The 144,179-nt window shown below is 37.3% G+C and overlaps 1 long non-coding RNA gene across 1 annotated transcript; it reads left to right on the top strand.

The window, feature by feature from the left end:
* The first annotated feature begins 25,198 nt into the window (after nucleotides 1-25,198).
* Nucleotides 25,199-117,316, top strand: LOC129247226 (uncharacterized). The gene is made up of 3 exons (XR_008582544.1): nucleotides 25,199-25,608; nucleotides 46,044-46,772; nucleotides 117,279-117,316. It is a non-coding gene; the product is annotated as an uncharacterized LOC129247226 (long non-coding RNA).
* The last annotated feature ends 26,863 nt before the right edge of the window (nucleotides 117,317-144,179 follow it).

The following is a 144,179-nucleotide window of genomic DNA, read 5'->3' as shown; positions in this document are numbered from 1 at the left end:
CGGCTCTAAAGCAGCCTCTAAAACATTTTCCCGATAATAAGTCGCATTCACTTTGACACCAGGCTCGATAAAAACGATTTGAGAGCGTCCATCAGCGGTCACTGCGGCTGGGAAATTGCTTCGAGTGGCCATACGTAGGCTCAAATTCTCGTATGAGCGTTCGGTCAAGTAAACACGATCCTTTTGAGTGTTTATGAACTGTTTAATTGGGAAATTTTTTTCATCAGAAATCAAAATGTTAGGAAATTCGCCACGTTCGTGCAAGCGCAACAACTCCTTTGCTCTTTCGCAACGATTTTTTTTTTTTGCTGGGGTGAAAGATCGTGTTCGTTTTGGAACTTGTAAGCCTTAACCTTGAGCTCATTTTTCAATATGCGTCGAATGCTGTCTTGCGATATTTTCAGTTCTTTGGCCATTTTTCTTTTACTTCGACGTGGATTTCGTTCAAGTCGAGCCTTCACTCTCCGAACCATTTCTGGCGTTGTTGCGGATTTTTTTGGTCCACCTCCATAGCGTTTTGCAATGCTTTATAGTGCGATACACAAACATTTTATTCACTTTGAGGTGACTGAGCTCACGAACAATGGCTGGTTGTGATTTTCCAGCCAAATATAACGCAATCACACTATTACGTTTGAATTCCATCACAGAAAAAAAATTCAACCAAACTAAGACGCAAATGCTTTTGAGGGCTTATAAACAATATATTGAACTGTCATTCGAACAATTTTGACGTTCATGTCATGAGCTGTTTCACGGATACAAGCAGTGTGAAGTTGGTAACACTTCATATCGTTCACTCTGTATTTGCTTTAGTAAATCTGCCCGTTGTCCACAATATTCGAAATGTGTGTTTTCTCTACATAAAATCTCAACAGCAGCGCGAGCGCCCTGCTTCGGACTCAAACGGTTAAGGTCATAGCGCAAATTTTTTATTCTTTAAAAATATTTGTTTTTAGTTTTGCATTTTTAAGTACTTTAAAAAAAGAGTTTTTAGTTCGAGTATTTTTTGATAGTAATTGTTTTTTTTTTTTTTGAGCATAGAAAAACAACAAAAGTTTAAAATATGAAGGCTTATTATGAAAGGATAATCTGTGTTAATTCAAAATTATATCGTTAAAACTGTTTTTTTTACGAACTATTTGAGCTGCATTAGTTCATTAGTTGTTTTTCTTTTTTTAATTCGAAAAGTTTCAGCTTCATTCGATTTTTTTTTTTTTTTAATTTGAACAATTTGAGCTTCATTAGTTCATAAAAAACATGGTTGAGAGAATATACTTGAGTAGAGCTACTCAGTAAAGTCATCATTGCGCATAGCTCCTAAGTGGGCAACTCCTGTAATCGCATAAAAACACTGACTCACCAGGAGTGTCCGTCTATGGCGCAGAAAGCGGTCCAATGCTACAATTCTTCCAATGTTGTTGTAATATAAAAACAACAACAACGTTCTGCAAACACCAGCAGTTACCAGTGATTTTGGAATGCATAAAATTTATGAATTTTTATATTTTTTCTTATTGTTTTAAATGCCTTAAAGAAATGTGTTGCAATTTTTCGTGATTTAAAAAAAAAAACAACTCAAACCCGTAATTAATTTAATATATGTATGAGTATGCAAGTTCATAAAAAGCACACTTTTTATCCCCGATTTGCCTTTAATTTTAGTGAATTAAGTTTAATTGCAAAATTTTGCGAGAAATGATTTTATATAATTATAATATATTTTATTTTAGGCTTTTTAAATAATCCTGTAACAGGATTAAAAAATATGTTTATTATTAAATATGCCACGATTAGCCCCCCTACGATTATTTACAGCGAAATATCCCACCTACCCACCCAAAAAAAGGAAACAAAAATGAAAGAAACAGATACAACAACTGTTTGCTGTTAAAAACAGCTAACCCCAACAGCTTCTTGCTGGCATAAAATATAGTGAGAGCGCAAAAGCTTTGATTTGAATAGGCTGCTCTGGAACTTTGACTTTAAATTTGACGTGCTGCAGCTATTTAAAAATTCCTGTGTTGCTTTGAAAAAAAACAAATTATTACTATAATTTTTATTATTATTTTTTTTTAATTATAATTTTTTTTCTTTTTTATTATAATTTTTACTTTTTTTTTAACATAGGTTTGTAATTTTTTATTTAAAAAATAATAATTTAGTGTTAAAAAAAAAATAATAAAAAAAAAGTTTTTTAATTAAAAATTTTTTTTATTTAAGAAAACGATAATCAAAAGTAGTGCGTAATGAAAAAAATGCATAAGGAAAAAGAACAAAAAAAATAAAAAAACAAATTCCGGCGCTGTAACGTAATTAACGCAAATAAGTTTATAATTAAATTTAGCAAATTATATGCGAGTATTTTGATTGCCCCAAGTAGCAATTTTTATGAACTTTGAATATGAATATGAATATTTCATACGTAGTTGGTTGGTTGCTGCGCGTATATCTGCACATGTTTTAGTTCTAAGCGAAGTATTTCGTAGTTATTTTAATATTTTTTTTAAGTTTTAAATATGTGAAAATGTATTATTTACTTAAAGAAATGTATAGTGTGAGTATGCGAGCGAGCGAGCGAGAGAGAGAGAGCGAGAGCGAGGACGATTAATATTATTATAATTTACATACATACATTTATTTTCATAAACACGTATACATACATATATTTTTAACGTTAATAATTTTTTTTAATATATATATTTTGTTTTATTTAGAATTCAATTTTATAATATAAAAATTAATACATACAAGCATCTGCATATATACATATGTATGTATATGGTAAAAAAAAATATTCATTGAATAGTGAAATAATTTTTTTTTCTAAAAATTTATTATAATTTTTATTATATTTAAAAATAAATAAATGATGTCAATGCAATATTTTTATAAATTATTTTGCAGTTGTTTTTATTTCAGTTTATTCAAATTGATTTCTTTTCATTAGACAAACAAAATTTGTTTTTAAATTTGCTTTAAGGGGTTAGGGATAGTCAGAGGCCCGAAAAAAAGATGATTTTCAATAATTTTTTTTTTAGTTAGTTGCTTTATTTTACAAAAATAAAAACTTAGCATTAATATAATACATCTAGTTTCGACTTGACTTTAGCAAGATTTAAAAAAAAAAAAATTTATTGTAAAAGTTATCGCTGTTTGTGTGGAGCCCGTTTCTCCAGAAGTCCTTTGCGGTGATCATCACAAGTCCTTGGACAATCAATCGGACAAGAGAACTTAGGTTAGGTTGGGTTGAAGCGGTTGTCCTGCGAGACATACTCAGGGGAGCTTGTCCCTATCTCTCCTAAAACCAGTGCATGCTTTTAAAAAATTTTGAAATATCTCTGATTTCTGTAGAACTGAGATCTTCCAACGCATCAAAAAATTGTTCACCCAGAATAGTAAACCTGCGGCTGGATAGAGCAGGACAGTGGCACAGTAGGTGCGAGACTGTCTCTTCCTCGTCCTCATCTAGACAACTTCTAAAGAAGTCATGTGTTTGCACACCCATCATTTGGGCGTGTCTACCTATTAGGGAGTGCCCCGTTATGACTGAGATTAATGTGCTAAGACTGTGTTTATTTTGGCTTAGCAGAGATTATGTGCGTTTAGCATTTAGAGTCGGCCACAGTTGACGGGCGATTTTGCTGGTTTGCTTTCTTTGCGATTTCTTCAAGGATGAGTAGCTTAAATGTTTGTAAGGGTATCCCTTTGTCATTATCTATGTACTCATCACTCTCGCTAGTTCATCGGCTCTACAGTTACCCTCAAAGTCGCGATGGCCAGGAACCCATGGTACCTTTAGGTAAAATGACTCAGCCATCTCGTTAAGAGATGTGCGGTATTTCATGGCTACCTTGGAGGTTGTCGACTGTTTTGTGAAGGATTTTATCGCCGCTTGGCTATCAATGAAAATGTAGATATCATTTCCGAATATCGCATCACACTGTATCAGTGTCGCGGCTTTTATTATTATTGTCATCAGTTCAGCCTGAAAGACACTACAGTAGTCCGGGCGCGGAAAACTGAAGGAGATCACCCGATGTTCGGAATATACACCTCCGCCCACCCTGCCCTCGTGCCTTGAGCCATCTGTGTATACATGGATGGACTCGCTCTGTCTCACATCATCGCGTTAGCACTCCTCCCTTGAGGGAGTTCATAGTCCAGCAGCCTGGGAAGCCCCAAAGTGCCAGCCAGGATTTTAACATGACCATAATCCGTGTTTGACCACTTATTTAAAGTGTTCAGCCTTATTGCCGCGCTGCGTGCGTTATATACTGCTTGCAGATCTACCGGAAGGAAGTTTAGTGTCGCATACACTGCTTTCGATGGTTTCGTTGACATGGCGCCGGTTTCCCTCCTAGGAATATTTGTTGAAGAGCAGGTGTTTTGTGTTTCTTACTAAACAGTATCAGATCCGTTTTTTCCGGATTTACTTCTAGTCCTCGACTTTTACACCAAAGTGATAATCTGTTGAGAGATCTTTGTTGGAGATCACATAATGTTGGAAGGTGTTTCCCCGAGTTTGCTATTACAATATCGGCATATGATATTATTTTACCTCCCATTTTGTCAAGTTCTTGTAGAAGATTATTGACAGTTAGGTTCCACAGAAGTGGAGATATTACCCCACATTGGGGTGTACCCCTGATCGGAAATTTTTTAATGGATGCGTCACACAAATTTGTGCTTATCGTTCGTCCAGTTAGCATTCGTTCTATAAACGAGACTAGTGCACTGCTTACTCCCATTTCCGTTAGCGAAGTGGATATATATTATTGAAGGCACCCTCTATGTAGTGAAGTGATTTCTCGACTGTGTGAACTAGCTCATGGAGCGCTGTTTCCACTGATTTGCCTTTGCTGTATGCATGTTGGGAAGGTGATAGTTTGTCGCTAATCCTTCCTTTGATATGCACATCTAGCAAACCGCTCTAAAGATTTTAACAAAAAGGATGATAGGCTAATTGGCCTGAAGTCCTTCGGTTTCGTATGTGTGGTTTTCCCTCCTTTCGGAAGGAATACCACTTTTACTTCTGCCCATTCCTTGGGGATATATGTAGTTAAGACGTATCGCTGCCGCAAAAATTAAGGCGAGTGTAGGTGCAATCATACCTTTTGTGTGTTGCAAATCAGCGGGGATGATTCCATCAGGTCCCGGTGATTTATAAGGTTTGAAGCTGCCAATGGCAAATTTTATGTTATCCTCCGTTATAAAATCTATTGGGCGATTCTCGTAGTGAACTATAGGGTGGGTTCTACTGTCTTCGTTGCAGAGACAACCTGGAAAGTGCGTCTGCATTAGTAATTCTAGTGTTTCTTCACAGCTGGTTGTCCAATTGTCATTCTCTTTTATGAGGCAGCTACTTTCCGGAGTCTACTGGTCTCTGAAACACTTTCTATCTTTTGACAGAAGTCTCTCCAAGACGCCGTTTTTGCTGCCCTTATTGCAGCCCGAATATTAATTGTTAAAAAAAAATCGAAATTTTTGAAAAAAAATTCTTCGAATAGGCACGAGTTTTTTATGTTTTTCAAAAGCAGTATAAATTTTATTGAAATCTACCAAGCGGTTTTTAAGTTACAGTGATCACCAGTTCAAAAAACATCGGTTTGAGAAAAACGCATTTAAAGTTTTGCTATCGATTCCGGAGCGCCCGAGCGCCCTTTGTTATTTGTTGAATAACTCGAAAAGTATTTGTCGGATTCACTTCGAATTTGCACACAATATTTTTAAGATATTATACTTTAAGAAACTGCAAAAGAATCCAATTTTTTGAAAATCTTGACTACCCCTAACCCCTTAAGGCCCTCGCTTCATTTGAAATGGTGTTTTTTGAGTGTTTCTCTAAAAGCTTGCAAAACGGAAACGAAAAAAGATTTTTTATTTTTGTTCCCACTATTTTATTTTCTGATAAATGCTCTACTTAGAGACCACATATTAATAGGAAGACTCGAACAACGCTGTTGTGATCCCCACAATGAAAGCCAGATATCATCACGCATCTCCTTTTAGATTGTTTCGTAATTAGCTTTATCGTTTATTCCATGAGAACAAATCGTTCCCATAAATTTCACTAAGAAAAGTAATCAGCATCATCATCATCATCTTTCATTCCTTTTGTCCCGAATGCTCTATGTTCCATTCAGGTTTTAGTTGTAGAACTACTTCCATGTAAAGACAAATTCGGCACCTCCAAATCCGACGTGCATGCTGCCCTAGCAGGTGGATTTTCCACATTTCTGTAGGTACCACTCGGAGACTATATGCCTCGTATTTTTCTCTGTATTCTTGTTAAAATTCATGTTTTTATACCTGTAGCTCAAAAAACGTGGAGTACATCCATAAGTTACAAGCCTAAGGAAGATCTGGTGAGCTCCACAGCTAAGATGACAAGATACTGAATAGCGTGAGGCCGCTTCTAACTAGAAGAACAAACGACTTTTGCAGACGCTTGCTGCGAGACAGACGGTGCGAACTTCGGGAGGCATTTAATTTGTATATGTCCAAGTAGTACCGGCGAAGCTTTCCTTCTCGTTAGACCTGGTTGGTTGGTTTAAGTGGTGATTCTTCCAGAATCCAACTAGCGCTTCCGCATCATTTTGTTGCCACATCCTCGTTACCAACTTGTTTACCAGTTATTTTCAGCATGACTATATCCAGTCTGTGCGGTTCAGGAACCTGAAAAGGGTTGTTGACATCTAAGCCAGACAGCTGTTCCAGACTCTCGCCCAGCGGTTTACCCAGGGTTGACATTCTGTCCTTCCATAGGGCAAAATGAAATATTGTTTCATTTTTCTCCGGTTTTTTACAACTGTGACAGTTTGTGTTGTTAGACCTGACTATGCCTTCGACTAGGATTGGATACCTCGTTGTTGTTGTTGAGGCAGCATAAACATTCCTATACATAAATGGGAAATCCTGCTGAAGTGGCAGTTCTTGGCCGAATATAAATCCGAGTCGTTCCGGTTACGTATAACTGACACTCGTGGGAATGATTGGATACCTCGTCTTCGGCTATAGTTGCTCAGGTTTTCTAGGGTGTACCACGTGAAGGTGACAGTAGAAACTGAGGTTGAAGAATGCTGATAGCTGCTTCCTCAGATTTCTAAAACCCCCCTACACCCCAACAAAAAAGAATAAAGTAGGAACATTTTGTCCTGTATTGTTTTGCAATTTATGAGAATATTAGCAAATTCACGATAAGGCGGAATATGTGGAAGAATTCAAACATATAAAGGAAACAAGATTTCAAGTGAAACCAGGCAGAGGGTAGCAGAGTTCAAAATTCGACAGATACTCGTCCCGGTTCGTTGAGTACAAGGACTATTTTATAGGGAAATATAGGCTTAGGATTACTACTTTGGACCAAGTAGGCAATTAAGTAGTAAAGACCTCTCTCGACGAATAGACGAACAAAACTAACACTCTACAAGGCTCTCATCATGCCCGTGATAACGTATGGCGCAGAAGCTTGGACGATGACAACATCCGATGAGATGTTTTTGAAAGAAAGATTCTGCGGAAGATTTTTGAACCTTTCACATTGGTCGCGGCGAGTATCGCAGGCAATGGGATAATGAGCTGCATAAGCTCTACGACGACATAGACAGCACTATCCAGCGACTACGTTGGCTGGGTCATGTCGTCCGAATGGATACAAACGCTCCGGCTCTGTAAGCATTCAATGCGGTACCAGCTGCTAGTAGCAGCGGAAGAGGAATGCCTCCTCTCTATCAAAGAGGAAAGATCAGGTGGAGAAAGACTTGGCTTCACTTGGTGTGTCCAACTGGCGTCGGTTAGTACGAGAAAGAAACGACGGGCGCGCTTTGTTTGAAACCGGCCAAAATCGCGTAAGCGAATACCGCGCCAATCAAGAAGAATAAGAAGAGGCGTAGGATTCATATGGCATCACAAAGGGCCTAGAGTCTATGTGTGCTAGTGAAATTGTCAGCAACCACTTCAACTCAACCCAATTTAAGTGTCTTCTAGAGGTGGGCTCGAATCGAGTGAAGAGCGTAACATAAATGCAGAGTAGGGGGATTTCGCAGTGCGTCAATGGTAAAATATGTTAAGGGTAAAAAAAAAAATTCAATGGTTAAATGTGGATCTGTACTACTTGATAAAGATCTGGTTTTGTAATATTCCCAAGTTAGCTCGAAATAATATAATAAACAAAAAATAAATAGCTTTGCATAAAAAAACTTCTATCAGTGTATTTGGTTCCTTAGGCTTAGTCGTTGTTGTGTAAGTGTTAGTGAAAAAGAAATGTGTGCCTTTTCACTTGAGAACTAAGCAAAGCATAAATTTAGGAAATATTGTAGAAAAAAAATGGAAAATATAAGCAGAAAAGAAAAATTATATTGATAAACATTCGATTCATTTACTTCAAGCTGCTGCTTTTTATTTAAAATAATAGCAAAGAAAGCGAAATTGGAAAAAAAATATATACACATGTGTAAATGTGTAAATTTTTATGGTATGCCAATAAGGGGTGGCTAAACTATTATATTATCCAGGTTTTTACACCCAAAATGACCGCCTACAATGGTAAGAAGTATTTCCTCTTCCAAATTACAAAGAAAAAACAAAAAAAAAACATTTTTAAAGTAAGCACAGAAACAAACGCACACACATACATACAAAACATACATACCTACATACATATATTTTCTGATCAATTTACAAAAAACAGCAACTGGAAAATCTGAAAAATTATACACAAAACTTTACTAAATGAATCTGTAAGCGCATATACATATGTACATACATATGTATGTTAATTATACAGCTATGTAGATGTAATTTAGCAAAAATGTAGCCGTACAAAAGTATACATATAAGTATATCTCACATTAATTTATATGAATGGTGTTTGTGTATTGAATATAAACATTTGGTTCTGCGTGTAAAATTTTTGTATAAACTTAAAACCAAAAACTAAAAAACAAACACTAAAATAAACAACTACAAATTTTATACTTTATTACAATATAATGAAAAAAAAAATGGTTTAAATATTTGAAGGCGATAGTTTTTTTTACGTGCAATCTCAAATGTGTTAGAAACGGGGCTCATTCAACTCGTCCGCTGGAGGAACGTCATAATCACCAAAAAAATTGTTCACTATGCAGAAATGGCCACCAACTCTTTGTTATGGTAATATCTATTAACAGTATCTTATTAGAAAATTGAGTGTTTACTTTTACTCAGGGAGGCCTAGTAAGTGAAAACTTTGTAGCGGGTTTTCTTGAATTTTTAATCTTTTGAGCTTTGAGCAATCGCTCGATGTGTACTATAAAATTTACAGCGAGAATTAAAAATGTGTTCAAGTTCCGTTATGAAAAATGGCGAACAAAGTTTGTTCTTCCCTCACTACAATGCCAGTTTTGAAAAAGTAGTACTTTCTTCCGATCTATTCGGTCGGGGAAAGAGTTCGTAGCGTTTTTACCGAAGACTTCATTTAAACAAAAAACAATAACACAGTGCTACAAAATAAAAAAAAAATCAAAAGAACTCTTGAAGCGATAAAACTGTGTTTAGAAAATTCAAAACACCCTAAAATTTTTATTTATTGTTAAAAAACCGATTTATGGTGTTTTTGATGAAGTAATAATACATAACTAACCCATTTTTCAACCGATCGTCTTGGGAAGGGGAGTGTATATGCGTTATGAATGTAAGGCGTTTTTCAATAGGTGCGCTTCAACTTTTTTCCGATAGGGAGGACGAACTACGCAATATTTTTTATTTTTCGCTTGTCATTTGTAAACTTCATTAGTATACATTTCATCATGGAACGCTACACACTTGAGCAACGATTGCAAATCGTGCAAATTTTTTATGAAAATAATCGTTCTGTTGCTGCTACTTTAAGAGCATTACGGCCATTCAACGGTCCATTTAACAAGCCATCCCGTTCGACAATCCACAGTCTAGTGAAAAAAAATTGTATCTACGTTTTCGCTACATAATGTTCCGGTGCCAGTGAGAGCAAGAAGTGCACGAAGTGTTGAAAATATTGCTGCCGCCAGGGCTTCAGTTCAAGAAGACGCAAATGTGTCGCTCATACGACGTTCTCAACAATTGGGTCTTTCTGTGTCGTCATTGTGGCGAATTTTGCGAAAAGATCTTGGCCTACATCCATACAAGATCAAGCTGACACAAGAACTGAAGCCGTTGACCATTTGAAGCGACGTCGATTCGTAAATTGGGATGAAGACCAACTCAAAAATGATCCAGATTTTTTCCAAAAAATCATCTTCAGTGATGAAGCTCACTTTTGGCTCAATGGCTTTGTCAACAAGCAAAATATGCGTTTACTGGGCAGAAAGCAATCCACACGTGATTCATGAGGCACCGTTGCATCCCGAAAAAAATCACTGTTTGGTGCGGTTTACATGCCGGCGGCGTAATTGGCCCATATTTTTTCGTTGACGAGAACGATCGCCACGTTACTGTGAATGGAAATTGATACCGCGACATGATAAACGATTATTTTTGGCCGCAATTGAATGGTATGGACTTAGACGACATGTGGTTTCAACAGGACGAAGTCACAAGCCACACAGCACACGCTACAATTGATTTGTTGAAGAATAAGTTCGATGAGCGCATTATTTCCAGAAATGGACCGGTCGAATGGCCGCCGCGCTCGTGTGATTTGACACCTCTAGACTATTTTCTTTGGGGTTATGTGAAGTCATTGGTCTACAGTAACAAGCCGGCGACGATTTGTGAGCTCAGAGCCAATATTGAACGCGAAATTGCTGAAATTTCGGCCGATTTATGCAAAAGAGTGGTCGAAAATTAGGTTCAACGATTGGACTTCGTAAAACGTGCACGCGGTGGTCATGCAAAAGAAATCGAATTTCATACTTAAATGTGTATGTTCAAACTCGATAATAAAAAAAAATTAGTTAAAAAAGTCAAACCGTTTGTGTTTTATTAAAAAAAAAAGATGAAGCGCTCTTACTGAAAAACGCTTTACATATATAATGCTACGATTGAACGATTGACGTTCAAAAGAAATTTTCAATAACAAGCTCTGATTTGTGCAATTTTTCCACGTTTTTTTTTCAATGTGATGCAATTTTTTGGCCACTATTTCCAACTCGCACCTCATATATATAAAAATTTTTGAACTCCAATAAAATGTGCTCGAAATAAGCTTTTTTTATCTTCATACATTGAAAACTGTAAAAGTTACGATTTAAACAAAAAGAAGTTTTTTTCCACATTTTTAAATATCCGGCTGAACCGAGATTGCGAGAGAATACCGAATGACCGATAGTGCTTTGCTGCTCATTGTGGCTAATTCTGAAAGACAGCAATGAGTTTACATAACTATGAACACATCTAACATATTAAAACTCACTATAGCCCAAGCTTACCTAATCCAAACTGACCAACCGAATCTTGCATGACACAGCAGAACCGTTTGCAATTTGCTGGTAAGCATGTACAATTTAATGAGTGTGAAAAATCATCACTATTGAATGATCAAGACCTATTAAAACTTAGCATAAGTGCATCTAACCTATCCTAACCTAAGTGTATTAAGTAAACATAAATGAGAATGTGTGATAAGCGTAATCATTTTTGTTATATCTGCGGAATTTTTGTTGACAAAAAGCCGGGGTTGAAGGATATAACCTTATTTTTGAACGCACATACATTGAAAGTCAGTGGTTTGAACCTGAATATGTTTAAATAAATAAAAAATAAATAATTGGCGCGTAAACTTCTGTTAGGTGTTTGGCCGAGCTCCTCCTCCTATTTGTGGTGTGCGTCTTGATGTTGTTCCACAAATGGAGGGACCTACAGCTTCAAGCCGACTCCGAACGGCAGATATTTTTATGAGGAGCTTTTTCATGGCAGAAATACACTCGGAGATTTGCCATTGCCTGCCGAGGGGCGACCGCTATTAGAAAAATGTTTTTTTTTTTATTAATTTTGCTTTCACCGAGAATCGAACCAACGACCTTTCTGTGAATTCCGAATGGTGATCACGCACCAACCCATTCGGCTACGGCGGCCTGAATATGTTTGCTCAATTAAAAAATGGAGATATGCAAAACGCGACACGTGTCTTTTACCGATATTGATTCCGATGGTTTGGCATTATCATAAGGTCCATAAGCAGGAAGATTGCTACTTTTGTTAGACTAACATCACAGGTCATCACTTCAAAACACGTGACCGTATAAAGTATGTCAATGTTATAGCTATCTCCAAACCAGTCTTATGAAAAATCCAAGACGAGCAAATTTCAACAAAGAAGACAGATGATTCATCTGAATCCAGTGACGGAAATTTAAATGCAGATAGTTTAGATAGACCTTATATTCCAATTGAAGCAACTTTAAATGATCGTCATTTAGTATCAAATGAATGCTATCGTGATCTTGTATGAGATTTAGGACTACTAGATCAAGACAAACAGAAATTCTCGGGCCCAGATTAAAGCAGTGGAATCTTGTGGAAAATGGATTCAAAGCGACATTGTAAACTAATCAAAATGACTTCCTTTTGCAATGCAGAAAAGCAGCACAATGGGCTCGACTGTCTCACTTTGTGTACGGTTGAATTAATTTCGATAACTCTAGGTTAGGTGAGGTTCAGTTAGGTAATACTACGTTCGGGTAAGTCAGAAAATTGCAGAAGTAGGTCAGCAAATTGCGTTACTTATTGCTTTTTTTTTTTTTTTGTCGTTATAATATTCTTCTACGTTCTCTGTTCAACTCGAGAATGTTCTGTTTTTATTTTATTTCTACAAAAACGTTCTTCACTTGGAAAATTTCTTATCAATTTTGATGAAATAATGCTTGCTAGATTCGTAATGGACACAGGTATGAGTAAATATACTTAATTATATACGTATTTCGCGAAGAACCGTATTAAATGTGCAAATATGAAAGTAGTGAACAAAACTTTCAGTTTACTGATTTTTTTGTTTTACAAAAAAATACGTTACTTCGACACATTTTGATCGATTTTTGAAATTAAATGCTTTTTACATTCGGAATAGACACAGACATAAGACTTTCTACTAATAAATATACCTTTCATTTCAATATTATCGACAACATCTCCTTAAACTCGCAAAAATTGGTAAAATTCACTACAATTTAAGTTTTGTGTTGGAAAATCAGTGGTTATTTTTGCTTAGCGTGAAAAATAGAAAGCATACTACATATACGTCAGAAGGACTAGCATTTATCACAACAAAACTCTTTCAAGATTAAAAATCGGATAAAATGTAGACGAGCCACGAATTTTTAAGTGTCGGAAAACACCCGAAATCGGTTTTTTAACGATAAATGAAAAATTTGAGGGTGTTAAAATTTTTTTGAACACGGTTCCGCGTCGTTCTCGGCTAAATCTACAGTGCTCATCATGTCACTTCAAAAGTTCTGATTCACTGTAGCACCGTGTAATTATATCACTAAGTTAAACAATTATATATCCGCCGTTGCTGTCACAACCTCTTCCCACCTTTTGACCAATTGGTGATGCCGTTCCGCGAAAAAACGTTTGGTCTGGTGTCAAAGAAGTTGTTGAGCTAATTTTTAAGGCCTCTTTGACAGGGAGCGCAAAAGATGGTAATCGGTCGATGCAAGGTCCGGTAAATACGACGTATGCTGAAGGACTTCCCATTCGATCTGTTGGAGTGCGGCTTTGGCGACTTGTGCAACATTGGACCTGGCGTTGTCGTGAAGGAGTACGGTTTGACCATATCGATCAGTCGAATAGCCTCATTCATGCGGTGTAGCTGGACAATTTAGAGCTTCTTGGAGCCCGTGACATTCTTTTCGAGCAATTCCCGGTGCACCACAGCGTCCCATTCTCACCAAACAAATATCATGAACTTCTTTGTATGAAGATCCCGCCTGACTTTCGTCTTTGGCGTATCTCCTGAAGCCACCCACTCTTTTCTTTGCTTCATGTTGACGTATAGGCACCCTTACGCATCTCCCGTGACGATTCGGTACCGCTTGTTGCTGGATGGCGTGCGAAATACAGATAAGCAATTTAAAGGCGATTTTCTTTGTTTTTTTTTTCGTTTAGCTCGTCAGACACCCAGGCTCCCAATTTTTGTGTAAATTCCATTGAACGAACGTGATTGAGTATTGTTTTATGATCGTAGTTAAACTTTTCACCAATTCACGGCTGGTTTGGCGACCGTTCTCCTTCAAAAGTGATTTGAGACGTTCTTCATCGAATTCAGAAAGCCTATCTGGTTCCCAAGATAGATCTGAACAGAGACTATAAAACACGAATACTTGACTAGAAGACTGGCGGACCAGAGTCAAATCAGTTGATAGTGGTCACCATATTTATTACTGAAGACTCAAAGATGGACAACGGCTCTGGATCAGGTGTGTACTCAGAAGAGTTATCCTTAAATTGCTCCTTTAGACTCCCAGACTGGTGTAGCGTTTTCCAAGCTGAGATCTACGCTATAGACAAAGCAGTAAAAACGATAAAACTGATGGACTTCCCTCTAGCAAACCTTACCGGATATGGATCAGGTGTGTACTCAGAAGAGTTATCCTTAAATTGCTTCTTTAGACTCCCAGACTGGTGTAGCGTTTTCCAAGCTGAGATCTACGCTATAGACAAAGCAGTAAAAACGATAAAACTGATGGACTTCCCTCTAGCAAACCTTACCGTTTTTGTCGATAGTCAAGCAGCGATCAAAGCGTGGTCTCAACACACGTCAATTCAAGATGTGTTAAAGAATGCAGGAGGTCGCTCTCGCTTATCCAACAACACAACACCGCACTTTGTTGGGTTTGCGGCCACTCTGGAGTGGAACGAAATGAAAGAGCGGCTGAGTGTGCAAGGAAAGGCTCTGAGCTTGGTCTTCAGCGAGGGTAGAACACATAAGCATTTCTCTAAACGAACTACACACTGCGATATACTCGAGCGTAATCACGGAAACCAATAGAAGAAGGTCTCTGACTACTAACTGCGGGGCCTCCAAAACGCTCTGGCCGAAAACTGAATCTTATAAGGACAAAATGTCTGCACGGAACAGATCAGCTACCAGCGTACACACAGGTGTTATAGTCGGTCATTGCGCTACTGGCACGCTAGCCAATAGAATGAGTGTTCCTCAGAATCTCTTCTACAGGAGCTGTGGTGATACAGAAGAAATTGAAACGCTACAACATCTCCTCTCTGAATGTGAACTAAAAGTGATACCTATTGAAAATTGTCTTCTACGAGCGATCTATTTTTTTTAAGAAACCAAGGGTAAAAGATAAAAACAAAGCTGTTGAAAGCTGACTTTTACGTGCGATTTACTGTTGAAAGAAACTAAGAGTGAATAATGACAAGGAAATCTGTTGAAAGATGCCTAAAACAGGAATTCTACTGTTAAAAGAAACTAAGGGTGGTTTTCTGATAAGGAGAGTTTTCAAGTCTGTTACCACGGCTAAAGCCCGCAAAGAGTTGAGTTCTGCCCTTAGGATATTACATAGTCGTCTCGAAAAAAATCTCAGCTTAAGAGCCGATGAGTTTTCACGAAGACTTTTCACCCTTGGGGTTTTTGCCCATTCACTTTTAACGAAGTCTTCGAAAATCTTCGTGTACTTACACGATGGCTTTTTGTTTGCGGCTTTCGTCGCTTTCCATTCGTTCAGCGCGAGCCCCATGTGCACTTGAATAAAAATACGAAAATGTGAATACGACGAATGCAAAATGTCAACAAAATAAAAACCCTCGATTTCGCTGACTGTGAGTGCATGCCTACCTTGTTGACTTCTCTACACTTTGTGCCACCAAGCTCCACACGCATGACTTTTCCCCCAGGTTGAAAATTTATCGTGTAAATTCGGTCTAACAAAAGCTGGATCTTTGGAGGCCTTTCAGATCGCTGGGATAGTTATGGCTTCAGTAACTTGATTAGATGGCTTCTTTCTTAATTGTTTGCTGAGTCTAATCAAGCTTAGTCTATGAGATGCTCCGTCGTCCTTCGAAAAGGATCCTGTTATCTTTTTGCTTGCCTTGTTTCCTTTGATTTGAGTCAGTGAGCAAAAAATTGAGATTCTTCTCATATTCTCTTTGCTCTGAAGTATAAGTCGTGGGTGCCCCGCAGAAAGGCTCTGAACAATGAACAGGCTTGGCTGAGCCCTTCGTAAGTAGACAACATCTTCCACCCTGATAACAATCTTTGAGTTAAGCAAGCAAATAATTTCACTATGTGTAGGTTTGCGTGGTTTTGAGTGTCCCAATTATAAAATATTTGCTAGATCTTTCTAGCTAAAAAACTTAATTATTCTCAATCACTCTGCTTGATTTTGATCCCATAATTGTTTAAAGGCTCACCAGTTCAAGAGCTGTACAAGCTTTCTCGCATCGCTGAGCTCCTTTTTATAAAAATATTATTATCGTTGAATGGTGCATATTAGGCCGAGTTTCTTCTCCAATTTGTTAAATGTATCAAGCAAATGGTTGGGCATACCGATTCATACCGCCTCCCAACACCCAGTGGTTTTTATAGGCCGATTTTTATGGCAACAGTCGGGCCGAACGCTATTAGAATAAACTGTTACTAAGGTGCGTTTCATAACCATAAGACACCCCTAATTTTTCAAAGTATTTTAATTTATAGATTTCAGAGGAAAATACAAATTTTATATATCGATTAAAGCAACAAAAGTTGTCTGTTTCATTACAGAATTTAGAACTTTTTTTTAATATATTATATATTGTAATATATAATATAATTAATATATAATGATTAGCCAAAACGTATTTCCAGAGGCGTTTCAAAATGATAAGACACTGTTTAATTAAAGTGATCGTTTAACAAAAGTATACTTTTTCGATTTTTTTTTTCTCACGTCTAGAATATTCTATGGAAGCACCATTTGCTTTAGCGACACAAAATAACCTTTTGTTCATCGATTCCGCTAGTTTTTAAGTAAATTTATATCTAGAGAAGCCCATTCTGCCTCGATTGCCGCTTTAAGCTCGTTGGTGTTGTCAAATTGGCGATTATTAGGGAAAATTCTTCTGACTAATATACCCCAAATATTTTCTATCGGGTGTATATCCGGAGAACACGCCGGCCAGTCCATAGTTTTTATGGAACAATCGTCCTTGTTTCACCGCTTACGTGGATTTGGGCGTTGTCTTGCTGAAAAATGAAGGGCACTTCCCGATTATCCTGAATAAAAGGAAGGAGAGGAGGTATATACCTATGGAATGAGACTTTGCGACGATTCGAAAAACCGCTTGTTAAATGCTGCTCTCCCGGTTCAAAAGGAAGTCTTTTTTGCATCGAATCGTTACGGGTGATGAAAAATTGGTGTATTTCTCCAATCCCAAGCGTGAACGATCGTATGGTCCGCCCGGCCACAAGCCAAAAACAACGGCCAAACCAAATCGCTTCGGCCGCAAGGCAATGCCGTGTGTTTTCTGGTATCAGCGTGGTATGATTTGGTACGATCTATTAAAACCAGGTGAACCAGTTGACGATGCACGCTACCAACGACAATTGTCCGATTTGAACAGCGCTATACCCCGAAAACTCACAGAATATGCCGATCGGCGTCATAAAGTAATTTTTCTTGATGACAAGCACCGCCACATGCACCGCCACATCGAACAAGAGCGACCCGGGAATTGGTGGAGACGTACGATTGGGAACCGCTGGTGCATGCGGCTTATTCAGCAGACTTGGCGCCTTCCGATTATCATTTGTTTGCGTCGATGGGCCACGCACTTTCCGAGCAGCGCTTCAATTCTCACGAAGAAGCCAAAAAATGGCTCGATGATTGGTTTGCGGCCAAAGACGGCCATCCACAAATTACCTGAGAGATGGGAAAATGTGACGCTAGCGATGGCTATTATTTTGAAAATTAAATTTATAACGATTTTTTGTTAATAAAAGTTTGAAATTGAAAAAAGTCTCATTTCATAGGTGTATATATATTTTTCAAAACGTTTTTGCAGTCCCCACTAATCATTCGCGATGATGTAATCTGTATATCAAGAGTGGTTGTCGATGTAAATGCACTCCAAACCATAACACCAAACCTACACCGAAGTTGCGCTTAGAAAATAAGAGTGGCTCTTGTGTAAAACTATTCAATAATTTAAAAAAACATCGGGTCCATCAAGGTTCCATTTTTTTCATCCAAAAATATCTCCTTTTTAAAAAGCAATATGAAATTGGGCAACATTAAAAATATTCCAAATATCTTACTGCATCCCAGTTAGTGTCTATGTATGTGTTTTTCTGCAAACTAAAGACGGGCCAGCTTGTGCCATGGAAAAATATGGGGTTCTTCTCTTATTTTTCATAAGTTTAAATGATTGGACCTCTGTAATATGCGTCAAACTGTTGTTTTTGAAAGTTTTTTGAACAACAGCGGCCAAGATTGTTTGTGTCGAGTTAGAAGCTTTTCTTATGATTGCTCGCTGTTCTCGACTTGTTTCTTCCAACGGGCTTGAAAATGTTGCACTTCTCAGGACTACGTAAAAAATTCCGGATAACACAACGACTTCTGCCTGTTTTTTTGCGATTAATTTGAGTGACAAGCCTGAATCCTTGTAGGCCAAAAATTTTCCACGCTCCTCTTGTGATATTATTGAACCCCTCGGCATTTTAGGTTAAATTGAATGAAATTATAATTAAAGTCATCCAAATCAACAATCAGCACCTTCTATCTTTTCAGAAGCCTATTTTCGACTAGTGTCCTATTATTACGAAACGCTGAAAAGACTAGCAAAAGTGCAGCTTCTTGGAAAAATTTAACGGTTCTACAAAATAGAATGAGCTTTCCCACCAGAACCAATTGAAGGAATGAATTTGAAAAGGTCGAGCCAAGGAGCACCAGGAGATTTGGTGGCTCCCAAAACACTCAGGCTAAAAAGCCCATTGTATTTAAAGCTCTGGAAAGGGGGTAGATAGTCAAAGGAGGGAGGGAGAAAAGTATCAGAGAAAGAGATAGGAAAGAATAGAGACAGAGATAGAGATAGTTAGTCCTGTGAGAATTTTCCAGATTCTTTGACAAATCTGTAAATATCCTCCAGTTTTAGAGAACGAATATTACCCATTCCCATGACATCGGAACCCAATACCCGTAGTCGCGCTCTAGCAAAGGCAGGACACTCACAGAGAAAGTGCTCAGTGCTATCCGCCTCCTCCAAGCATGACAGGCATACCGGGTCCTCGATGATTCCAATGGTGGTCATATGCTGACCCCATGGGTTGTGTCCTGTAATGATGCCGACCATCAACCGAATGTCTTTCCTTCTAAGTTTTAGTAGAAAGTTTGACAGTTTTCTGTTCGGACTTGTCACAAAACACTTTGCAGTTCTGCAGCGTTCTAGACCGGACCATCGCTCTTTATGTAGATTGCCTACATAATCGTTGATCCAGTTCTTGATTCCTGCGGGACTGATTCCGATTATTGGCTCTGGCCCCTGTGGGGGCACCGCTGATCCACGGTTGGCCAATTCGTCGGCAATTTCGTTTCCTTGAACACCGGAGTGTCCCGGAACCCATATAAGTACAAGCCTGTTTTGTCTTGCGACAGAATTAAGCTTCTTCTTACATTCTTGAACAATCTTTGAGGTTTGCTTCGCGTTCTCCAGGGCCTTCAATGCAGCCTGACTGTCACTGAAGACTCCAATCTGTTTCCCGCTCCATCTCCTCTCGATTATCCATTCGGCTACTTTTAGGATGGCAAAAACTTCTGTTTGGAAAACAGTTGCCATTCCCCCCATAGCGTAGTGATACTTATTACTATCGTTTAAGTACCATCCGGCTCCAGACCCTATTTCAGTCTTGGACCCATCGGTAAAGAAAATATCCGTCAAACCTCCCTGCATGCCTCCTGGATTGCTCCATTGCTCACGCAATGGAAATCTGACATCAAATTTCCTTCCGAATGAAACTGTGGGTATCAGGTCATCTTTAGGTGCCAAAAACAGTGGACACTGCTCCGACAGCAACTTAAAGATTTCTCTGTGTCCCGAAGTTCCATCTTCGTGCCAGAGACCATATTTATGGAGTCTGCACATTGCTTTTATTGCTTCCTGTTGTATCTTAAGATCCAGGGGGAGCAAATCGAGCATAGCATTTAGGGCATCTCCAGAGGTTGTACTCATGGCACCCGTGATGCATAAACATACACTTCTTTGCAGCCTGTATAGTTCCCGGATTGTGGACTTAACCATGCTCCGTCGCCACCAGACCACAGAAGCGTAAGTGATGATTGGTCTGATAAGTGCCGTGTATATCCATAGGACCACAGCAGGTTTCAGACCCCAAGTTTTGCCAAAGGCTCTACGGCATTGCTGAAAAATCTTCAATGCACGATTCACCTTCAGTGAAACGTGTGTCTCCCAAGTCAGCTTCTTATCCAAAATTACTCCTAGATATTTAACTTCGTTGGAAAGACCAAGTGTCACACCTTTCAGTGTTGGAAGACTGAGTCCATCCAATTTCCGTTTTCTCGTAAACAAGACTATGGTTGTTTTGTTCGGATTAACGGAAAGACCTTGTCTCATGCACCATTCATCGATTTTGTCAAGAATCCTCTGCACTTTCGTGCAAAGCCTCCTTAAGGATTTATCCGATGTTAGCGCACAGACGTCGTCCGCATATGCTTGGACATGAAAGCCGAGTTCCTGCATCTCCACTAATAGGGAGTCTACGACGAAGCACCACAGCAGCGGAGAAAGAACACCCCCTTGGGGACATCCTTGCTTGGCCCTGACTGTGATTTGCTCGTCATCGCTCCCACCAGCGGTTAACAGCCTCTCAGAGAGCATGGAGTATATCCATTTTATAATGGCTTGATTAACTCCGTGTCGTTCGGCAGAAGAACATATCGAGCCGAAAGTGGCATTATCAAAAGCCCCCTCAATGTCCACGAACACGCCCATTGTGTATTCGTCAGCTTCCAGCCCAGCTTCAATCTTGCTAACAAGATCGTGTAAGGCTGATTCACATGATTTTCCACTCTGGTAAGCGTGTTGATTTCTACTAAGTGGACTTCTCGGCAATACCCCCACTCGAATATGTTTCTCCACCACTCGTTCCAGACTTTTCAACATGAACGATGTCAAACTGATTGGTCTAAAACTTTTTGCTAGGGAATAGTCATCTTTTCCTGGTTTCGGAATAAATACTACTCTTACGCGTCGCCATAGGGATGGTATATAACCAAATGCAAGACAGGCTGTAAAGATCCTTTTCAGGGCCTCAATCAGCCTGTCTCCTCCTTTTTTAAGCATTGCTGGATATATTCCGTCAGGTCCAGGGGACTTAAAGTTTTCAAAGGAAGATAAGGAAAACCTTATCGATTCCCTTGTCACTATCCGACTAGCAATATACCAGCTGTACCTAGAGGTTCCACCATTGCCACCGTTGTTGTTCATGCCACTCTCACCTTCAGAGAGAGTTCTACTACCCGGAAAGTGGGTTTCGAGTAAAGCATTAAACGTTTCCGATTTGGAAATGGTGTATGAACCATCAGGTTTTCGAATGGAATCCAGCCTTACTGAGCGGTCTAAATGAAGGACCTTACAAAGTCTCGCTGTTTCCCTCATTTCTTCGACGTTACTGCAGAAATTTCTATAGGATTCAAGTTTGGCTTGCCGTACTTTCTTCTTATATTCTCTCTGTGTAAGTCGATGATTGGCCCAGTCCTCTTCTGTTTTGGTCTTCAAGGCCTTATTAAGAAGTTTCCTGGACCGTACACGAAGCTTCGACAGTTCAGGGTTCCACCAAGGAACCGCTTTCCCCTGTCTGCTTTGCCTGAGTGGACACAGTTCCTCGAAGCAATTGATTAAAGTACCTTCTAATTTCTTAGTCGCATCTTCAATCATTTCTGCTGATTTGAGTTTTTTCAGGTTTGGTAATCGCTCTGTTACAAGCTCACCATACCTGTCCCAGTCCACATTTCGAGGATTCCTACCGGAAGGTATTGATATTGTGTCAATTCCCAGTCGGAATTCGATAAGACGATGATCAGAAAGAGAGTCCTCTTCCAAAACTCGCCATCGGTTGATTTGATTTCCAACTGACCTATTGGTAAGTGTTAAATCAATCACCTCTTGTCTCCTTCTGGTCACAAAAGTTGGTTTGTTACCAGTGTTTTGAATGACCAAATCGGATGACAGGATAAAATCCAGTAACTTGAGACCTCTGGGGTTGCATTTGCTGCTTCCCCACACAATGTTCTGTGAATTTGCGTCACAGCCCACTATTAGCCCCAGATTATTGGATTCTGCGTACTTGACCACTTCTCTTAGCTCCCTCGAAGGAGGTGGCTGTACAGAGTCATAGGGTAGGTAGGCCGAAACTATGATAGCTTCGACACTGTTCCCACTTTTCCAGTACTTTATTTTTGCAGCAACGATATCTCCAGAGCATAGCTCTTTTAACATCGTGTGTTCGATCAACCTCGGCATGATAATACATGCTCGCGGTCTCACATTCCCTTCACAATGAAGTATTTGTCCCCACGACATAGCACTTAGACCACAGATACGCTTGTGACATACCCATGGTTCTTGTATAAGTATTATGTGTGGGTTTGTTTGCAGTTTTGCATGCCTACGGCACAAGAGAGCCGTAGACGCTTTGCTATGCTGCAGATTAATCTGTGTAAATATTACTTCAGTCATGAGACTGAGTATATTTACGCTTTGTCCTCCACCTTATCCTGGACGCGGAACTGGATCCGCCCCAGATGTAGGTGAGGACGGCAACCGTACTTCGACTTAAGCACCTTGAGGGACCCAAGATCGATACCCAGTACCAGGTGGGAACCCGTCTCCGAAGTGGTGGCGGATTTCTGCCTGGTGCAGGAGTATACTCTCCAGAGAGTCGTGTCAAGATCCTTGTTCTGAACACGGATGCGTTTGAGGAGTTCTGCTGAATTACAGGAAGGACCCGGAATCCAGACACTCGCTCGTACCAGCCTTTCTTTGCTACTCTCAACAAGAATAAACTTGCTGTTTTCGCAGGCTGGAATCTTTGCTATAGCTTTTTCTAGCCATTCTCGGGAAAAAGCATTGGAACAGTGCACCTTTACGATGCCGTCCACCACGCTTTTCCCCTCGAACGTCGGCGCGTCTTTCGACTCACCGATAGCTTTCCAAAGATAGCTATCAAGATAGTCTTGTTGCCCTTTGGACAGTAGACCATCTTGTTTGTCGGTATGTATCTCCACCGTCATTGCCTTTGCTGCCATTCTCGCGAATGATTCGCCAGACGTTGACGGAAGAGTGTCATTCGACATTTGAGGTCCCTTAGCCTCTGCCTTGTCAGGCAAAGGTTTGTCTGCCTTGGATTGGGTCGAGGATGCAGGCATTTCCGAATTCCGTCTCTCGACTTTCCTCTTCTTTGCCTTTCTCCTCTTCCCTGTCGTTGGCACAGACCCCGTTTCGTTTCCGGAAGAGCGCAGCGCTACAGAGGAATCCTCTGTTCTGCCACGCTTTCCCGTTTCCGTTACAGGTGTCGAAGTTGACGGAGCTTGAGTCCTTGCCTTAGCTAGTGCTTCGGCTTGTCTCGCCTTCTGTCTCCTTCGTTTGATCTGCCTTGCGGTTAGACCAACACCTGCGTTCGAATCTCCAATAACTTCGGTCTTTTTACCGGTACTTACCTGATTCGCACCAGGTTTAACCGTTATCAAAGACTTACTCGGTACCAGAGATCCGTCTGAGTCTACTGAGAGATTGTCCGCCATCTCCACATCCTCCACAACTTGTTCAGTTGCTTCAGATCGTTTCGACGGCGGTGTATCACTCACACTCACTCGGCTCTCCATTGGCATAGCCAATGTGCCATGTTTCACCACTAGTAGTTTGCTTCCTCCGGAACCCTGGGTGTCAGTTCCGGTCATAGGGGAATGTGGGGTTCGGGCCTGCACATCCGATGCCCGAGCCGTCGATTGCTCGACGGGAGGATTTCCCAGAAGTGGGTTACCTCGTGCAGAGAGATCCTTGTTGAGCCTCCACATTGTAGAAAAATGCATTTTATACCTCCTGCCAGGTTGTCGGTACGGTACTCTCCACATAGTACTTGGGTGGCCACCAATTCCGCCGTTCCGCGGTTGAGTGGATACCCAATTCCTATGTGGAGCTGCCCTCTTAGTTCGTGGTAAGTTAATCTCCATAGAATGGGGTTAACTCCCCACTTAAGCCTCATCCCCGCGGCAAGGAGACCGACATGACAAGGAATTGAAGGAAGTCTTAAGTCTATAACTGTTAAAATGACGCCCAATAAAAGCTACTACGGAAAGTAAAAGCGAGCTTATGGAAGTGCAAAAATTGTATACCAAAGGTGTCTTATGATTATGAAACGCACTTTATAAAGTAATTTTTTATATTATATCTCACTGCTCAAACTCGCACTAACCGAATACTAATCATGCACATGCGGTCTCTGATGAAGTATTCAATTAATTATAAAGAAATTCGAGCGGCAAGATTTGTATACCTTTGGTGGGGTGAAATGATAAACTGAAGTAATATTTCATTTACATATACCGGTAAAAAATGAATGTAAAATTTAAAAATCTATTAAAGCTGAGTATTTTAAGTATTTTTATTTATTCGGCTTCTACCTCGGAAATTAAAATTTTGAATGACAAATAAAGCAATTCCACTTAAAAGAAATGAACCATGAACCAAATCAGCTTTTCATACAATTTTTTTGTTAAAAATTAAAAAAAAAATGTTACTGAATTCGAACCACACTAGTGGCCAAATATTCGCCACAACTTTAGCTGTCACTTTTTTAATAGTGTTGCATTAGCGCGCTACTAAATTTGAGTGACAGTTCTCAAATATGCAGTGACTATTTTTCTCTTTCTAGCAAAATATAAAACTTATAAGTGGACTGCCTCTCTGTGATAAACATATGAATATTGAGCGACAACAACTGGTAAACAAATGCGGTGGAGCACGAGAGAGAGAGTGAAAGAGAGAGAAAGAGAGAGAGTGCGGCAGTTAGGAAGCAATCCAATTGGCAATTGGTGCTCACTATTCGCATAGATATGTTGTATGGTCACTAGCATCCCCAGCCTGCTATGTATTTGGCTCACAGGTTCTTCGTGCTGAACATATGGTCAATTTGTATTGAGAATACGAGTATGTTTGTGCTACCCATTCATTCGTTAATGTAACATTCAAACATACATATACATATCTATACGAGCAGAGTTACATACATATATACGTACAAACAATGCTCCGAGCAACGTGACATTAATATGTTGCGTCAAAACTGACTTGGAACTCAGTTATAAACGGAATTTCGACGATTTTGGTGATTCGGTCGCGTATGTGTCGTCGCTTACGTAGTGCAACAACAAACGTGTCGCTGTGAAGAAAAAGTTAAAGAAGTTTTACATAGATATTGTACTAAATTTCTTAAAAAAAAACACAAGAATTTAATGGAAAAAGAAAAAAAGCGTAGTGAAAATTTAGTGCAAACAATAAGGAATACAATTTTTAATAGAAACAAAGCTTTCAATTTATCAGTCTTATAAAACCAAGCATTTGAGCAAAATCAACGGTCGGACGAGTGGGTGAAAACACGTACAATCACGTCGAAAGACCAAAAGCGAAAATCAGGTTGTTATTTTTTTGTAGTTTTATGTGGTTTTTGTTGTGGTTGTTGTTGCTGAAAGGATAAACATGTGTGCAGTTTATATGCGCTTGCACATACCGGGAAGGTAGAAAAGTGGAAAAAGTCTAATATTTATTAGTAGCAGAATACGAATTTCATTGCAATTCGTTGATGCTGTGATTTTGTGTCAAGGAAGTGCCTTCGCCATTGCCGCTGCCATATTCGCTGCTGCCTCACTGTCTCGTTGGCTGTCGAAAGAGATTGTGCGAACATGGAGGAGCGGCGAGCATAGGCAACAAAAATTGTACAAAAACAAAAACAAGGTGCGGCAAAGCAAAAATGGCATAATAAATTGAAATCAGCTGTTTGCAAAGAGTGCTGCTGCTGCTGTTGGCGCTGAAGAGCAGCAGAAAAAGTTAAATATTGCAAATTGGCGAATGGTCAAGAGAAATGAGTGCGCGTGTTTCATGCAAAATATTGATGTTTTCGTACACAGTTTTTGGCTAGTGGAAAAGAAAATCTTATTTAGAAAAAGAAAAGTGTTGAGCGAAAAATTTAATTCATAATTATATGGAAGTCATTGCAACCCAAAATGATCGACAGTTTTGTTTAATTGTACGATGCCTTTTTTAAGACAATTTTTTTTATTTCTGTTGCTCAGTGAAAGCCATCGGCCGCTGTGGATTTAAAAAAAAATAGTAGAATTGCATATAAACAAAGCAAAAGCAAAGATTACTGTTTATTTATTGTGTTCAGTAAAGATTTGAATAAAATTTAGTTTCATTTCGTGTATATAAAAATAAGAATAAACACACAAAAGTTTTACCAGCATTTTTTGTAGTTTACCGTTACACAAGTGTGCTAAACGATAAAAGTTTTAAGAAAATCAACAACAACAATCGTACTTAGATGAAGAATAGAGGAGAGTAGACAAATTTTACTGTTGTAAAAAATATTCGATATTTTTGCTTAATTTTGCTAAATTTTTTTTGTTATATTTATTTAGGGAAATATCCGATTTAGCGCATTTTTATTTAATATTTGGCGTCTGCTGCAGAAAAAATTCGTGTCGTGCAAGAAACCGGCCAGTCGCTAAGAGTGACTGTCGAGTGAAATTTTTTATAGATCAAAAAATGTATGCGTCCCTAAATCATCAGAGTAGACGTAAAATGCTGCGAAGTACGGAATGTCATTCGATTGGGGAAGAATAATACGAAAATATGGGATGATATTAAGGGGTTATATACCTTGTGAGTCCGAAAAAGTGATGAAATGACGATTGTCATAATTTTTTTTCAAATATGTTTTAGAACTTTTATTCAAATGAAGCATATTTCATACTGAAGGGTTACTCTCGAAGAATACATTTTGGTGCTTTTATTTTAAAAAATGTTATTATTTATTGTTGATATCGCCACTCCCCCGAAACGCCGTTTTTTAGAAGAAGCTTGCGTTGATCACGGTAGCGCATGAGCAGCTCAACTGAAATCAAAAAAATTATATGATTATTGTAGAAAAATGTTTTTAAGTGAATCTGAATGGTTTATTTACCCAAAAAAATTTTTTTCTCGATATGAAAACCGCTTTGCACCAAAAAAAAAAACGATTTTTGAGGGGTTACAAAATTAAAAAAAAGAAATTAATTCCAGCGAACTATGCAAATATTTATAAAAAGTGAACCGTTCAGATTCACGAGGTTGTAACTTTGAGTAATTAAAAAAAGTAATTTTCAAAAAACACGATTTCGAGATAATCGCGTCTAAAGTTTTGCGTGCACTTCATTTATGGATAAGGTAGCGCGCTTCCACGGTCAGTAACTTTCGTAGTGCTCCGATCCTTATGATTTTTTGAATTCATATTTTTAAGGTGATGTACTTTTAGAATATGTGATAACAAATTTTCGATTTTTTAGTCCAACAAGACTGAATGTAGCCTTGAGCTCCTCGGAATACAATAAACCGCGGATAATATGAAATTTGCTGAATTTTTTTTCGACTTCCGGATTCACCACTGAGTACAAAATAAAGCGAGAAAACATGCTCACTGCTATAAGGGAATCAATTGGAACTTCTTAGTTGAAAAAAAAAACTTTTTGCACCTACAGTCGTGAATTTACCAAATCTATTTAAAATATAATTCCACAAAAGTCATTTAGTCTAGGCGCGTCTAATAGCTAAAATGCGGATTGATGGGAGTTGTAAGGACTTATGTCAGAAACAACGGTTTTTAGGACGCGTTTAATATGCTCGGAAAGTCCGATGGACATTCAACTCAAAAGAGTAGATCAGCATATTTTTTTGATATTTTTCTGCCAGTTTCTAAATTTCCATTATCTTGCTGAAAGTTTCGTTTTACAACAAGAAAATGCAGCCTGCATACTTTGAGTTGGTTCGTGGCCCACAAAATTATTTATTTTGAATGGCGGAGGAAGGAAGAATAAAAATACTTCAAAATGTTCAAGCTTCAGGTGATTCATTCTATTTTGCGGCGGTATAACAACAGCAGACAGTTAAAAATTTGGACGAGAAATATGGGTATCTCTGTTACTGTTACTGTCACAGCAAGTTCTGGTACAAAACGAACCTACTAGTTAGAATGTTCGTGATTGACCCTCAATGTTCTATTCAACGTCAACATAAAACTGGGCACTTAAGAATATATGCAATAATATACTGGTACAGTGCGCAAAAATATGGCACCTGAGCATTTTGACCAGTTTTGAACAAGGATGATAGATAGCAGGTTTGCTCGTTAGGTATGGTGAAAAAACATTTTTTTTGAGGGCTAAAGCTAAATTTTGTGAAACCCAAGACGAGTGACGTCGGCATATCTGTCAAATTCGCTCAGAGTCGAAGCCAGAATATGTCACAGAAATCCAAAATTTAAAATTTGCACAAAAATTAGAAAAATTGCACAAATGTTAATCGAAATTGAAATTTTTTTTAATCGTGCGAAACACCGTCCAAGAAATTAAAAATTGCTCTTTCTTATATTAAATTTTAATAGGCCATAAAATTTACTACGGAATTTTTTTTAAAACTGTCTAAAAATTTTGATAACAATTTGACGAATTTTTGTGAATCCTGTACAGTGTTTGAAACCTCGATTGATATGGTATTTATTATAGAAACAATTATACAGTGTACTCTCTCCTAACGTACACCTTTCTCGAACGGGCACGTCCCATAAGCGGACATTTTTTCAGTACATACCATGAATCTTTAAAGGGTTAGGGGTAGTCAGAAGTTTCAAAAATTTGTTTTTTTTTGCATTTTCTTTAAGTATATTATCTTAAAAATATTGTGTGAAAATTTGCAGTGAAATCCACAAATACTTTTCGAGTTATTTACCAATTAGCAAAGGGCGCTCGGGCGATCCGGTAATCGATAGCAAAACTTTAAATGCGTTTTTCTCAAAACTATGTTTTATGAACTAGTGATCAATGTAACTTAAAAACCGTTAGGTAGATTTCAATAAAACTTATACTGCTTTTGAAAAATTTTGATTTTTTTTCAACAATTAATTATCGATTTTTTTTCTCGAAAATCTGAAAAATATTTTTTTTATACTTGTCCGATTGATTTTGGACGAATCTCCAAAGACTTGTGATGATCACCGCAAAGGACTTCTGGAGAGACGGGCTCCACACAAACAGCGATAACTTTTACAATTATTATTTTTTGCACTTCAGCCGATAGCCTTGGTAGCTTGTGCTAAAAAGTTATTTTGTAATTTTAATTATAGATAACAAATAAATAATAATAATAATTTTACAATTATTATTTTTCGTTTTTTGAAATTTTGCTAAAGTCAAGTCGAGACGTGATGTATTATTGCTAGGTTTTTATTTTTGTACAATAAAGCAACTGACTAGCAAAAAAAAAATTGTTGAAAATCATAATTTTTTCGGGCCTCTGACTGTCCCTAACCGCTTAAGAATTATTAAAAAATGTTTTTCTCTTGAGGGGACAAATCTCCAAAAGCATAGAATAGCTTTTTTTACATTTTTGTCCCATAAGCGGACACATTTTCCAGTCACTTAAGTGTACACTGTATTTTTATAAAAAAATAATTTAAATAAAAATAATAATATCCAAACTTGTCAAAAAGTTGAGATGTTAATTAAGATATTTTTTTCCGGGCTGGCGCCGTAACATTACGTTTGGTTCATCCACCAGAGCGTCAGTGTGTTTACCAAAAGTGGCCCACTGGGCACATTTAAACATAATCCCACTTTCATATTAAGAAAGGTAAGGTTTTCAAAGTACGTTCACATATGCAGTGATTAGCAATAAGTCCACAAAAATCAATTTACCCGTTCACATATGACAGTTTAGCTACAAAATTGACGATCAGCTGACAACACTAATTTAAAAGGCTTTTCTTTATAGAAATTGGTGGAATATTTTAGTGTTTTTGGTTTATTATTACCCATTTAAAGTTTGAGAATAGGTTAAGATCGTTTCAACCCTGAGGTCTCTAATCATTGGCTTTACCGGCTAAGATTATTCTATTATATAACTTTTAAATGTATCAGCTACCTTGAAGAAAACTATAGAGGGAATCAGATGGCGATTTAGAGCAGAGCCCTTTCGCAAGAACACAACGTTTGCTTCGCTCGCCACCACAAAAGACGAATACGCCTCTAACAAATGTTTCATTGCCAACCAGAGCGAAACCAAAGACTGACCGTCAAAGCAGAAGAAATACCGGCTCAAGAACAAGGCATAAAAGTAACGTCAAAAGAGATTGAAAAAAATGCAATGGAGACCAATGCGGCGATACAGACACCTGCAACCGCAAAGGAAACAAACACAGTAAGAGAAAAAGTTGCATCTCCGCAACAGGAGTTTATTCTCAAAAAGCGAGCTGAAGAAGAGGAAGTCGTAAAGAAATATTTAAGAGCGCTGACGAGAGAAATATTTCTACTGATGCATAGGAATACATCCATGGATATAAAGATTGACCTCTCAGAGTTAGACGAACTATTCGACGACATGAAAAACTGCAAAAGAGGTTGAATACAACCTAAGAACACCGGCAAAGTGCGTGTCTTGACGAATAAATCTACGAATGAAACCGGAGGTGGCACAGCTCGAAAAACAAGTATTGTACAGGAGAACACAACATCCACCTTTGCGGTGGAAATTGCTCCAAGTCCTGTCGTACCCTACACTTCGAAGAAACCAAATGTGCGAGAGACTGAGAAATGGCAAGTGGTAAGCCGGCAAAAATCTAGGCCCAATATCGTGCCAAGAGGAGTGCAGAGCGATGGAGCAAAGAAAAATAAGAAGAACAAAACCAAGAATGAACGAGTACCAAAGCCAAAATCGGAGGCTCTATTAGTAAAACCGGTAGAGGGTCACAGTTACGCTGAAATCCTCAAAAACATCCGAAAAATGTATGCCAAACGAAACCACAACTGTGAAAGGTATAAGAAGACCTAAAACTTTTACTTGAACTAGAAAAGGGGAAAACAGTTAACCCAGATTTTCTGAAGCAATTGGAGGAAACAATAAATGTGGTCCGTCCCATTACAACCTTCAGACCAACTTCGACTATAAAGATCAGAGACTTGGATGCTGTTACAGCTAAGAAGGTGCTCGATGAAGTTGTGAGGAAAATGCTATCTGGCACTAATGGAAATACCGACATTACGATCACAAAACCTAATCAACGAGAATAAGTACGGACTTATTTTACGCTCGTTATTGAAAGCGCGGAACAATGGCTCCAACACAAGAACAACAAAATCGAATTGGTTAGTGCAAGGATGAGAGTTAGCACATCTCTGAAGCGGTGCTGCCGGTGCTTCGGTGTTGGACCCCTTCAATCAAACTGCACGAGACCAGGCAGAGGCAGAAAAGGTCTATGCATTCGATGCAGAGAAGCTGGGCACAAAATGAAATAGTGCACCAAAGAGTCCAAGATTATTGTATTTAATTTTTAAATGCATCAGCGACCCTGTGGGAAACTTTGGAGCGAATCAGATACTAAATACGTCGCTTGCTCTTTCACTCCTATACTTGGCGCGTACATCCTTTGGCCGAGTTCCTTCTCCAAAAGTACAACTTGATGTGGTTTTGAAACCTCATTTCTAGCTTCCCACGTCAGTATGGTCTGTCGCTCGAAGGACTGCCACTTTTGTGCCAGTTTGCCAGTTGCTTTTACAACAATAACAACCCGTTTTCTTCGCAACTCGCTAATATATCCTCATTTTCCGCATTTAATATTTTTTATCTTTAAACCAGCTGCTCATGATGAAAATTTGAAAAGTTTACATCCAAAAATAGATTCCTTGATTTGTTATTTTTGGCAAAAGTATGCATAATTCAACCGGTCAACCGAAGCTCTTTGTAATATTTTCAGCTAGAAAACCAGTTTCACATAACTTAGTGACATACAAGTCATATATTCACCATTTATGCGCTGCTTAAGGAAATAAAGCAAAGAATGTAAAACAAATGTTTAGTAAAGCAAAGTATGTAGTGAACAAAAGAGATGGATAAAGAAAAAATCCAAAAACAAAAAAAAATACTAAAATCGTAACACATGGCCTACAACTGAGCGAAATAACTAAATTATTAAAAACCTGTCAGAATTTCTGCTTTTTGATAAACTTTTCACGCTTATTTAACCATTCATACACACGTATATATATGTATGTACGTATGTATATGCATGCATGAACATACAAAATTGGAGAGTAACTCGTCAGTTGACTGATGTTGATGTTCATGTTGCCGGTGATGCCAGTTTAGCTGTTGTTATAGGGATGACCCCTTGCCTTGCTGAAGGGAGAAGAATTTAGAAATCCTTCTCTCTGACTTCTCATTTCGATTTCTTTTGTTTTGGCCGCATGTTCGGGTATAAAACTGCTGAATTATTTATTATACTGCACTCACTTCGACCGAATTCAATTAATTAAAAGTTGAAATTAATTAATTCGAAGCAAAATTTGCATAGTAATGGCCTGTCGTAATATCTCTTTTAAATTAACTAGAAAATAAATTTGACTAAATTGAAGTCAATTTGGCATTTTCATCGAGATCGGCTATGAATGGACCTCATTTGTGCCCTTTAACTTGAAAATTTTCCATCCTAGTTTGGAAGGTATCGAGGTATCGTTGTGGCGGGTCGAAGGTTGTGGCTAAATGAGTTTGTGCGTGACTATCTTTCGATAAAGCTCTGATTTCAAACCCCTTGTGGGCATGAAGCACCAAATGATAGAAAATGTTTTGTTTCTAATAGCGAACACCTCTCGGCAGGCAAATTTCTGAGTGTATTTTTGCCATGAAAAAATCTCCTGATAAAAAAAAAGGCTTACAACAGAGTCCGGCACTCAAAGTGTAACCAACTTCAGACTGCTGGCGCAGTTTTTGTTTGTCGCACCATTAGGCCATCAGGTGGCCATCAAAAAACTGCAACGTCACGCGAAATGGTTAAAAAAGTGAAGAAGCGAATTGAGCGCAATCCCCGACGAAGTTCCAATCAAATGGCGGAAGAACTGCAAATATTATATCTGACCGAAGCAACCGCCGCATACTGAAAAATGAGCTGAAAGTCAAGCCTTATAAGATCCAAAAGGCGGATGATCTCACACCAAAGTAGCAAAAAGTCAGACTTGAGAGATAGATGGGCTTGCTTCGCCTGGCCGAAAGCGTTCATTTTTCGAACATTGTGTTGCCTGAGGAGAAAATATTTCAAATTGAGCAATTCGTAAACTCCCAAAACGATAGGGTTTATTTGACCGACTGTTCATTCGAGAATCTGAGTCATCCATTGGCCACCAGGAAGCAGCATCCGCCACAGGTAATGGTTTGGGCCGCTGTTACCGCAGATAGGCGCTCTCCAATCGTTTCCATCAAGCCTGGCGTCAAGGTAAATCCGAAATATTATCGGAAAAGTATTCTGGAGGTTGCTTTGAAGCCGTGGGCAGACAAACATTTCTGTGGCAAACCATGGACGTTTCAACAGGACTCGGCATCGTCTCACAAAGCTCGAGTGAATCAAGAATAGCTAAAACAGAACGTTCCGAACTTCATAATGCTCACACGATGGCTCTAAAATTTACCAGACCCGAGTCCGATGGATTATTCTCTTTGGGCCATTTTGGAGAGCAGGGTCCGAACTAAAAGTCCAGTATCAAGGCGCTGAAAAAGCCAATGTCCGCGAATGGGCCAAAATACCTGCAAGTCACATTCAGACAGCTTGCGATTCGTTTCTGGACCGTCTCAAGGCCACAGTCAAGGCAAAAGGTGGTCATTTCGAGCAAAAGTAAATTGATTCTTAATTTTGTAATATTTTCACACATTTTTTACTTTGAATTGAATAGAAGTAATTTTCCAAACACCATTTTTCCAGAACACCTATTTTTAGGTAATTTATATATATTTTTATTGGATCATAAATTGGACCATAAATATAATTTTTTGAATAACATCTAGTGAGTTCATACTTCTCAAAAGCATGCATTTTTGGGTGGCCAAGATATATTCCAAGTATGAACTAATTCGTTAATAAATTAGATTTCTATAAATTCTCGACCTCTGTGCTACCAAACTGAACTATCAAAAAAGTCTTATGTTTTTCTTGTCTATGTTATGTTTTTTTTTTTTGCTTTTTGGATGGTTGAGTTAGGGTTTAAAATGCCTTCGCACTTACAGCGGCCGTCGTTCACTCCATTGATTGGTGTGGTCATTAAAACAATCCACCCTCCTCTTCTGGGAAAACTCCCTTCCCTGAACTACTTTCTGCATTACTTCGGGATGGGCCTAGAACGGCATTCATAACGGACCATTTTTATTCACCCATGTCTGGGTCCACATAGCTGGCTATCAGCTTCGTGCTATGGGTTCGTTTTCTTAAGTCTCTGTCTGTGAGATTTCGCTTTGTTGCACTGTGCCGAGGTCTATCTTTTTTCAGTAATAAGTTCTCAATGTATTTCATTACAGCGTTCTAGTTGTCCTCGCGTTCGAGCATTATGCTGATTATGTTGCTCGGTGCGATGTCGTTAGTCTGCTTCTTCAGACATTTCTCTGTGAATTATCGGGTAGATATTGTGTCTCGCACATAAATGCCAGAGATTAAAAAATATGTGGAAATAAAAAAAAATCATTTTGATAAATTTTGTTGTAAAGGGTGGTTAAGTTTTAAGGGCCGGTGTTGATTTTGAATCAAATACATTTTTTTAGGAAATTATTGTCATTTCTCTTTATTATGATAATATTGCTATAGATCAGTTACGCGTGAAACAAAATATTGGCCAAATAGCCGCCGCGGCACACCTCCATCCGATGGTCCAAATTTTCGATGACGCTGAGGCATAATTGAGGTTCTATGCCGGTAATGTGCCGAATTATCTCATCCTTTAGCTCTTGAATTGTTGCTGGCTTATCGACGTACACATTTGCTTTCAAATAACTCCAAAAAAAGAAGTCAAACGGTGTCAAATCACATGATCCTGGCGGCCAATTGACATCGCCGCGACGTGAGATTATTCGGCCATCAAATTTTTCTCGCAAAAGAGCCATTGTTTCGTTAGCTGTGTGGCAAGTGGCACCGTCCTGTTGAAACCACATATCGTCCACATCCATATCTTTGAATTCGGGCCATAAAAAGTTCACAGTAACTGCCTGACCGGCCTCATTTTGGAACGGCCCAATGATGCCGCCGGCCAATAAACCGCACCAAACAGTCACTTTTTGTGGGTGCATTGGTTTTTCGGCAATCACTCTTGGATTATCATTCGCCCAAATGCGGCAAGCGGCAATTCTGCTTATTGACGAATCCACTGAGGTGAAAATGTGCCTCATCACTGAAGATGATTTTCTTCGAAAATTGGTCATTCACTGTTGCCCATTTCCTGCCACCATTCTGACCATTGACGACGCTTGAAATGGTGAAGAGGCTTTAGTTCTTGAGTTAATTGCACCTTGGAAGCGTGTAAATGCAAGTCTTTATGCATATTGTTCATCAACGACGATCGTGAGAGGTTCAATTGTTGGGCACGACGTCGAGTTGAAGTGGACGGCTCTTTAATCACACTATCGCGAACAGCGGCAATATTTTCTGCAGTACGAGCTGTACGAGCATGCACTGGTGTTTTCACATCTCCTACAGACCCGGTTCGCTCAAACTTTTGCACAATTTTTCCGATTGTACGCACATTTGGACGATTAAATTGACCGAAAACATCACGAAGTGCGCGATATGCATTTGGATTTGAACGCCCGTTTTCATAATAAGCCTGAATAACTTTAACGCGTTGCTCGATTGTGTATCTTTCCATGGTTCAAATTGAGTTAGTCTGAAATTGAAAAATGTCAAATGAAATGCAGAAAAAAACTTGAGGTTTAGGTGTAGTTCACATTCAACATCGGCCCTTGAAATTTAACCACCCTTTATTTTGTTTAAAAAAGAAAATTTGCAGTCTTATTGAATCACCCTGTATGAACAATAGCTGTTGACTTTGTAAACGCAAATACCCACAATTTAAATGCTAATATTGATTATTTTTGTGGCGATTGTTAGTCGGCGAGTGAGTGTTCACGCGCTTTGACACAAAAAAAAATTATTTCGACAAATTTTTTTGTGTTTTATTCACAAAAGAAAATCTGCGAAGTTATAAATCGAAATCAGGCAAAAAGCAGTTTCTACTACTTAGACAAGTAATTTTTCGGCAATATCAAGAATAAAAAAAAATTGTTTATCTTGGCGAGTCATCGATAGTTTATCGGTAAGCTTATCGTGGCGAAAACAAGAATAGGGAGTCATAAAATTATTTTAAACAAAATTTGGCTCATTTTAGTAACGGGTGTTTCTTTAAACGTGTGGCATTTTTTATCAAACCAGCAGTCTAAGCAAATACGTACACTTTTTCAAAAAAAAAAAAAAGAAAATAATAATAATAAATAAATTTCAACAATCAACTGTGCGGCAAATGCGAAAAAATTTGAAATATTTGTAGTTTTTCCATCACACTCTGCTCCCTCTCTGCTCACATTCTGCTCTTAACAGCAGAATAGAGGCGCAGAAAAAGAATAAACATTTGAAAAATTTTAAATCTACTGCACTCTTCATAATAGGTAGTACTTAAATTTCATTTACCTCATAACTCTCTATGTGAAAAATGTTTATTTCCAATTAGCTACATTTAGTGATTTCCTAATAACAAACGTAAATATGGGTAGAGGTGAACATCTCTCCACTCCTTAGCGCGCTCCTCACATAACAATTTAGATTCTCACTGAAATTAATTTCAATTAACACTACTCGTCTCTGCTTAGAGAGCATTCGAGAGAGGTCGCAATGCGTTGCGAAAACCCTGAGAAGCATGTGGCTAACATGCTCTTGATTGGTTGGCTGCGATAACTGTTAATTTTCATGTTATAATATTCAATTGAATCTTCGGTTGTCACTAAGGTGTTGCGTTTTGGAAATAAACTGAGGTGCATAGTTATAAATACACCTTATTTTTCCATGAAATCATAAACTTCCTATTAAAGGAGTAAATAAAATTGCAATTTTGTGTTTTGGCGGCCCTGTTTTGGCATTCGCTCATTGTTTTTCGAAATTTAATTTTCATCCAATCAAATATTTTCCAATGAATTAATTAATTGCAAAGCGTAAACCTCTTTTCCGACTACTTCAGACCCGGCATTAGATGCTCTTGTTAGTCTGCCATCACTTGAGGTTTCCAATAAAGGAGAGGCTTTGAAGGCCATTTGTTTTCAGCCTACAATGGGAATTGGTACGGCCTCTGTCCGGCGTATCCGACAACAGAGATGGCATGGACTTTGATCCAACGATTCTCTCCATGCCCTTTGACTCCAGGGGTCCCCCCTCAGGAGTCGTACTTGAAAAGAGATACAGTGTGGTGCTGCCAGAGGCTCAATTGGGGCCAAACTCTGAAAATGAGCCCGATAAACACTGTTTTCGCATTTTCACAGATGGCTTCAGGACCGAGCACGGTTCCGGCTTTGGTGTCTGTGTGGAATCCAGCAGGACAAAACTACGATTTGCTCTTGGAATGTACGCATCTGTGTTTCAAATGGAGGTGCATGTCATTCAAGAAGCAATGAACTTTGTTGTGGAAGACAGGTGGAGAGGCAGATCTGTCTGTGGCAGCCTCTTAGACAGCCCTCCAACCACTTCAAGGGTAGTTGAGTCTCGTTAATCCATCCAACTTCTTTAATCCAGGGCCCGTTCTGTCACTCCCTTCTGCAGCCAGCAAAGCCACGGTTAGCAAGCGGGTTACTTTAACCCACAAACGAGTTTGGCTGAGAGAGGTTGTGGATGGACAAAACTGATGTTATCTGTTATGTCCGACCGACTGTCGCAGATCCCTCCTCTCATTAACCAGAAAATACTGTAGGTAGCCTGTTTGACTAATAAAGGGCCACTTTCTGTGGGCGAGGCACATGGAAAAGGTAGGCATCTCAGATAATGCTTTCTGCCCAGCATGTGGAGATGAGGATGGGACGGCGTACCACTTTCTGTGCGTCTGCCCGAACTTTGTTCGAATCAGGCTTGAGATCTTTGGCACTGATGTGTTAAGAAGCGATCACCTTGGCTCCTTGGCACCACAAGATCTACTCAGATTTCTTCGTAGGCCGGGTAGATTTAAAGAAAATTAAAAAGGGAATCCGTGTGCAGTACAATGGACTTAATGTTGTCTGAGTGCTGTACTTGCTAGTTGTCTTGACGAAAAAAAAATCCGCATTTCATGTTTCATAGACATAGTTGGTGTAGCGGCGCTCCATAGTAAATTGTCGAATGTGGCAAAAAAACACAACAGCTTTTAGGATTGTAATTTCCATATTCGCTTCGGCTGATTATTCGATTTTCGAAGACAAAATATTGAATGTTTTTAAATATTTCCCATCAGAAAAGTAACCTATATTGTAAATAACTAACCACAAAATACATTTCTGGCACATCAAAGTTTTTATGTCAAAAAATCGATAGCTCAAATTCCAAACGCTAGATTCAACGCCTTGTGATATATGTATGTACACATTTGTATAATATATGTTATATTATGAATGACACGGGTGTGAGGCTAGAGAAATAATATTTTTTAAAAAATTGTTTACAATTATTTGTGACTTAATTAAGAAATTTACATTTAAAAAATTTTGAAAACGCAGATATTGGGAGCTCATTTCCTTTGAGTCCTCGGAATATAATTCCCTTGGATTTGTAAAAATATCGCATATAGATTTTTTTTGAAATTTAAGAGAATATTGTAATGAAAAACTTATTGTAAAAAAAAACTATCGTTCAAGAACATTTTACCTTGAAATGAATTGAGAAATCATATCAATGGGTTTACGCGGCTTCGAAGTTCACTGTGGACAAAAAAACCGAATGATGGAAAAATGTTTTTCAAATACCAGTTAACACTCGGCAGGCAATGACAAGTTTGAAGTTTATTTCTGACATGAAAAAAAATTCCCACAAAGAAATAGCTGCCATTCGGAGTCGACTTAAAACTGTGGGTCTCTCCATTTATGAAACAACATCAAGACGCACACCACAAATGAGAGGAAAAACTCAGCCAAGCATCCATCAAAGAATATCCGCCTCAATTTAAAAAAAATACCATATAGGTCTAAGAAAAAACGGCGAGCCGACCTAATAAACGGAACTTACTTACTCCTAAACTTTGATTGTAATTCGACCTGGAGCTTATGGGAAATACTCCAGAAATATTCATAAAGATAATAAAAAATAATTTTCTTTTTTCTATTTTTTTAAATTTTCAAACTAAGGCTGCGTTTATATTTTTGAACCACAGTGTATAGCATAAAAAGTTGGTGACGACTTTTGGGAAATGCTCCAGAAATATTTATAAAAACAATAAAAAATATTTTTTTTTCTATTTTTCTAGATTTTCAAACTTGGGCTGAGTTTATATTTTTGAACCACAGTGTATAGCATAAAAAGGTGGTGACGAAAAGTTCGTACCTCTGTTGGATGCACTTGTTGCTGTTAGTGACGCAAGCAGCAATCATTTGCGATGGTTATATATGAGCACTAGCCACTGTTTGGCAATCAAGAAGTGACATGACGTTTGAAATTGATTCGTTTTTGACTTCAAGGTTGAAAATAATTAACAAAAGCGCGTGGCTTTTTAGTTGCAAACAAATATAAGTTAAATATACTTAAAAAGCGTTTAAATTGATAGGGACATTTATTGGAGGGAAACGTTTTTTTATGTAAAACAAACTGCTATCTAGTACAGTATACAATTTTTTAAATAAATTATAAGTAAGAGTAAGAGAATGGGGATTGGAACCCAGAATGATACATTGGCTCTACACAGCAGTGGTTAGGCCAATTCTCTAGTATGGTATTGTAATATGGTGGGATGCCCTTCAGAAGGGTGCGAACATCAAGAAACTTGACAAGGTGCAAAGACTAGCATCTGTTCCGATAACCGGCGCCATGTCAACCACACCATCGAAAGCATTATATGCGACATTAAACCTCCTTCCGGTAGATCTGCAGGCAATATATAACGCACGCAGTGCGGCAATAAGGTTGAACACTCTAAGTAAGTGGTCAAACACGGATTATGGTCACGGTAAAATCCTGGCTGGCACTTTGGGGCTTCCCAGACTGGTGGACTATGAACTCCCCACATATGGGGATCTCCTTCAGTTTTCTTCCAAGGTAGCCATTAAATGTCGCACATCTCTTAACGAGATGGCTGAGTCATTTCACCTAAAGGATAATATGGGTTCCTGGCCATCGCGACATTGAGGGTAACTGTAAAGCCGATGAACTAGCGAGACTCGGCACTAAATTGAGTGATGAGTACATAGATAATGGCATAGGGATACCCTTACAAACATTTAAGCTACTCATCCTTGAAGAAATCGTAAAGAAAGCAAACGAAAGATGGCGCAATGAAGCCACCTGCAAAATCGCCCGTCAACTGTGGCCCACTCCAAATGCTAAAGGCACAGAATCTCTTTTCAGGCATCTTTGATCGACCTTCTGTTCCAAATAAAATTATAAAGCAATTTTCTTTCGTTCTCTTTTCACCGGCCATATTTAAAACCTTCTCGCTGCATTCGTCTTGGAAGGTGCTATAAGGTGGATGTTCCACTAAGTCGATCTTGTGAGCCAATACGTAAGCGCTCGCATTGTCTAGGTGACGGATGATTCGTCTTCGGAGGTTGGTTTTCCTTTTTTTCCGAAAACTTCTGGCAAATAAATGGTTGTGTAACTCTCAGAAATGGCTGTGGAATAGTTGCGACATGGAGACTAAAAAAAGGTTTTTCAAGCTGAGTAGAAAAGTTATTTATTAAAACTTTTTTTAAAGCAGCGACAGTAATTAAAATTTGCAGGGGAATATTATCTTCATTCTTCCCTGCCCGAAATTTAGCCTTTGTGTCCCACTCACAGGTTCAGATATACCACCGATGTACTTTTAGCTATTTTCTGCTTGATTTGTTAGTGCTTTCCATCAAACCAGAGTTGCCTAGACATGTAGCCAATTATTCTCAAAGCGAATAACTAAGGTAACTTTCTTCCAACTTAGCTTGAAGTCAAAATCGAAACCCAAGCATTTCGCCCCAGCAGAGATTCTCAAAGTTGTCTCATTCAACAGAGGGAGCGCTAGGATGGTGTTGTTAGGAAACTATTTAAGACGAATTTATGGATTGAAGTGGTAAATCGAAAGATTGCCAACACTTTTTACTTCAACCAATAAAGGGTGAAGGGTGTAGAGCCATTTATGGCATTTACTTTTTAAAGATAATAACTTTATATGTTGCGTCGTAATTCGGCCATCCGTGAACACCAATTTTGAATCTCTCGCTGGAGGACTTCGGTACTAAAGTTATTCACGAAGTAATGTTGGCTTGCAGTGCCTCAATTGAAGCTGGTTCATCCACAAATCATTTAGACCTTACATACCTCCACCAATAAAAGACCAAAGGTGTGATATCACACGATCTTGCTGGCCAATCCACTGGTCCGAGGCGAGAGATAAATTGTCACTGAAACGACGATCCAGTAAATCCATTGTTTCGCGAGCTGTATGGCAAGTAGGGAATCAAATTTTGTGAAGATCACGGGCTTCAATTTCCGACATCAAAAGTTAGTTTATCATGCCGTGATAATGTTCGCCATCCACTATTACATTGGGGCTAGGCTCGTCTTTGAACAAAGGAGGAATCATCGGCCCATAGGCCCCATCAAACAGTTGTTTTCAATGGATGTAATGCCTATTATTGAAGGCTTCGAGTTGCTCTTCAATCCAAATGCGGAAATTTTGCTTATTGACTTTTTGTTGAAGCCAAAAATGAGCCTCATCACCGCTCAAATTCGGCTCCCAAAATGCGGATCTACGACGAGGTTTTCTAGAGTCCAACGACTGAAATTATGACGCTTTGGATGATCGGCCGGCTTTAAATCTTGGACTAGCCTGTGTATTTTATACGCTTTCACAGCAAGATCTTTGCGTAAAACCGCTTAAGTAGTGTCATAAGATAGGCCAAGTTGTTGAGATCGGCGCCGAATCGATTCTTCTGGGTGTACGGCAAAACTCTCATCCTCTCTTTCCCTTCAATTCGAACTCTACGTAGTGTAATCGGTCGAAAATCATCCAATTATGAAAAATTATTCTCAATTGTGGCGATGGTGTGCCGAATAGTGCGTTCGGTGGAACGGTTATGTACACCACAAGTTGGCCTGAGCACGCGATGAACACTTTTCACAGAGCGTCGGTTTTCGTAATAAATACATTGGTACGATTTGGAAACGTTGTTGAGACGTTAGTCTTTCCATGATGAAATGTCAATGAATATCGAGAAAAATTACGTACTTACTTTGTTGAGAGTACCTCCAAACTAATCACCCTTTATCTAATTCACTTTCATTAGCTCATTAGTTTGAAAAGTACTCGCTAAATGCTTCGTCATATTATGACATACGTTATCACTTTCAAACTTCTAGTTATTTTCATTTTTGACAGGTGGCATATGATTTATTGGACGTTTAAAAATTGTTTTTTTTTTTATTTTTTTATTTTTTTTTTTTTGCTTCTTTTTTTTAATTTTTTTTTGTTCAGAGAAACTAGTAAACCCAAGTAGGTAATTAATATAGAATTAGTGAACCATTTTTATTGCGGGTAATTTGATTTTTAGGCTCGTTAAATGCTCTAATGGGTTTTACCTTCCCAGCAATCAAGAAATGGACGTAGACAATTAGGCATAATAAACTTATGAGAAAAGCTAATATTTTGCTAGTCAAATTTGTACGTAAACCTCAAAAAAATGTATCATTTCTAGAAAAGTAATAATAACAATATACAGGGTGTCCCAGGCTGCGCTCTTAACTTTAGAGCGTTACAAGCGAGCATTTTGGATTTGTGACAGCTTGAATGACAGTCCTTAGTCGGGTAATCTAAAATTGGCAATGAGAGGAACGGGAAATTAAAATTAACAAAAACCAATTTCACAACTGACTAATGTTGATGTTTATGTTCTCTATGACGTTTTCTCCCTCAAGTGTTACAACTCTGAAATTTACCAATCATTACATTTTTAGTGCTTCCGGTTTGTTTCGCTTTCCCCAACAGCTGACTCTCAATGGATGGATAAATTCGTTAGCAAGTTCAAATGCGGCTGATCATCTTAAATATTATTTTCAATGAAGAAATTGAGCTACTAAACATGAGCTGATTATGCTGATTATGTGTGTGATACGGCAAAATTAATTAAGAGCTTTCGGTTCCAAATGCCACCTTCTTTGCACTTTACACTTTCTTTTGATTATTTTAATATGTTGAGGCATTTTTTTTTGTTTGGTGAGTGAGGTAGGGTTCAAAATGCCTTCGCGCTAACAGCGACCGTCGTACAATGCGTCGTGTGGTGTGGCTACTAAAACGATCCCTCCTCTCCTTCTGGGGAGACTTCCTTCCCGCAACTACTTTCTGTATCACTTCGAGAGAACGGCATCCATAAAGGGCCAATTCTATTCACCCACGTCTGGGTCCACCATATTTGTAGGGAGCTTTCATGCTCCTGGTATATGCTATAGGCTCGTCTTCTTGTGTCTCTATCTGTGCGGCTTCTCTTTGTTGCTCTGTGTCGAGGTCAATCTTTTATGTTGAGGCATGGCAAGGCTTACCGTATTCCATTTCCTATGGTCCTCCAATCCGAATGTTTTATTGTTTTCTTATATTTATGAGTTTTTTATTGCTCGTAACTTTTTTAACTCAACAGAGCTACACTTAAGTACATCCTTTACCACAACTTTCCCAACGAGAGAAGATTGAGTCAGTATCTATAGTGATGGTTCCAAGCCCACTGGGTACGTAGACGAAGGATTTCACTCTGAGGAGAAGAGTGCCAGCATTTCCTTCCGGCTACCGGATCATTGTAACCTATTTTAAGCTGAAATTCTTGCTACCAGGGAAAGCCTGTTGGTCTTATAGAAAAGTGTCCTCATCACGAGAGAAAAAACAAAATATATACTCAGATTGCCAATCGGCCCTGAAATCATTACAATCACCTAATATTACTACGAGGGTAATAAAAGAATGTATCGACGTTTTAACAGAACTAACACAATACTGTCCAATAAATCTGCTCTGGGTACCGGGTCACAGAGACATAGACATCTGCAAAGCAAATAAATTAGTGAGATTGGATGCCACATTACCGATCCAACCAGATAAAGCGAACATACCTATACCTCTAGCAGCTTGTAAGCTACGAATATACACACACATCATCAAATCTGCCCACATTCTATGGGCCTGTGTGACAAGTAGGATGACGTGGCCAGAATGAAATATAAGTCGCACAAACCGACTGTTGAAACTTAATAGGGAGGACGTGAGATATCTTTTTGCGGTTCTGACAGGGTATTGCCTTATGGGCAGGCATGCCAGCAGACTGGATGCACCCTATAACGACTACAGTAGAAGCTGCAACGACATTGAATAAGAATATGCTGTAGCACACTTTCTATGTGGGGCTCTGGGTAGAAGAAGGTTCAATATTCTAGAAAAAAGTAGTAGGCAGAAGTAACCAAATGAAAACTAATAAAGATTTTTAGTTACATTAAAGCCCCAGGCTGGTTCAATGAAGACAGTGTGGAGTGAGGAGGGTTGACAGCTCGGGTGATATCACAATGGGCCTACAGGCGCCCTAGGTGTGTCAATTGACAACCACTATACCCTCCTACCTACATTTCTCATATATGTATTTGAGCATTACAACGTCTTTGGTATCTGTCGCCCACGCGGACACGGTCGGAGGTCTTCAGCAGAATAGTTTTTTCGGCACTTCTGAGTTTGGTACTGTTTCTATTTCTGCGTTATATAAAGAAAGGGACTGGCGTGTTAAGAGACCTGAAAGGTTATTTTTGTTCTTCGCTGAGAGAGAGTCCTGCTTAGCCACTGCCTACTGAGCCCAGTAGGCTTCTACGGTTTTATATCTCAAGAAAATAAGTCACATAGTCTTAAGTCTGGAATTGGTCTTGAACGTCTCAAAGACGTCCTTTCCAAGTGTTTCTTATGCATCTCAAGCATGTAAGTCTGTTACCAGATTTCCATATTCGCTACTGGAGAAGTAACCCCGGTTTTGCTCCTGCAGTGACCAGGTAATGAATTATTCGAGTTAATGTCGGGACCTCCTTTTGTTTTTCATTACTTGTGGGCGGACGTTTCGTTGTCTAAAAAAAAAATTAGTGCGCACCCTTGTGTTAGGTTTTTGGCCGAGCTCCTCCTCCTATTTGTGGCGCGCGTCTAATGCTCATTGTTCCACAATCGGAGTACCTTTCAGTTTTAAGCTGACTCCGAACGGCAAATGGTTTTTATGAGGAGCTTTTTCATGCCAGAAATACACTCGGAGGTTTGCACTTGCCTGCCGAATTTGTTGTCTATTGGAACTAAAATTCGGTGCTGCTGTGAAGTCAATCAGCCTCTCTTGGCTACTGGAGGGATTCTTGACAAAGCTGGATTTGCCAACTGTTTGACAGAACTTTCCGTCTTTGCCTATCCTATTTGAAGCCAATAAGCAGAATTCGAATATGGTAAAAGCAGCGCTTTAATCTTTCTTTACGAGCTCATAGAACTCATTCTTCGTACTCACCGTATTTCCCTCTCACTCTATAATATTAAATATTGCAAATTTTTATGATCTGCAGTTTTTCTTTAATCCAAAACCGTTATTTGCCAATATGTCAAAAATTGCAAAGCAGGAAAACAAATTTTGTGGATTTTCGGACTCAAAGACCGATTTTAGATAGGAATCAGATGATTTGGGTTGGGTTTTTTTGTTTTTTTTCTGCAAAGTAGTGTAATTGACCTCAGTCACCACTGTCCATGCAACAACAACAACAATTAAAAACTGTAGATAAACGCTTTAAAATAAATATCATACTAACTTACATAACATCTCTCTTTTCATTACAGCATTTTACAAGCCCAAGCGCGGAACAGAGCACAAACCTTAGTCAGAGAGAAAGCACGAGAGAGAGAGAGAGTGAGATCTAGATAGCGGGAGAGGCAGAGAGTTGAGAGGTGGCGCACTTATGAGCTGTAAACAAATGAATGAATATGCCCTACAATCCACATAAAAAGAAAGCAAGAAAGCAACCAACAAAAAGTGACCGCAAACCAATGCTGTAAAACGGCGTGCTACACCGACCTATGCACATTTGTACGTATGGATGTTTGTACATCGAGTAAACACAAAAACACATGCGCTGGAAGTGTATAGTTGGTGTTTTTTGTTTTTGTTTTGTGCGCTAAAAAAATTCAGTAGCTGTGTCGACATGCAGCGCAACATATTGCCGGTGTTGTTGTTTGTTTAATACTAAAAACAAGTGTATAACAAGAAAATATTTTAACGACGATCGCAAGCGAAATTTGCTCATATGCATACATACATACATATACATATACATGCGTACATACTTACATACATTTATAAACAATAAATTTAAAAATAAGTAATTGGTCATACAGAATTTATTAAAAATTTCAGAAATTCTAAAGTTTAAGAAAAAAGTGAAAAACAAAAATGAATTAGGAAAAAATTTCTAAAAGTGAAATAAAATTAATTTTATCTTCTGCGACTTCGATTTGTTTGGTGGCAGCAACGTGGATGGCAATTTCTCAACGTGAGATCGTTCTTTTTATGTAAGTAAGAAGCTTTATTTTTTTATTTAAAATATACTTAGGTATATAAAGGGTCCTTCAAAAGTGACGCCTAGATGTCAGTAGTGAATAATTCCTAGCCGATACCTTTTTTATGTCATCTTCGAAATGTGTCAAGTAGACAGATGCACAATTTTTACACGATAGAGCAACGCGTTAAAGCTATTTATTGATGCTTATTATGAAACTGGCCCATCTTTAAGACCAACATATCGCAAAATTTCGACTACTTTTGTTGACAATGGAAAGGTTGTTGAAAAATTTCAAGAAACTGATTCTGTCGAGGAAAGAAAAAGGAAGATAGACTCTCTTTTTCTTAATTGGCGCGATAACCTTCTCCACCAGATCTTTCCAATGCAGAGGAGGCCTTCCTCTTCCTCTACTACCACCAGCTGGTACCGCATAGAATACGTTCAAAGCCGGTGTGTTTGTATTCATTCGCACGACATGACCCAGCCAGCGTACCCGCTGGATCTTTATTCGCTGCGCTATGTCTATGTCGTCGTAAAGCTCATACAACTCATCGTTCCATCGCCTGCGATATTCGTGTAAAGGTCGAAAAATCTTACGCACAATCTTTCTCTCAAACACTCCAAGCGTCGCTTCATCGGATGCTGTCATCGTCCACGCTTCTGCGCCATACGTTAGGACGGGCATGATGAGAGCTTTGTAGAGTGTTAGTTTTGTTCGTCGAGAGAGGGCTTTACTGCTCAGTTGCCTACTTAGTCCAAAGTAGCACTTGTTGGCAAGAGAGATTCTACGTTGGATTTCATGGCTGACATTGTTGTCGGTGTTAATGCTGATTCCTAAATAAACGAAGTCTTTTACTACCTCGAAATTATAACTGTCAACAGTGACGTGGGTGCCGATACGCTAGTGCGCCGACTGTTTGTTTGAAGACAGGAGGCACTTCGTTTTGTCCTCGTTCACCACCAGATCCATTCGCTTTGCCTCTTTACCCAGTTTGGAGACGGCGGAACTAACAGCGCGGTTGTTAAGGCCGATGATATCGATATCATCGGCATACGCCAACAATTGTATGCTCTTATAAAATATTGTGCCAGAGCGATTAAGTTCTGCGTCTCGTACGATGCTCTCCTACATCAGGTTAAAGAAGTCACACGACAGGGAGTCACCCTGTCTGAAACTTCGTTTGGTATCAAACGGCTCGGAGAGGTTCTTCCCAATTCTGACGGCGCTGCTGATGTTGAGCAACGTCATCTTGCATATCCGTATTAGTTTTGCTGGGATACCAAATTCAGACATCGCGGCATACAAGTAACTCCTTTCCGTACTGTCGAATGCAGCTTTGAAATCGACGAAAAGATGGTGTGTGTCGATTCTCCTTCCATGGGTTTTTCCAAGAATTGGCGTATTGTAAATATTTGCTCGATGGTAGACTTTCCAGGGAAGATAGACTGGCAGAACAAAAACTGGTATGTTGAAAATATTGCTGCTGTAGCGCAAAATGTTGCTGAACAGCCTTTAACGACGATTTATCTGTAGATGGGTGGCTATTTAAATTATGAAATTTTTCATCTATAATTGTGAAGAACCGTATTTTGAATAAAAATAGTGAAACCTGAAAGAATCTAAATTTGTATATGTTTTATTTTAAAACAAAATCTAAGTGCGTCTCTTGAAATACCTTTTACATTCGAGTGCAGAAATTCGGTACTGTTTTTCAACCGGCACTATACAATTTATTATATTCTAAAACTTCTGTTCAGGAAAATATTAATATTCATTATTTTTTTATTTTATTTATTTCACATGTACAGTGACTCACAGCTTATTTGATGCAGGCAATACTTTTTTAGAAAAAAGAAAATGACTCGATGTTTATTAAATTTAATAAAAGAACATGTATTCGACTTGTAATGAGATTTGTATGCACTGTTTATCACTGCAGAAAGAACAATAATAAAAACAAAGCTTGCTGAAAAATTATAGAAACAAATAGTTTTCTCATTAAAATATGCTCACAGCTTAAATGATGCAGTGTATTTTATATTTTCTCTGAGAATGCAATAACGATGAAAAGTATTTTTTTCTGTTTAGTTTAGCGTCTCAAGCATTCTCAACAAATTTTTGTTAAGAAAGGTTGACAAAATTAAAATTTTTTTAAATGGATAAACTGGCCTCACTTGGAAAACAGGAAGACATTATTCGTCATTATAAAGAGGGCAAAAGCCAACGAAATTGGCTGTTATTAGTTCCTCAACTGTCCAGCACATTATTAGAAAGGTTTCGTCACGAAAACAGAATAGAAGATAAGGGCAGAGCTGCGCCAAATAAAATATTTAATGATGCAGATAAGAGGTGGATTGTTTGCAAAGTTAAAGAAAAACCCGCTTTAAGCGCTTTAAAATTAAGGAACGATGTCGAAAAATACAAGATCTGTAACCCTGAAACTGTTCGTAGAGTTCTGCGCGAAGAAAATTTTCATGGAAGGACTGGCCGAAATAAGCCGTTGATTAATGCTCGTAATAGAAAACAAAGAATAGTGTTTTGCAGACAACATTTGAACAAAGACATGTCGTTCTGGAAGTCCGTTGTTTTTGCGGATGAAAGCAAATTTAACTTTTTCAGGTCCGCGCTTCAACCATGTAATTTGCGCTCTACAGTTAAAGATGGCGGGGGCAGTGTGATGGGTTGCATGTCCTATTCAGGCGTCATAATTTAACATTTCTCGAAGGAAATATGAATAAAGAGATGTATTTGGATCTGCTAAAAGATAATTTAGTACAAAGTACGGATAAAATGGGCATTAGGGATTCGTTTAGGTTCTAGCAAGACAACCATCCCAAGCATACGTCTGGTATTGTAAAAACTTGGCATGTCTGGAACTGTCCACATGTAGTACAGACACCTGTACAGAGTACAGATCTCAACGTTGTTGATAATTTGTGGTCAGTGCTGGAAAATGAAATAAGAAATCACAATGTTTCTAATGCTTCTCATCTGAAAGGGGCACTACTGGAAGAATGGGATAAAATTAGTTCCGGTTATACAGCAAGATTTGTACAATCTATGAATTTCCGATTAAAAGCTTTTCTGAATCAAAAGGGATACCCCACTAAGTATTGGGGTTCACAGTTGTAAACAACCGGAGAAAAAGGAGACAATCTTCCATTTCCTCTGTGAATGCCTTGCCCTATGGAGGAACAGAATGTTAACCCTGGGCCGACCGCTGTTCGAGAATCTCGAACAACTGTCTGGCTTAGACGTCAACAACCTAATAAGGCTGTTAAACCGCACAGACTGGATATAGTCATGCCGTAAATAACTGGTAAACAAGTTGGTAACGAGGATGTGGCAACAAAATGGTGCGACAAAATGGATTCTGGAAGAATCACCACAAAAACCAACCAACCAACCAAGTATTGGGGTATTATATGCTCGGTCCGATTTGGTTGATATTCAGAATGTTAGGCGAGAAAAAATCCGTTATTTTTGAATGCCACTGAAAACCTTTGTTTGGCACAGTTAAATAAAGATCCGATACAGGTCAAATATACACCGTTTTATTCAATAACTTGTCGCCAATTTGGAGGTAATTCCATTATGCCACTCTCATAGAAACTCTCGTTCCTATTGGCAAAAAACTGGTACACTCGATTTGCTCTAGCTTCTGTTGAGGCGAACTTTTCACCAGCAAAATCGTTTTCCGTAGATAGGAACAGATAGTAACCACTTCGTGACAGATATGGATGTGTTTGTGTTTGGTTTGACTGTGCTCTAATGGAATACAATTTATCTCCTATTAGCCAAACCTGGTCGCCAAACTACCTGCTAATCGCACCAAACACACAGCGAATTCGTATGGCATTTTTTTTTAATACAAATTTTGAATTATATTTGAAAATAATTCGCGGTCTCTAGCGGCTTCCGAGAGGTGACCCACACGTTGTATACCGGTTCACTGCCTTACTATATGTTCCTCAACCAAGAAACTTACTTACACCCGATATCTCTTCTTCCTTCGGTCTTGCTCTACAATAGGAGTTGTAGCAGTTCATATTATTGGATTTTGCATGATTTGACTGAGAAAAACTACGGACAGCCCATCTTTATCAGTCTGCGAAGAAGTTTTTAAGCCCAAATCCCATTCTCAATGTTCAGAGAAACCAGGTTTAAATAGCCAAAATTCAAAGATGAAAGTATGTATCATCACTAGAGAAATTTGATATGAAAAATGATGAAAATGAGTATGTATCATCACTAGAGAAATTTGATATGAAAAAAATCGGCAAACAAATTGACCACGTCCGCAGGCTTTGTAGCAGATTTGTCATTACAACGAACTGCAGAAGAGACTCCGGCGCTTGACTTTTTAGATTTAACAAATCGCCAAAGGACCTTAGGATTTGACTTAATACTCAATATTAATGCAATATTCAAAGTGGCGACGAAGTCCACAAACTCCGCACAAAACTACCAAACTCTGCGAATATTATAATTAATCGAAAATCATGTAGGGGTTTCCTAATCCACAGATGCAATAATTTACTGCCGGACTCGCAAATCGGCCAATGCTCTGAGTAAAATGTATGCTCAGGTATTCTTTAGTAGTTAGACCGATATTGCTGTATGGGGCCACTGGAAAGGATTCAACGACTCGTTGCTCTGTGCATAGCAGGAGCGATGAAAACCACTCCAACGGCGGCGCTGAAAATGATACTCAGCATGTCACCTATTGACCTTATGGCGGAAAACCTGGCAGCGAAATCCGCGAGGAGGCTAGTGGCTGCGGGGGCACTCACATGCAGAACCTTCGGTCACAGCTCAATAGGAAAGTGGAGCTCAGGTTGCACGGACTATATGACTACGTACTTTAATTGAGAGAGACGGCTTCGCACTACAATTGAAGAGGAGGGATGGCACAAAGGCATGAAGCCTGGCCATAGAACTTTTCACATCTATACAGACACCTCTAAAACTTTAGACGGAGTGGGAGCGGGTATTTACTGCTCAAAACTAGGGATAAGGCAGCCTATCAAGCTGGCTGCCAGACCACAGCAATATTTTCCAAGCGGAAGTTTTTGCTGTGGGGAAAGCCGCGGAGCTAGCCTACACAAGAACAAGAAAGAACTCAACAATTAATATATACGTGGACAGTCAAGTAGCAATAAAAGCAATAAGCTGATATTGTATTATATTAAGTCCAAAAATGTTCGACGGAGCAGGGAGGCCATAGAAAGGCTAGCCGCAAGCAGTAGGCTGCATATATACTGGGTACCTGGTCACCAAGGCATTATGGGGAACGAAATAGTAGATGAGATAGCAAAAAGTGCTGATAGGGATTGCTAACACGGACAAATGCAGGAAATGTAGAGAGGATGTTGAGGAAACTTTAGAACACCTTCTGTGCGTTTGTCCGGCATTATTAAAAACGCGACTAAAATGCCTGGCTGTCTGCTGTCCCATAAATATTCGCACATATCAGCAAAACTTCATGCGGTGAGCGAGGCCGCAGCAGAAACTAGACTAAAAATCAATATCGCGAAGACTAAAGTTATGCGCATCAACACTAGCGAATCGCGAGCTCTTCAGATTGCCGGCACACCCCTGGAAGAAGTAGATGAGTTCTGCTACCTGGGGAGCATTATCTCCAAATCTGGCGGGTCAGCAGCTGACATACGTAACCGTATATCCAAGGAATGCGCTGCATTTGGCATGCTGGATAAGGTGTGGAGAGCGTCTCACATCTCCAGGCATACCAAACTCAAGATTTTCAATGCCAGCGTGCAATCCGTATGGGTGTGAAACTTGGAACATATCGGCATGTGTACTACAGTCGCTGCAAGCCTTTCTTAATCGTTGCTTACGCAAGATTATGCGCATATATTGGCCCCAGGTTATTAGTAACGCTGATCTCTGGATCGTGACCAAGCAAACACCAGTCCACATAGAAATTCAACGCCGTAAGTAGAAATGGATCGGTCACACGTTGAGAAAGCCCCATGATGACATAACAAGAACAGCACTGGATTGGAACCCCCAAGGCAGCCGCAGACGTGGGAGATCAGCCAATACGTGGGGGCGTCAGGTCGACGCAGAAGCAAGAAAAGCAGGCCGTGCATGGAACGAAATTAAATGTTTAGCCTTAGATAAAATTAATTATAATTTGTTTATTGAGGCCCTATGCTCCATCTAGGAGCTTCGGGAAAATATATATTGTATGTATATATAAAATGCTTAGAAGCCCCTTTGTTTGAGGGTCTGGAAGACGTCTCATAAGCGGAGCTCCTAGCACTACTTAGATTCGCCAAAAGCGATGACATCCTACATGATGTCTACTTTAGGTATTCATAGAGGTTGGTCTCCATCTGGTATCGCTAGGGACCAAAACTTGCCAGCCAGGCTAACCCAACCTAACCTATTCTTTAATTATATAGTTACTTGCACAAGTACATACATACATATTTAAATTCATATGATTATTTATCTCAATATATGTGAATTTAAGTGAGCAGAAGTGCTATTTTTCTCACTTCATTGTGATATCGGGTTTTCTAAGCCTTGCTTTCGCTCTTTCTGCATTTTTATTGATAAAGTGAAGGCAAGTGGAATATGAAAAACATATGCACACATATGCTAATCTATACACATAATTTACTCACAAGCACTTTTACTTATTTGTATATATAAACATATACATTTATGTATGTGCATGTACTCCTCGATACGTATAAAATGTATGTGGAAGTACTCGTATGGGCGAGTGTAGTCATAGCTAAATTAATAGCAATTCTTTAAATACAAAGTAGTGAGAAGGGCGGAGACTAACGTCATTCATATACCCGACGCATACTTTTAGTGAAGTGCCACAGTCATGGAATCAAATAACTTTATTCGATAAATGTATTTATGTTGATATGTACACATATGGTCATGGAAATAGGTACCCCCTAAGTTCGTACGGAAAATGCAGGTTTTTTAAATAAGTTTTTTAATAATAACATTGAATGCTGTGGCCATTCTGAGCCATTTGAAATGAAGCGTGGTTTTATCTAGATAAGGCGATCTCTTATCATGCGATTTTTTCAACTTGTTGAAAATTATTATCGCCGCCAACGTCGAGATCTTCGGCACTATTTACTATAAAAGTGTCTTGTTGCTCGCTTAGGCTGACGATGTCGATGTGTGTTTTTGTTTTTTTTTGCAGAGGGTGTTAAAATCGAAAATGTCAGAAACATCATCAAAGGTGCCGTCACATCAGTGGTATGTGGGGCATGCTCCAACTAATCCTCCCCTCTCTGCTAATTCCACCGTGGGACTGCTAAAAGCAATTTCATTAAGGTGGAGCCGTGTTTATGCCTTTTAGACACACCAGGTACCTGCGTCCAGGTCTTAATTGCGTATTGGGGTTATACGCTATCGCTATCGATAGCATCCATTGGTTTGCCACCAAGGGGACCTCGGAAAATTGCAATATCGTTACTCGATATCGACTTGTCATCTGTTTGCGTCCGTCTTGAGGCATTACCTCATGTGGTCGTGCTTGTCGTCTGTTCGTTAATACAGTTACCCCCACAGGAGATCTGTTTGGCTGAAAATGGCTTCTTTGGGCGACGCATCTGGGTATCTGTTGGGTATTCTAAATCGGTCACATTCGCTTTGCTTGCGCTTTGCGCTCCCATTCTAAGTTTTTCAGTTTTATTAATATTACTGCTTCGCATTTCTATTTCGAGTTCAGCATTTGCGTTACAAGGTTATCTGGTGTGGGGACGACGTCGAGAACTTTTGCGAGCTCGAAGCGCTCTTCGAAAAATCTGGCGCAGTGAAAAGTCACGTGATCTGCGCTCTCATCTTCCCTATGCCACTTTGGGTAGGTCGAATTATCTGCTAGAATAAAATGGTGGATGTACGCAAGAAAGCCACCACGTCCGTTAAGGATTTGGGTTAGAGAGTAATACGTTTCGTCGTGCTTTCTGCTTATCCATTCATCTAGTTTTGGGATCAACTTATATGTCCATCGTCCTTTGGAGGAATGATCTCATTTATTTTGCCACTTTGCTATCGCATGTTCCCGCTTGGTTATTTTATCTTCAGATGTTGCTCATGTGAGGATACAGTCGCTTAAGTTCTTCTGCTCGTATATCACTATAACGCAGATGGCATCATCAGATACTGTTCTGTACGCACATTTTACTCTGAGCGCGCTAAGTCTGTTAGCACGCCGTACCTCTTTTGAACGTCTCGCTCGTCCTCCTAACCATACTGGGGCGGCGTATAGGAGAATAGAGTCTGTAACCATTGAAATAATCTTTCTTCTACTTTCTTGGGGTCCTTCAGCGTTTGGCTGCATACGCATGAGTGCGTTATTCACTCTTATTGCCTTGTTACTAGTTATTTTTAGATGTTCCTTGAATGTTAGCTTCTCGTCGATGCGTACTCCAAGATACTTTACACATGTTTGGGATGCAATGTCATGTCCTCCAATCCTTATAGTAAGGCTCTCGCTCCACCTACATTTACTGATAAGGACCAGCTCAGTTTTTTGCGCTGCTAGCTCTAGATTAGCGTTGCTCAACCACCTCGCCACGGCATTATTGCACACATGCTTCAAGCAGTCGTTACGTTTACGATATCGATATTGTTGGCATTAGTCCGTGAGCAATCAGTGCAACTTTCTTCATTCTAGGAAAAAGAATCTCGTCGATTGGGTCTTACGGTAAACAAGGGCAAGACAAAATACCTTGTAACAACAATCAAAATGTCTAAGCGTATTGGACAGAAGGTTGCGATTGACAATTACGAGTTCGGCGTACTTAAAGACTGTTTTTATCTAAGATAAACGAAGTATAACTCTTGCCAACAGGTGCTATTTTGGGTTGGCTAGGCAAGTGAACCTCTCTCGATGAACGCAGAACCCTTTATCGATGCACGACAAAAAAAGTTTTATTAATCACTCATTCTCCTGGTTTTACTGTAGGCTCTGAGTCCTGGACATTGACGAACACCGATGGACGGTTATTAGGAGCTTTCGAGAGAAACTTTGTTTGCAATATCTATGGTCGGATTGGCGTGAATGATGCATGTCGAATAAAATGGAACCACAAGCTGTACGAGTTTTACGCCAACATCGACGTGGTGAAGCGCCAGGATTCAATGACTTCTTGTACACGATTTGGCATAGAATTGATAATCCTACGGTAGGTTGCTGTACGAGTGAAATACCGTAATTAAATATCGCAATTTTTGCATATAACTTCCAAAATTATCGTTATGTCGAAGGAGGGAGTACATTTCCAATACTAACCGGCGATATACTGAAAGCTTGAAGTATTTCCTGGGTACATTACTTTTCCTATTTTGAACAGTTCAAAAGCAAGGATTACAAGGTTTGACCAATAACTACGGAGAAAAAGGAAATTGTTAGGGGAACTTCAGCTGATATGTTACGGGGGACTCGGCAGCCGAATTCTGGCCGATCATTTCACATGCATTCACACACTCGTCCAATCAATCATTGTTCAGATGGCATTGAAGTGACTTTGTGTTAATTTTTTTCGCATATTACTAACACAATCTTAGAGTCTTTCCGTAAACAAACCGCTTCGTGACTACAGTTACGTCAGTCTATCTGATTCTCTCAAATTCGCTGAGAGTCGGATAACAGTTTGTTACTGCCACGTCTTCTCAATTCTTTTCACCATGGATCGAAGACATTGTTAGTGTAAAAGAGAGAGAAGGGAGAGAAAATAGCCGAAAAACGCTAATTGCAAAATTTTGGCAGATAAGTTAAAAAATATTCGCAATCGTTCGGAAAATATGTACAGGGTCACCGGGAAGGCCGGCTCAGATACTTAAGGAACTTATTATTTAGAAAATTTCTGATTAATTTGGTTATATAGCATGATGATTCTAAGAATAATGTAATGGAATCTCAATCTATCAAGTCAAGTAGTCCAACATAACAAAAAATCGATTCCAAACATTCCGATCCATCTTTAGTATCTGGCATAATTTAGGTTCTATGTCCCACCGGGGATGACATAAATTGAGAAGAAGAAGATAATTTAATAAATCAAAAACCAATATTGTAAAAAATTTAAGGAAAATAATGGGAATTTATTGCAGCAATAGGAATGGTCATGTTGAGAACGAATTACAATGAATAAAAAAAACTTACATTTTTAACTTTTTTTGTTTTAGTAACAACTTTTTTATTCTTCCCGTTTTCGTCTACAGATCACTACTTTAATTAAAGTGTTATACCTTTTTGGATAGCTAAAAATACGCTATGAAGTAGGAAACACTTGGAGATAAATCGTAAATTCAAAATTTTAACAGTCTGCTATTTTTAACAGTCAGAGCTTGGTTAAAATTTTATTGATGATTTTTATTACATTGAAATCTCTATTTCGGGCGGACATTTTTTCCTATACCAAGTTTTAAGTATAAATTTGGGCCGGACAAGGGCAGTTATTTTTCATAAAATTGACACAAAAACCTCTGTCGAGCAGAAGCGAACCTCTAATCAAAAGAGATCAGATTTCTTTTCATAACAAATAAAACAAATACAGAAGAATTCAGGGTTGGGCACGTGAAGTGATAACAGAATAGCTGATGGAATGCGATAAAAAAATAGAGTTGCAAAACAGAAAAACACTACTATTTTTGGACAATGCAATTCTCATTCTCGCGATATGCGTTTAAAGAATTTAAAAATAATTTAGTAATAAAATAGTAACACGACTTCAGTTTTCTAACCTTTACATCAAGTCAAACATATCTTAGAGAGTCGATCAACTAAAAAAATTTTAGATGTCTTAGAGGCAACATTTTTCATAAAAGAAGCCTTGGCAAAGGTTCAAACTGAAGTCATAACTATTTCCAAAAACCAAGGCTTGACAAAAATATAAATGTGCAATTGAGCTGAATTTCAGGTCGCAGATGACTTGCTGCAAGCAACGCTGGCTTCGTTATTTGAGTCATCGAAAACACTTGGGAAATCTAATTCGAATTCTAATGAATTTATAACAATAGAAAATAATACATGGACCGAAAATCTAGCCCTCTCCGTGAGCGGACAAAAGTTGACTGCCGGTGACGGTGCGCTCAAGGGAGGTTTCCCTGTAATTGATGTACCTTTCAACTAAGAACAGAGAAAAAAAATTGGAGCTTTACTAACATTTTAAATAAAAGTGGACGTACAGCAAATACAAAAAATATATATTTTTTAAAGAATTTTTAAAATTCGCTAACTTGAAAACGGTTAAGTTTTGGGTGTCACCTGACATAACCAAAATTAATCAGAAATTACTTATATAAATATATATATAATTGGCGCGTACACCCTTTTGGGGTGTTTGGCCGAGCTCCTCCTCCTATTTTTCGGGTACGTCTTGATGTTCCCCAAATGGAGGGACCTAGGTGCAGCTTCAAGCCGACTCCGAACGGCAGATATTTTTTATGAGGAGCTTTTTCATGGCAGAAATACACTCGGAGGTTTGCCATTGCCTGCCGAGGGGCGACCGCTATTAGAAAAATGTTTTTCTTAATTTTGGTGTTTCACCGAGATTCGAACCTACGTTCTCTCTGTGAATTCCGAATGGTAATCACGCACCAACCCATTCGGCTACGGCGGTCGCCAGGTTAGTTAGTTAGGTTATTAGTTTACTTAGGTATCTAATTTATCTATATATATATATTATCTTATAATATTTAAATATCTAATATATGTCGGCATTCCCGGTATGTAGGGTTACATAGTTTCAAAAGAAACAGAAAGTTGTTTCTGCACATCCCTTACCTTACCTTGCCACGGATTGGCCTCATCAAAGCAGTCGGCGTGGTAGTGGGCCAACCTATACCATCGTTTAGATTTATAATTTTCTAAGTAAAGGCAATATGCAACCCGAATGTCAACCCAAAATCGGATAACGCTTAACATTCCCGGCCTCAAGAAGGCTAAGCGTGGCAGTTCGTCAATCTGTACCATATTTCACACCCTTTCTTTCCTAAGTGAATGTAGAGTGTGTATTGAGTTTCAGCAAATTTAGACTACGTTTACTATTTTCGACCACATCCTATGAACGTCTTATGTAAACGTTCCGCTGTGTGTCGGAAATACATATAGACGCGCGTGCATAAGTCGATTTCTCCAATATTCCGAACATACTACAAATGCAAGGAATTTGCATAAAAAAGGTTAGGTTAAGTATTTTACTTTTGTACTTAAGTTAGTTTATTTTAGAGCTTATTTTTTTTCATTTTGAGATTGAACCAGAAGTATTTATGTAAAGAAATTTCGCCGGAAATTTATTTAATATAAAATCACGTGCCTCGCTATTAAGTGCTACATGGAATACGTGTACGAGTATACCATATGCAAGTCGGTGTGGTTGTGTGTAAGTTTAATCAAGGGGGCATTTTTCCATCTACTGCGCATGCAAAGAATAGTAAAAGGTAAATAATTTCTATACACCTGCCGGCCATCAGAGGCGGAAATTTGATATACGCGTATGTGTGTTTGTATATGTGTGTATGTAAAAATCTTTACGTAAGAGTGCTGGTAAAATGACTTACTTACAAAAACACCAAAGGGAGAAAATATAAAACTGATATGGCAAACATCGAAAAATGAAGAGTCGCTCACTTCATTTGGTATCCAAATTTCTATTTTACTTCATTACTTTTGAGAGTGATTACCGTTAGCTGCTTTGAAATAGATATCGTTAAATCTCAAATACTGAATATCTTATGGAAAATGGAAATTTAAAAAAATAATAATAAAAAAAAAAAAAAAAAAAAATTAATTAAAAAAAATTAATACAAAAAATTTGAAAACTAAAAAATAAAAGAACAAATAAATTAAAAAAAAAAACATAAAGAAATAAAATAAAAAAAAACTTAAAAAAATAAAATAAAAGTAAACAAGATTTACAATTACACTCGTAGTATACAAAAACCTTGAAAAGATAAAGTAGTACACAAAAGTAAGAATCCATTGCGACCTAATTCAGACGAGATAAAATTGCGACAAGCAAGAGCATGCAAACACAAATAAACCATAAATCCAAACGATACTAAATAAACATTAGTCTACGGCTCCTACAAACTAATTCCAAAGCAAACAATTCCTAATTCAGCAACATTTCCAAATCTCGAAAAATAGGACGGAAGCAAAGTAGTTTAAAAATCAGACAGTTAAAAAAAAAAATCACTACGCAATTAGCTTCAATGCCATTAAAGGTATTCACAACGACCTTCGGACTAGCAACCACTGCGAAGTCTCTCTGACTTCAGCTACCGTTTGCAAAGTGGATTCCAGTGGTATGCCTTTAGAATAGAGCGAGTGATTCAAATACGCCAGTTGATTTAATTATTCCGAACACTATCGCCAATTCTTCTGAAACTGAAAAAAAAATTCTTAATTGATTTAATATTCATTAATATTATTGTATTATAAATTACAATTTTTTTTATTCAATGTTGCAAATTTTGGTTGAGAGTTTTTTAAAATGAAATATCGGAAATGAACCCCTAGCTAATCTTATTTTTGCCGTGATAAAATTTATCAATCACTATAGTGCTTTTCTCGCGTTACTCTCAATAGAAAATATTAGATAAATATTAAATTAATTATTGATATAAAATTAAATTATATTATATTTACAAAAATCGGTAAAACTTGGAAGAAATAAAATTTCTTGATTGCAAATGTAGTTGACCTAAATAATTCTACACTTTCTTATCGCTTTGCTATTGCCATAAGACTTTTGCATACGCTTTGTATTTGTAAATTTTCGTTTCGCTTAGTGATAAAAATAGCTAAACATTAAATAGAAATAAAAAAATAAGATAATATACATATGCACAGTTGCGAGTATTAAAATCGGAACAACTAGAATTTCATGGTTTTTTACTATTTTTTTCAGGTGAATAACTGACGTGAATAAAATGCAATAAAATTGGCCTAAAGCGCCATCCAGCGTGGGGCTAATAAAAAACTCAGCTGAGAAATAAATTCACCGTATCATCGTTCTGAGCCTTTTGTTTTTCAAAAACTTAACCTAATTAAGCAATCATCACTTGACAGGATTAAATTAAGGATATTTTCCTTATTTTAGCTAGGCTCGAAAAAAGGTATTATTGCTACCCGAAACTATCACTTCCAATTCGTTTGATTCTATACCAGTTTGGCTGTCGCGCTATTTAATTATTATTTGTTATACAGCACTGTACCTTTGGGATTTATTGCACCTTTTCAAAGTTTTAGATAATTACTTCAATACTACTTTCGAGATGAACTGTGGTATAGGGCCTAAGCTGGTGAAATTCATCGTACCGCCTGTTCTTATATATCCAACCAAGATTCTTTTGCAGACAGCGCATTCTTCAAGTATGTGCCTTGCATCGATAATGCTTTGGTTGCTCTTGGATAAGTTCATGAGTTTTTTCGAGCGTTTCCGGTTGTAAAGTCTGAAAAGTGCTGTGATGTGTTCTCAATCTGACAGATTGTTTCAGTCCAATTCAATATGAGGTTCTTCCTCTTCTTTTTGTCTTTCTAAAATAGTTTTAGCAATACCCACAAAAAACAATTTCATGACAATGGAAAATGCGTGAGTGAACAATTAAAATGAAGTTTCTTTAGCGAACAAATATCAAAGATAAAACACATCGACAACAAAGCAAGTCTAGACTCAGTCTAGACAAGTCTAGATAGAGGAAAATAAATTTATTAGTAAGCAATGGGTCGGAATGGGATCAACGAATTTCATCGAGTACAAAGAAAAGCGCAAAAAAGCTCTCTGAGGAAACTCTAATCTATTAATATAGACTGCATGAAACAGTATCCAAACGAATACCATGTATCCTAACCCCGGGGGGGGGGCGCTCCGTTGGTGCTTTCTGACAAGGTGACAAGGTATAATACCATCATAAAGCCAATCTTGTTATATGGAGTCGTTGTCTGGTGGAACTTACGGGAGAGAACGACATCAGTTAAAAAGCTAGAGAGAGTTCAAAGGCCTGCAGTCACTGGCATCAGTGGGGCGCCTTGAACTACTCCTACTCTGGCGCTTAATGTAATGTTAAATGTGGTACCTATAGACATCGCAGGCAGAATTGCCGCTGCATTTACCGCAATCAGACTGAGGGGCTTGGACTATAAGCTCAATCTCACATATGGACACTCAAGCATCCTCAGAAACCTTGAGTTCATCCCCTCGTCGACGGATCAGTGTGTGCCCTCGATTAGTCCAAGCGGAACTTTCTCCACCCATATTCCACCAAGGCAGGAGTGGACCGGGGTCAACACTTGGGGACAGGGCCTAGTTAACCTGTTTACAGATGGCTCGAAGCTGGTCGCCTGGGCTCTATTATGGTACATTCGAAACTGGTCAGGGAATGCCTGGTCTCCCTCTCGATTGCATCAGAATTCTTCGGTATAAAGATAATCTAGGTACCTGGTCACAGTGACATTGCTGGAAACTGCGAAGCCGACGAGCTGGCCAGACAAGGGACCTGTGAGGTAGTGTGCCCGTGAAAGGAGACGATCGGAATCCCCTTGACAACCTGCGCTCTACTCCTGGAAGGATGGGCTTTGCACCAACTCAGCGAGCGCTGGGCAAGTACACGAACGTGTAAGGTCACGAAGGCCTTCTGCCCACGTTTGAATAGGCGGTGTTCGAGGGATATTCTGAGGATGACAAAACGTCATCTCTCAAATTTCGTGGACATCCTCACGGGGCACTGTCCGCGGGGTATACATGCCATGAGAATCTGAATTACTTCGAGTCTTTTTGCGTCAGTTGTATGGAGGATAAGGTGGAATCATCTCAGCACCTGCTCTTCAGCTGCCCAGCTTTCGCAGGACAACCTTCACAACCTATCGTAACCTAACCTATCCTGGACCGAACTAACGAGTACAACGGTTTGAGAGTACAGATTAGAAAACGAAGAACAATTTCGAACGATTGCGAACGATTAAGAAACATTATAATAATTTATGTGGGTGGTGAAGTTAAGCTTGGAGTCAAAATGCACACTCAGGTCTTTTAATTCACTAATTATTTTTAGCGACGAGTTTGATATGCAGTCATAGATCTGTGGTTCTTAGAAGCAGTTTGGTGGTCCAACATGATTGTTGTGCTTCAATTTCGGTAGTTGCGTTTGTTACTGAAGTCATATATTTTGGCCTAATGCATATAAGGTCATCTGTCTCTTAGTTATTAACCCATCGGTATAGCAGTTTTTCACATATTTGCTTACATTATATGTCTCAGACACTCCTTCCAAATTCTTTCTGCTACTAAGATTTGTTCTGATTATTTTTTAAAACTAAATTCTGGTTGCACGGTATCTCCCGGTACTGCGATTTCCGGGTATTGCGTGATTGGAGTATTTATCTTTTCACCACTCAAATATCTTTCTTTTTCAGTATTGGTATTAGTCACTCTCAGGATATCCCATTTTGGTTGCGTCTATGTTTGAATCTGAAGAGGTGCTAGTACTTTCATGGATACTGTCTTGCAGTTTCTTACAGGTTCTCTTTTGCAAACGCATACCATCCTCTGTAGCTCGTACTGATCGCCTCGATGGCTGCCTGTTAATTGATTTTGTACATACATATTCTGACCCATAAATTACCAGGAGTCGTATAATCGCATATAATCACCTGTTTGGGATCAACTGCGATTACTGTTGCATCTATTACAACCAGTCCAAGGCGTTGCGCGATGAGCTAGAAGAAAATCAAATAAAAAAATTTCAGTTTTCCGACATAAAGGACGAAATGTAAAATACCTACAATAAAGAAAAAAATTGTAAAAAAAAAGTTAAAAACATTAAAGAAAAATTATATAACTTAAAAAAAAACTTATGAAAATTAAAAAATAAAAAAATTTATAATAATTAAAAAAAAAAAAATAATAATAATAAAGGGTCTTAAAAATAGTACTGCAAACTGATCGTGGTTCGTCCTGGAAGCTACATTTGCTGTAGACGAGCTGCAGACGTTAAAAGACATGCTAAGCTTTTTTTTTTATTAACACAGGCAAAGTTGACAAAATTTTGGATGTGGAAAGTGACATAAATCCCTAAATTTATTCCAATATCGTGGTTAACTATAGATCATACAGTGCTAAAATATTTTATAGTTTAACAGAATTTCACGTATGCAAAGGAACTAGTACGATTTTAGTACGGTAGCCAAATGTTGTTGACGATTGAATTGGTTTTGTTATCCGAGGCTGATTTGCACGTGGTAAAGAAAGCTAATGTAGCTCTATTTCTTTCTCCGAAATACATTCACTGGCCCCATGGGAGTGACGTCATCAGACCTTTCCTCCTTTACGGAATTATAGTCTGGTGAACGGCTCTCGATAAGATTAGAAACAGGCTCCTGAAAGTTAAAAATATGGCGCTTATATGTTTCAGCTGCACTCTTAGGCACACACTGTCAGATGCTCTGAATACTCTTTTCTCCTACCTCTCCTAGATTTGGTCCGTCAACAGAAAGCAGGTAACACTGCAGCTCGGCTACTCAGAACTAATCTATGGCGCGATTCAGGTGTTGGACATAGCACTCGGTCTGGGTCCAACTAACTCAGTTGACTACTGTTTGGATGAACTATATTTTAATAGGTTATTTAGTACTAGAATTCCAGTTAGACGTGAGTGGGTTGACAACTATTACGGTTCTTTACTGATGGCTCAAAGCTTGACGATGAAGTTTGCTATGACGACTATTTTAAGAAGAAGAAAGTAAGCGTTTCGGTTCGTCTTCTTCTTCTTCTTGAAATTTTAGTCATTAATGAGGTGGTTGTCTGTGTGACTACTTTTAGAGAAATCTGTATTTATTCTGATAGCCATGCGGGTTTTTACTAATTCCATCATTGATCGTAAATGTCGCGCTTCTCTTAACGAGATGGCGGAATATTTCTGTATTCATTTGATATGTGCGCCTGGGCATAAACAAGAGTTCTAAGGCAGACAAATTAGCGAGAAAATGCGCTACCACTCGTCTCCCTCTTGGTAAGGAGATTGTAGGTATACCTCGCTTAACCTAAAAATTGCGTGATACAGTAGCATTCAGCCGACACGAGATGCGTTGATAGCCCGGCATGTGCGGCTAAAAAAAGAATTTCACCAGAATGGTATGTCAGGCGTTCAAAGACGCTACTCAATCGGACAAAGAAAAACGCTCCTATGTTAGTCACTTTGATCATATGCCATATGACTATGAAAGAATGAGGAGAAGGAAGAGTCTGTCAGAGTCAGAGAATGATACCGATGACCTTAGGGACATAAGTGTCAACCAGATTAATAGGTATTGCACTCAAAATAAAATGGTTAACCAGGAGTAGCAGGAAAACTTCTGCTTCGGCAACGGTCTAAGTGAGTTGGTATAAAGGCCGACTGTCACTTCCACCTACCTACCTACCTACCTTTGTAGGTATCTAACTAACCATTAAATTAGCACAACTTATAAGAAATCACCGGTCTATTAAATTTAGGTTCTGCTTGACATTTTTGGGTGGGCTTATAATTTTTATATGAGACCGTTGCACGGAAAAAGGGGAGGCTTAAGAGCTCTTTCTCAGATATTTGTAGCAACGGGTAATGTATAGAATTAATTTTGCGAACTTTAACTTTCGATGAACGCAAGGTTCCCCAGACTTTCATTTGCTCTATAAAGCACTTTCATTTGTTCTATAAAGCCTCATGCGCAGTAATAAATTTTCGATTCAACCTGCAGTTACATATGTGAGTACAAACACGTACGAGAGTTTCAAATATTTGTTTCTATTTTTTCTATAAAATTGTTTCCTGCTTTTATTCTAAACAATTTCAATTTCCAGCACTTATTAAAGTAATCAGCAACTATTTTTAGTGATAAGTTTATTTGACTTACGAACACATATTTTGTAGCAAATTTTGCAAACTTCTAAAGCTCCTTATCGACATTTCAATCAATCTTTCTGTTAACAAATCTATTTAATAACTAGCAAAAACAAACATCAGCTGTTTTTGTTCATAGAAATACGTCACTAAGCGTGAATCACTGGCGCGTGTTTTCATGCGTTTATCAGGGCTGATAAAATTTGGTATGCGACGCATTAAGTTGTGGGGCGCTGCAGAAAGTTATGCGAAGGTGTGTGCATACGCAGATCGTAACTGTTCTTTGAATAGGCACACATTTCTCGCTGAACCATTCATCGGTATATCGATTAGGTACAACTTGGGGACGCTATAGAAAATGCGACCAGGTTTGCCGAGTTATACTTGTAGTTTGCCAAAAGCCAATCCCAGTTCGTATGTGAAAACAAATGTTCCCCAGAAATCTTTCCCATATTTTGTATGTTTTCCCAACAAGTAGAGTGTAGTTTGGAGCCTTTAAAAAGTTACCTTTGGGGCATTATTTATTAAATGACTTCGTTTAGAGAAACTTTTTTTATGTTTTACCATTCAAGAAAGGGTTGGTTTCTCACGGTTGATTATTGTCGGTTGTTTTCAGTCAAGAAAAAGTTCCGGAATTACGGATTTAGGATTATTTCAGAGCGAATAAAAAACAAAAATCATCAAATTCCGAAATTTCATTAGAATATATTGAAATAGGGATTATATTTCCGAAATATAGAAATACTCTAAAACAACTGATGGCGCAAAAGACCATGAGGTCAAGCGAAATTCCGTGCCCGTAAGCAAACAATAATCTCAATATACACTTTTGGCAGGCCAGATAATGGCTCGCCTGGAAAAACTAAATTTTTCCAATCAAGTTACGTTTAATTCAAGGGAGGAGTGAACTGGGTGCACCACTAGGAGACAGGGCCTGGTGAACTTGTTCGCAGATAGCTCTGAGTTAGAAGAGTTGGCGGAGTAGTATTCGGTGAAGATCTCCTCATCAAACTCCAATTCAGGTGACCGGATTACATCAGTGTGTTCCAAGTAGACATAGCCGCAATCAAAAAGGCAGGTGATTGGCTACTCACTTGCGTAATAACTGTTAAGAAAGTAAATACTTGCTTCGAGGGCCAAGCGGGCATTTAGTGCCCTTTGCTCAATTACGATGCATTCGAAACTGATTAGGGAACGCCTGGTTTTACTTTCGATTGCATCCGAATTCTTTGACATAAGGCTAACCTGGGTACCTGGTCATAGCGACATTGCGGGAAAGCGCGAAGCGGACGAGCTGGCTAGACAAGGCTAGTTTCCCCGCCAAAGGGGAGAATTGGGATCTTCTTGACAACCTGCTTCTAGTCCTGGAACGATGGGCTTCGCGTCAACTCTGCGAACGCTGGGCAAGTACCCAAACCTGTAAGGTCGGGAAATCCTTCTGGCCACATGTAAACCGAAGACGTTCGAGGGAGCTTCCAAGGATGACAAAAGCTTAGCTCTCAAACTTTGGGAGTGTCCTTACGGAAAGCTTGGACGAAGGTGAAGCGAAGTTGCATGGGACTTAATTCACCTCGAACTGGTTAGAGAATGATGTCTCACATTTCACCGTAAGCAGGAGGGAAATCAACTATAAGAAAGACTTTTTTTAACTCGAAAGCAAAATAACACCAATAGGCGGAACGTCCAATGACATTGCAAATTGAATAAATGAAGCCCGCGGTCTTCAAAATCTTTATCAGTCAAGATCACGCTTCAGATCTTCAGTTTCAATGTCAACGCCATGCTGCTATGTGGTAACGAGTCCTGGCCGTTAACATCTGCGCTGATTTGGAAACTGCAGTCTTTTTGTCAACTCCTGCCTGCGCAAAATCTTAAGGATCTGGTGGCCGCATATCATTTTTATTACTGAGTTATTGAAATCGACCAATGAACTCCCCATCGAGCTAACCATGAAACGCAGACGATTTGGTCGGAGAGGCCACTGCACAAAGATGCCGGTGAGGTCTGCAGGGCTGCCCTCTCTTGGAATTCGCACAGCGTAAGAAGCAGTGGTAGACCAAAGACCTCCTAGAGACGTATGATAGATAGTTACGTAAGGAACTCCAATACTCACTGGAATAATCTCAAACGTGGCTTTAGCAAATTTGGAAATAATTCCATAAGCTTATGCGCTCTTTTGTGTTGGGCTTTTTCGCAAGACCTGAAGCTGTTTCCCAAAATTTTTTCAAAAAAATATCTAACTTTTGCACTTTCATCTCGGATACTCAATTTGTCTTGTCGAATGATCACTTTTCTATTTCGGAAATTTTCTTTTTATTAGTCGAACCATCTACATAGATTTGACTATGAACCTGCCCATGTCGTCTATTTTCAATTCTGCAATTTCATTCCAGTTGACCATCGAGGATTCGGCCAGCATTCTATGCCGTAGAGCACCCAGACTTGGACACGAACACAGCTAGTGAAAAACTGGATTGGATTTTTCTTGATTGAAACTTCTACATCGATCGTTGGACGGCCACTCCATCTTCCTGGCCTCCCAAAGGCCAGTGACCGGTTATTGTTGACGTAGTTCTGAATACGTCAGCTCGTGGCTTTCTTAACCACTCGTTTGTTCTGGATTTCATGAAATTGGGCTACGTTTGTTTAGTTATTTTGCAGGTATCCTTGTTAGTTCATCTGTCAACGGCCTGCTACTGGAATAGCGAGAAAATCTCGCCTTTGTGCACGCATTGAGGACAGCCAATTTCTACCGCTTCGGATTCGTTATATGTTGGGATATCCCCTGCCTTGCCAGTTTATTAGCTTTCTCATTTCTTTCAATGTTCCTATGGTCAGGTATCCAGATGAGAGTGATATCTGTCATGTGCGCTAAAGCATCCTTAAGTTCGTATTTGCATTGTCTGACGATTTTTGAATTGGTTATAGGTGATGGCTAGATGGCTGATGATAGATGAGAACATACATGCTTCCGATAGTTGTTGAGGATGGTTCCTAATTATCCTGCAAGCTTCGCTTGTGCCGAGAACTTCGGCTTGAAAAATACCATTCCCATTCACCGAGCGAAAAGGCTTTAAAGTTTTGAAGCCTTTACACAGGCGCCGACGCCGCAATTCATCCTGAATTTGATGTCCGACAAATACAGTCTTGTCCCGATTGCGAAGTTCGCAACTATTGTATTTATTATTTTAGGTTGTGCAATTTTGCGAAAAATGCTACTGACAATGCGAAGGCTCTCAAGTACATACTTAAGTTTGCATGAAGGTGTCAATGACATTTCCGGGTAATTTTCTGTAATTAATGGCCTCTTAAAAGATGGATTGCATTTACAACTTTTATGTTGACAAATGAAGTACTCAAATGCCTGATTAGTCACTGGGTTTGTTGTGTTTACATTATTGAATGAAAAATCACAGGTAGGTAAATATATGACTTATGCACATACACATATATACACATATAACACTATTAGACTTACACGGGTTGTGTAGGAAATTTGCTTATGGACGTAGCTGAACAGGGTGTTTATGCAACTTTCTTATCAAACGATAATATATCTGTTTGTCTTTTTATAGCATTTCCTGTTTATTAAAGTGTCACTCTTTATTACTTTTAGTTTAGAAACGTTTTGTACATGTAAATAAAAAAATTTAATTTTTTTTTATGAGAAGTTCGTGTTCCTTTCTGATGTTCATTAAAGTGAATAAACGTCAGTTGGCCAGCCGATACTTTGTTGTTATCATCTGAGATAGCGCTAATTAAATTCCTTCATAATTAGATGGATTTGAAAAAAAAACATTTTTTTAACTATCATTTATAATGGGTGCCACTTACAAAAATGGGTTTTACCATAGGCGCAATAAAATTTTCTGATTTGCTAATTTACAAATAAAATTATCTATGTGCGTATGGGAATGATAACAATAGTAAAATGTCTAGGCAATTAAAAACAAATTAAGGCTTACTGCGCACACTCAAGGGCGTCCTTTCTAATCATAATCGATATGCGTGCGTATTCCCTATGTTGAATATTCACATACAGGTGCATACGCCTGTGTGTGTGAATGAATGTGTGTTTGCAAACACTCAAAGTGATAAGTTCACTTCAAATATTTAGTAATAATAATAATAATAAGAATATTATCTATTCATGGCTTAACTTAATTTGCTCACTTTGTTTTAATATTTATTCCTACATATATTTTATTAGAGATTTGAGGTTAATTAACAGATATTGGGTGGTTGCAATCCGGAGTGTGGTTGATAGGCTCTAAAGTGCTTTGGTTAGTTTTGTACATAATTTTATATTATAGTTTGAGATATGAGTTAAGCCTTGAACGTAATTTCAGAAATTATCTAATCAGGTGTTATTTTCCCTCACATAAATTCTACGTAATTTTGTAAAATTTTTCCAAGATTATTATTACAATAAGATATCTTTCAAAAAGGTTTTAACCAAATATAAGACCATTTGGCGTAGATATCGCCTCCTCGTGCCCAGGAGTGTTTTTGTATGGCATATCGACAGAGAAACCTGGGCCATATAGCGTTTGCTTTTTGAACCACCTATTTTTTTGAGAATGGTAATACAAATGACTTGTCAAATGTGTTCATAATTTACTTAAAGGTTTGACATTTACGAAATGGTACGCTATACGCTTGAACAAAATTGGGAAATATTGAAAACCTATTTCCAAAGTGGTGAGTCTTCTTCTTCTTCCGCGGTTACAGTAAATGGCGAGCGTTACTGTGACATGCTCAACTAGTTTTTGTTTCCAAAAATTGAAGAGGATGACATGGACGACATTTGGTTTCAACAGGACGGTGCAACTTGTCACACTGCCAAAGCTACACTCGAACTTTTTTGCTACCGTTTTTGAATTCCGATATCAATTGGCTGCCTCAGAGCTGTGATTTAAGGCCGGTGGACTATTTTTTGTGGGAGCCGTTAAAGACAAATGCTATGCGAACCATCCAGAGACGATTGATGCTTTAAAACACGAAATCGAAGTTGCCATTCATGAAATTGGAGCCCAAACAATCGAAAATGTGCTTAAACATTGGGTTGATCGAATGGCCTACTGTAAAGCCAGTCGTGACAGTAATTTGAACGATATTATTTTTCATTCATAAATGACAATGTTCAATCTTCAAAAAAGAAAAAAAAGCTTGAAAAAATATTGATTAGTTTTTTTTTTAGCCGATTTAAAAAGCTAATTTTACATGGCCCACCCTATATATCCACTGCGCAACTAGAAAAAATATAAAATATACAGAACAAACGTATACCCGTTCCTCGGTCTATGATGCAAACTTAAAATTATAAAAATTATATTAGGTGCGCAACTAAGTTCTCGTGCTAGTGGATTCTAACATAACCTAAACGTCATAAACCAATCTTAGAAATATGGCAAACAAACTGCTTCGACACATTAGTGATTTTGTTTTGGTATCATATACTTTAGGTTTTGTGAAAATGTCTGATTTTGTGCCGAATAATCGTCATTTGCGGGAAGTGTTGATTTTCCGCTTACATTCGAAAAATATGGCGGTTGAAGTGCATCGAGAGCTACACAAAATTTATGGAGATGCTGCTTTAAGTGAAAGTGCAAAAGTGCCGAGATTGGTTCCGTCGCTTCAAAGACGGTGATTATAATGTTGTCGACTGTCCGCGTGAGGGAAGGCCAAAAACCCCTTCGAAGACGCTGAATTGGAGGCATTGCTCAATGAGGATCCGTGTCAAATGCAAAAAGAGCCCGCTTCAGTATTAGGAGCTACCCGCCAATCCATTTTCAAGCAATTACATGCTTTGGGAATGATTAAGAAACAGGGGACTTGGGTTCCTTATGAATTAAAACCAAGGAATGTTGAACGTCGTTTTTTCGCCTGTGAACAACTGCTGCAGCGGCAAGAAAGCATCGTGACGGGTGATGAAAAATGGATTCATTACAGCAATCCAAAGAAGGCCGCAATACGCGGAGAGGCATGGAAACGTGATTTTACACCTACCTGGAAACACTGAAATGGGAAATCCTATCCCACCCGCCATATTCTCCAGATATTGCGCCGTCCGATCGATGGCACATGATCTAGCTGACCAGCAGTTCCATTCATATGAAGACATCAAAAAATGGCTTGATCCGTGGATAGCCTCAAAAGATGAACAATTTTGCCGTGACGGTATACGGTCTATCAGAAAGTTGGGAAAAAGAAGCAGCCACCGAATAAATTTTTCAGAATAAATTTGTATTTTCATCAAAACAACAGCGAGAACTTAGTTGCGCACCTAATAATAAAATAGTATAAATATATTACTTACTTACTTAGGTGGACTATAACGCACTGTGGCTCTCTGTTACATCAGAACTTTTCTGGCATTAGATGCTCTTGTAAGAACTTTTCTGGCATTAGATGCTCTTCTACCACCACTTGATGTTTTCATCCAAGAGACATTGAAGGTCATCTGTGGGCTGAGTCGCAATGGGAATTGGTACGGCCCCTGTTCGGCATTGGGCGGCAGAGAAGGCATGAACTTCGATCCAACGATCCTCCCCTTGTCTTTTGACTCAATGCCATTCAGAGTCGTACTTGAAAAGAGATAAAGAGTGGTGCTACCAGAGGCTCAATTGTGGTCAAACTCTGAAAATGTACCCGGCAACCACTGTTTTCGCATTTTCACGAATGGCTTCAGGAGCGAGCATGGTTCCGACTCTAGTGTCTACAGCATTCCCGAATTCAGCGGGACAAAACTGCACTTTGATCTCGAAATGCATGCATCTCTGTTTCAAGTGGATGAAGAAGAAGCAATGAACTTTGTTGTTTAAAACAGATAGAGAGGCAGATCTATATGTGTCTACAGCGACAGCAAAGCTGCGCTCATGGCCTTGACAGTCCTCCAACCACGTCAAGGGCAGTTGAGTCCTGTAAATTGAGGCTAAACTATGTCAGTGGACATAGTATCCTGATGCTAACATGCGTCCCGGAACATGTGGATATCGCGGGTAACGAGACTTCAGACTCTTTAGCTAAGATGAGGTCTGAGGCCAAATTCTTTGATTCGGAGCCCGTTCTGCGACTCCCTTCTGCAGCCACGGTTAGCGAACGTGGCCTGGCGGGCTGAGAGAGGCTGCATATAGATAAAACTGATGTTACCTGTCTTGTCCGCCCGACTGTTGCAGATCTTCCTGATATTAAGCTGACGGGACTGTAGCCAGCTGGTTGGACTGATGACGGGCCACTTTCTGTGGGCGAAGCATATGGAAAAGGTAGGCATCTCAGACAGTGCACTCTACCCAGTATGTAGAGAGGCGGATGAGATGACACACCACTTCCTGTGCGTCTGCCCGGCCTTCGTTCGAATCAGGCTTGATGCCTTTGGCGCTGATGTGTTAAGAAGCGATCACCTTAACTCCTTGGCCACGATCTACTCAAATTTCTTCGGAGGTCGTGTAGATTTAAAGAAAATTAAAAAGTGCAATACAAAGGGTTTAATGTTGTCCGAGTGCTGTACTTCCTAGTCTTTCCCTACAAAAAAAAAAACGAAAAAAAACTTAGGTGGCGCTACAACCGTATGTAACGTTTCTGCCCTGCGCTCGCTGGTGTTAGTTAGATATCTTGAGCACTGACAGATCCCGCAGCACTTGGCCCTTCCAACAAAGATGTGGTCTTCTTCTTTCTCGTCTTCCTTTTTGGGATACCGTTTCGTATGTTCGCCTTCCTGGAGCGTCTTCGTTCATATGGGTGACATGGCCAAGCCAGTGAAGCCGCTGTGTTTTCACGCGCTTAACTATATTCACGTCCCAGATACAGCTCGCTATTACATCGTAAACTATACTCCTCACCAACGTGGATGGGTCCAAAGAAGAATTTTTCTCTCGAAAGCTCCCTTTGCTGTTGACATCGTCATAGAAGGTCAGGAATGATGAGCTTTTAATAGAGTGCCACTTTGGTCCTTTGAGACAGACCTCTATTTCTCTATCGCCTACTGAGTCCAAAGTAACAATTGCTGGCAAGAGTTATTATCCGCTTGATCCGCTGGATGCCAACATTGATAAGTTGTCCAACATGCGAAGACTCCTTATGTGTTGACATCGGGTACTTTGTTTTGCCCTCGTTCACCGCAAGATCCACATTGTTTGTCTCCCTCTTTAAGCTGGACTATGCCGAGCATGGCCGATCACTTGCTCCTACTTGGTGTGTGCAAATTGATGAATCAAATGGAGGAACCTACAGCTTTTGCCACCTGCTGCTTTTTCACGGCTTACATACATTCGGAGGCTTGCTATTACCTGCCAAGGGGTGACCGACATAGACATAACTCAGCCAATAAAGATCCAGCGGCTACGTTGGCTGGGTTATGTAGTTCGAAAGTATTCGATGCGGTACCAGCTGGTGGTAGTAGAGGAAGTGGAAGGCCTCCTCTACGTTGGAAAGAGCAAATGCAGAAGGACTTGACTTCACTTGATGTATCCAACTGGCGCCGGTTAACATGAGAAAAAAACGACTGGCTCGCTTTGTTAAACTCGGTCAAAATCGCTTAAGCGGTTATCGCGCCAATCAAGAAGATAAGAAAAAGAACAAAACACGGGTCATTCATGTTAAGAATAAGTGGTGCCGAAAAATTTCCGAACAAAATTTACCTTAGTATTACGAGTATTGCTTTCGATAGCTACTCAGTATCTGGTTCAAAAGTGTTAATACCAAAATTGCTTAGAATTGAACGAAAAGTAACATTTTTTTTCGACATTGTTTCGATCAGTCACAGTCAGATCTAAAAGTCCATTAGATTACAGCTCTAAATTCAATTTCTTTCAGAGCTGTAAGAAACAATGTCAAAAAAAAAAAAAAGAATTGGTTCGCTTTATATACTTGCTTATCCCTGAGTTTGCATGACTACCCAACATACGGTTGCATGACTGGCACTACTAAGAATAAATGTGTCATATCGATTAATACATAACCCTGAGATATCTACCAGAACCATCGATTTTTAAACCATTTCGACGAAATATACTCAAAATAGTATACTTTTATCACAACTTTGGTAGTCTGTGCTAGGAATGCGCACACAAAAATCACGAAATTTTCAACTAGGCGTTGATTGCAGACTACTTTCATGACATGTGTTCCATTCATGTGGTATTTTCAAGAACTCTTCAGCAATAAGAACAATGGAGACTGCAGCAATCAGAAGTGGGTTTTTATCGCTTCAAAACGGAAATACACTTAAGTGAGCTCTCAGACAGGCAGTCAGGCAAGCAAGTAAGATCGGATGCTCATTTGTTTGTTGCTCGTACATGTGGGTGTATTTATGTATGTACAAATCTACTTGTATATGTTTAAATTCACACATTTAAATCCGTATACGCATGTACATACAACTGGATACGGTTATTTAAAAAAAAAATATGGCACACTTTTACAGATATAGAGGGGTTTTCGTTAAGAGCGTTAAGAGCGTAAAGGGTGGTTAAGTTTTAAGGGCCGGTGTTGATTTTGAATAAAATACAATGTTTTTAGGAAATTATTGTCATTTCTCTTTATTATGATAATATTGGTATGGCTCAATTACGCGTAAAACAAAATATTGGCCAAATAGCCGCCGCGGCCTCAGCGGCACACCTCCATCCGATGGTCCAAATTTTCGATGACGCTGAGGCATAATTGAGGTTCTATGCCGATAATGTGCCGAATTATCTCATCCCTTAGCTCTTGAATTGTTGTTGGCTTATCGACGTACACATTTGCTTTCAAATAACTCCAAAAAAAGAAGTCCAACGGTTTCAAATCACATGATCCTGGCGGCCAATTGACATCGCCGCGACGTAAGATTATTCGGCCATCAAATTTTTCTCGCAAAAGAGCCATTGTTTGGTTAGGTGTGTGACAAGTGGTACCGTCCTGTTGAAACCGCATATCGTCCTCATCCATATCTTCCAATTCGGGCCATAAAAAGTTCGTTATCATCTCACGATAGCGAACACTATTCACAGTAACTGCCTGGCCGGCCTCATTTTGGAACGGCCCAATGATGCCGCCGGCCAATAAACCGCACCCAACAGTCACTCTTTGTGGGTGCATTGCTTTTCGGCAATCACTATTGGATTATCATTCACCCAAATGCGGCAATTCTGCTTATTGACAATTCCACAGAGGTGAAAATGTGCCGCATCACTGAAGATGAAGTGCGCGATATGCATTTTGATTTGAACGCCCGTCTTCACAATAAGCCTGAATAACTTTAACGCGTTGGTGGATTGTGTATCTTTCCATGGTTCAAATTGAGTTAGTCTGAAATTGAAAAATGTCTAATGAAATGTAGAAAGAAACTTGATGTTTAGGTGTGGTTCATATTCAACATCGGCCCTTAAAATTTAACCACCCTTTATATTAAGTGAAATTGTCTGCAGTTTTTTATATGCATGCAATGGAATTATGTGCGAAATCTAATTTCGTGGAAACGGCCTTCTCGATTTGCTATAGCTGACGTAGCCTAGTGGACCACTTTTGCGTGACTTTAACTAAATTTCATGAAGAACACATTAGCACTGCATTCGTCTGCAGATGTATAGATGAGATGTTTCACAAAGCCACACAGAAATTAGTCAACGGCTTGAGGTCCCACCATCCCGGGGGCCGGTGAATTTCGTCGCCACGAGAGATGTTGGAACCCTTGAACTGCCCATCCAATAAATTCAATGCTTCTTTTGCAGTGTGGCAAGTGGCGCCATGTTGTTGAAACCACACGTTTGTGCGATCCATAACGTACAGCCTAGGCTAAAAAAAAATTAGGTAAGATTAAGATAATTTTTCTTCTCGAACCTAACAATCACTAATTTAAACAATAATATTTAAAAATTGTCAACTCATTATTGAATCAAGATGGGCCTTATATTCTTATACTGCTAAAGTTCAAGCACACCTATTGAGAGACTCTTACATACATATATTATATGTATAATATTGCTTTGTATTTTACTGATAATACAAAAATGTATGTATGTATATGTATGCGCGTATATATGACTATATTTTTATACAAAAGTACATACATATCTCCGCAACTCAATGCAAATATTCAGATCTGTCCCTTAAACCAGTTCTTGTGCGCTAATTTTCCAAGCTTTTCCCGTAAGCGCCACGTGCTGAGCACATTTTTTAAATTATTTTAAAAATATCAGGCTTCAAAATTTACGCACTGATTGCACAAAATTACAAAATTGCTTCAAATCAACGAAAGAGCAACCGAAACCAATTTGCTAATACATTCCTTTTTTACTGTTTTAGAACAAAATAGTATCTCGTTTTTGTTTTGAACCCAAATATACTGCCCACTAGTACTCGTACGAACAACATGCAACTTGCACCCTCAACACACCCTCTGGGATCACCGTGAAGTTCACTCAAGCATGCAGAGGTTGTCGAAAATTTGTTCTATGTTTTGAATGAATTGACGCTTATTCTATAAATGTTGCACACAAGCCGCTGGCATGTAAACTTTGTCGCTCCCATGAGTATCAATTTTTGGATGTACTTATATAAGGGATGTCCATATTTGTGTGGACATTTTTTTGTTTCAGAATTTTAGTGGAAACTTCTCATAGGTGTATTTAATTTGAAAGTTTGCTGGTTTATTTGCCGTTGGGAGTACGTTTCGGTGTGATTTATGAATTTAGTTGATTTATGAATCTAGATGGCGCTGAGGTCGAGTTATGCGGAAAAAACGTATTTATGATTTGATTAGGCTTTTGATTTTATTTGTTTTATTCCTTTATTATTTCACCTGGGAACATAGGCCTTCAACAAATCATTTATATCTTATTCGATTAACTGCTGTTCTCTTTCCGACATCCCATGTTTGGTTGACTGCTTCTAAGCTACGAAGTTTAGAAAACCTCCAGGTATTTCGTGGACGACCGGGTCGTCTCTGTCCTTGACGGTTCCATTCCAACGCTGTTCTGCTTATGCTTTCCCTGTCCCTTCTGAGAATGTGCCCGAACCATTCCCATTTACGTCCTCTTATCACCTTTTGGATGGGTTCTTGCTCGGTGATCTGTCACAAGTCCGCATTTCGGGTAGTGTTAGGCCCAAAAGCTTTACATATAATCCGAAGGCATTTGTTTGTAAAGCTACGTTTCACTGCTATGTTAGAGTGTGGATTTTTCATATGCGTTAAATATTCTTAATTTAGTTTTCTGTAAAATTTGTCTACTCTTCCAAATTGGCTGTACCCTTCCAAAAGCTGACCTAGCTTTACGCAGACGGTTTTCTGTTTTTTCGTCTTCTTCAGCTCCTCCGTTAGTCGATACTTCGTTTCCAAGATAGCAGAAAATTTTGAACATACTGCACCGCTTCTCCCTCGATTATAAATTTGTTGGAATTTGTGTTATTGATTCGCATTGCTATCGTTTTCTTGCTGTTTATTATCAGACCTACGTTTCGTGCAGCGATGACTAGAAGATCGATTTTGGCATGCTTGTCGGAAATGCCTGTATGAAAGCAGATAAATATCGTCAGCGTAGTCGAGGTCATGTAATTGGTGTGATAGCGCCCAAGAAATGTCATGGCTGGTCTGCTGGAGGAGCTGGAGAGGAGGGGCTGTAAGGTGATTGCCTAAGCGGATGACGTGGCACTTATTGTCAGAGGCAAGTTTCTAGATACTCTGATGGAACTGATGCAGGGTTATCTGAATCTAGTTATGAATTGAACCGCAAATTGCGGCCTATCAATAAATCAACTGAAGACGGAGCTCGTCTTATTTACGAGGAAATACAAAATTCCTAGAGTGTTTGGAGAATTAGGAAGGCAACAATTGCCTTGTATGGTTGCAGGGGCGCTATCGGCAAAAGATGAGACGTCTCGCCTAAAGTCACTTTATGGATTTATAATACGATTATGAAACCGATCTTGCTATACGGAGTCCTTGTCTGGTGGAACTCGCTAGAAAGGATGGTATCAGCTAAGAAGCTGGAGAGGGTACAAAGGTCTGTCCTCATTGGAATCAGTGGGGCGCTCCGTACCACTCCTACTCTAGCGCTTAACGCCATGCTGAATGTGGCACCCGTGGACATCGTAGGAAAAACTACCGCTGCACGCGCCGCAATCAGACTAAGGTGTTCGGCCATAGGCTAGACTTAAGTTACGGACACTCTAGCATCCTTAAAAATTTTGAGTTCAACCCCATGGTGCTGGATCACTGTACACCCACGCTAGGTCCGAGCGGACCGTTTTCTACTCATATTCCCTCAAGGGATGAGTGGGCGGGGTTCAACATTTGGCGGCAAGGTATGGCAAACATGTTCACGGATGGCTCGAAACTGGACGGAAGGGTTGGTGGGAGAGTATTCTGTAAGGAGCCCCCCATCAAACTTAAATTTAGGTTTCCGGACCACTGCAGTGTTTTCCAAGCGGAGGTATCCGCAATTAAGGAAGCGGTGGACTATTTGCTTACCTCGGAAATTACCGTTAAGGAAATAAATATTTACTCCCTTAGCCAAGTGGCAATTAGGGCCTTGGGCTCGTTGTTTGTGCGTTCGAGATTGATCGGGGAATGTTTGGCTTCTCTCTCGATTGCAGCCGAATACTTCGACATCAGGCTCATTTGGGTTTCCGGTCACAGCGGCATAGAGGGAAACTGCTGGGCTGATCAGCTGGCTAGACAGGGAACTTTGGAGACGGTTTCGTCGCGAAATGAGAGGATTTAGGTTTCCTTAAGAACCTGTGGTCTGCTCCTGGAAAGATGGGCCTGGAGTCAACTCAGCGAGCGCTGGGCTAGTGCGCAATCGTGCAAGGTCGCGAAATCCTTCTGACCACGGGTAGATCGGGGATGCTCGAGGGAACTCCTAAGGCTAACAAAGCCCCAGCTCTCGAATTCGGTGGATATCCTTACCGGACATTGATTTCTAAATCGGTGTAATTTTTACATCTAGCGACGATAACTGCATGTCTCTTCATTTTTTGAGTTAAGTTGAATCCTCCATGTCTTATCTGAAAAAGAGCAAAAAAAAAAAAACAATAGGGGGGGATTTGCAGAAGTTAGCCACATATATGCAAGTCCTCATATAGAGAAGTCTTTTTAGCCGTTCCCTACACTTGTAGTCCATATAACTAGATTGGTTTAATCATTGTTTTGTATTGCAAAACCTTGTTCTGTATGCTAAGTTTAGATTTTGTACAGACTAACCAATGAAGTTGTGAGCTTTTCTTTTATATTTTTGCCTTTTTTCTTGATGTGGTAATTCGAATTTAGTTTCGAGTCCATGTGAATTCCCAGGTATTTAGCGGTTGGTTCCATTGGGAATACTTTGCCATATTGTTTTGGTAGTAATTACAAACCTTGCGGTTTTGTCCTCATTTACTTTTAGACATCAGACCACCAAACCATCCCTTAACTCCGTTTGTGTATTACTGCAGGTTTTCAGTAGCGATAGTTCAGCTTTCATCTGTTGCCAATAGTATTGTATCGTTTCGTCCGGAGGTGGTGTGTCTCCGGTGGTCCTAGAACACTTCCTCGCGGAACTCTAGTTGTTATTTGAAGAATATCTGAACAATGATTGTCATATTAAATATAGAAACTTCGGTAGGTTAGGTAGCTTTTTATGATGAGTTATTAGTCAAAAGGTAGTTTTTATTTGTGACGTAAGTCTTTGTGCGCCTGCCGTAGCCGAATGGCTTGGTGTGTGACTACCATTCGGAATTCACAGAGAGGACGTAGGTTCGAAGCTCGGTGAAACAGAAACATTTTTTTAATAGCCGTCGCCCCTTGGCAGACAATGGCAAATCTCCGAGTGTATTTCTGCCATAAAAAAGGTCCTCATAAAAATATCTGGCGTTCGGAGTCGGCTTGAAGCTGTAGGTCCCTCCATTTGTGGAACAACATCAAGATGCACACCACAAATAATAGGAGGAGCTCAGCCAAACACCCAAAAAGGGTGTACGCGCCAATTATATATATATATATAAGCTTTTGTGCCACTCTTTGTCAAACACTTTAGCAACGTCCAATTGTCACACAGTAACAATTGCTTACATGGTCTGATTGAGTTTTAAGTACAACTCTATGGATCTGTTGGTTAGCCGAATGTTTTTTTTCTAAATCCAAATTGATGGTACGGTATTATACCTTTTTTCCAAAATTTGATATAGGCGATCATGCAGTAATTTTTCAGCAATTTTCGGTATTGTCGGTAGTAAGCTTATTGGTCTATATGTTGATGGTATTGGATCTTTAAAATATTGGAAGCGAAACATAGCATTAAAAAAAAATTTAACAAATAAAAATGTAATTTCTCAAACAAAATTTTTTTTCTTATGGAAATCAGTGAAAATATTTAATAAAATTACTGTTAATGACAGGTAAAAAAGCCTTCTCAATAGAGCGGATATTTCCCGTAGATTCTATAGAAACAAAATATGCAGCAGTATTTTTAAAACCAGGTATTTCGACTCTTCTACTTGTTTAAAGTTTTTATGTTTTACTCTCAAACAATAAATTCTGTTGTCTGCAGAACAGGATAGCTGAAGTTTCTACCTTTTTTTGAATTTTTCCGCACTCATTTTTTTTTCGTTTGCCTATTAAGAAGAAGCTCGCGTCCTCATAAAATTCAAAAAACAAATGTCCTCGTTCGAATATACGATTAGACTTTTGTCCATTTATAGCGGGTGTAGGTTTCACTGAACCAAAAAAAAAAATTATTTTCTATTAATATTTTTTTTTTTATATGTGTATTGTTTTTTCTTGGTTCAGTGAAACCTACACCTATTATATGTTGTATATTAAAAAAATATTATTTTTTAAATTTTTGGTAATTTTATAAAATTTTTTTCAAATATATTTGAATCACCCTAGTTGTATGCGCTCATATATGTATATATGTATGTAATCGTGTAGATATTTCAAAAAAATTTAGCACTTTTGCAGTCCATTTCAGCTGTCAAATGCGTGCCACTTGATAAATTGTTCTTTTTCATGCGCACCCACAGCCCGTGAACATTTCAAAAAATGCAGACACATACACAGAAATTCATACAGCCATACATGCATGCACTCACCTTTCATTACTTACACCTTTTGCCATATTATCCTTTCGATGAGACAAACTTCTCATCCTATATAAAACAGAAACTTTATCCCTCCACCAACATTGTTTGTTGTTGCCGAGGCAACATTGCTATTTAAAACGAATATGCGTTCTCTGTTTTACAACTGTTTGTTATTGCTGTTGTTGTGCTTGCTACTGTTGCGTAGCTGTATTAAATAAATGTTTATGTGGCACTTGATAGCGGAAATATATATTTGACGATGTTCATATCCCTTTTGAACCCCTTCGCCTTCTGCCTTTGCTTACGAATCTACACCACACACCCCGTTGGAATGTGCTTTTTTAAGAAAACAGTAGCATCTTTGTAATCGAGGTAATGGAGACCTATCAGCTTTTATGGTATAATATAATTTACCGCTGATAATTAAACAAAATCGTGCTTGCTTGTGGAGTATTCAAACGAATGGTCGGCATCACTTTTGGGTCCGATTTCGAGCCACACAAATATTTTATATTCATAAAAGCGAAATGTCATTTTCAAGTGCATCATTTTTATGCTTTGCCTTCAAGTGCATTTTATGTATTCTTATACCTTCAAATTTCTATTTTCTGTAGGGTGCAATATGAGGCCATATTACAAATTTTTAATCGACAGGATCGAACGCGTGCAAAAGGTGTTTTTGAAACATGCGCTAGAATCAGTAAAGTGTTTTGCACCTTCACTAAAAATCTGATGTGTATATCTAAAATTCTTTCTAGTGCTCTAAGGAGAAAGGAGGTAAGACTAATCGGACGAAAATCCTTCGCTACCTCATGTTTCTTCTTACCCACCTAGGGTATGATTACTACCTTAACTTTTCTCCAGCTCTTTGGAATATAAGTTACACGAAAGCTGGAGCTAGACCTTCATGTGCTTCTGAAGCATAAGTGGCATGATGCCATCTGGACCAGCTGATTTATATGGTTCAAAACTGTTTATTGAAAGTACAATCTTCTCTACTATTGAATCTATCTCGTCTTCTGGTGTTCTCTGGCCGTTCCAGGTTCTTGGTTTACACCCAGGAAATTGGCATTTAACTAACGTTTATAGTGATTCCTTGGTCGAGCTTGTCCTCACCCCAGCCTCACTTCTAATAAAGGGTACGGCAGGAGTGTTCTTTAGGCAATATCTTAACTTTCTGACGTTCTTAAAAACTGACCTTAATTTGTCTCTCGACCTGGAGGAAGTCTAGGATCTGCTTTGGAAATTGAATAATACAAAATAGTGATCAGATATTGATATTCTATCTGATACCATCCAATTCTCCAGGACTTCTTCCCACCCTTGAAATCTATCTGAACTTGGAAAGATGCAAGGCGGATTGTTACCTCTATTACATATACTAACTTTAGTATTTAGCTCTATTCTATAGAAGAAATTGTACGAACTGTTGTTGAGCCCCATGGGCCCCAGAGCTCTTGTATGAATATCTTTTTCGCTGAAAAGGATATCTGAACTGCTAGTGGCTGTTTTTGAATGTTTCGACAGTTGGATGCCAAAGCGGATTTTGTTGTGCGCCTTGAAGAGTTCTTCCAGTGATTCTTCACGGATGGTCACAAGGAGTGGACGAGAGCTTTTTTTCACTGTTTCTACCATTATTGGCTGCAATTCGCTGATAGCTGGCACCTTGCTATTCTGCAGCTTTAAGCACCAAAACAGTTTTTCCCCTGGTGCGTTCATCGGTGACAACGAAATGCGAGCTCTGGGTCTTCAAAGAAAATTGGTCAGCGCATTTGATTACCTTATAACCTCTAAAGATTTCTAATGAATAAAACTCCGGGTGAGGACCTTCGCAATTGTCAAGTAAGTAGTTCATCATGATTTATCTTATTCCCACATTGATCTCCATCCAATTCTGCTGAACTGTCTGCAGATCTTCGTATCTAGTTGCTAGTTGCTCATTCCCTGTTTCGGGCTCCTTGGGGTGGGCGTTACCCCTTTCGTTCTGGGAGCGATTTCTTGTTTGTGTTTGGCTGCCTGCATTAGTAATTAGTGCGGGTGTACGTTTTGAAAATTTCTTATACTCCTCGATCACCGCCTCTTATCTTTGCTTTGGTAACGTTCATTAACGCTGCCGGTTGCTGCGTTCTTGGCTATTCTGTTCAACATGTAGAGAGCCTTCTGGTACCGTTGCTTCAAGATCATGCCCTGGCGCTGGAGGCCACCTGCAATGCTGCTTTGGAGGTAGAGGCTACACTTACTTCAGGTGCACTCTTCTTAGTACTTTTCTGCGCTCTAGTTGTAGCAGTTTTTAGCTTTAGATCTGCTTACAATTTAGGCGTACTATGTCTGGCACTGGTATATCAACTGCACAACACGCATACCTTAAAGGCAAATCTACGGAGACGGCGCTTCACGAGGTTATCGGAACAATAGAGGGCTCTCTAGAGAGCAAACATTATACCATGGCGGCATTCTTGGATATCGAAGGCGCCTTTAACAATGTTAGCGCAGATGCCATCCAACGGGCGTTGATAGACTTGGAGGTGGACAGTTGCATTAGTAACTGGGTCATCTCCATGCTAGAAACGAGGATCATCAAAGCTAATATGGGTAATATCAACATAACCAAGAAGGTCCACGGGGGCACTCCACAAGGGGGAGTATTATCTCCACTTCTTTGGCTATGTGTGATCAGCAAAATCTTAACAAAACTTGACGGAGGTGGGGTAAAAGTGGTGGCGTACGCTGATGATGTGGTGTTAATGGTGTCAGGACTGTGTCCAAATACGATCAGTGGGATCATCCAAAGGGCTTTAGGCGAGCTTAACTCTTGGGCCACAGGATGTGGGCTAAGTTTAAACCTGCGTAAAACAGAACTTATGCTTTTTACCACCAGATACAAGGTACCAACTTTTACCCTACCAAATATCAACGGACAAACTCTGGCTTTATCAACCAGTGCAAAGTACTTAGGGGTAATTCTGGACCCCAAACTTAGCTGGAAGTTAAACGTCGAAGAACGGGTAAGGAAAGCAGAAATTGCTTTATATGCCTGCAAACGTATGCTTGGAAGAAATTGGGGTCTTCAACCTAAGCATACATTATGGCTGTATAAGGCGGTTATACGACCCATTTTATCGTATGGTTCGGTAGTTTGGTGGAAAGCTCTAGGGAGAGAGTACAATACCAAATTACTCGGCAGAATACAAAGATCAACCTGTGCAATAACGGTCGGTGCAATCAGATCATGTCCTAGAGAGGCTCTCAATGCACTGACACACGTTATTCCAATAGACCTACACATAAAGAAGACGGCAACCATAAGTGCATTTAGGTTAAATGAAGCGGGTCGCTGGAAAGGAAAAACTTATGGTCACGCTAGTCTATTGCTGCGACAAACTCGGTTAACCTCGGAGAGGACTGACTACATCGTCCCGATGGTAACGTTCAATAGGAATTTTACCACACTCTTTCCATCTAAAAAAGAATGGAAGAAGGGATTCTCTCTAAACAACTTCGATACCACAGTCTATACAGATGGCAGTAAAATGGATTGTGGTGTCGGAGCTGGTATATATTCTCATAAACTTGGAATTGAAAAATCTGTGCGTCTCCCTAATACCAGCAGCGTCTTCCAAGCGGAAGTACTAGCAATTGGGGAAGCCTGTAGGTTACTAATCGCAGATTTTTCTTTTAAGGGCAATATCGCTATTCTTTCGGATAGCCAAGCCGCAATCCAGGCGCTGGACGCGACTAGAACAACCTCTAAAGTGGTGGAGCAAAGTAGGAATAGCCTCACCAACTTGAGTGAAAACCATAGAGTAACCTTGATTTGGGTCCCGGGACACCGGAACATAGAAGGTAACGAAAAAGCTGATGAACTGGCAAGAGGGGGATCTGCCATGAATAGCGCTCTTGCAGTACCAGTATTCACTCCACTAGGTGCGGTCAAGAACGCAATTTCCCTAAAATACCTTCGAATTGCAGATTGTAGATGGAAAGACCAGACGAAATGCAAAATCAGCAGAACGTTATGGCCCACCTACAACCTCAAGCAATCGTTGACATTAATAAACATGAAACGACGGGACACCTGCAGACTTACGGCAGTCATAACTGGCTTCTGGTCCATCGGAGAACAAGCCGCCAAAATGGGCATCCCTCACAACACATACTGTCATAGTTGTAAACAACCGCAGAAAAAGGAAACAATCTTCCATTTCCTCTGTGAATGCCCTGCCCTATGGAAGGACAGAATGTTAACCCTGGGCAAACCGCTGTTCGAGAGTCTCGAGCAACTGTCTGGCGTAGACGTCAACAACCTAATAAGGTTCCTAAACCGCACAGACTGGATATAGTCCTGCAGCAAATAACTGTTAAACAATTTGGTAACGAGGATGTGGCAACAAAATGGTGCGGAAGCGCTAGTTGGATTCTGGATGAATCACCACTCTAACCAACCAACCAACCATGTCTGGCACGGTCCTGAGTGCTAGTTAAGGACTCTTGACTGGAGGCCAAAAGAAGTCGCAGGCAATCTTTTTCGGAGTACGGTATGTCTAAAGTTTACCCAATCAATTTAAATTTTCGTTATTTTATTTGAATTTCAAATTCGATAGCTTTAAATTGATCACCCTTTATTTGTTATGTACTGCGAATTTTAATTTGATCTCGATCGCACACCAACCTATAAATAATAAGGGCACTATGCATTTCCTATGAACCACTTATCCAACTATCGCAGCAATTTCTTAATGGGTCGCAAATGATTTGAAGTATTTGTTTATTCAGATGTGAATACGTGTGTATGTATAAGTACGCATGCAAACAGATTAATTTTCAAACGTATTTGTTGCCGTGATACGTAAACCCACGTTTACGCAATCAGTTTACGTAGTTGATGTAACTCATGTGTGCACATCGTCTGCCGTTGCTTGCCGATTTGTCCTTTGTTTTTCTCAACTTGGTGGATAATCCTTGGAGATCAAAAATCAAAACTGAAGCTGGCTTACAGCCTGCACTTTTTGGATTAAGTTTGCTATTTTGTCTTAGTCTGCTAATTTGTGAAATTTTTCAAATATGCTTTTCATCATCTTCTACTAATTGGAAATGAAGCTTTTCATTGGTATTTCATGGTTACCTTGGTTGTTTTCGTTTGTGAAAGTGGATACTTTGTGTTTTTTTTGGGAATGGGAGGATAAAAATGTCAAAAATATTTTGATTGATGCCGTCGCATCAATAATATGTGGGGCATGCTTCCATTAAAACAAACCTCCTTTCTTCGGCTGATTTACACCCACTTGCATCGCAGTTGTACTAAATCGTCGATGGAATCGTGATTGTGTCTAATAACCACAAAAGAAATCTGTGTCCAGGCTCTCTGCCTATGACGTATGGAGGTTATATGTCGCTGATAGTCTCCATTAGCGAAGCAGATGGAATTGCCGATAATGTCATGTGCGTTACCGTTTTGGGTGGGTATGATAGGTCGTGAGTAGTTAACTGTGTCTGTACTTGTCCTTGGTCCGTCTCATGTTAAATTCAGTACTTGTCGGGAAGATCACTTGTGATCAAACACTGCCCAGCTCGTCGATATTATTTGGCTCTAGCTGCCGCTGCCTGAACAGCTCTATCGGTCGCCTTTCTTCATCCTGGCTGCGTAGCGTACGCAACACTTGCTTGGAAAACTTGCATGTAAAAAACCCAAACCCGAATTGCGCTGCCAGTTAAATCTCTCTCTTATTAAGTATAATAACTGTATTATTGTACCTAATCATAATAAATAAATAAAATCTCTCTCACTTGGCTGTCTTTCAAAGTTCGTGGCTAACTCCTCATTTTCTCTTGCGAACCGTGAACAGTAGAAGTGTAAGTGAGTGAAGGAATAGATACCTGAGTGGAAGAATTGGGGTGCAGCCTTATCGCTCACAATCCGTTCAGCCTGAAATAGAGTATAATGGACAGGAAGAGGTATAGAAAAGTGATATTCTGATATTATCTACCTCTGTTAACTTTATTGACCAGTTTATAGAAAGTTTCGTCCCTGCTTAGCAAACTAAGCAGTAAACTAATATAGAAAAATTTGTTTGAATATAATAACTTCTATCGGGTCTCAAAGCATTTATCCGTGCAAAAGTATACCACTTTTTCTAAAGGAAAATACCCATACTTTTCTAAATTCATTTTTGTCAGATCTCTTTTATTACTATCGCTTGTTGTCTTACCATTTTGCACACTTTGAAAAATAATCGGCACTTAAAATAATTATTTTTCTTAATTCATAAAACAAAGCGATCTGTACCGATGGGTAGGTTTTCCAGCTTTTTTGAGGTGAAAGTGGATGTCATCTGCTCATGTGCAGAGATCAACTTAGACAGAAACCTCCGGGATGCGCGAATTGCCATTCTGAACGTCAGTCAGGCGGCAATCAAGGAGTTGTCATCTTTTGGGAATAAGTTCCTAATCGCACCGGATGCATAGGCTAGTTTGGTTGCGACTACGTTATTAATAGTATGCGAGATCTTCCTTGCCACGGCCCAACACAGCATCAGGGAGGAGCTTAGAAGCGAAAAGCTAAGAAATGTCAGCTGATACCAAATTCTGAGGGCTGCGCAAGGCGAGGTCCTTACCGGGTTGGGTATAATATAAAGAAGTTCAGGCAATTCCTAAACCTTCCTAAGACTCGGGCTCATGGGCGTTATTACAGATCACAGCAAATTGCGGAGCCATGGTCCATTGACTTCTATCGCTTCTGTGACCAATCTCCGGAACTCCAACACACTTTCTTCTCGAATGCGATGCTATAGCGTGAAGAAGAATAAGATATTAGAGCCGGAGGAAACGTACATACGCACGGCCCAAGTTCTATCTTAGCCTTAGCCTTATCTGAGGTGCTGTGAGGATTTGAGAACATAAAAAAACCTGAGAACGAAGTGCAAACCTTATTTACATTCATTCATGCATTACCTACTTTCCCAAGTGGTGGTCAACAATTCTTATAGCTTGCAGTCGAACGTAAGTCTTGAGTTGCGTTAATAACCTTTTCGTTAGCTCCAGCTGGTGATGGAAATAGCCTAAGAATCAGTACTCACTTTGCTTCATAAACAACATAACCGGACCATACTTAAGTAGTTAAAATGAGCTCTGCACATGATCTAGGGAGTTTCAGCTATTTAGGGTTCAAGCCGATAGTGGAATTTGCGTTACTGGTTCGGTATGTAGAAGTATTCCCCCAGGCAAGTGGGGAAAGTAGCTGATTGCCATTCACTTGGGAGTAGCCAGGACGATTCTTCTTCATACGGTCCAAGCAGCTCAAAACTTCCGGGCTTCGCCTTAGTATCCTCTGGATAGCTCCCGAACATCCGTTTGAGAGCGAACTAATGTGAGAAGACAAATCAGTCCAGGATATTTGGTTGTGCGCTGGGTTTGGGATCCGCCACGTAAAAAGCCTTCCGCAATGAAAAATCAAACAAAGCCTCGGATGAAGAAACGACAGACGCACTTTGTTAGCTGTAATCCCATATCGTTCCATCTGACCTCTTAATCCCATGTCGACAGGTCGTTCGCGTCCGCCGCTTATTTCTACTATAAAACGCCTACAGAAAATTAGAAAAATATCATAAGGTACCTTCTAAGCTTTACCTAAACCTATCCGCAGAGATTTCTTCAAAAATTTTTTATTTTAATAATATTTTATCATAAGCAAATGGTATGAAACATGCACCGCGCAGTAGTTTCATAAAAAAATCATGATTTCTCAACGAATTGGCCGGACACTCACGACCCATCGACATTGGCCAAAATCGTGGAAGCGGTTATCGTGGCAATCAAGAAGAATAATCAGTGCGACACTGCTTATTACTCACCAATAGAGTTCTTATAGACTCTATCGTTTTTTATAATCTGTTTGGATTTCCCAGTGACGGAGTCAATAAAAAATGAATACAACGACCCCAAAAACAGTAAGATAACACAACTTTCCACAAGAATTCAACAAAAGAAAAAAACAGTATTTGATGGAATTGTACTAAATTGTTTCTGCGTAATACGGAGTATTTTTAAAATCACCTATTTTTTTAGGTATAAAAAGCTAAACATTTTTTGGAATTTTTTTACGGCACAGTATCTTTAATTTTATTATCAAATACATGAATTTTTTGCACTGTCATTCAACTTTAGAATTAAGTACTGCAAAATTACAAACTATCGCAGAACATCGCAGTGATAAATTCATTAAATGCCTGTAGCAAAAGATAAGAAATGCGTACTTGTCAGCTGATTCATTCAATTATAGAAATGTTTTCTTAATTTTAGCAGGAGTATTGATAAGTTGATTGTATTGAATGATTTGAATTTCAGATGGTTGGTATCAGCATTTCATCAATTCATTCAAACTTGTTTTTATAATTATATTTGTATTTGTAATAGAATACATAATGTGCTAATTGAACTTTTTTGTGGAACGGAAAGTTATGTGTCGGGACGATTCTTAGAATGTGTTCGATTTGTAAGTACTACAACTTATTTCCGCACTAATTGCGTGTGGCTGTGAAAAGCGAAGCACCAGAACTTTGAATATTACTTGTATATCAGGCGTCCGCTGAATATTTGCACATCTCTGTGGTATAGTTTTTGATCCAAGCAACGCTCTTTGCCATATTATCAGGATTTCAATTTTAGTGCCATTTCACTTTGCAGTGTCAATATCCCATGAGTGGAATACTCTAATAAAAAATATGGAACTTTTTTTAGCAGAAGTTTCTGATATTTCAAATAGACGTAGTAATTGGTTCCAGAAAAGAAATAAAAAAGTATATATATATATATATAATTAAAAAAAGAGATATAAATACATATATATATAAACTAAAAAAAAATTTGAAAATTTTTCCTCCCTCCTCTCATGCGATTTTTGTTAGCGCATGTTCCTTAATTAATGGGTTTTCAAATCTCCATAGGGCTTTCTGTAGCCTTTACGAGCTACATATAAGTATGTACAGTTGCGGACACTTAAATACGAACACTCAAAAATGCATCAAATTTTTATTGTTACACGTTGATCAAAAAGTTCCCGGAATATTTGCAGAAAATGCAAAATAAAAGATTACTCCTCAAAAGTGAAGCCTTCAAAGTACTCTTCATCAATTGCAACGCACTTACTACTCATAAATACCAGCGTTTGATTCAGCTCTCGAAACATTTCTAGAGCTCTATTTTCGGTATAGCCAACAGAGCCGTCTTCGATTTCTTCATTACATCCTTTCTGCTGTTAAAACGCGTTCCCCGCAGTGGCTTTTTGACTCGATCAAATATAAAGAAAAATCACAGGCAGCCATATCAGATTCGGGAGCCCTATCAGAATTCGATGGCTATTGCAGAGTATTTATTTCATTCTTGGTCAAACGTTTACGGTGCGTGCAAAATGGTGCAATATCCACGAGTTCTTTTTTCACAAATCCAAGACCCAAAAAATATCCCTTATTAACCGTTTGACCTTCTGGCAGAAATTCGTAGTGTACAATTCAAACATAATCTAGAAAAATCGAGAGCATCGCTTTCTTTTCTGAATGAAAGCAACGAGCTTCTTTTTGATCTTGTTTCATTCTGAGCTCTCTACTCACTCGCCTGATGTTTGGATTGCATGTCCTACTCAGAAACCCAAGTCCTTTTTTGCATGAAATCCAGGTTCTTTTGGACCAACTTTACAGCAATACCGCGAAAACCCAAATCATTAACTGCATTGGCGAGAAGGGAGCCATATGCAATGTTGAAGTCCTCTTCCAGACATCTGATGGTTAATTTGTGGTTATTTATCAACTTTTCATTTACTTTATTGATGTTTTCATCTGTTTTCGATGTCGAGGGTCTGCCAATACGTTCATCATCCTCGATGGACTCACCATCTCTTCTGAAGGGTTCAGGCCACTCTTAAACGGCTGTCAGCTGTGTTCTTTAGAGTATCATTGCCGTACCAGTTTCTCAACATTTCTAAGATTTTCGCACCAATGAATTAATTTTTAACCCAAAATTTAATAAAAACTCTTTGTTGCAAATTCAAATCCATTTTTAAAACTGCAGAGCATCGAAAACGTCTAGAGAGGTAGATTTACTTAAGACGTTGTAATTTTTATAAATGTCCAGCAATGGCGATACAATTCTGGTAGGATTGTTTACCACAGATGTCGCAACCTAACGTCTGACGGGGAGCTCTTGGCAGAATTCTCCTACGCCAATGCTTCCGTCCAACTTCGAGCCATCCGTGAACAAACTCACCAAGCTCTGTCTTCAAGTGTTGCACCTCTCTTGATGGAATGTGGAAGGTGAATGTTGGACTAAACGAGTGGCACCGTAAAAAAAAAACAGAACTTAAATAAGTTGGCTTAGAGCATCACCTGGCGGTTGGTTCGGGAACTTTTTGATCAAGCTGGTATTTGTGCAGACATAAAATCTATTTCGAAATTAATTTACAGTTTTCTTTGTTTTAATATGAATTTCCAAAAAAAAAAAAAAATTGCAGCTTTGGTTGAAAATAATATTTTATTTATCAAACGAGTTTTACTGCCCATCAATTAGAGTATTTTTGAAGTACTAGTTTTGCTGCCTGGAAGTATAAATTAGTTTGAAGAAAAATTATAACCTTACTTAATCTAACTTTAGAGCTAATTTCACGAAGGATGTAGTTTTTGTGACATAAAGTGCAAATTTTAGTTTTATCACATTTTATTGCAAATCGCACTCTCTGTTTTCTCGAAGCATCATACTAATGATGATATCCGGGCAATGCAGTAGAAGGCGAACGATCCTGTATCTTGTTAAAACAGGGTAGCAGGGTGTAGTAGTTCAAGCTGTAGCTAAAGAGAGAGGTGCATGATCATGCCGAAATCGGGACTTCCAACCGCGTCTGTACCTGAATAGGGCGGCGGGAAAATAAACGACCAGCCAAGGTCATTAAAAAATCCAATCTTCCAAAGAAAGATATTACTGGTGACCTACATCGATGAGAACTGTACAGTCGATGACCAGCCCTGACTCGGCAAGTAATAATTTTTTTTTTGTTTCGAACATTAAAAATGGAATGAGAGTTCAACGCTTTACAAAGCGTGAAGAAGTTGCTGAAGCCTTTAAGTAGCTAGTTTTGGATATTCCGACTTTTGAGTGGCAAAAGTGCTTTGAAAATTAGTTCAAGCGAATGCAGAAGTGTACTGAATTTTAAGAAAAATATTTTGAAAAATAATAAAGCCAAATTCGTAATTATTTCACTGCGTTTTCATTATTGGGAAGTTGTTAGTAAAAAGAAACATAATTTCTCGAAAATTCGATCCCCGTGAGGGGAGTCGTGGAGGCCATTTGAGTGATATATGTATTAAAAACAAAATTGTATCGATTGTAGTACTTCACTTTGAACAAAAACACTTGAGTCTCCTCAACCAAGAGTGCGCCTTTTTCCAATTAAATCATATCACGCTAAATAAAAAACCCTTTATATTTTTTTTCTTAGAATAACAATACAATTTTCTCAGCATTAAGTTACCAATTTCAAGTGCTTTCATTTAATTTTTTATCTTATCCCCATCGCTGCTACTGTTTGCTAATACCAAATATTTAACTGCTGTTGTTTGTTTCTCTATGTTTGTATTCAGTTGTTTTGCGCATTCACGCGCTCTGCTACTGTTAAATGAAAGGTTGTCAACTCTTTTGAGCACACATTGTTTGTTCGTCGGTAAGTACCTAAATATGTATTGCGTACTGGTTACCTAAAAGGAAATTATTTAGAGACGATATGGCGCGCTTTTAGTGAGCTTAGAACGAGTTTATTTTCTTTTACCTGTAAGCAAAAATTGTTTATTAAGCAGCGGGGCTTTCTTATTCTAATAGTCCGGAATTAACATAACATTCGGCAGATGAAATGCAGTGCACTTTGCCTCCTTTTTTCCGTACTATAGCTTTTTCTATGGCTTCCGAAAATTTGCGCTCAAAGCTGCTGGTTTATTGTTTAGGAGACTATTAAAATTATTAAAACCATTGTTACTTTTAGAATATTACTTGAATAGAAAGACATTGGATGGGAAGTTCACGACAGAGGCAAGCAAAATAATGGATGTATATTTCCTTCCAGAAGAACAGCAAGTCAGCCTTTAAAACTAGATAGAGACGAATTACAAACTCTCACTGGATACTACACGAGTTTCCATTATCATTTAAACAAACTAAAACTAGCAAAAACAAGTTTCTGCAGTTTTTGCGAGCAGCGCGATGAAGCCAGAAGCGCCAGAACACATTCTTCTGCGAATGGGAAGTACTCGCAAGGCGAAGACTCATACATATGTAGTTAGGTGGTATGGCTCTAAGAAAGCCTGAGAAAGTGGTGTACTTCATTAGAATCCTTCAATTATGGGACCGCGGTCAATCCCAGTAGACCATTTCCGACGCCGCAGTGCACTATGACCGAATACAGACTTACTAACTAACTAGAATATCATCTTTAAATCATTGTTATTCATAAGAACTGCTAGGCAGACTCACAGGTCTAGCTACCTCTATGTGTCTATTCTACCTTATCTCCCTCTTTCTGGTACTTCTCTCCTTTCCTCCTTGACTATCTATCCTTTTTCTTTCCAGAGCTTTAAATATAATGGGATTCTTAGCCTGAGTGTTGTAGGAGTTGCTCGGTGCTTCTTGGCTCCACTTTTTCAAATTTCAATTTAAAAAAAAATTAAAAGTAAAAAGAAACTAATTAAAATATTTTCAAATTTTTTTGCATCGTATATTATTTTAGATTTTTTTATACATACAATTTAAACGGCTTTTGATTTCAAAGTTGGTTGTTTCTAAATGAACTTTTAAGTGGCGCCAAGGCAAACCTTCGAATTCTGTTATCTCAAAAACTGGAGCCAATCTGACAAAACGGAGAATGCCATTATATTATATTAAGAAAGCCTCAATCAAGATGACCGCATATACGACCCTGTTGGAAAAATCTTGTATATGTAAAGAAGTTATTATATGAGGCTCTTAGCAATAAGCTTATAAGCCGGCTGAGAATTGAAGCCCTGCTTGCTAGGCACATAAAATACTTAACAGGCGCAACTTCCTTATATATACCAGATTTTTCCAACAGGGTCCTAAATGCGGCACTTGTCATTTTTGGTATGAATGAAGTGCCGTTATAAAATGTTGGTACTGATATGTGTGATTACTCATTTTCTACATGCAGACGCAAATTAAATTTGTTCGTATGTACGTACATATGTACATGTCTGAAAACAATTATATTTTCATCATAAATCAGTCAAATTTTCAATGTAATTCCGAATCTAATATAAGATCACACTCGACAAATTATTTATAGTATGACAGTTGAATAAAATACATTTGGTACGATAATGGGTAATATATTTTGACGTACTTTCGTGTTTTATAGTTAAACGTTAGCTGGCGCATGAATTGATAGCGGGCAAAAGGAGCGAAGAAAAGTACTTAAAGGATTTAAAGTTTAATAGTTTAAAAAAGCAGAAACAGATGAAGTCGAAGAGCTTGAGTTGTCAGCCGATAAGAAATGTGGCCGCATGTGTAGGATGGATTGTTCGTCGGCCTGAAGTGTATGACAATGACGACCACATCTTACTTATGCTGAGTTATACAAAGCCTAGGGGAGGAACTTTGTGTTCTGGGAGTAGTAAGTCTGCTTATTACGGTCTTATATCATTTCTCTAATATAAATGTAAAATAAAGGTTTTTAATTTTTTTTTTTAATGATTTAAGTATACAATTATTGCGTGTACAAACAGACAATTAGTGGAGCGCGTAAAAGTCAAAATAAATATTTGCATGACTAAAAATCACTTTTATTATTCAGTAAAAAAGTTATTCAAAAACCAAATTGGATGATTAATTTGGCGCCACCTTGTACGTATGCAAAAGATAATGCGAATTCTTTTCTTTCGAAATGCATTTCAGCGATTTTTGACGCTGGTATTCCTCAAGTGAGATATTCCATGTCAAGCTACCCAAATATTTTGGACATTGTCGTAAATTCTTCTGAAAATTGGTTGGTATATTTAGAAACTTGAGTATAATGAGAAGTAAACCGATTAATTTTGTAAAAAATTTTACAATTTTGAGTTTTATGCAATATTGAAAGTCTCGGTACAGAGTTCTTTAAAGTGAAATATTTTTTTTTAAGTGGAATGTTTTTGAAAGTGAAAGAGAAATATGTATATATTTTTATAAACAAAATGTTATTAAATGTTTTAAAGTAATTATCAAATTATTATTTTATTAATGAAGTGAAACTACTTAGGCATCGATGGACGAGCGAGAATGGAGCGTAAAATTTCAAGGCCATGCAACGTTTTGGGCATTTTCGTTCCGCGAGAGAGAAAAAAGATATAACGTAGAGGAAAAGGAGAGATAGAGCCATATTGCTAATTTCTAGTGAGAAATAACACGCAATAGCCTACTTTTTGTCGCTTGTTTGTTGGTGCGAACTTCTAGGAAATATATTTTTGGTGGCTACTTTTTGCCGTTATATTTCCTTGGTGCCTACTGTTTGGGGCGTTTTTTTGGTGCCTACTTTTTGCCGCTTATTTCCGTTTCCTGGCTAGTGCTTGTGCGTACTATAAAGTGCTATCCATTTCGGCGTCGGATTTATTGGTATTGCCTTGCGGTAATTTGTGCCGTTGCTACGGTTCTGGAATGGCTGCGTTTGTGCGGGTGATAAACGCTCGGAGTAGTGCTCGTTGTTACCACGGTTTGTGTTCAGCGTTTACCTACACCGGTCGACCCTTTTCCGTTTTTTGTAAATTTTGTCTATTTGTATTCTCTGCAAATGTTGTGAATCTATTTAGATACATATTCTTTCTCTCTCTCTCATTCTCTCTCATTCTCTCTCGGGTCTTTCCCTCTTTCTTTGTCTGCCTTGAAAGTTTCATTTCTGTTATGTGTAATACGCTACACGCACTTTTTTAAAAAAATATAGTTCACACAGCAACAAAAAAACATGCAATTCAAAGTTTCAAAATTCTCAACAAAAAATCAAAAGATCTTCATCAAAATTTCTGTCGGAGTTCGTAGAAAATTTCTGGTTTTGCAGTTTTGTAGTCCATTCAATTGTGGTTGTTTGGAAAGATTTTGTTTTTAATTTTAATTTTTTTATTTATATTACACAGCAACAAAAAACATATAACTCAAAGTCTCGATTTTTTTTTAATTTTAAAAAATTCAAAAAAATTTCATCAAACTAAATTTCACATTTTTTAGTCATAATTTCTGGACAATTCTGGGTATGCAGTTTTGTAGTCCCTTCAATTGTGCCAGTTTAAAGCGGCATAAAATTTTACTTGATTTTTGATAATTTTTTATCATTAAATTATTAATTATTAAAAAAAATTTTAATAGAAAGTAAACCGATCACACTTTATAAAAAAATTTATGTATTCGAGTATTATTTGAAAATTTCGAATTAATTTTGTAAACAAATTTATAAAGTGGAATTTTATTCAATTTCGAAAATTTCGGCACGGTGTTTTATAAAGGGAAATATTGATTTTTAAGTGAAATATTTTTGAAAATGAAAGTGAAATATTTTTGAAAGTGATATATTTATATATTTTTCTGAACAAAATATTATATTAAAAAATTTTGTTTTAAGTTTTTTCATAAATGGAAAAAAAATTTCTCAAGAAAATTTGTATATTTATAGGGTTGTGCAAAATAAAGAGTAAATCGAAAAAATTTTATAAAATTAAATAAAAAAATTTACTTGTTATTATGAACAAAATGTTATATAATAAAATTGTCATTTGAGAAAAAAAATGTTTTCCCAAAAATTTGGAAAAAAATATAACATTTTTGCAAAAAAAATTTTTTTAAGTATATTTTCTACCAAATATATGTAGCTTTTTAATAAAAATAGTCGAAGAAAATGTACTTTAAAAACCTCCCTATACGAATTTTTTACATTAACCCTTCGTAGGGCACCGGGTCTGGCTTTTACGACGTTGGACGTGAATTTAACATATTTTTATTATAGCTAACGATTTAAGCTTCCACGCAGCATCTTAAAATTAAATTTCCTATCGATTTATGGCTATAACCTTGGATCCCTGAACAGAACGAAAAAACAGCCACATCCGGGAGCTCAACCAAAAGCTTTCGGAGGGTTAAGTAAATCTTAAATTATACATTTCTTTTTTTAATTTTTTTACTTTACTTCTTATTATACTCAAAAATTTAAGACGATATTCAAAATATACTTGGATCACTTTCATTCAAAGATATTAGGGGCCATTAGCGATGAAGTCTTATTTTTCTTATAATGTAAACTTACGATATGAGACGACGGTAGAGTCAGGACGAATTTCACTGCCAGAGGAGCCAGCAGGCTTTTTATATCTTTGAATCTGATAAGACGGGAGATGACGGCATTAGTTCGTAAAATATAAGTGAAATCCGTGTTTGATGTTATGATAAATTTTTCTTTTGTTAAATAAAGCCTTAGTTTTTATAACGTTCAACGTAGTTATTTTATTTACAAGCACTCCAATATCTCACGTCCTCAGCGACGCTCGCCCGTCGAATGGCTCCGTCCCCAAAGGGTTAATATATTTATGTACTTTTTACCATCCATGTAACACTTACAAATGAACATTTCGCCGACACCATCAGCCGCCATACATTCCCAGATCATAGTACCGCCTCTCCCATGCCTAACACTGTGTACCACGCAATCTGAATGGTATTCCTCGGCAGCCCGTCGGCGGTCACAAACGTTGCACCAGATGTTCCAAATAGGTGTAGCAAAGGAAAGAAAAATCGTCTTATAAGATTTGTGTTCTTCCCTCGAAATTCTCCTTATTTCCTAAGAAGCTAAGTTGTTGATATTTTAAAATGGTGTAAACTATGCCTCCCTCGAAATTCAGTTCATCAGACCACAGAACATTCGAACAATCTTCCTCCGTAAAATGTTGGTAAGATGAGCTCTCCCATTCTAAATGCTTTTTCCAATTTTTTTTTCTGAAAGCCACGGATTCTTTCGGGCTTTGTATCCTTTTAAACCTGCTTCCAGAAGCCTTCTTCTACCTGTTCGAGCACTAACAGATTTTCCAATTTCTTCCGACAGAAGTTTTCGGTCTTCCCGTACATTAGTGAGGCGTTTTCTTCTATTTTGTGATTTACTATGGTGGGATTTTGTATCCACAAATCGCTTAATAGCACATTCGACTGTGCACCGCGAACATTTCACCAAATTGCACTTCCAATCTGATTCTTTCCTGCCTCACTGAAAGCTTGGATTCTCACTCTTTTGCCATAACAAAGTTCACTTTTTGTAAACATTTTGATAAAAATGTAATTATTTGTATCAGCTTGACAATTTTGCACTAAAGATTATTCACACATTGACTACTAAGTTTAAAATGCCGAAATATTTTGAGTATACCTTGAAAAATTGAGCTTCTTAGACTTTACTCAGCAAGTGTGCCATGGGTTTTCCCATAATACAATTTACTGTTGTAATCAAAGGTTAAACACACTAGTAACACATTTGCAAAATGCAGCAGTCACTTTGGTAGCCACATTTAAAATTACTTGTATTTTTGTGGGGTGCCTAATATTTTTTCCCAAGGATGCCATTTGTGGAACGACATCAAGACACACACCACAAATAGGAGGAGGAGCTCGGCCAAACACCCAAAAGGAGTGTACGCGCCAATTATATACTATATATTATTAAGTCCATCGTACTACTCGAATTCCCTTTTAATTTTCTTTAAATCTACCCGACCTCCGAAGATATCTGAGTAGATCTTGTGGTGCCAAGGAGCCACGGTGGTCACTTCTTAACACATTAGTGCCAAAGACCTCAATCCTGATTCGAATGAAGGTCGGGCAGACGCACATAAAGTAGTCTGCCGTCTCATCCTTTTCTCTACATGCTGGGCAGAGTGCACTGTCTGAAATACCTACCTTTTCCATGTGCTTCGCCCACAGAAAGTGGCCCGATATCAGTGAAACCAGCTGTCTGCAGTCCCTTCTGCTTAATGACAGGAGGATTTGCAACAGTCGGACGGACATGTCAGGTAACATCAGTTTAGTCCATCTGCAGCCTCTCTCTGTCTGCCAAGCTCGCTTGTGCGTTGTAGTAACTCATTTGCTAACCTTGGTTTTTGATGACTGCAGAAGCGAGTGGCAGAATGGGCTCCGGGCGAAAGAAGTTGGCTTCAGAGTCCATCCTAGTTAAAGAGTCAGAGGTCTCGTTACCCGCGATACCCACATGTCCGGGACCCATGTTAGTTACAGGTTATTAGTCTACCGACATAATTCAGCCTGGATTTACAGGAATTGACCACCTGATGTTGGCCATGAGCGCAGCTTGGCTGTCGCTGCAGACATATATAGATCCGTCTCTGCATCTGTTTTCGTTCATCGCTTCTTGAACAGCATACACCTCCGCTTGAAACAAAGATGCATGCATTCCAAAAGCAAAGTGCAGTTTTGACCCTTTGAGACTTCTCACGCATATGCAACTCTATTAGCCGTGCGAGGCTTCTGAGCATGAAAAAGGTCCTGCCTCTTTAGCATAGTTAAGGGCTGTTGCCGACCATTGCTTATCTATATGTATGTGTGGATAGGAATTTTTGCTAAATTTCTTGAGCAGATAACGAAACATTAGTGTTCCATCCAACATTTTATTAACTTTTTTGAGAGTTGGCAACCCTACAAAAAGGAATAACATATTGTTTTTTACACAAGTTCGTTTGGTGGCAGTGTTTTTATATGGTATCCGTTAGTACTATTTTTAAATGCGGCTTGCAATTTCTTAATAGGTGGCAACCCCACCTAAATTAATTTTTTTGTATTGAGTATTTTCATACAATCTTTTGAAAATAGAGCTAATGCGGCTAATTTAACTTAAGTTTTTTTCTTGTATATTTTAGAAATCTGGTAACACTCTTTTTCCAAGTTTTTTCTTGGAGAACCTTCCGCAGCCAGAAATAAACAAAACTGAAAAAAATGAAGCAAATCTATTGAGCTGTTCGTGCGTGATGCGCTTACAAATAAAAAAGCAGCAATATTTAGATACATACGTACACACATATATAGATATAAGTACAATAACTGAATTCGTATTAGTTAGAAGGGTTGTGTGTTATATATATTGAAATTTTATATTTGTTGAATAAATGCAAATCTGCCACATTTCACCCGAATCCATCACATTTTTCCCTTAGTTCTACCGAATAAAAAAATATTAATATACTTTTGCACACTTCTTCTTTCTTCTACATTCCTCTTTATTTCCAACAAATTGAATTTCTCCAACCAATTTACTTACCTCAAAATGTCAAAACTCAATTGGATAAAATTTGACCTTTTGACTTGCTGGAAAATAAAATTACGAGAGGCATTTATGTACTTGAAAGATACGAAATTTTAAAATTTCTCTCGAATAGAGCTCTTAGAATATTTATAATAAGCTTTAAAACCTATTATGCACTTACATGCACTTAAGTATTCCAAGAAAAGTGGATAAAGTTTTTACTTTGCAAAATTTTAGCAATTTTTCTCGTCTACATAAATGAAAAAAAAGAAACCAAACAACAATTTCAATACATCACATTGAAATTAGGACCTTTTTCCGCATTCAGTTAAATGGCAAGAACAAAACTTTAGCTCTTAAAATGATGCTTCAATATGCTTCAATGTGTATGTAAGTAAGGATGTATATGTAAATTATTGTTTTGACAGCTTGTCACGGGAAACATTTTAATTGTCCGGAAAGGAAAGTTTCAACATGCAACAGAAAGTTTTCACACACACTTTTATTTGCTGAAAGGAAGAAGAAGCATGGTATGTATGTCGGAGTAAAGCGATTGTAGGCGGAAAGTAAATGTGTATCAAATTTATGTTGAAGAATTCTGGAAGTTCATGAGCTCTTCGAAGTCAAAGGCAGACTCTCAAAAAATGTGCGCCTACGTAAATTTAAGTAGTGTAAAGAAAGCAAACAAAAAAAAAGAAAAGGAAAAAAAAGAAAAAAAAAAGAAAAGAAAAATGCAAAACAGTGTCCAATGAATTTATGCAAATCTTAGTGGTGGCAGTGGTGTCAAAAAAGGTTACACATTAACTGATAGGTTGACTCTTGAAAATGCGCCCCTAATAATCGACGACTTTTGAGACTTTTTATGGCAATTTTCAAATGACCTTATAACGATTCCCTTAATTTTTTTTTTATTGTAATATATTTCAATGCTTTATATAAATGCGGTTTAATGCGCAAATATGCAAAATCACAACTTTGGTGCGAAAAGTGAAGAGGATATCTTACCACCTGTTCGGATACTTAGCAAAGCCATCAAAAATTAACGGCGCCATGAGCCGTTAACGGATTATAGTATATCACTGGGTAAAATATACAGAGTTGGCAAACCCATAGCAGATCAATATTTTGAACAGTTTTTAAATTTTTTTTTAATTTTCATTTTTTTTTTAAGAAAGTCGAATGAAATTCATATAAACCCAGGTTATACACAAAATTAGAAAATTTCCTTAAAATTACAATTCCATGGTTTTTTATTACAATTTCTTAGTAAACGTGTAGTATGTAAAATAAATCCACAATACCTGAAGAAGGATGACTTTCATAAGTAGTTCCTTGTGCAGTGCAGTAATGCATTCCACGCATGTTGGGTGCTGGGTATCCTAGTTATCCTTCTGCCGAACGACACGGAGTTAATCAAACCATTGTAAAATGGATATATTCCATGCTCACTGAGAGGCTGTTAACCGCGGGTGGGAGTGGTGACGAACAAATCACAGTCAGGGCCAGGCAAGCATGTCCCCAAGGGGGTGTTCTTTCTCCGCTACTGTGGTGCTTCGTCGTAGACTCTCTACTAGCGGAGATACAGGAACTCGGTTTTCATGTCCAAGCGGACGATGTCTGTGCGCTAACATCGAATAAATCCTTAAGGAGGCTTTGCACGAAAGTGCAGAGGATTCTTGACAAAATCGATGACTGGTGCATGAGACAAGGTCTTTCCGCTAATCCGAACAAAACAACCATAGTCTTGTTTACGAGAAAATGGAAATTGAATGGACTCAGTTTTTCAACACTGAAAGGTGTGACACTTGTAATCTCGGATAAGAAGCTGACTTGGGAGACACGTTTCACTGAAGGTGAATCGCGCTTTGAGGATTTTTCAGTAATGCCGTAGAGTCATTGGTCAAGCCTGGGGTCTGAAACCTGCTGTGGTCCTATGGATATACACAGCACTTATCAGACCAATCATCACTTACGCTTCTGTGGTATGGTGGCGACGGAGCATGGTTAAGTAGACAATCCGGGAACTGTACAGGCTAAAAGGAAGTGTATGTTTATGCATCACGGGTGCCATGAGTACAACCTCTGGTGATGCCCTAAATGCTATGCTTGATTTGCTCCCCCTGGATCTTAAGATACAACAGGAAGCAAAAAAGCAATGTGTAGACTCCATAAATATGGTTTCTGGCACTAAGATGAAACTTCGGGACACAGAGAAATCTTTAAGTTGCTATCTGAGCAGTATCCACTGTTTCCGGCACCTAAAGACGACCTGATACCCATAGTTTCATTTGGAAGGAAATTTGATGTCAGATTTCCATTGAGTGAGTAATGAAGCAATCCAGAATGCATGCAGGGAGGTTTGACGGATATTTTCTTTACCAATGGGTCCAAGAATGAAATAGGGTCTGGAGCCGGATGGTACTTAAACGATAGTAATAAGTATCACTATGCTATGGGGGAAATGTCAACTGTTTTCCAAACAGAAGTTTTTGCCATCCTAAAAGTAGCCGATAATCGAGAGGAGATGGAGCGGGAAACAGATTGGAGTTTTCAGTGACAGTCAGGCTGCACTGAAGACCCTGGAGAACGCAAAGCAAACCTCAAAGATTGTTCAAGAATATAAGAAGGTGCTCAATTCTGTCGCAAAACAAAACAGGCTTGTACTTATATGGGTTCCGGGACACTTCGGTGTTCAAGGAAACGAAATTGCTGACGAATTGGCCAACCGTGGATCAGCGGTGCCCCCACAGGGGCCAGAGCCAATAATCGGAATCAGTTCCGTAGGAATCATGAATTGGATCAGCGATTATCCGAGCGCTGGTCCGGTCTAGAACGCTGCAGAACTGCAAAGTATTTTGTGCCAAGTCCGAACAGAGAAAAATGTCAAACTTTCTACTAAAACTTGGAAGGAAAGACATTCGGTTGATGGTCGATATTATTACAGGACACAACCCATGGGGCAGCATATGACCACCATTAGAATAATTGAGGACCCAGTGTGCCTGTCATGCTTGGAGAAGGTGGCTAGCACTGAGCACTTTCTCTGTGAGTGTCCTGCCTTTGTTAGAGCACGACTACGAGTTTTGGGTTCCGATGTCATGAGAATGAGTAATATTCGTTCTATAAAACTGGAGGATATTTACAGATTTGCCAAAGAATCTGGAAAATTCTCACAGGACTAACTATCTCTATCTCTGTCTCTATTCTTTCCTAGCTCTTCCTCTGATACTTTTCTCCTTCCCTCCTTGACTATCTACCCTCTTTCTAGAGCTTTAAATAAAATGGGCTTTTTAGCCTGAGTGTTTTAGGAGCCACCAAATATCCTGGTGCTCCTTGGCTGGACCTTTTCAAAATTTCATTTCATTTCATCCTAGTTACTCAACCATACGCCAAGTGCTGCTTACACAAGTACCTACACGTAGCCTAATGGCTTATTGGCATATTTATCATTGAGTCTTAGATATTTGTATGCACATATCAATGCTTGTAAATAGTTGCTCCTATACAGCTCTCCTACCGCATGCTAAATGTATGTAAATTCGCAAACACTTCTAAATACCTCTGCGACTACTTACTTACTCAACCAACAAATATATTCTCCAACTGCCCTACTTCTACATCTGCAGCACATCTCTTAAATCTCATGCATATCTCCCCCATTGTAACTTCATACACATTCTGGCACATACATACTTGCCAATGTGCATGTGAGATATTTGGTTAGATACATATAACGATACACCTTTTACGTCTGCAGTTGCCAATATCTTGGCAAGTATGCTTTTATGTACTTATATACACTTGTGCTCGCAATAATAGCAGTGCGCCATACTGAGAAATTTTGATGATTTATTTACTTTTTATCAAGCATTTAATATTTTTTGTAAAAAAATCGACAAAAATAATTTTGTGCTTCAAACTTAAAAAAATTCAATAAATTTTTATCAAAATTTCCAAATTTTGTATTAGAGAATTTTTATTAATTTCTGGGTATGCAGTTTTATAGCCCATTTAATTTCTTTACAATAAAGTGGAAGTTTGAAGTGACTTGGACTATTTATTCATATATTTTTTAATACTTTTTTTTTTTAAATATAGTTCGATTTATAATAAAGACCGTATTAGTCCAAGTTCCAAACTGTGCACAAGATTTATTAAAATTTGACAAATTTCAAAACTTTTAATTAGAACTGAAAACAAAAAAAAAAAAAAAAACTGGATACACAGTTATATAGCTTTTTAAATTTTAGGATAATAAAGTGCTAGTTTATGGTACTCGAAATTGTCTTTGATTTTTGAAATGTTTTTTCGCTGGCATTTTCTCCATACGGCCCCGCAAAAAAACAGATATAGCACCTAATCTTTGAGGCATGTTTTGTCTATTTTGTTATTCTTATTTTTTAGCAATTTTTTTTTATAAAAATATAGTTCATTCTACAGTAGATGCCATATTAATCAAAGTTTCAAAATTTGTACAACATTTATAAAAAATTCGAAAAATTTGCATAAATATTTAAAAAAAATTAATCAAAATAATAAAAAAAAAAAATTGGGTATACAGCCCGTTAAATTTTAGTTCAACAAAGTGCAAGTTTGATGTGTCTCAAAATTTTCGTTGATTTTAGATAATTATTTTTGCTCGCGATTTTGGCATTCTTGGCGATCTGGATCTAAAAAACATTTCGAGCATAAAATATTTCGGAAAAATGTAGCCTCTCAACATTTTGATACGTTTGGACTATTTTTTATTTACTTTTTGTTTTTTTTTTATATTTTTTAAAACTTTTTTTTTTAATTAATTTTTTTTTAATTAAATTTGTTTTTTATCAATATATCGTTCATTTTACAGTAAATGCCATATTAATTCAAGTTTCAATCGTTTTACAAGATTTATAAACATTTTTTAAAATTTCATCAAAATTTCTGAATTTTTAATCAGAATTGAAAAAAAAATTGGGTATGCAGTTTCATAGTCCATTAAATTTTAGTCTCCAAATGTACGCAAATCTGCCATGTTGATCGGCAGTTACACATTTGAATGGGTGGCGTCGTTCAAATATCTTGGATCTAACATATCTGCGGACGCAACAAGAAATTAGTGCGAGGCTCCAACAGGGAACATTGTCTGCCAATCTCTATACAAGTTTCTACATAAGTTTCTCGTTTCTTTGTAAGCGAAAGAAGCTGAAGCTCTACGAAACAAAAATTAGGTCTTGAATTACTTTATGCTTCTGAAACCTGGGAGACGCGTAAGGCGGATGAAGAAAAGCTTAACATATTTGGGCGAAAAATTCTACGCCGCAACCTTGAATCGGGGCGGATAGATCATGACAACTATCGCCTACGTTACAACGATGAATGTCTAGCTTAGCTAAACGACTTCCAAATCGCCGACTGCATCAAGCTTTAGCGTCTTAAGTGGGCTCGACATGTTCTGAGGATGGACCCAAACGAAATTACAAAAAAGATCTACAATAGTAAGTTGAATGTGCCTTATGAAAGGGGTCGCCCAAGGAAAACCTGAATTGACACAGTTAATGGCAACGCCTAGATCTTTGGACTGAAAAACTGGAGAATATCTGCAAAGGATCGAGATTTCCTGGCGAAGTTATTAAAGGAGTATTCTACCCGGACCGTCACGACAGCAATGATGATCAAATTTCAGTCTAATAAATTGCAAGTTTCAAGTGTCTCAAAATTCTCGTTGATTTTTGATAATTTTTTTCAGTAACGGTATTTCATGTTTTATCTATTACCATCATCGTTTGGCGCTTCAGCTCTGTGTGAGCTTTGAACTGCTGAACAAAATGTCTCTATTTGACCCGATCTTTGGTTGATTCCTTCCTTTTGCTTTCGTCGTAAATGTTTAAGCGTCAATCATTTTCAGCTCTCGTTGGGTCCATTATCGTGACATGACCTAAGCATCTGATTCTTAGGGCTTTGATGAAGCGCACAATATTATTTCCTTTTATTAGTTGGTCAAGTTCATGGTGCCATCTTATGTGTCATTCACCGTTGTTGTCTTTGACTACTCCGCAGATTTTTCTCAACATTTTGCTTTAAAATATTTGGAGATGGCTTTGTCCTTTTCACTAAATATCCACGATTCTGATCCATATATGCTCTATTGTCTGCTTGTATTTTTTCGTCAATTGTAGTGCCCAATGAGTTATCATAACTTAATTTGAATCCCAAATATGTAAAAGTTTTCACCGCTTGACATGCATATGCTCCGATTTTGATGGTTTTCTCTATATAAGAAAAAAAACTAAAGTTCGTTATATGCAGAAAATGCGTTACACCATCAGGGAAAAGATTATAAAACTATAACGGGATTATTGAGCAACTTCAAATTTGCACTTTGTTGTGCTAAAATTTTATAGGCTATAAAATTACATACCCAGTTTTTTTTAACTTATTCAAAACTCTCTGATAAAAAGTTTGGAATTTTGAACATTTATTCAAGTTTTTAAAGTATTCTAGGCAGTTTGAAGTATTAAGTTATTTGTACAGATATTAGATATTTTTATGAAAAAATGATTAAAAAGTTTGAAATTTTGACAAAATTGGTCTAAGTTTTCAAATTTTTTAATAAAGCTTGATTTATGTGATTTATTTTTAGACAATGAGCCATGCTTTTATAAAGGTGAATATGAACGTGAACAAAATGTTGAGGTATGGAAGAAGAAGACGGCCGCCGTAGCCGAGTGGCTTAGTGTGTGACTACAATTCGGGAGTGATTCGGGAGTGCGTAGGTTCGAATCTCTGTGCATTAAACAGCAAAATGTTAGAACAAGTTTTTTCTAATAGCGGTCGCCCCTGGGCAGGCAATGGCAAACCTCCGAGTGTATTTTTGCCATAAGAAAGCTACTTATAATGCGCCACAAATGAGAGCAGGAGCTCGGCCAAACTCCTAACAGAAGGGTACGCGTTAATTATTTATTCATTTTATTTTATAGAAGAAAATGCATAATAACGTCAAGAAAAAAAAAACGATAAAAAATCAACTTAAATTTTAAGCCGCTTTCAACTGGCGCAATTGAATGGACTACAAAACTGCATACCCAGAATTACTCTAGAAATTCTGACTAAAAATTTGGAAATTTAATTTTGATGAAATTATTTTGAAATTGTCTATGAATTCTAACTGAAACGTTGATGAAGATTTTTCAATTTTTTTTTTTTATTTATTTTAAGAATTTTGAAATTTTGAACTACATGTTTTTTGTTGTAGTGTGAACTATATTAAAAAAATAAATAAATAGTCAAAATTGTCTAATAAGGCTTGCTGCTATTATTGCGAACGCGGGTGTAGATGCATGTGTATGCACGTATTTGCCACCGCATTCAAGGTGCGTCACTTGTGTATGCAAATTTACACACAAAAACCAAAAAAAAAGCACACAACAGAAACAGTTTGTACATTTAGCAAGAAGCAGCAGTAGCTTACGAATGACAAATCGGGCAAAAATAATAGCCAAGCCATGAAAGCAAACTATTGGTATTGCGCGGTATGTATGCACGAGTACATATGTATATAGGTATGTAAGAGTGGTATGTACATATTTGCAAATAGCTGTTTTCTGGATAAACCAAACGAAAAATTCAAAGAGTGGCAAATAATCCATTCATACAGCAGTCAGGAAGCGAACAACAACAACCAAGCAAAGCCATTAAGCATTCATTTCTCTGGTGATATTTCTTATGTACATAAATACATACCTATAGACATATGTACATACATTCATAGGAATAAAATCATGCACATAGGTTTATACATAATACTGGTCTACATTCTTCAAGCATTCCATCTGACAGACATCCATTCAAAGAGACCGGCTTTTTGCATCATTTACATGTTCTAATTACATTTATGGAATTTTCAATGAGCTTCAACTCACTCCTTCTTCTTCCTTCCTTTTGCCGTGCCATTACAGCATTTCTACTAATTTGTATTCTAACTAATTCTTTATGCTCTGCGTCTCCATTCTCATCTGCTTTTTCGTCTAACTCTTCTCTATTCAATCACTAGTTATTGTTGCTGCTTCTATGCATACGTATATGTATATGTATGTATGTATGTATGTATGTTTGTATGTTTGTTTGTATGTATGTATATTTGTGTGCATGAATCATTATTGCATTGTTTGAGATTCTTTCATTATTTGTACATTTGCTCAGCCATAGATGACTGTTGAATTATTTAGGTTACCCATTTTGGTGTTAAGAAATGTGGTAAAGTAAAGCGTAGGCTGAGTTGGTTAAGTGTCTTTTGGTTACTTACATTTGTATGTACATATTTGCACTATTCGCTCAAAAGTAGATAGTAAATATTTGAGTTATTTAGCTTTCTGATATGAAGTATGGGAATTATGTTAAATTTGAGTGGTTACAAGTATTTAAAAGAAAAAAAGCGACAATTGAAGTGGAACTCAGATACTGAATGTAAAAAAGAATAATTCGCTTGCCGTATTATTTAAGAAAATTTGTGAGAAAGAACTATTGGTTGTCTAGGCATTCAACTGAAGGGTGTCTTTGGGTGTTGGACTTCAAATACTTGTCGGTGGAGTCACTCCTTAAGTTGTGGTGGACTTAACATACTTTGGGTTAGAAAATTAGCGAAAAAGTTGTGCTCATAACTCACTGGGTGGTAGAGCCACTTCATCATAAAAGTGCATGAACGGCAGAGGAAATATCGATGGTTAAGCCACTCAAGTGCAGATGCCGACAAAGAAGCTGAGCTGGATTTATTTAAAAAAAAACTAGGAAAGTTTATTTGGCTAGATGTCTGGTTGAATTCGTAAACGTCGAAAAAAACAAACAAAATTACCCCAAACAATTAAGTGGTTTTCATTTTTGCACGGACTTTTCAAAGCAATGAAGGGTTTGCATGAAAGATCTGAGAATTTTTGATAAAATCGACGACTGGTGCACAAGACAATGTTTTTCCGTCAATCCGTACAAAACTACCTTAGTCTTGTTCACGAGAAAACGGAAATTGGATGAACTTAATCTTCGAGAACTGAAAGGTTTGACACTCAGTCTCTCTGAGAAAGCTAAATATCTAGGAATAATCTTGGATAGGTAACTGACTTGGGAGACATGTCTAACTGAAGGTGAATCGCGCATTAAGAATTTTTCAACAATGCCGTAGAGCCTTTGGAAAAACCTGGGGTCTGAATCCTGCTGTGATCTGGTCGATATACACAGCACTTATCAGATCAATTCTCACTTATGCCTCTGTGGTTTGGTGGTGACGGATTATGGTTAAGTCCACCCGTCAGGAACTATTCAGGCTGCAAATAAGTGTACGTTTAAGTTGTAAAACGTTGGACAGGGTGGGGCCATGTAAAATTTGCTTTTTGAATCGGCTATAAAAAAAAAAAACTAATCAATATTTTTTCAACCTTTTTTTTTTGTTTTGAAGATTGAACATTGTTATTTTTGAGTTCATAAATTCAATTTCATGAATGACAACTTCGATTTCGTCTTTTAAAGCATCAATCGTCTCTGGATGGTTCGCATAGCATTTGTCCTTAACGGCTCCCCACAAAAAGTGGTCCAACGGGCTTAAATCACAGTTCCGAGGCGCCCAATTGATATCGGAATTTCGGCGGATTATTCGGTTTTCAAAACCGGGAACCAAAAGTTCGAGTGTAACTTTGGCAGTGTGACAAGTTGCACCGTCCTGTTGAAACCAAATGTCGTCCATGTCATCCTATTCAATTTTTGGAAAAAAAACTCGTTGAGCATGTCACGGTAACGCTCGCCATTTACTGTAACGGCGGCTCTTTGCTCATTTTCGAAAAAATGGCACGATGATGCTGCCAGACTAAAAACCGCACCAAGCAGTGACTCGCTGTGGATGCATTTGCTTCTCTACAGTAACGTGTGGATTTTCTGAGCCCCAAATCCGAAAATTTTGCTTATTGACGTAGCCACCGATGTGAAAATCAGAAAAGAAGAAGAAGACTCACCACTTTGGAAATAGGTTTTCAATATTTCTCAATTTTGTTCAAGCGTATAGCGTCCCATTTCGTAAATGTCAAACCTTTAAGTAAATTATGAACACATTTGACATGTCATTTGTGTTACCATTCCCAAAAAAAATAGGTGGTTCAAAAAGCAAACGCTATATGGCCCACCCTATACTATGTAGAAAATTATATGTAAGATCTTAGGCTTGGCGTGCCTATAAAATACAGCTCATACAAGAATTGAATCCAAGTGGCTAACGTTTGCGTCGCATATTTGCTGATTGGGCTCATTTAGATTAATTGGAAAAAGTAACCACGTAACTCGTAGTTACGGCGGATATATGCCGGAAATCATATTTGACAAAAAAATGCATGAAATGATTTATTTTATTTTTTTCCTAGCTTACTCCCCTCGGGAGCATAGGGCCTCGACAAGATTTAGTCTTGCGTTGGTTTGGTAGGTGATTAGCTTGCCGCTACCAGTCCTAAGTAGTGGGAATGCCCACCTGTCTTTGCTTAGGAACAATGCCTTCTTACTGCTTGAAGCGCCATCTGTGTGTCACATTTTTCTGACAGAAGGATCACACAGATGGTCGAGGACTTCGCTAAATTTCGTGTGTCTGCGCTTTTACCGCGATTGCCCGCTTCCTCTTGCTGGCGCCACTGATGCATTGTTTAACTGTGCTTGCTACTTGTTTTTTAGCAGCCACTATGCAAGTAATGCGCTGACTTTTGTGCGGGAGTAAGATTGGAAGGATAAGGTTGGTTGGGTCGAGGAATGATTTTTTTTTTATTTTTTTATAGAAACTGGGAAAAAAAGTAAATTAGGAAAAGTACGAGGACTATGCTTTACGTGGGACTCGAACCCACAACCTCTAGCATGGCAGGCTAGAGCACTTACGCTAGACTACCGAAGCCGCTAAATGAAATCATTCCAAGATTATAATAAAAAATGTATTCCAACAGTACTTCTATTTTGTATCACAATTTTAAGCTCTTAAAAAAACACCCGAGGCAAGCCCATATAGAGTTTTAAAAACTTCAAATTCATCAAATTAATTGGATTCATCAGTTGTTTGGCTATCTGATTAAACAATTTCCTCTAATAAGCTGAGTTAGCTAAATTTTATTTTATGCTATTGTCAATCACTAATTGGATGAAGAAATTATAGTACAAAAAACATTGTTGTTAAAGCATCCAATTTAGAAAAATGTCATCATCAAAACATTGCATACACATACACACACATGCACTCGCATACGTGTGTATGTATGGGATTATAAATTTGTCCTGTTATACGATTTGGTTTTAGCAATTTTTTGCCATTATTATCGATTTTTTATTATTGTTTTCATTGACTTGTTATATTAAATGCACCCAAGGCAATTTAAATACAAACAAAAATATGTACACTTATTCATTCTTATCGTTTATTTACTATATTCATTGCTTAGATTCACATGACTGTTTGTATGTATTTGCACGTGCTGACATGCAGCTACGGATATGTGCAATTGGCTCTGTTTGAACGAGCAACCAGAGTAAACATTTCGATTGCATAATAAAGAAGAATTGTTGTTGACATCTACATGCGCATATTTACCTGGAGCTCATTGCTTTTATTATAACTTTTTATAGGGTATTATAACTTTGTTCACATGACGTTCGTTTCCAACATCTGAACGGATTTGTTGAGGTAGGCGCAAAATTAGTCACCCTATCGGACGATTTATAATTTCTGCAACTGTGAATGAGACAGCTGCAGTATACAAGCAGACAAAGAATGGAGCGCGTAAAGGTCAAAATAACGATTTACGTCACTCAATATAATTTTTTTTTGTTTTTAGTAAAGGAGTTGGATGATTAGTATTGGGTTATCTACAGGTATGCACCTGTACGTACACCAAAATGTTTGGAATGAGGAGACAAATCGATTTGCCATATCTGTCTGAACAAAACAGGGTGCATATGTATATAAGATGGTAAGGACATAACCTTTGTCCCTAAGTATTTTAGTTTCATATTGAAAGTGAGAAAAAATGGGCGCTAATCACATCCACTGCCATATAAAGGAATTTTCAATGCTATCAGAAATGTGATACTTCGGTAATTAACTCAGAAAATGTGCTAAAATTGTAGTGTGAGTAGTCATACACAGAAAGGACTACAATTTCTAAGAAATGAGCGGCGCTCCATCTACTTTCAAAACAATTACGATGGCTTGAGAATTGACGTTATATGCAACTACTTAGCATTTTGGTAAACAAAAACATAGGACAACATATAAGTTTGTTATCTGATATCCATGAAATAGGGATGCTTCAGGATATGCAGCTGAGCTTTTCTATGTCAACTGACAATGCCTACAACTTTTCGTAAAATTTACTGCAGTAAAAAGTAGGCTGAAAATTGTTTGGAAAAAAAAATTATAATTTTGAGATTTATTCAATGTTGAACATTTTGGTATACATTTTTTTAAACTGAAATATCTTCGAAATAATATATTTTACGAACATTTCTGAAAAGAATCGAAAAGATACTTGTTAACCAAAGTAAATGTTCCCCCCCTTGCAATGGTATCACAAAGGATGAACCAAACTTTTTCGTCCAAGTGGGCCCACTCTCTGGGCAACCATCACTACCTAACCTAACTTAAATTTTACCCATAGGAACTCAATGGGAACTTATAAAGTGCTGCAGTACGTATTAAAAAAAATAAACAATTAAAAAAATTTAAAAATAAAAATAATAAAAAAGAAATTAAAAATTAAGAAAACAAATTTCAAATTAAAAAAAAAAAACAATAAAAAAATTTTAATAAAATCCTTTTTAAATTGTTAGGATAAAATATACTAATAATAGGACTATGAATAAGTTCGTGCGGTTTTACAACAGATGGCGTAACTTGATTATTATTCCATCGATCCACATTTCCAAACATTCATTGGAGAGCTACTGTCGTAAGGCACAAACGTCAGTATAAGTTTTTTATTTGAAGCGTAAACAACAATATTTTTACCACACTTGAAAATGTCGAATTTCGTGCCAAATAATGTGTTTTTGCGGGGAATTTTTTAATATGAAGAAAAAAGCAGCCGAAAGTCATCGTATCTTGGTGGAAGTTTATGGTGAGCATGCTCTAGCTGAGCGAACGTGCCAGAAGTGGTTTGCACGCTTTAAAAGTGGTGATTTTGGCTTGGAAGACGAAGAACGCGAGGGTGCGCCGCCAAAGTTCATGGATACCGAATTGGAGGAATTGCTCGATCAAGATCCGGCTCAAACGCAAGAAGAGGTTGCAAAAACTTTGGGAGTTGATCAATCAACCATTTCCAAACGTTTAAAAGCCATGGGAATGATCCGAAAGGTAGGCCATTGGGTGCCGTATGAATTGAAGCCAAGAGACGTTGAACGCCGTTTTATGGCATGCGAACAACTGCTTCAACGGCACAAAAGAAAGGGTTTTTTGCATCGAATTGTGACTGGCGATGAAAAGTGGGTCCATTACGACAATCCAAAACGTCGGGCAACGTATGGATACCCTGGCCATGCTTCAACATCGACGTCGGCGCAGAATATTCATGGCCTGAAGGTTATGCTGTGTATCTGGTGGGACCACCTGGGTGTTGTGTATTATGAGCTACTGAAACCGAATGAAACGATTACGGGGGATGTCTACCGACGACAATTGATGCGTTTGAGCCGAGCACTGCGAGAAAAACGGCCGCAATACGCCGATAGACACGACAAAGTTATTTTGCAACATGACAATGCTCGGCCACATGTTGCACAAGTGGTCAAAACATACTTAGAAACGCTCAAATGGGATGTCCTACCCCACCCGCCGTATAGTCCAGACCTTGCGCCATCCGATTACTATCTCTTCCGATCAATGCAACATGGCCTGGCTGACCAGCACTTCCGTAATTACGATGAAGTCAAAAAATGGATCGATTCGTGGATTGCGGCAAAACCGACCGAATTTTTCACAAAGGGAGTCCGTGAATTGCCAGAAAGATGGGAAAAAGTAGTAGTAAGCGATGGACAATACTTTGAATATTAAATTTGTAACCATTTTACGTCAATAAAGTTTCAAATTTCGAAAAAAACCGCACGAACTTATTCATAGTCCTTTAAATAATTTATTTATTAAAAACAAATAAAAAATTCTTGGTCGAAATTTTAGGTAATTTTTTTTCCAAATTGAAGGGGAAACAAATTTATACAAAAACAAAAATATTAATATATATTATAAAAATGTTAAAAACAACTTTCGTGTGAAAATGTTAAAAAGGGCTTTAAAAAACTTCTTAATCGGGGCGATAGCCGCTTACGCGATTTTGGCCAAGTTTAACAAAGGGTGTCAGTCGTTTCTTTCTTGTGCTAAGCGCCATCAGTTGGACACACCAAGTGAAGCCAAGTCCTTCTCCACCTGATCTTTTCCACTAACTACTAAATTAAAATTCTTATGAAGTATACTAGAACAAAAATTTGCTTATCATAAAATTAAATTTTTTTGTTCAAAATTTGTTTGTGTTATTTTAGAAAAAAAAAAACCCACCTCAGATTGTTTGATGATGACGAAAACAATTTTTTTTGTTCCAAAATTTAAGGAAAATACTTTTTTATACAAAAAAAAAATATATATATTGTATATATATAAACATTACAAAGAGCCTTAAAAACTCCATACCAAATTTGCATCATGGAAATAATCTCAAAATTATTGAATTAAAAAATGTTATAAAATTTACTTTTAAAAAAAGGTTTTTTGACAAAAAAAAAATTTGGCTTTGTAGAAATGTTTCTGCTTAATTCAGAAAAAGATCCAGTTCAACTTTTTTTTCACAAATGATAAAAGAAATGTTTTCCAGATGGGTGGTGATAAACATTTTTTTTTCCAAATTGTAGAGTAAACATTTTTTTATACAAAAAAAAGAAATTATAAGGTCTTTAAAAACGAAAAAAATGTATACAAAAAAAATTATAAAAGCATTAAAAAGAGCCTTAAAAACTCCTTACCAAAACTTTTTAATATGAAACAAATCACAAAATTATTGAATTCAAAGTTGATATAAAATAAGTATGCTACTAAGTTTAAAAAATTTAGTTTTGGAAAAATTTTATTTTTTTTGTTACAAATTTTTTGTTTGTAATTTTAGGAAGAAATCCACCCCAGATTTATTTCGCAAGTGATATAAAAGAGATTGTTTTTGTTCCAAATTTTGACGAAAAACCATTTTTTATACTAAAAAGTCATGAAAATGTTAAAAAGAACCTAAAGACACCGCACACAAAGAGTTGAATATGAAAAATATCTCAAATGATAGAAATAAATTAATCCTTTAATATTTAACAATTTTTTTCGGAAAAAATTCAATTTTCTTGTTTACACATTTTTTTGTTATTGTAGAAAAGACACCAGCTCAGATTTTTACACGAGTGGTTAGAACTTTTTCTCTTTGTTACAAATTTTAGGGGAAACATTTTTTTATGCAAAAAAAAAAAATTATAAAAATATTAAAAAAGAAAAAAAGTTTATACAAAAAATAAAAAAATTATAAAAACGCTGAACAAGCCCTAAAAAACTCCAATCCAATACTTTCAACATGCTTGTAGAACAAATCTCAAAATTGTTGAATTGAACAAATTATTATTTACTATTTAAAACTTTTTTGATTTTTTACCTCACATATGATATGCTCCATTTCGCCCTTATTGGATCACGCTATAGTGTAACATACATAGGAAACATTCCAAAAAGTCAGAAAATTAAATATAATAAAAATCCTGTGATTAGATAAATTGCATCGGGCGGAGAGATTTTTCTAAAGCTTCAAAAATATATTTTCTTGTATGTGAATATTTTGAATATGAACCATTTTGGACTATAAATATACGTTTTCAGAAAATTCAACCCGATAGAAAAGTATTTTTTCTGCAGTAACTTATACATATCTATTTTGAATATGAATCAAATTGGACCATATACATTTTTCGATCACAGTGGCTCCATTTTTTTGGTTGTGGTTTTACTAAGGTACTTGCTCTCCCATAGCATTACAGCAGATCAATGTGATAATGCTATGAATTTTGAGTTTTGAAAATCAAAATCAGATTCGTAATCAGCAACATTGAAAATTATGTATAATAATAAGTCTGCATTGAACGTATTTCCACTATTTCTAGAAAGTATTCAGATAGGTTTTGAATTAATTTTTCACAAATTCTTTAACATTTTTTGCTCTATTCCTTAAAAGTAAGATAAGCTTTAAGGTAAAACCTAATATATTAATTTTATATTTTTATTTCAGATCTGACGAAAAAGTGCATTTGGATTTGAGTGAAGGTATGTAAATTTTGAATTAATAAGTAGAAACACGGACTGCTCTGCAGATCTCACTGTAATTAGTAGTCTAAGAGTATACCTGTACTCGTATGTGATTGCGTTGCGAGGGTTGTGATACCCGAAAAGCTTGCAAAGAGGGGTTTAGCATCGTGGAAATCTTAGAAATGTTGGCGTGATAGGAAAATGGTTGCTACAACTTGATTGCGGAAGCAGTTCTAATACTATAAAAGTTAGGGGTCCTTCCATGGGCAGCAGAAACATTTTAATTTGTAGCTTCGATAGAATAATGTCGACTTAAACTCTCAAGGCTTCACACTATTTTGATTTTTATTAAAGAATCAAGGGTATTGTGTTTTGCTTACACTAAACAATAAACGCCATAATAGTATTCTCAGCCTTGAATTTTCCAGTTCCTTAACTTCCGATTATAAAATTTGAAAATGATTTTTAATATTCAAACTCATTGAATGTAATTTTTGTGATGTAATTTTAAATTTTTCATTTGACACTCTTTAAACCTTTTACTAATTGCAATACTTTGCTCTGGGTATGAAAAAATCTGCTGAATCATATAATATTTGTAAAGCATTCTAATGCTAAAAAAGAAAAAAAGAAAAAAAAAAAAACAATTAAAAATAATGATGTGCAATAAATTTTCATATTTCATGAAACCAATGTTGCAAAACTTTGAAGAGCAAACAAATCCCTAAAGTTTTTGTAATAAATATGAAATGGCAAAAAATGTTATGAGAAACGAATTTGCATTTCAATATTTGTACACAAATATTTACGCGAGCAGATGCGAGCTCCGACAAAAAAAAATATTAAATAAAATTTTGGGAAATAAAAACACCTTTGGACATTGACTGCTCGCTGGTTATTGCGCGACGCCGAAGCGCTTTACTCATCACAATTTAGTTGCTTGTTTGCTTGAGTTTTTTCCCCTAGTACGTGAAAATGATGGATGAGTTAAAAATTTTTCGTAATTCCAGTTTGTAAATAGCACACAAAATTATTATTTTTTTTAAGTACAATTGTTAGTTTAAAACTTTATACATATAAAACAATTAAAATTAAAAAAATAGTAAAATTAAAAAAAAACAATGTTTTATTAAATTTCGTCATAAAACTAACATTGAAGTGCATGAATGCATTTTAATTGAATTTTTTGCCTATGTGGTTGTTTTTGTTTTTTGAATAAAATATTATGGCCACACGAGAAATGGGGAAAAAATTCTGTATCGAATGCAAGATTCCGACGGAGATGACAATGGATGCCGTTTTTGTTGCAGGAGTGTTAAATGCAAACGTTTGGTGCCTTTGCTTAAAATATATTTTTGTTACTTTAGCTCTCCAATTCCTAAGCCAAACTGAGTCCTCGCACAAGGTGGCGCAAAATGAATCACCTTTTCGCAAGATTTATAATTTTTGTAAATGGCGTCGTACGTCAATCGTATTTGGAGTAGAAAACCGCAGTATCCAAACATAAAAGCAGTGGAACGCGTAAAGATCAGAATAAAAATTTCATTCACTGAGAATTTTTTTTAGTAAAAAAGTTATGCAAAAACAGAATTAAATGATAAAGTTAGCGCCACCTTGTATAAGTGCACTTCGTAACTCGAGGTTGCCACCTATTTGTATTTAAAAAGTAATTAATTAAATAAATTAGGTTAAAATTCAATTGTAGATAAGTATTACAGTATTGGTTTTAAGGTAAATATTAAAAAAAATTCCAAAAACATTTTTATGACGGCGTTGCCACTTGATTTTCATTGTAAAATAATAATTTGTCAAAATTTTCAATTGAATATTAAGAGAAAGGTATTAAATGAAAAATGTTCCAACAAATTTAATAACAAAATTTTTTAATCTCGTGTTGCCATCTAGTTTATGGAAATAAAGGAATGAATTAAAAAAATATATTAATTATACAATAAAAATATGTACATACATATGCATATCAATACAGAGATAACGAAAGCTTAAATTCAAAAATATTTTAAAAAAGCGTTGCCAACTGATTTTAAAGAAATATTTAAATTAATATAAAAGTTGTATTAGATGTCAGAATGTACGTATCAAACAAAATGGTTTCCAAAGGATTTAAGAAAGCTTTAATTCGAATTTTTGTGTATGGCGTTGCCACGTAACTATTAAGGGGAAAATGATATATAATAATACAGTTGAACAATGTTTTAAGTCGAATGTTGGTATTACACAAATTATGACATAGAATGTTAAGGTAAAATATATATTATTAATGGCGTTGCCACCTGAGTTCGATTGAAAAAATGATAACGTGGCACAATTTTCTGTTGGATATTATGATAAAGGTATTAAATGAAAGGTATTCCAAGAAGCTTTATGAGAAAATCTTTTCAGCTGGTGTTACCACCTGGTTTTTTAAAATAAGAAATGGATTACAAAAATATATTAACTGTAAAAAAAATATATATACATTTATCAATGTAGAGATAACAAGAGTTTAAATCCAAAAATAGTTTTAAAAAGCGTTGCCACTAGTTAAAAACAAACTTAAATTAATAATAAAATAGAAATAGCTGGTGCTGCCACCTATATTTTTGAAAATTAAGAAATTTATTGTATAAAAAAATATCTATATACATATATTAGGGCAGAGATAACACGAGTTTAATCCAAAAATAGTTTTAATAAGCGTTGCCATTAGTTAAAAAAATACTTAAATTAATAAAACACTTTATACAGAGGTAAGGATATCAAGGGGATCAAAGAAATTGGTTTTTAAGGAATGAAGAAAGCTTTAATTATAATTTTTTGTGTATGGTGTTGCCACTTAATTTTTAGGGTACAATGGTGTATAATAGTACAGTTGAATTGAGTGGTATGTGGGTATTCGCAAATTATTATCTAGTTTATTCTATTTAAAATATATTTTGTGAATGGCGTTGCCAATTATTTTTTGATTTAAAAAATATTCGAATTACCTCATATATATACCTCATATATATGTATATAACAACAAAGGCCAACTAAAACCAGAAAATGTATGCCTATCCCATTCAAACATTTAATGTTTTAAAGTATTTTATAAGTAAAATTATAAAATACATAAAGTATTTAATTTTTTATGCAAATAAAGTCGCGTGCCCCATCCAGTGCTTCACCATTTTCGCTTGAACTATTTGTTGTTGTTTTCTCCGTTTTTTTTATCAATATTTTTCACAATTATTTTTGGTCTGGTGTTTAACCTCTTCTCACCATCAAATAACAAAAATGTGTTTAACCGCCAACTGACATCAGAAAATATTTTTAGTGCAAAATAATTTCTCTTTTCTTTGTGCTTGATTTCCACATGTTTTTCCACCAAATCACTGCAGTTCGATAAACAAAAAGATAACTCAACTCCTTGCACATCCCTGCTCTTTATCAGCTGCAATATGCACCAATACTTGCACAACGACATTCATAAATGATTTATGTGTCTGCCATTCGTTGTTTTAATTTTTTCTCGTTGGTCATTTAGCCATTGGCGCGCCAGCTTTTGCTACTGTTACTAAAATCAGAAATTTTGCTGTACGATACAGTTTTGCAAGTTTTATTTTTTTCCACAGCACATAACTTTCCTTACGTATTTTCCATCCACAGTGTCTGACAGAATTTATGCATTGGCCAAAGCCAAGAAATTAAAAAAAATAATAATAATTTTGTATGTGGAAGTACATTAGGGTGGGTATACTTTTTCGACTTCTTTACTAGCAGATTCGGATTTTACATTAAATTTTAAGGAAAATGTTCTATGAGTGTTAGTTTTATAATAGAAACTTGTATCTTTGTTTTATATATATAAATATATAATTATTTGGGTGCTTGGCCGAGCTCCTCCTCATATTTGTGGTGTGCGTCTGGATGTTGTTCCACAAATGGAGGGACCTACCTACCGGTAGATACCTATGAAATGAGATTTTTTTTTTTTCAATTTCAAACGTTTATTAACAAAAAATGGTTCCAAATTTAATCTTGAATATAATAGCCATCGCTAGCGACACATGTTTCCCATGTCTCAGGCAATTTGTGGAAGCCGCGCCAAAAAAATTGGCCGTCTTTGACCGCAAACCAATCATCGAGCCATTTTTTGGCTTCTTCCTAAGAATTGAAGCGCTGCTCGGAAAGTGCGTGGCACATCGATGCAAACAAATGATAATTGAAAGGCGCCAAATCTGGTGAGTTAGCCGCATGCACCAGCGGTTCCCAATCGTACGTCTCCACCAATTCCCGGGTCGCTCTTGTTCGATGTTGCGGTGCATTGTCATCAAGAAAAATTACTTTGTGACGCCGATCGGCATATTCTGTGAGTTTTCGGGGTATAGCGCTATTCAAATCGGACAATTGTCGTTGGTAGCGTGCATCGTCAACGGTTACACTTGGTTTTAATAGCTCGTACCAAATCATACCACGCTGATCCTAGAAAACACACAGCATTGCCTTGCGGCCGAAGCGATTTGGTTTGGTCGTTGTTTTTGGCTTGTGGCCGGGCGGATTGGAGAAATACACGCATTTTTCATCACCCATAACGATTCGATGCAAAAAAGACTTCCTTTTGAACCGAAAGAGCAGCATTTCACAAGTGGTTTTTCGGTTCTCTTGCTGCCTTTCAGTCAATTCATGCGGCACCCATCTTCCGACCTTCAAAATCATGTCCATGTCTTTCAAACGTTTGGAAATGGTTTTTTGGGTCACTCCCAACTGCTTTGCCATAATTCTTGCGTTTGACCATCATCTTCATCTAACAATGCTTGCAATTCGGCGTCCTCAAATTATTTCGGTGGCCGGCCACGGTCCTCGTTCTCCACGCTTAAATGACCACTTCGGAATTTTTCAAACCACCTGAAACACTGTGCGCTACTTAGAGCATGTCCACCATAAGCTTCTAAATATAAGCTTTATGAGCTTGAGAAGCGTTTTTCTTCAATTGATAACAGAAAATCAACGATGTTCGCAAATCGTAGTTTGAAGGCACGAAATTCGACATTTTTAAGAGCGACAAAAATGCATTTTGGTATGAAACGTAACAAACAATGAATTGAATATTGTTGACAGATGACAGACGAAAAATGATAGCTGAAAGTCTCATTTCATAGGTATCTACACTTTCAAGTCGACTCCGAACAGCAGATATTTTTTTGTGAGTAGCTTTTTCATGGCAGAAATACACTCGAAGGTTTGCCATTGCCTGCCGAGGGGCGACCGCTATTAGAACAATGTTTTTCTTAATTTTGGTGTTTCACCGAAATTCTTGAGAATTTTTTGGTCTGTATTATTTAAAGAACACCAATATGACGCTGCAAAATAAATGATATGTAATTTTTCAATACTGTAATAGGAAAAGTAACTATGTAACTTTTTTTAAATGTAAATTAAACTAATACTTCCAAACAAATTTAAAGCAATTAAGTTTTCCAATATTTCAAAAATTTATTAAACATTTTTTTTAATCATAATTTTTTTTTTCAATAATTATAAAATAACAATTGAAAAATTATTTTAAATTTAGATTCTTTTAAGTTTTTCTAGTAGTGTCTTTTTCCTACTTTCTATCGTCATTGCCATAATTGCCGCTAAATTTTCGTATTAATTAAAAGTAACTTCATTTTAAAATTGAGTAACCCAAAATTGAATTGAAGTTTTTTCTTAGAATTTCATGTAGAATCTGAATCTGCTAGGAGCGTTGCAGAGAAAAATCGTATCATATAAAGGGACCCACCCTAATGTATATATGTAGTATGAAAACCACAAAATATGAGCAAATACATATCTGAAGAGTAAACAAAGAGAAGAAAAAATTCATGTTCCTAACTTCTCAAATGCACTTGTTTTGTTGGTTTAATTGAGGGGCGCTAGCTCGTCTACAAATGAATTGTGATTTATTTTATCATTTGGCAGTGGCCAGAATTGAAGATAAAACATATTAAAAAAATGTTGTTTTCTCAAATAAAAAGATGGAATTTGCTGTATTTTTAATCTGTTAAAAATATGAAAATAGTTGTCCAGAGTTCATGGTTTGCTGGCCTCAAAGACGGGGCAACTAGTGCCATTTCAAATTTCACAGTGAAATGTGTGAGATACTAAACAAGTTGCATGCGACATAAGTAATTACTTATATATATATATATATATATATATATTATATATTTACATAAATGTATAGCTGTGAACATGAAAATAGCCGTACCCTTAAAATAATGTTTTGAAATCATTAATTTTTTTCCTACAAATCATATAAAAGAAAATTTCGCGACCATATTTCTACGAAGAGTTAAGGAATTTCAGTTGTATAGAGTTCATCTGAATCAATCTGGGAACTACGTAAATACCTGGTCTTTATTGGCGTCGTTGCGTTTTTAAGTGCAACATTGAAACAGAATTGCCTGCACTTAATAAAATTTTACACGGATTTAAATGAAAGTACGTTTTTTTATTATTTATAGTTTTTATTTATGTATATTTTTTTTAAATTTTGATGAGGGTTATGCATATATTTCCTCTGTTTTGACTATAGCAAGTCGAACGTAATACCGAAGCACAGAACAACGAAAGCAGATACTGAAATTGAGAGAACTCGGTCGACCTTATACAGAAATACAAAATATTATTCCGTGTTCAGCAAAAATCACTGCCACAAAAATGATGAGAAAAGAGGAGGAAAACGAAAAACTTCCTTGCCAGATCGATCGTAGAATTGTAAGGTGCTCCAAAGAGGATTCAATGAAGTTAGCTATACAAATAAAAAAAGGTGCTACTTAAATATTTCTGACACGACTGTACGTAGTCTCGCAGCTCATAAAAAAATTCACTTCTGACATCAAAATTTTTATAAGGCAAAAGGTTTGGAATTTGTAAAAAAATATGCCAGCCGGTCATTTGACATCTGACGTATTACATATTTTGTGGACTGACTAGTCTAATATAATTTTGTATGACAATATGTTAGACGTCCACCTGGTACCAGCAGCAAAGCATTCTAAAAGCTATTAAACCACCCCTCAAAAATAATGGTATGGGGGTGTTTCTCATATTATGGCACAGGCCACATGCCCAAAATTGATGGCATAGTGGACAGCAATATTTATATGATAAATAATGCAGAATGTTATGCTTCTGAAATGCATGGAGGAAATGACAATAAAATAAGTCTACCAGCAGGAAAATTATCTTAAACACACGGGTTGGTAGGCTAAGCATTGGTTTCGTGCAAAAAAAAAATGGACGTTACGGAATGGCCAACTCAGACCCCGGACCTCAATCCTATAGAAAATCTGTTGCGGAACTTAAAAGGAGCTGTACACAATGCTAAACCGAGTAACAATCAACAACTTTGGGAAATTTTTAAAGATACGTTGCTGAAGATTCAGAAGCAATGATGTGGGCAATTGGTGGACTCAATGTACTTGAAAAGAGATACAGTGTGGTGCTGCCAGAGGCTCATTTGTGGTCAAACTCTGAAAAAGAGCGTGGCAAACACTGTGTTCGCATTTTCACGGATGGCTCCAGGACCGAGCACTGCTCCGGCCCTGATATTTACTTGGAATCCAGCGGGACGAAACTGCACTTTGCTCTTGGAATGCACGCAGCTGTGTTTCAAGCGGAGTTATATGCTGTTCAAGCAACGATGAACTTTGTTGTGGAGAACAGATGGAGAGACAGATTTGTATGTGTCTGCAGCGACAGCAAAGCTGCGCTCAAGACCTTAGATAACCCTCCAACCACTTCAAATGTAGTTGAGTCCTGTAAATCCAGGCTAAACTATGTCGGTAAACATAATATTTTGATGCTATCATCGGTCCCGGGACACGTGGGCATAGCGGGTAACGAGATCTTTGACTCTGACTCCGGACCAAAGAAGTTGGCCTCATAGCCCGTCCTGCCACTCCCTTCTGTAGCCATTAAAACCAAGGGTTAGAAAACGAGTAACTTTAACCCATATGCGAGCTTGAAAGGCTGAGAGAGGCTGCAGATGGACAAAACTGATGTTACCTGTCATGTCCGTCCGACTGTCGTAGATCCCCCTCTCATTAAGCAGGAGGGACTGTAGGCAGTTGGTTGGACTGATGACGGGCCAGGGAAAAAGGTAAGCATATTAAACAATGCACTCTGCTCAGCATGTAGAGAGAAGGATGAGACGGTGGCCCACTTTCTGTGCGACTGTCCGGCCTTCTCTCGAATCAGACTTGACCTCTTTGGCACTGATTGTTTGGTACTGCTATTTTCGTGTTCGCAGCTGTATATATATTTCTTCAGGTGCTTGGCCGAGCAATGTACCTTGTGTTCCTCTACTAAAAGGTAACTAAGAAAGTTCGTTCGATTTCTCCACAGGAACGCAACTTATCGCCAGTTGAAAAGATCTGCAACCACTTTTGAACTGTTTGTTCGCTAATTGTACTGTTCATTAATGTTATGCAGAATTTTCTTGCTGCTCTGGCCGTTTCTGTGTCCAGCTTGAACTCGTAGTTGGATACGGCTATGCTCCGCTTTGAGTTTCTCAACTCTCACTGAGCGTTTTCATGTCAAGTGATCCAAGTATTTTGGATGCTGTTGTAAACTTTTCTGGGAATTGGAGTAAATCGAACATTGTTCGGGTCTAACAAGAAGTAAACTGGAAAAATTTTGAAAACAAAGTAAGAATTTTGAGATGTATTCAGTGTTAAAAATTTAGGTATACGGTTTTTTTTAGTTTTGTTAAGGTCATTTTTATTATGTAATTTTGTTTTTCGTTTTCGACCCAGATTTATGCGTTATATATTTCATGAATAGTTGAGTCTATACTTAGTAATCTCTGAAAATCTCATAGCGAAATTCCATTAACTTTTCTAGTTACATCCAAATCTTGACACCATCCATCCATCAAATCAATTCAGTTTAATATTAATTTTCCCCTTTGTATTTGTACGCCAAGAGTCGGCTTTCGCTTCATCGATTTGCCAATGAAATTACAGTTTTAAATGAAACAGGAAATATGTAAAGAAATAATAATAATAATAATAAAACAAAAGAAAGGAACAGCTTGCCAGGCAATTGAAAGTGAATCTGCAGCACATGCTGATGTTTGTTGTTTTTGTTAAATCGGTCAAGGTTTCACTGAAGATGGCACAAGCGCATCTAAAGCGCATAGAAGTGAAATGGGCTTGTGTGTTGCACGAATATGCCTACATATAAAAAATCTACATAAATTTGCAGTCCTTTTACACACACACACACACACACACATAAATATACATACATACCCATATGGGCGAGTGTATGCCGTCAAGTTAGTGGATGCTTGCATTTTCTTTTAATTTTCTTGCACATCTCAAGCTGTTTCATTTGTGTGCGCCAATTTTTGTTCGGTGTTTTTTTGTGACTATGACCTATTCTTCTGCTTATTCTCTTTCTCTCATTGCATTATTCCTTTTCAGTGCTGCTATGCTTTTACAAGCATGCCTTTGTACTTGTGCACATTTGTACATTTTTCATAAATGCATCTCTGTGTGTTTTAGGCTCAAGGAGCGCGCGCTTAGGTTGCCTTGCTCGTTTGAACCTCGACTGCCATTAATTTGGTCCCCAAACAATAGAGTGTGGGCTAAGGAGGGCTAAGTTCAAATAAAAATGCAAAAATGTGGAAAAAGTATGGCACTGCATAGGAATGGATGTGTGCACTTGTATGTGTTTAAGTAGTAGATTTACATGCAGACACACACACACCTACATTGATGGTGGTAAGAGAATAAAGAGGTTTAGCGCTTTCTTGAGAAATTTCATGAAGACTTTAATTATCTTGTTCACAGAGGTCGTTTGAATTTCAATAAAACAATAGAACAATGAGCATTTTGAGAAATGAGAATAAAGAGAAAAATAATTTAATAAATCTAGAAAAGTAATTATAATTCCTATAAAATATTCTGTACTGATTTGCAAGTGAGCGAATGTGATAGGGGATGTCTTGTTAAATTTGCTTTACTGTAGGTGTTTTTTTTTCAATTTTGTGGTTGTTAGTTTTTGTTTGTTGTAGTAGCTTTACTAAGCGCCGCCTAGGTAGGTGTCCCACTAAATGCAAACAACGATTGCGCCTAACGGCAGACCTAAGAAAGGTGCGTTTTCAGAGGAGTTGGATTAGAGGAAGAGGGGTATTAGGTACTCTATTGCTTTAGCTCATCATTCGGTGTTACGTAGCGGAATGTCTAGGGTAGTAATCGAGCTATGACAGTTAGTTCAGCGATCTCACACTGCTTAGGCCGATGTGCCCCATTACTTGTTCTACTTCTGTTTAGAAGTTATTAGTTATTTCCAAACACATTTAAAGGAGCTACAAGGTGGCGCAAAACCAAAATCACCCTATCGGAAGATTTATAATTTTTACAAAGACACAAGCGATGGAGCGCGTAAAGGTCAAAACAAAGATTTCCATCACTCCAAAGTACTTAAACCAGAGTTTGACCAATCTCTGCGAAAACAGCAAACTAGTTTTCATCCAAATCGTTCGTGTATTGACCAGATTAACACCCTATGCATCATAGTTGAGCTAATGAATATATGCCAGTCGACCCTTCAACTGGTATTCGTTGATTATAGCACGGCGTTTGACAGCATACAGCGGAAATATTTTGGAGGCGTTAAGATCTAGAGATGTTCCTGAGAAGCTGGCAGCTCTAATCAGAGCACAATGTGGGGATTTCAAGAGCTGAATACTCCACAACGGCGAGCTCTCAGACAGCATTATAACCAGCGCAAGTTTCAACAATGATTTTTGCTTTCGTTAATCCTCTTTCTTACTGTTACTGATGACATCTTACACAATTCCGTAGATGGTAAGAGAAGAGGCATCTACTAGAACTTCACCGAACATCTCGAAGAAGACCTCGCTTATGTGAATACATTTGCTTATTATCCCTAAAACCTCGGACATGCAAGCAAAACTGCACGGTCTACCTATGTGCCGAGTCGGGTAAATTTGGGCTTAAAATCAACATCGAAAAAATGGAGGCAATAAAAATCAACACTAAAAATGACACCAACTTTATGCTTCATGATAAAGAAATTGAATAAGTCGAAGATCTTATCTACCTAAACTGTGTAATATCTGCTACGAATAGTGTGGGAAAGGATATCCTGGCTAGAATAAATAAAGCGTTTCAAGTGTTTCACCAGACATCTTGAGGACTTGAACTTCGTAGATGACATCTGCCTTCTCTCTCACAAACTCTCTGACATGCAAGCGAAGGCGGACAAATTAGTCGCGCTGGTACGCACTGTCGGACTCGAGGTCAACATCGCCAAGACCAAGGCCATTCGTTGAAAGCTTCTGCTACCTCGGCTGCATCATCGCGGAAGATGGTGGAGCAGATGAAGATGTCAACTGCAGGCTAAACAAAGCAAGGGCGGCGTTCGGGCGAATGCATACAGTATGAAAGAATTCGCAAATCTCCAGGCGCACTAAACTACAAATATTCGACTTATGCGTAAAGTCAGTATTGTTGAATGGAAGCGAAACATAGCTGGTCTCTAACACCATCACACAGGGGCTATATTCCTTCATCAACAAATGCCACCGCATCATCTGCAGAATATTTCGGCCAAACACCATCAGTAACGACGCACTGTGGAGATTAACGAACCAGGAACCCATCCTAAGACAAATCAAACGCAGCAAGTGATAATGGATAAGACACACATAAAGAAAACCACCAGATAGCATCATGAGAATGTTACTGGACTGGAACATGCAAGGGAGCAGAGGTCGCGGTCTACCAAAAAACTCTTGGAGAAGGTCGACGCTGCGTGAACTAGCAGATGCCGACATCTCATGGGACGATGCAAAAACAACAGCACAGAACCGTGTACGATGGAAGAGTCTTGTCGAGGCTATCAGTTTCGAAGTTTGTTCAAAATGATTGTGAATGACATCTGTGATTAATTCCTTTTTTAAGGGTGAAACTGAATAAGTATATCAATTTTTATAACAAAGTCCGCGGGCGTCGCTTCAATCGACCAGCCTGGGCGTTGGTCGGGTTGAATTGACTTTCTGCCGTGCTTGCATAGATTTTGCCGCCTTGCCGCGGTACCTGCTTTTAGTTCATCTTTGACATTTGTCAACTATAAAAGTATTAAATTTTAACGCAGAACACACTTTGCGATTTTTTTTCGCGGAAATAATCGACTGAATGAGTCGGTAATTTAAAGGTTGGTGAAAACATTTCAAGAAACTGGTTATGTTGAAGATAGAGAAAAGATTGGCAGACCAAAAGCTGAACGTTCTGTTGAGAATATTGTAAAGAAAGGCCAAATCTTGATGAGCAACCTTCAGCATCGATATCCGATATCTCGATGTTCTCAACAATTCTAGGCATTCATGAATCGACTGTTTGGACTCTTTGGATTTTACCTGTACACGTGCACATGGTGAACATTTAAATTATAAAGTCTAACACAAATAATTGTGAAGAGTCGTATCTTGAACAAAAATAATGAAAACTGAAAGAATCTAAATTTTTACATTTTTTATTTTAAAACAACATCTAAGCGCGTCTTTTGAAATACCCCTTTTAATAAATATTTGAGCTGTTGAAAAAAGTCTGGTACATCCATTGGACGCAAATAAAAAAAAAATAATAGAGATTTTTTTTACAATAAAAAAATTTATTACATACCAAAGCCTTAACTGTAAATTTCATATATTCTTATTTATTTTTTTCTTTAAAAATTAGCTTTTTCTGCAAATATTAACAGAAGATTTTAAAATTTTCTTTTAATTTTGTTTGAAGCATTTTTTATGAAAACAAGTCCTTTTCTTTCTTAAGTGGCCGTTTAATAAAATTTTTTAACATTTTGTAAATAAATTGAAGTCATATTTTCTTGAACAATAATTTCTAATGGTTTTCATCGAATAAATGAATTTAAATTTTAAGCACAAACAAATTTATTTTGTCTTTCTAATGTTAAATTTAAAATTCCTATAATTTTGCCAACACAGGAAGGCCGTCTGACGACCAAACCCACCAACTAGCCAGTTAGAAGAGCAGGCATACATATATCGTACTTTTCCGACGGATTCCTCTCTGCGTCGCTTATCCTTTGCTTTTCACTCTTGCTTTCGCTCGACTAAGCCAAGCGTTGCAAGTGGCCCCGGCGCGTCAAATGCTTGTTCAGCATCCTTTACCTTCCCGCTGCAGGCCACGAAAATGTGAATTATAATTTTTAGCTGCCAACAGTGAACACTTGGTGTCCTCTTTATGGTTGCCATTGTACGACATACATGCATACATACCTGCACACATACATATATAGTTGTTGGCAGCTGACAACGACCACGGGTAGCCTTGCTGCATGCATCGGTGTGGCCTGGCAAGTGTGCCACTAGGAAGAGGAGGAAGCAGTCGAAAAATTCACAAAAAGTACGAATAATAAAGGCAAACTTAGCATATGTTTAGACGTGGCACAAATTGCTGTTTCACTGCAGTGCAATTGCGGTAGTTGAACAAGTATTTTTTTCCATTTATTCACCTCCGCTTCCTCGTTTTCTGCTTTTGTGCACATATCCTTTTCGCTCCCGCGCCATGTTGCTTTCAAGATTTAGTTTTCCGAAAGTCAGCAAGAAAATAACTTTTGACATTCTTTGTTGTTCTGTTGTTCGTGACTGGCGGTGGTCCTTAATAGCTGCATGTGTGTGTGTAAAAAGTCTGATGGTATGCTGGTGTTTTGTGCCATGCGCGGCTTCACAGTGCTCAGCATTGTTGTCAACAATATTTGTTTTGATGTATGAAAATGGTGGCATACTTGCAGGCGCCAAATGCCGTAAACTAAATTTACAACTTTTAAAAAATGATTTCAAGCTGATTTCACCAGTTTTTTCTACTTTCTACTTTTTACTAATTTTTTTTTATTTTTGAGGAAAACGCCAAAGTTCAAGGTTTGTGGCAGGAAAAATATATTGACCGCAATTCTTAAATTTTGTTAATTTTTCAAGCAATCTAAAGAATATTAAAATATTTTTAATAAAAATGCTGTGCATTTCTTTTTTCGGATTTTATAGAATAATTTGTGTTTTAAATAAACATTATTTTTATACTTAAAACCTTAAACTAAATAACAAACAATTTAAAAAAGGCAAGAAAAAATTAAAACAAAAAAGACAAAACAAAAAAATCTGAATGCAAAATTAAAAATAAATTTTTTAAATAAATATTTTTATTAAAATTAAATCCGTAAATTAAACGTCCTTTCCATTAAAGACTGTAAAAAAAAGTAAATAAATAAAAAGTAAAATTAAAAAGAAATGTGAACAAATATTAAATGACCTTTTCTTAACAAAAATTAAAATAAATAAATAATAAAAAAATTAAAGCAAAAAATTAAAAAAGAAGATATAAAAAATTAATAAATAAAAATAAAATTTTTAGATAAACATTACGGGTAAACTTAAACCCGCAAAATAAATCACCTTTCCTTAAATTAAATTTAAAAAAATTACGGAAAAAAATTAAAACAAAAAACTTAAATAAAAAATAGAAAGAAAACCAAATTTTTAAATAAAAATTACTGATAAACTGAAATCCGTAAAATTAATGACCTTTCCCTAAAAAAATTAAAAAAAAAAGAAATTGAAACAAAAAATTTAAAAAAGGAAGGTAATAAAATTAAAATAAAAATAAATTATATATTAATGAAAATAAATTTAAATAAATAGTAGTATAACACTGAAACCCGTAATATAAATGACTTTTTCTTAAAAAAAGTTAAAGCAAAAAAAAAAAAGATACAAAAATTAAAAAATAAATTACCGTAAAATAAATTATCTGCCTTTAAAAAAATTAAGAAAAAAAGTAAAAAGTTAACAAATAATAAAAATAAAAAAAGATAAAAAATAAATAAATAAAAATAAGATTTTTAAACTTAAACTCGTAAAAGAAATGTCCTTTCCTTAAAAAAAATTAAAAAAATATAAAGAAAATAAAAAATTTATAAAATTAAAAAATAAATTAAAATCAATATTACTGGTAAACTGAACTCGTAAAGTAAATCAGCTTTCCTTAAATTAAATTTAAAAATATTTTGAAAAATTAAATTAAAAAAAATTAAAACAGAATTTTTCAATAAATATTACTGGTAAGCTGAAACCCGTAAAATAAATTACCTTTCGTTTGAAAAATTTGAATTTTTATACTTAAAACCGTAAACTAAATAAAAAAAATTTTAAAAATGGTAAGAAAAAATTAAAACTAAAAATTTAAATACAAAATTAAACATGAAATTTTTAAATAAATATTATTTTTAAACTTAGACTTGTAAGATAAATGGCCTTTCCTTCAAAAAATTAAAACAATATAAAAAATAAAATTAAAAAAAAGTGTATATAAATAATACCTGTAAAATAAATGGGCTTTTCTTAACAAAAATTAAAAAAATTAAAATAAATCAAAACAAAAAATTGAAGCAAAAATTAAAAAAAAGATGAAAAGCTAAAGCAATAAAAAAAGAAATTTTTAATAAATTTTATTGGTAAACTTGAAACCCGTAAAATAAATGACCTTTCCCTTGAAAAAATAAACCAAATAATTAAAAAAATAAGATGGAAAAATTAAAATAATATTACCGTAAAATAAATTCCATGTCCTTAAAAAATTAAGAAAAAAATTAAAACAAAAAAACTTTTAAATAAATATTATTGTTAAATTTTAAACCGTAAAATAAATAACCTTTTCTTTAAAAATAAAAGAAAAAATTAATTGGAACTAAAACAAAAAATTAAAAAAATAATTTATTATAATAGGCTAAATTTAGCAAAAACAGAAGACGCTAGATAACAGAAGACCTGTCCTCTCCTTAACTCTTACTTTTTCCTTTATCCAAAGTGTGTGTGGCTGCCTGTGGCTGTTGGAAAAAAATATTTTAATATTTCACAGAGATACTTTCTTTTTTTGACGTGATAACGTCTTATAATTCGATTTAACAGGCTGCACGCACGAAAAAATGTGTCGTTACCTTGCTCATTACTGTTCATATGTAGTTACCTTGCTCATATTAGTGTTACCTTGCTCATATTAGTGTTACCTTGCTCATTAGTGTTACCTTGCTCATTAGTGTTACCTTGCTCATTAGTGTTACCTTGCTCATATTAGTGTTACCTTGCTCATATTAGTGTTACCTTGCTCATATTAGTGTTACCTTGCTCATATTAGTGTTACCTTGCTCATATTAGTGTTACCTTGCTCATATTAGTGTTACCTTGCTCATATTAGTGTTACCTTGCTCATATTAGTGTTACCTTGCTCATTAGTGTTACCTTGCTCATATTAGTGTTACCTTGCTCATTAGTGTTACCTTGCTCATTAGTGTTACCTTGCTCATATTAGTGTTACCTTGCTCATATGTAGTTACCTTGCTCATTGCATTGAATGAACTGCAAGCGAAAGCGCGGAAGGAACGACAAAGCAAACAAAGCAAACGAACGGCAACGTTCGACATCTTGCTCTCCCCTACTTAAGTGAGCGTATATAATATATGTATGTATATGCGCATATGTAAATATATAAATTCACGTATTTGTATTTGCATATGCCTTCTTATTGATTATTATTAATTTGATTCACTTGAAGAATTTAAAATAAAACCAAGTTTGTTAATAATACCTGTTGTTTTAATGTTATAATTATTAATTTTTTTATTATATATGAAGGAAAAAATGTATGGTAATATTTACCATATACCTTATAAGATATGTTGTCTATACTAATATTATAAAGAGGAAAACTTTGTTTGTTTGTAATGAATAGGCTCAAAAACTACTGGACCGATTTTAAAAATTCTTTCATCATTCGAAAGCTACATCATCCACGAGTAACACGGATTATATTTTATTTTGGAAATAGGGCTCGAGATATAGGTCAAAACGTGGACCCGGGTAACCTTCGGATGTGTATGTACAATATGGGTATCAAATGGAAGCTGTTGGTGAATGCTTTAGTCCAGAGTATGTTTCATGCTGCTCCGTGACTAGGGTCTCGAGATAGAGACCAAATCGTGGACCCTAGAATGTGTTTGTACAATATGGATATCAAATTGAAGCTGTTGGTGAATGCTTTAGTACAGAGTATTTTTCATGCCGCTCCGTGACTGGGGTCTCGAGATATAGGTCAAAACGTGGACCCGGGTAACCTTTGGTTGTGTATGTACAATATGGGTATCAAATGAAAGCTGTTGATAAGTGCTTTAATACGGGGTAGTTTTCATACCTATTGATGACTAGGGTCTCGAAATATATGCCAAAACGTGGACCCGCCGTGTCTTTGAACCGAATTAAACCAAACTTACACACATTGTTAAGTAGGTATTGAAGATGATTTCCGTATAGTTTGAATACCTATTGGTAGATAGGGTCTCAAGATATAGGTGAAAACGTGGACCCGGGTAACCTTCGGACGTGTATGTACAATATGGGTATCAAATCAAAGCTGTTGGTGAATGCTTTAGTACAGAGTATTTTTCATGCCGCTCCGTGACTGGGGTCTCGAGATATAGGTCAAAACGTGGACCCGGGTAACCTTTGGTTGTGTATGTACAATATGGGTATCAAATGAAAGCTGTTGATAAGTGCTTTAATACGGGGTAATTTGTTATGTTATGTAATGTAATGTAATGTTATGTTATGGTATGTTATGTTATGTTATGTTATGTTATGTTATGTTATGTTATGTTATGTTATGTTATGTTATGTTGTGTTATGTTATGTTATGTTATGTTATGTTATGTTATGTTATGTTATGTTATGTTATATTATGTTATGTTATGTTATATTATGTTATGTTATGTTATGTTATGTTATGTTATGTTATGTTATGTTATGTTGTGTTATGTTATGTTATGTTATGTTATGTTATGTTATGTTATGTTATGTTATGTTATGTTATGTTATGTTATGTTATGTTATGTTATGTTATGTTATGTTATGTTATGTTATGTTATGTTATGTTATGTTATGTTATGTTATGTTATGTTATGTTATGTTATGTTATGTTATGTTATGTTATGTTATGTTATGTTATGTTATGTTATGTTATGTTATGTTATGTTATGTTATGTTATGTTATGTTATGTTATGTTATGTTATGTTATGTTATGTTATGTTATGTTATGTTATGTTATGTTATGTTATGTTATGTTATGTTATGTTATGTTATGTTATGTTATGTTATGTTATGTTATGTTATGTTATGTTATGTTATGTTATGTTATGTTATGTTATGTTATGTTATGTTATGTTATGTTATGTTATGTTATGTTATGTTATGTTATGTTATGTTATGTTATGTTATGTTATGTTATGTTATGTTATGTTATGTTATGTTATGTTATGTTATGTTATGTTATGTTATGTTATGTTATGTTATGTTATGTTATGTTATGTTATGTTATGTTATGTTATGTTATGTTATGTTATGTTATGTTATGTTATGTTATGTTATGTTATGTTATGTTATGTTATGTTATGTTATGTTATGTTATGTTATGTTATGTTATGTTATGTTATGTTATGTTATGTTATGTTATGTTATGTTATGTTATGTTATGTTATGTTATGTTATGTTATGTTATGTTATGTTATGTTATGTTATGTTATGTTATGTTATGTTATGTTATGTTATGTTATGTTATGTTATGTTATGTTATGTTATGTTATGTTATGTTATGTTATGTTATGTTATGTTATGTTATGTTATGTTATGTTATGTTATGTTATGTTATGTTATGTTATGTTATGTTATGTTATATTATGTTATGTTATGTTATGTTAATGTTAACTCATTCTCTATATCCATACAAAATATCTATCAAACAAATAAAATTAAAATTTTCTTTTGAAAAATGCAACCATTCAATCAGTATTTTCTTATGACGTTATCACGTTAAACTATCGTCAGTAAACCGACTTTACAGACAACCTCTTTTTTTTCTTAGTTGACAATATTAAAACGAATTATACCCGATATGCCTCTATTAGGCTGGCTTCCAATGAGTTTAATAAAATCTCAAATTCTATTGAACCTCGATTTTTCTTTGCTAAAAACTATTTTTACTATCCTCCACTTAAACTCTATGCCCTAGACTAAGCTCTATTTTTAAAAAGTTTGTAAGAAATTCTTGTTTGATAGACTTAATTGTATAAATAAATGAATACATGAACTGAGGAAGAAGGCAGCAACGAACCGAGAAACACGTAGGCGTATTGTCCCGCAGGCCAAAGCTAACGAAGTGCTGTAGCGCCTAATGATTGTTATGCCAGGGAATAAACTGCTTGCACTCGCATTACACGTTTTTCATTTTCCATTTTTTTTTTCAATTTAAATCTACAATTTTTAAAGATAGAACCTTCTTTCTTGCATCGCACAATTAATTATTATGCCTAAAATAGCACTACATCTTGTTTAAGCGCTGCCTTGGACAGCTTGTCAATTTGCTATTGAACTTATTCCCAAACCATCCATCTTTTGAGTGACAATTTGGCACAAAACGCCAGTAATGTTTATATTTACATACAAAACAATTCAAAACAAACAATCAACCTTTCAAATTGCTCCCACGATTCTTAAGCTACAGGCATTGTACTTATGAATCAAAGTGAAATAGAAATGTGCGATTGAGTATTGGTTAAAAATTAACCAAAGGCAATGGAAAGACCTGTTTTGAATTTTTACATATTATTTTAATGAATTTATTGAGTGCTTTCAACTGGTTAGCTTGGATAAATGTATGTATGTATGTATGTATAGTTGGTTGCAAAATTACAAAAGCACCACACATTGACAAGTTTTTTCTTTTTATTTATTTCATTTAATTAATTAATTTATTTAATGTGAATTGCTTTTCTTCACAAAAATATTTATATTTCTATAGCATATGTATGCCATACCATATTAATCCAAATTTAAAAATTTTGCAAACGATTTAACAAATAAAAAAGATGAAAAAAATTTCTTTCAAAATTTCAAACCTTTTTAATTATAATTTCTGAACAAAATTTGGATATGTAGCTTTGTAGGCCATTCCATTTTTGTCTAATAAAGTGCAAGTTTAAAGTGGCTCGAAATTCTTTTTGATTTCTAACAATTTTGTCTTAGATGTTGTGGCGCATTTTCTTCCAAAAAAAAAAACACAAATATCGTGTGTGCGTTATAAGGAGAAAATGTTTAACAAAGAAAAAAACTTATCAAAAATCAAATTTCCATGCACTGTAATTAAAAAGGCTATAAAACCAAAGATTTTCTAAAAATTCTGTATAAAAAGTTCGAAATTTTGATGGAAATTGGAGGAATGTTTAAAAATTTTGCACAAAGTTTGAAGCTTCGATTTATGTAGGTGATTTTTGTTATGGAATGGAATATAATTTTATGAAAAAAATTGTAGTTATTTAATTTAAAAGAGAATAACAGAGAAATCTTGGAACATCTTCTATGCTAGTAATCAGTTCTCTCGAAAATTAGAATATGTCCTGGGTGGTCTCAACTGGAGCTTGAGCGACTTCTAAAACCCGCGAACAGTACTCGCATCTTGAGTGATGCATATTTTCGTTGAAAAAAGAACCAAAAAAAAAAACAAAGGCCTCTGATCTGGTATCGCTATGGACCAAAATGATCTCTGCGTGGCTTCGGCCAACAAGTATAATCTAAGTTATGTTAGATTAAGAGAATATAGTTTTATAATGTGATCGTTTTCGAGACGAGCGCCAAACACTGGAGGTGCTACTTGGACACCCGTTGCAGGTGAATAATCTGATACCAGCCACGTGTGCATCAAGCAATAACTGAAAGGGTGTTAAGGGGAGACATACCTGTAAACGGCCATATTTTCCCTGATTTTCATTAAAATTATTTAAAATGAAGAAGTCAATATATATTTTTTCAAAATTCGAATACAGTTTATTTATACATTAAAATAATAAACACATTAACGGGAAGCTGGCTACAAATATGGTTATGGAAGAGGATGAGGGATTTTGAGGAAGGTTTTACTGGTCACACCACTCGACGCAGTGGACGACGATCGTCTTAAGTGCGAAGGCTCCAAGTTAACCCTACCTCAACCACCAAAAAAAAAGTAAAAAAAAAACATATTTATTATGTGATGGCCTTATCATTCTATATAGTTTTTTTCCTACCTCGCTTTTTAGTAGAATTGAAGCAAAAAATTTTCAAGCTTTATTTTCGCACCTCCCTGCTTCTGCTATAGATTTCAAAATTAAATTAATTACCTACTTAAAGATTTATATTTACTTTTTTAAATTCCATGTATTTTACTTATTTATTTTATTTAAATCCCTTCATGTTTTATAGCCCGATTATTTAACTACTTTACCCTACAGTAATTAACCGATTATTGTTTTCGCAATTATTTACATATCTACATACACAACGTTACATATCTCCCTATTAATCTCCATATCGGTTACAAAACCCTGGAGGCAATTAAAATCTCATAAATAAATAGCAAAAATTATACAAAAATTAAATAAATACTGTGAACATTTTACTTTAGAGAATGGTATGCTTGTAACACATGTATGTATGTGTGTGATGCAAAGTACCCGCCAGTGTCACGACTGTCAGTTATCACTGTATCATTAACGATGTAATTAGCGAATCGAGTAACTAACCACTCTTCTAACCGAAAGCGCGTACAGTTTAACTTATTTTGTACTAATATTGCAGCCCTCTATGCCCCACGAGGGACTTAGGACCAGAAGAAGAGGATTGCAGCTGCATGTACTGCATGATGTACAAATATTGATTTATTTTTATTTATTCAATTAAAAAATTATTAAAAAAAAATTAAAAAGATAGTATTTTTTACAGAGTAGTGCTAAATAATCCAATCAAAAATATATTTAGCAAATGTAACATTTATTAGATGATACTTAAAATTTAGTTAAACAGATAAACTAGTGACAATTTGAAGTGGTACTTTAATGTAGAAAAAATTAAGCCCATTCGATTTGAAAGCGAATTAAATTCTCTCAGAGTTCTAGATCTTGGAGCATTGGAAGCATAACACATGGGCTGAAAAATCCCGTGCCTAACAAAGAACAAAATTAACTTTATTTATCAATGCATTTTATTTCAAGATCAACGCAATCATTCCAGCGCCGCTCTAAGATTTCAATATCGCTTTTGTAGAACGCTTCATCTTTTGCCTCAAAATAGTCCTCAGTTTCAGCGATAACCTCTTCATTCGAGCTAAATTTCTTACCGGCGGACATTTTGTGAAGATGGGCGAACGGCCAGTTTTCGCTGGGAGCCATATCTGGTGAATTTCTGACCGGGCGTTGTCATGATGAAACAAAATTATTTTCCTTGCCATATGCGGACGTTTCTTTGCATTTTTGTCTTTCAAATGCTCCAATAACGCCATACAATACTCACTGTGGTTGGTACTTCCCTTCTCAAGATAGTCGGTGAATACTATATCATATCACGCACATCCCAAAATACCGAGGCCATAATCTTTCCAGCCGATTGTTGGGCTTTTGGGCGCTTTGGATGAAGTTCCGCAGTTGCTGTCCACTCAGATGACGATCGTCTGATTCCGGAGTGCAGTGATGGATTCCTGTTTCATCCATTGTCACATATCGACGCAACAAATTCTTTTGGTATCTCTACGATGTCAGCTAGCTCACGCAACTTCACTTTTCCTATCATTCAATACGATTTTATGGATGTTTTCTGATGTTACCTCCTCATTCGAACGCCCACTCCGTTGTGCATCATCGGCTCATCGATGTCTCTACGACCACGTTTAAGGCCAGCAAATCGTCGTTTTATTGTTGTTTCTGTTTGAAAGAAGTTTTCATAGCACTTTTGAAGCCATTGCTTCGCTGAACGGTATTTTTCCCATCAAGAAGCAGTGCAAAATTAAAACACGAAATTCTTTCGATTTATTGCTTTGAAAATACAAAAGTAGCGTCACTTCTAGCATAATAACTGACGACCTAATGAATAATTTATCACGAAATTTTAACTGCTGGTTTTTTAAGGTTAATTGCAATTGAAAAAGTGTTAGGCACGGGACTTTTCAGCCCGTGTATTACCATATTTGGTACGCTATTTGACGGAGATTTATGATATTTCTTTTAAATCATACACGAAAAAAGTTGAATGTCTTGATAATATATCTTCTTCCTTGTGATTCGCTCGATAATCGCTTAAGCGATTTTGGGTGAGCTTAATAAAGCGCGCCAGTCATTATTTTCTCGGGCTAACGGGCACCAATTTGAGTCAACAAGTAAGACGAAGTCCTTTTCCACCTATTCTTTCACGACGGCCTCCTTGTCTTCTACCTCTACTACCACCAACTGGAGCGTTTGTATCTATTCGGATGACATGACCTAGCTGGCGGAGCCGCTGTATCTTTGATCGCTGAATTATGTCTTTGTCGCCGTAAGGCTCGTAGTCCGCGATATTCGCCAGTGGTAACGAGAAAAGGCACAAACATCTTTCCCAGAATCTGTATTTCGAACACTCCAAGGGACGCCTCATCGACCGTGCTTCGGCACCATACAATAGGACGGGCACGATGAGGGACTGATGAACCGTTTTTTGGTTCGTCGAGAAAGGACTTTACTACTTAGTTGGTTACTTAGGCCAAGTTAGTACTTGACCATCATTTCTGAAGCAAAATTCTGCACTGAATGCGAATATGAATTCAGATATAAAGAACGCAGAAAAAAGGATGTTCACTAAATTGGCATTGCAGGATCGGAATGAAGTACGTCGAACTGCAAGTTTTTTTTTTAAGAAATTAAAGATAATTAAATTTACCTATATCTTGAAAATTGTCAGAAATTAATTTTTTTTGCATCTTAGTGTAATTGTTGCCAGATTATGTAAGACCCCCTTTTCAATACGGATTACTGACAAGTTGAAAGTGAAATTCTCCAACCACTTCTTGTATGTTCATCAGAGAAAGTGAAAATGTTTGTCAGCAAAACGAGGCAAAAAGCACTTTCCTTGCCATATTTGAACGCACCTTTAACTACATATCTAAAATTCATACACATTTATCTTTCTAAAGTGCTAACTACAGCACTTTAGTTTCATGTTCTACGGAACGTACTTAGCCCTCGGCCTAGCCGAATACAATAACACTCCGACTTGTTCTTATTTTTTGCTACTTCTTCCTGTTTTTCTACCTTTTCCTTCTTTTTTTCTACTTTCCACCTCGTTTCTACTGCGGCATTGGCTTGCTGCCAGGTCTACGTAAAATATCAGCACCTTTGGATGCTCACCAATTCGAAAGGCTGCACTGCATTAAGGCTGTGCTCAAATCGACTCGTATCTTTTTGAAATGAATTCACCCTTTCGCACACCACCTCTCTAGTCGCCTAGTTTAACACTCGCATTGTGTGTGCTTTTTGTTGGCTTACGTTACTGCATCCTGCTGATTTTATTACCAGCTTTATTGGCCGCCTGTGGCTGCACTTGTTTCCACAAACTGACTGATTGTAAAGGCATCGTAGATTGTGAGTGGCTAAAAGCTCTTTGTTTGATTGTCTATCTCGTATGATTACGAGTATTTGCTTGCTGGCCCATCTGTTACTCTTCAATTTCGTCCGCCATCTACTTATGGCCCCAAGGCTGGTTGGTTTTGAGTTGCGCTTATATGAGTAAAATTCACCTCCCATCTTTGCCTTCGAAAATCATGTTTTATATCACATATATGTAGGTAAATATGTTAGAAGGCCTAGTTTGAAAAGCCTGACAGCTGTTGATGAAGTCTAAAAAAATCGAAGATCTACCTTTGAGTTCCGTATATGCGCTTCCCGTCAATGGACACTAATCAAATTGGCAGCAAACAAAAGTCAAGCACCAAGCACACAAGCGCCAGCGAGTTATTCCATTAAATTCTGTACTCAAACCTTTTTTTGTCACATTCGATAGACAGTCGCTCAAACCCTTATGTGTTTTCTCACTCTCCAAACTGCGCCCTCACTTCATAAACTACTCCATTTTATTCATTCCTTTTGATCCTGCCTTCCTTGTCCAACCATTACTGTCTGCAAATATTTTTATTTTTATTATAAATACCTCCGCGTATAAAGGTTTGCCACTCGTCCTTTGTTTGCTCACTTTTTGTCGAGACTATCCAGCATGGCTGTTGGTGGTTGGCGCTGGCTTGTTGTCCTGCCCGTATGGTCCATCCGTTGCAGACGTGTCTGTGCGCTCGGTCGGATGGTCGGTTGGTGGGTCGGCAGCTTACCGCCACACGCCACATTAAGTGGAATTAAAAAGCAAAAATTTACTTTCGTATCATTGGTTGAAATTTGTTTGGGCATTTAAATGTGATTATGTCATAAAGCTGTAACTGCTCTTGAAAAGCCCAGCTACACACAATGCAGCGCACATTCAAGGCCCCCAATCAAATGGAGAGAATTGGAGGTTAGGAGGCTTTGGATAAAGCAAGCAGACGCTTGTGGAAATATGCTGAGATATGCGTGTATAGGTGTAAGTTTGTATATGTGTCTCCATGGTTTGATCTCTCCCATCTTAGTTTTCTTCGTCTTCTTTCGGATTGTCTGTCTGCGGTTCAATTAAACTTTTATAATCCGCGTGGTCATAAAAGAGATTTTAATTATGTGCCAATGTAGTCGCAATGTCCTTAATGAGCCCACAACCGCATACATACATACAGAAATTTATATACTTCAATGGATACAAAAGTTCCGGTGATCACTAAGTAATAAAAATTTGATTGCGAATAGTAAATAAACAGCTGTAGTCAGCTTGTGTTTGATTTGAACGTTTTTTAATGGCTCAATGGAAGTTTTATTATGCCTCGCCGGACCAAAACAGCAGGCAGAGAAGATTTTTTCCTGGAAAAATCTGTTGGCAAGTTTTCATTATCGTTTTTGTTTTTTTTAAAGAAGGACAATGCGTGGCAGACTGAAACTTTGGTTCTAACTACAACTTTTTGTATATCCACTGTACCGTATTTCCCTGCCGTTCGACGGGAGGCATATTCAGTGCTGCTGTTTTAATGCAGTTCGTCGTAAGCTGGACCCACACAGTTCTTTCACTACTATCGGTACATCACCACCTTTCGGTTGTTAAGTTAAGACCCAGGGTCGTGGGCATGTAGGTTTGTACGCAGTCTTCATGCGTCGCATAGCTTCTTCTTTAGGTTTAACCAAATGCAGCCGTTCTTGTGTTCCCGCCTCCACATTACTTCAGAGCAGAGTTTCATCCTCCCCAATACAAGATCTATTTTTGTTTACTTGCGTCCAGGTCCCGCTTTTTCATCCGGATAATTTTTTCCGTGAAACCATGATGATTATCTCGTTGCTTAGCATCTTGCCGATTACATTTTCAGTGGGTATGTGACCGACTACATGCTTCAGCGTTCGATGTTCTTGTTCCCCACGTACGCATTGGAAAAAGGTGTGTTCAGCATCATCGCATGGAGAATTCGCGTGGAGTATTCATATTGCACTATTTTGAACAGAAATTTCTGGAAACATCCGTGCCCCAAAAGCATTTGGATTGTTTAAAAGTTGAGAACGGATAAGAGAACGGAGAGTCATCATTATTTTCCATTTGCTTTGGGTTGGTCCCCCTATGTTTGCCAGTGAGTAGGGGTGCCATCTTAGCAACTTTCTCTACTGCGTTTTTTATTTGTACCAAGAAGGTTAGACTTCGTCCAGTCTTATGCCTAGATACTTTGGAACCTTTTCTGTGGTTAGCGTATGCCGTAAATTTTGTATCTCAGCTTTAAGGCGTCTAATGTGTCCGCTCATCTTACGCTGTTGAAAGCGTTCCTTACATCTAAAGTCGCCAAGAAGACTATGCTTCTGGACTGAATACTGCCCTGT

This window comes from Anastrepha obliqua, chromosome 5, assembly GCF_027943255.1.
Source record: "Anastrepha obliqua isolate idAnaObli1 chromosome 5, idAnaObli1_1.0, whole genome shotgun sequence".
Classification (NCBI taxonomy): domain Eukaryota; kingdom Metazoa; phylum Arthropoda; class Insecta; order Diptera; family Tephritidae; genus Anastrepha; species Anastrepha obliqua.
Note: the sequence above shows the minus strand (reverse complement) of the source record. Positions and strands in the feature narration are given on the sequence as shown.